Raw genomic sequence first — 135,586 nt, forward strand, 5'->3', positions numbered from 1 at the left:
CATGTCTGGAATTCAAATTAGTACATTTATTGCCTATATGTAGTACTTATTATGTTTCAAGGGGCGTTCGCTGCTATCAAAGATTTATGTATGTGGCATATTTTACAATCATATTAATTTATTAAATCATTCATTCAACATCGAAAGACATTTCAATTTATTTCTTTATTGCAATTTATGATTATCTGAGTAGTACTTCAATATATGACAATACTTATAATTTAGTCGGCTAAGCCCCTTTGATTTTACCTTAAGCTAGAAAAGTCTGTGTATGTATACTACTTACAATAGTATAGTTAGAGCGTTACAAAAAATACTTAAGTATTTCTCACTCAAGTATCTGGTGCGCGTGCACGATTATCTAATGAAAACCGTTAAATATCGAAAGTATTGGAAACGAAATTGAACTCGAAGTCGGAACGGGAACGTTTCCACCAAGTAGGCAGCGAAAGGGGAGCAGGGGTCGCGGGGAGCCGTGTAGCTGGCAGTTTGGTCAGATAGCGCGATTTATGAGTGGTTAAACTACAAACACACTAATATATTGCCCATACTATATACATATATGTGTTGAAGTGCGCGTGTGTATGTTTGGAGCAAGTGTATATAAAGCTTGCGACTCCTTGGCGCAGCGTCGGCAGTGTTGTTTCAACGATCAATACACGACGCTGACAGCGGCGTCAACAGCGTTTAACTCCAGCGACAGCAGCGCCAAGCAGTCGCAGTCGGCACCAGCAGCCGACAGAGCAGCTGGCAGAGCAGCAGCGCTTATCTGTTCGCATATAAACTAAAGTCTGTGGAAATAATTTCTCATTTGAAATTTAACAGTCGACGTGCGCGGAAGGCACAAAATACAGAACACAACAAAACGCGTAAAGATCGTGTAGTGTGAAAATTGCTAACAACGAACGATTAAACGAACAAAAAATCCGCAAACCCAATACCAAAAACAAATAAGAACAAAATAAAAAGCAAAGCCTAAAAAGCCCAGAAGTGCGTGTTCGACAGTTCGATTTCGAATCAATTCTATTGCATATTCCAGTCTCGTCCGCAGTACGATTTAAGCTGCCGTTGCGTGCGGTTCTTTCTCTCGCTATCCTTTCCATCTTTTCACCTACGTTTCTTTCTCTTTCACGCCTACGCTCTATTCATATTGCACATCGCTTTCTGTTGTGTGTTGCGCATGCGCCAAAGTGAAAAGTGTTGAAAAGCAAAAAGCGAAGGATTGATTGCAGCGTGTGCTTTTGCGCGTGTGTGTGAGGGCAAATTGTGCCGTAAATTTTTTATTTACGCAGCGTTCGCGTAAATTATAACCGTGGCGAAGGAATTGGCTAATTTGTTAACATTGCAACAAACGAGAGCCGAAATGACACAACAACCACAATGGGGCATAAGCTTATCAAAGTGTAAGTGCAAATTAAGTGTGTGTGTTTAAGTGTATATGTGTTTGTAAGTTTGACTGTGTGAGTAAGTTTTGTGTTATGCGTTGAATTGTGATTTCAAATTCGAATTCAAATTCAAATCGGATTTCGAATTCGTTGAACTCTGGCTCAACATTCTTGAAATGCTTTAATTATTGTTTAACCGACATTGACCGACAACAGCAACAACAACAACGAACATCACGAGCAGCACTTGAATGCAAAACTTAAGTATAAAGTGTCATATAGCAGTACACATGTGTGTGTGTTATAATAACAATGACAAAACGTTTTTATTTTTTTTTTTTATATATTTCTTTTGCATTTTGCACTTCCGATTCCATTTGCGTACATGTTTTGCTTACGGATATAATATATTGTTTGATCTTTTCTACGGTTTTTTTATATTCCGTTGATACCTTTTGTTTAGCGAGTTTTATGCTAGGCACGCGTCAACATAATCATCAATAATCTTGCGGTCGATTGCTCTTTAATTTGTCAATTTCTATGGACAAATGACACCGTCTCTGAGAATTGATTTGCATGAGAATAAAGAAAGGCGCACGACATGATGACGACAGATTGGCAATAGGTTCAAATAAAACATGAATATCGTAAAAAGTTTAACTCTCAGATGATTCTTCTTCCACAATTCTAGCGACTTACAAAATTTTCGTTTATAAAGGGTTAAACTTAGTCTCTCTAGAGTCTAGACAACTAATTATATAGTCGAATTTCTAAAAGAATCAAACAGCTTATGAGATTTATTAAATGTCACAAAAATAACGAAGCGTGTTGAGGCTTTTTATTGTTTTGAATTCCACTTTTTAATGTGACAATGAAATAAAACCAGCTAATCGTCTACTTATACATACGTAAATTAAGAATTTTATTTGAACTAGAAAACAGCATTTCGGAAACGTGCAAAATATAAAACAATGCCAAGATGTCCCCCGACGAAAGTGATATCATTTGAAATGGCTATCAACAACTAAAAAAAACTATATATAGTTTTGAGACCTCATTTTCAAAAATCATTTTGGAATCGTATTGAAATACTAAAACAGAAAGATATATGTACATATATATTTATATAGAGTTTATGTGTTACAGATAAAAGTTTTTGAAATAATCTGTAGCAAAAGCTTTTTAGGTTAGGAAGAAAGTTTCGTTTCTTGCTTGTTATCATGGAAATTTTGATTGTCATTATAAAGGCGGCAATAAAATAATGTGTTTTTTGTTTTTCTTTTTGAGGCTAGCGGTAGCTTGACCTCCTTATAGAGAGACTGTTTCCTTTGCATTGTTTTTTGGGCAAGGTCAATGTAATAACAGAATTCTTTTTTGGTTTCCAATGATTTCATAATAATTCTCCCCATTTCTTTCTCTCTTACTCGCTGGCAGAAGTATTTCGGAACATGCATATATAAATAAATATCAACAAAAACAAAAAATAACTGAAAAAGAGAAAAGGGAAAAATGTTGTAACGTCGCGAACTGGAATTCATTTTTATTTGTTTTCTACGCGTTTTTATTTGTCATATGCAAATGTTATTATTGACAAAAATATTATTCTTTTCAGTTTTAAGTTTTGTCAGTCGCTGTAAACGTGAGTTAGGTACTTAACTATGTGTATGGACTCAATAAGTTTCAGACTCTTGACACTTTGTGGCTGACAATTCATCATTTGTCAACAGCTTATCATTAGCTGGGGCCAGCGGAGGTCTTGTCTGCTCTTGTTTTTCCTGCGGATTCTGTAGAACCGATGACTATATATATATTTATAAATATGCATATATAATTTGTTGATACGAATGTTTGAACTCTCTCTTCGGTGCACTTGCCTTATCCGAATAACAAGCCGATGCACGCATATCTTTAGCCCCGCTCTCAATTCTTATTTTTGCAAAAGCCTTTATGCCATTATCTAAGTAATGAAGTTGTTTGCAACAGTGATGATTACAAGGCATATACTATAAGCTGTCTATATAAGTATGTACTTACATACTAAGAAGTCGGTAGCGTTGCAATAAAATGAAAATGAGACGAAAATATAACCCAACAAGTCAGCATTTATCTCGCCGAAACAATAATCATTAAAGTTATCGCATAAATCTCACAATAAACAGAGTTTATTCATTTAAAAAAAGGCCAAGATATATGTATATACATATGTATATACACCTGCCTTTTTTGCATTTTGCTGGAGTCACGTGGTTTGTTTTATTCCCGGAAATCTAATGCACATACATACATACTGAATTAAGGTAAACGTTCATTAATCGGTTAATAAGGCTATAATTGGCGTATCTTATCATAAATCCCAAAGTATTGTACAGGTACTATGGCACATGATTTATGTTCGTATATCTATCCGTAGTATATAATTCTATTATGTCCTCTAATCATGAACGAGCCGTCAGACTAGAGTGAATTACGACCACACTCATGCGATTTTACATAGGAGAGCGGAGTTAAACCTATACTATAGCATATATAATCTTTCCTTATCGATATCGGTTTTTTATTTGGTGTATTTGAGAATCGTGTCGCTTATAAATTGTAGCCGGGTGGCGGCTTGAAATATTTGTTAAATAATATGACAAATATTGAGAGATCATTAAATTGTCAGCTCCACTGCAACTACGTAAATATATTTATGAATGTTAATTTCTAGTTCAAATAAAGCTCTCCCCCACAATGACGTAGTTGGACTCCCCCTCGACTTGTAAATAATATCGTCAATTATAATTGAAATTCCAACATACACAAAAAAAAACGAACAGATCATTCAAATGATCAGAGAACTGGAACTGAAAACTGTTAAAGGGAGTGAAGCATATATAATTATAGCTGTGAGAATCGGATCATCAACATCAATCTTGTTATTTATAAAAATAGTACATTATCTCTTTTTTTGTGCTCTAATAAATCTGTCATGCATTGAGTTGATCACTTTATAAGTATGGTACATAATACACTCTATTGGCGATGTGTTAACAAATGTGTTGTTGTCGACGACTCTTTAATTAATTTGAAGAAGTTGGCTCAATGTTGATATTAAGCATTTATTGTTTACATTAATTCAACCTTCAGCCATTGGCATTCCACAAATGAGAACTTTATTGCTCCAATTTCTAAAACATAATCAATTTGTTGTTATTTTTTAGGGCCCTAATTTTCTAGGTGCCAAAAACAAAAATATAGGAAAGAGGTAGGGAAAAAGTAGAGGAACAATACAATGGCGCCGAATTATAAATACCAGGGAACTGGCGCTTTATGATCCGTCATCATACTTGAACGCAATGTCGGAACTTATCGCAGATCTATAACACTCGAAGTTATCAGCACATAATGCCATTTTACTTATTATTATTATATGTACTTTGCCATAAACGGCACCCTCCAGCTATAGTTGAACAAAAAACATTTTAAATGCCCCCATAAAAAATGGGCCATAATCACTGAATCGTACTTCTATTGAATGCTATCGAAGTGTATCATAAACATATATCGAAAGAATTAAGTAATGTGTGGAAGTTGGGTAATGCCAAGGGATTTAAAGTTCTGCATGTTTAAAGAATATAATATTAATAAATTTCAACAGAGAAGGTGAATTATAAACAAAATATGTTGAAGATCCAGATGAATTGAAATTACAAATTCAACGCTGTAATAACTATAATTATCTCTGATAAAGTATATACATAGGAATTATTGCTTGGAAGTTGACTAATCCCAGATAAATTATAGCTCATCGAATGAAATGTTTGTAATTCTCATAGTTGAATTACATTTTTTATTACTACAAATGTTATTCATGTCGGAAGTTAATAAACATATACACAAATTATAACATATTCCTTCTTAGAAGTTGAGAATACTAGAATTATTATACGAGCAGTCTCTTTGTTCATTATATAATATAATTCTCACATGTAAATTCAACGGTTCAATAATTACATTCATCTTCAAGGTACTTGAAGTGTCTGCGAATCAATATTTTCCGGTTTTAATGGAATGACATTTCCGATATAAAACAGTTAATGAATTTCTGCTGAATTATGAACAAGTTCGATTACAATTAAGTGTATTTAATACATTTCAATCCAATCATTTAGTATAGCTGAGTTTGCATTCCAAATCTGATGAGACTAACTTGAATAAAATTCGCGATCAGAGAGTTTTGGCACCTGAAGGCACACCTTTGTACTCATTTCATATGTAGATTACAATGGCATTGGCATATCAATCAGATCTGGAAAGTTTTCCCCAGTCAGCCGAGTAATTTGTGTAATTTGTGTTACAAATGTGGAATTTGTGATTTCCTCATAAAAGGGGATCTACCAAGCATTATAGCCGATATAGGGCGACTGTAAATAACGCTGGCGTGCTCCGAACTTATTACGGATCCGATTCAAATTAATTGACATGACAATTTTGAGATAAATAATAAAAATAAAATTTTGTATATATTGTAGAATTTATATGGTATTTAAACGTCTCAATCAAATTCAATTTGTACTTTATCAGCGCTTGATTTGAAGCACTAATTGAATAACTTTTAAGCGGGTTTTTTTTGTTGAGGGGCAAAAATTGTTTATTCGCATGCTAAATAAAGTCAATGAAATTATATGAAACACACTCTGCGAAATTGTCAAATATTTGTCTAAATGGTGCCACAATTGACGTCAGAATTTTAAGTATTTTATGATTATTTACGTAGTGTTTTTAGTAATTTATTGGAGTCGTGTGTTAATTAATTGATCGACTTTAACTTTCGCTTCTTTTATAGATTTTATATTACCGCAACGTGTGATATTGGCCATCATGGGCTTTCTGGCCATCCTGAATGCCTACACGATGCGTGTTTGCCTCTCGCAGGCGATCACTGTCCTGGTGAAGAAGAAGAACAGCACCGATGAGGATGGCAACGATCAAGCGATCTGTGAACCCGACGATCTCGATGGCGATAGTGGATCAGCCAGCAGCGGCGACTTTGAGTGGTCCGAGGAGGTGCAGGGTTTGATCCTGTCCGCCTTTTACATTGGATACATTGTCACTCATGTGCCTGGCGGTCTGCTCGCTGAGAAGTTTGGCGGCAAATGGACTCTGGGTCTTGGCATTCTCTCCACCGCTGTCTTCACCATGCTCACTCCTTTGGCTATCGATTATGGCGGTTCCGATTGGCTGATTGTCACGCGTGTCCTTATGGGTCTGGGCGAAGGAACAACTTTCCCTGCCTTGAGTGTGTTGCTCGCAGCTTGGGTGCCGGCCAATGAACGTGGAAAACTTGGAGCTTTGGTTCTGGGCGGCGGTCAAGTGGGCACCATCATGGGTAATCTGTTGTCTGGCGTCTTTTTGGAGTCTTACCACTGGTCGTTTGTCTTCTACTTCTTTGGCGGTCTTGGCGTTGTTTGGTTTGTCATCTTTGTAAGTATTGCCAAAGCACATGATTAAAAGCTCTTTATATGTATAAGAGCAATTTCACACTCAATACGTTAATGGCAATCAAATAGATTTTTTGCCACTTAACAATCGGAAATTTACCCTAAGCAAATTGTTCAAAAATTGCTTATTGATTGCCATAAAAGTATTGAAGCTTAAGAGGAGAATAAACTGGGTTTTTTGCTTGGCCAAAAATCAATCCATTTTAAAAATCAGCGCTGATAAAGCACATTCTAATAAAAGTCTAATCTTAACTTCTATATTTGCTTACAATTTAAAAAGTAAGAGTGTTAAAAAGATCGATTATTATTCTTGTATATATAGTATATATACTCCGATAAAGATTCAGCGGGAAAAGGTCTTAACTTAACCCCTTTGTCTCACTGTGTAGATAAACCCCAACAAAGTTTTTTTTCAATAATTTTCTCTATTTTCTTTCAGGTCTTCCTGTGCTTCAGCGACCCCTCTAGCCATCCCTTCATCAAGCCCTCGGAGCGTGAGTATCTGGTCAAGGAAATCGGTACAATTGGCCGCAACGAGAGCCTGCCGCCAACACCCTGGAAGGCCATCCTCACCAATCTGCCGATGTTCGCTTTGGTCTCCGCACAAATCGGTCACGATTGGGGCTTCTACATCATGGTCACCGATCTGCCCAAATACATGTCCGATGTGCTGCAATTCTCGATCAAGGCCAACGGTCTGTACTCCTCCCTGCCCTACATCATGATGTGGATCGTCTCGGTGGGCAGCGGTTTTGTGGCCGATTGGATGATCCGTCGTGGCATTATGAACACAACAAACACACGTAAAGTGATGACTGGATTGGCTGCCTTTGGACCAGCCATCTTCATGGTGGGTGCCTCGTATGCTGGCTGTGATCGTGTCCTTGTCGTGGTGCTCTTCACCATCTGCATGGGTCTGATGGGTGCTTACTATGCGGGCATGAAGCTCAGTCCCCTGGACATGAGTCCCAACTATGCGGGCACCTTGATGGCCATCACGAATGGTATTGGTGCCATCACCGGAGTCATTACGCCGTATCTCGTGGGCGTAATGACGCCAAATGCCTCGCTACTCGAATGGCGTACTGTGTTCTGGGTGGCATTCGGTGTGCTGTTCGTCACTGCCATCGTTTACAGCATCTGGGCTTCGGGAGAGGTGCAACCCTTCAATGGAGCTGTCATCGAACCGACAACTTTAGACTTTGAGGCTCACGAACGTAAACCGGAGCTCAAGCTCAAGTCGATGGAGCACAGCTCGTAAATGCGAGAGCGCGAAAGAGCAGCAAAACGATCCAAAGTGTTCAGATTGCCATAACTGTTCAAGATCTAGTTTATAGACATACAATTTATACCGCATCGTATACTATCGTAAACTATTGTATCCTATCGTACACACCTACGTAGTACTTTATATAACGTCGATATTCTGTGCACCTGTGGAATTTGTTGCTATGTGAGAAGCTCAAGAAGACATTTCTTAATGTACACTCTATGTAATTGTTAATGTAATGTAAACAAAAACATTGTATGTATGTCAAGCGTACATCATGGATGCTGCTGATCAACCACTTCAAATTGCTAGTTTTATAGTATGCCACGCCCCCAACCCCTTTCCCCCTATACATTTATAGTAATCTATAAGCTTCCAGCTGCAGATTCTCTATCCTTTAAATCGTTTTACTCACTCCACAGCAGCTAAGCGAATTTACTTATGTACATTGCCTTTGTCTTTCCCCCATTACAACTTTCCCTCCCTCCCACCAAACACTCCACTGTCTGCAGCAATGTACTCTCTTAATTATTATTTAGTATTTAATCGAAGATATAAAAAGGAAACGAAATTCAGTTTTAGGCTAGTGAAAATAATTAAATGCAACACGATGAAATGTTATGTACCTTAATTTGTATCTGCGCAATGTAAGAGAAAACAAAGAAGAAAACTTAAAACAGTTGAAATTGTCAATTATTAATTATTGTACGCGCATTTTTTAATTGTTGATCAATGTATAAATGCATGTGTTTTTTTTTAACACCTAATCTGTTAAAGCATTACTGTTTTTATAATGTTTAGTCCAAATAAAGTGCATAAACTAATTAACTGCAGCTGTGTTTATTTCGGTTTTCAATATACGACAAAAGGGGAAAACAATCTTAAAACATATTCACATATAGTAAATAACTAATTTCAAGTAAAGGGAAATGAAAATCTTTGAAAAAAAATTAGATACTAATCCTTTTGAATAGAATTTTTTTTTAATTTTCATTTTAATTCATCATTTTGTAATTCTCAATTTTGAATAAAATATAAATTCTCTTTTGCTTCTAAAGTAACTGCTCTAAAATAATTCTAAAATGTAATATTTGTACAATTTATGTTGAAAAATAGGTTTTATTACTATTTACAAAACTATTTTTCATTTTTTAAACTAGAGCTTAAGTTTAATAATTACTTCAGAGTTTATTTACTTGCGGTTACTTATGATTTTTAAAAAATCAGCAAATAACCCGTAATTTTAAATTTTTTCCATAATAATTATATCATACGTAGTTATTACTGTACAGTAGAGTTAATATAGATCTGTGTAGACTTTCGTAGACAAAACCCCCAGAACAATAAACTAGGCTAATTGGATAAGCTACTTCTGGGAAAATAATATTGCTTTAATAATACTATCATCAGTTCGTATCTTTTGAGTGTTTGACAACTATTATTTTATAAGGGATTCCCTATCACAAACAGTTTGCTTTTTAAATCAAATTGTGACAGTTGAGATTATTTCAAGTATTCAATACTGTAAATTCAATTCTTTTCATAAATAAAATGTTAGGTTTTCAGCAGAAACTGAGAAAATTCTTTGACTGTAAGTATCCAAATACAGAAGAAATATCAAATATTCCTAATTATATAGATGATAGCTAATAAGAGTAGATCTGCAGGTGAAACAGCGTTTGGTGCTCTGCTATTTTAGTTTGTTGGCCATCATAAATGCGTATACAATACGCTATTGCCTGGACTTTTCACTGAATCGCATAGTAAGGGAGTCGAAGACGAAGTCTATCAAAACTCCATTAATTGTGAAACCCACACCTAGAAGAGAGAACCGAAACATAGTGCCAACTACTGCAAGACAAAGACCTAAACCTCGACAAAGAGCTGGCAGAGATCAACTTAAATTAAATCCACAGCAGTTGAAGCAAACACAATTCCATGCACCCGTCATTACCACCTCCAACTGCTCCGATGTGTGGACGAAAGAAGTGCAGATTCTTGTCTCCGCCTCCTTCTATGCGGGCTACATGCTCACACACATTCCAGGCGGACGTCTGGCGGAGCGTTATGGTGGCAAGTGGATACTGGGTGCTTCGATATTACTTTCGGCAATTCTAACGCTGCTCACCCCAACCATAGTGCGTCATGGTGGTCCTGGTGCCTTGATGGCCCTCCGATTGTTAATAGGCTTCTGCGAGGGTCCCACATTTCCAGCGGTCAGCGCTTTGCTGGCCCAATGGGTTCCCGAAAGCGAACGAGGATTGCTCTGCAGCTGCGTGCTGAGTGGCGGCGAAATTGGCGTCATATTTGTTCACTTGGTTAACGGATTGGCTCTGGGTGAGGAGGATTGGGCGATGGCATTCTATGTGGTCGGTAGCGGTGCAATGCTTTGGTTTGTGGGTTTCGTAAGTAAACCAGACATTTTTCATGAAACATTACTTCAAATAAGTTTTTACACTAACTGCCATAAATGCATGGCCAATTTTTTGAAGTTGCGCTTTAATCTTTAAGCTTAACATATTAACATTATTATTACTACAAGAACAAATTTTATATTTTATAGTCAGACTGATTTTAAAGCTCATGCTCTTTTTTCTATAAAGAAAAGATCTAAAGTCCTTGGAATCGTTTTAAGCACAGGAAACTCTCATTTGATAGACACATTAATTTAAAAGATTGTGAACTATTCAATTTGGACAGCGTAACAACTCATACAAATTAATTTAATAATTGATTGATCTTTATAGAAGAATTTTCACATAATTATTAATTTTTGCTTTTCTTAGCTTAGTTTCAAAAGATCTTTCACTCAGTTATGCATTTGCTGCTTTAACATATATCGAAGGTTAATAACTTTAGGGGAAAAATATATTTTGAGTTAGCAAAAGCTATTTAAAGCGGGTAACAAAAATGTTTTTGAATAAAGACTTTACATACCTTAATATCTTGTGGATGTTCCAAAAGATTTCTATTAATATGTTCCAGAGCTTTGTAAGCACATTAAAGCTTTAATCTACTTTTTGGATTTCAGGTTCTCGTCTGCTACAGCAAACCGGATGCCTCGCCATTTATACAGAGCTCGGAGCGTGAGTACATCAAGAGCCAGGTGAGCGACACTTTGATCACAGAAGCAGAGACAGAAGAAACTGACACTAATGAAGCGCCTTGGAGCAACATGCTGCTGAATGCGCCCATATGGGCACTGATTGCAGCTAATATGCAGCACGACTGGAATCAGCAAGAGATGGCACAAGAGCTGCAACAGCTGCTGCACCAACTGCAGTCCAAGGGCAGCACGCTGTGGACAGAGCTAGAGTCCAGTTTACGGGTAACTGCACCGCATCTGTGGAGCTGGCTGGCCTCGCTCACCTCGGGCCAGCTCAGCGATTATCTGATTGCAAACGGGATCTTGAATCGCACACAGACACGTTCCCTCATGTCCTGGCTGGTCTTTGTGAGCAGCTCCATGTATTTAGTCTATGACAAGCAGCAAAGTGCGCGAATGTGGAGTGTTCTGGCTTTTGGCGCCTACTATGCGGGCATCAAGCTGCTGCCCCTGGACATGAGTCCCAATTTCGCCGGCACACTGATGGGCATCTCCAACGGTCTTGGCTCGCTGCCGGGTCTGTTGTTGCCACTGCTGCAGCAACTGGAGTCGGAGTACGAAATTGTGGGCAGCATTCGTGCTGCATTTTGGTTGATCTGCGCTGGATACATTTCGGGCGATGTGCAGTCGTATAATCAGCGACAGCGACGTAGCAACCAGCCAATTGTTCATTAATTACAAATGTGTGTTTTCGTATATTGTTTGGTTTGTTTTTCGTTTGTTTTTAAAGCTAGGCTAACATATTTTAACTAGTTGAATTAATATTATTAATGAATAGTTAGTAGTTATGTATACGCTTAACAGATCGATTGAATGCGTTCGATCGACTTTTCATTTTTTCATCGTCTAAAACTAGGAGCACAGGAAATAACTAAAACAAAGATTTGACATATCTTTTATATAACACTGTTTCGACGTGGGATTGGTTTTTTGTGTTGTGTTTTGTTTTTATGGTTATAAGTTTTGTTTTGTGTTGTTGGGAGAAGTTATTGGTTTGTTGCAACTTAATTAGCACACGTTAAATGCCCGCATCTGCATCTACCTTCACACAACATCTTTTTTGTTTACATGCCTGGCTGGGCAAGGAAACCGGACTGCGCCATGGCGGAAATGGTGTTCATATCGATGCCCATCTTGCGCGTCACATTGATTTGAGCCAGCGCCGCATTACGCAAGGAATAGACATGGACCAGCTCCGCCTGACTCTTGGCATAAAGCAGCGCCTTCTCAAACAGATCGACAGCACGCTGCAGTTGCGCTCGCTGCACCTCCACGGTGCCCAGTGTCTCGTATGCCAGCTCACACTTGGGATCCACTTCGATGGCACGATTGAGCAACGCGACAGCCGTGTCGATATCGCCACGCCATTGCAGCATCATGATGGCCTGATGCACCAGCAACGATGGATTTGTGGGCGCCAGTTTCATGGCCTTCTCGTAGAACTGTTGCGCCTGTGGGAATTGCTGCTGATCCGCCAGCACCTGGGCCATCAGACTGTAGCATTCAACGCAATCAGGGAACTTCTCGATGGCCAGCTCAAAGTCGCGTATCACGCGTCCCAAACGATTCTGATCGTTGGTCAACAACGCCAGACGATACTCCGCGTAGCATTTCTGTACATAGGCAATAGCGTGATTGGGTGCCAATCGCACAGCCGTATCGAACTCCACCAACGCCTCATCGATCTGTTCCAGCAGCAGCAAGATTTGGGCACGCTGGTGATAGACATCTGCATTGTCGGGGCGTAGCTTCTGAGCCTCGAGGAAGTCGGCCAAGCCCTTGTCTCGCTCATCCGTCTGTATGAAGAGTGCGGCACGCTTAATGTACGCATAAACACGCAGCGTAGGATCGGCATCAGCTGAAAAGGATTAGGAAAACAATTATTCATTTGCTTGGCATAAATATCAAGGAAGCGTCAGCTAGAAATGTGATAAAAAATAATGATTAACTTACCATTGGCCAGTATGGCATCAAAGTCATGTTTGCTGTCCGCAAAGCTGCCGCCCAGTAAATGGAATGTGCCGCGCATGAGGAGCGCCTCCACTTTGTACTGTGCATCCGACTCGGATGATTCAATTTCCTCGGTGCAAGCGGCAATAATGTCATCATACTGCTGCGCCTCGAACGCCTTGCGAGCGCGCACAAAGCCACGCAATGGGGCATCAGTTGTCGAAGCTGGCAACTCCATCAGCTGCAGCGGATCGGCAATGAACGAGCGCATATAAGTGTTGACAAAGGCAGCCGATGGAACCACAGGAACATGCTCACGCATGCCCTTCTCTGCATCGAGGCGACCCGTCTCCTTTAGCACACGATCCGCAAACACAATAGTATTGTTGTTCTGAAACATTTCCAGGATGCAGGTGGCCGTCACATCATCCAGACACTCGCTCATATCCTTGGTTGCCTCATGGGCACGTGCTCTTCTATAATACGCCTTGGCATAGCGTGGATTATATTCCAGCGAAAGCGAACAATCCTCCTTTACTTTATTCCACTTCTTGAGCATCTCATAAGAGGCAGCACGATTCTGATAGAAGATGGCCATGTCAGTGCGATGCTCTGTAGGGCACTTATCGATGGCCTTGTCGTAGAAACTGATGGCCTCATCGTATTTGCCATTGCGATAGCAATTGTTGCCCTCCGTCTTGTAGTTGTTGGCCTCCTTCAGCGGCGACAACTGTTCGCCCAGTTCGGCGGACTTCTTTTTGCGCTCCAGTTCCGTATCCGGAGCAGTGCCATCAATGGATAAAGTTTTATTCTCAATTTTACCCTTCTTTGACTTTGTCGCCGACGATGCCGGTTGTTTGCCGCCTTTTGTGGTCGCGTTTGTGTCGTCTTTGTTACCGCTCTTACGTAGAACATACATCCCCAGGCCAATGGCCAACGGAGTGCCCAGGAGCAGCGCCACTTGCCATTTATTAAGCTTTACCGAACTCAAATTAAGGAACGTTGCCATTTTTACTTAGTGGTAGGGAGAATTCCAATTGGAGTGTTTGTGGTGTGCAGCGTGTATGTAAAATCTGCAAAACAGAGAAAGAGTTTAAATTGTGTAATAGCTTTATGGTGTTATCAACAAGTATATTTCACACTAAAAAAACGATCATTGACCGTGTGCCGGTTGCGTTGCGATTTGTCACCTCCTCCTCCTCTTCTATCACTCTCACTTATTGTTGCCCCATTCCACATATTGATCGATTTTTATAGTGCATTTAATGTGTGGTTTGTGTGTCGTTTTACTCACGTTTTGTCTAGTAATTTAACACTGCAATGAATTTTGCAAATATGAACTGTGACTTAAATGTGCTTTTTAGTGAAAAGTAAATAAAAATTTATGATTTTTATATGGATTACAACCTAGCCTGCTTAGCAAATAGAACACATCGAAATATCCGAAACAGTTGCACAACTGTTGAGCCGCTGTGCCGCACATGTGACAGCTGACATGCAGTGGTCGTGCTAAAGCTCACTGCTATGGCGCCCACGCCTTAGGGTAAAATATACCGAACTGCTAAGAGCAAATAACTATTACAGTATTTTTGTATATTTTAAACTAACTTATGGTAACACTCTAATACGTGCGTTAAATATGCTTTTTATAATCGCTTTCAAAAACAAATGGAATATGATAACTAAGATATTTTTTAATACAAGTTAAATAAACAACATAAATGTTGACAACAAAAAATCATTCGCCTTTTCAAATTAAATAAACGTTGTTAAAATGTATATTTAAAAAAGGCACCCTGTATTTGTTTAGCGAATAATTTTTACACTGCGAACGGAAGATAAATATTTGTAAATAATTGAGCGAGTAGTTTGAATGAACTGTTTATGGAAGGTCAGGAGATTTCCGCGTCGATCGCACGGATCGTATGTTCGTATGTGTGTATTTACACAAACAAACTCACACACTGTATTTACATTGCAGTTTTGTAGATAACGCTAAACAAAGGGAGACGTGCTTAATGATCACCGCAAGGCACTGTGAGCTGAGTGCAAATGAGTTCAACTAAAAGGCTATAAATATGCACTCACTCGCACACGCACACACGTACGAAGTCTCTGTGGGGGAGGGAGTCGTAAGAGTGTAAACGTCGCACAAAGCTTTTGCATCAATGTACATATGCATGTAAAAACGTGTGTTGGTGATGGTGTGTGGGTTCTGTTCGGGTTCCAATTCCAATGCAAAAGGCGCTGCAAAATAATGTTCCCATCGTATTAAAATATTGAGATTAGTTTGTGTTTTTCTTTTTATTTTATAAGTTAGACCTAAAGCAAACTTCATACTTTGAATCGCACTAAGCTTAAAATTATAATTATAAGTCTGTATGGTAAGTGTATTAAGTTTAGGAAAAAATTTGTTTATAAACTAGAACTATGCAATAAGTAATTCCAGCGTGTTCTTTTCTTTTCCTTTTCTTTTTAGTTTTCCAGCGAGAGCAGACAGTGCCAGCTGCCGCCGCTGGCGCAGCAGTCTCTCCTCTGTTCACCTCTTCTTTCTTCTTCCTTTTGGGCTACCTTTCTTTGATTTGCTTTGATTTTTCAAACTTCAATATTCGCCTTTTAATGTATTTTTTTTTGTTTTGCACTCTTCTGCTCAAGTTTTTTTGTGTGTGTGTTGTTGTGTCGACCGCGCTTTGGCGTGACTTGTACATCAGTTTTTCACAGTCTTCTTGTTGTTGTTGGTGTTCATGAGCTTGGTCAATAGTTTTCTAGAGTGGCCAGAGGGGTCGAAGTGATTGGTGTGCTCGGTGGCCTCCTTCTTGGAGCGCTGCTTGCCGCTGTGGCTTGAAAAGATGTGCTTGCCATGGTCAAAGTTGTAGTGCTCGTACTCATCAAAGTGTGCCTCAGACATGTTTGCTTTCTTTTGAGATCTTTCTTATTGCAATTAAATGAGTATTTGGCTTTTTCCTTTTTTTGCGTTGTAGTTGTTGTTCTGGGTATGTGCTGCGTTTTCTTCGAAGTCCTCTCGCTGCAAAACACGAATGGAAATTGAACTTTATATGCGCAACTGACACCTGCTTTTATACACACCGCGAGCTTTTTGCTGACGTTTTGTTGTTGTTTGTAACAGCAAGAGCGGCGGCAGACCGGCACTCTCTCTCAGACTCGTTGCTCTCCCAAAACTGGAGACCCTGTGGACAATTTGCTGTAGCTATACAAAATGTTTTATAATTATATTACACAAATTTTTACCTTAATTAGAATTTTGTGCTTGCTGCTTTCAGATTATAAGCTTCTCCCACAAATTATTTTTGCTTCCCGTCGTATCCAATGACACTTTTGCAATGCTTGCTGAGAGCTCTAGAATTTTCCAATTGTCATTCACTACTGGGTTGTAAATTGTCATTGCCCCAAAACTCTCTCTCACTTGAAGTTCTTTAGAGAGAGCGAAACTTTCAGCAAAATTTTGCTGCGCAATTTATTTGTGTTGTGTTTACAAAATGCGCGGTAAACAAAAAAACAAAAACAAAAATACAAAAAAAAACGCAATGGCAACGTCAAACATATTTTTGCCTCGACAATTTAAATTTTGCTTTCATAATACACACGTTTTTAAAACACTGCAAGCATGCTCTTGTTCTTCTTACGTAAAAGGCCACGTTAGCAACCCTTGACTTGGGTCGCATTGCAGTTGTCCCTGGGACTGCATTTCGAATTGCATCACCAGCTAGACAAGTAGGCAGGCAAAACACACATGTTGCATTTCCATGTCACTGCCCGGCTCATTGCCACAAATTTTCCGTTAACGCTCAAATGGCAAACTACTAAACCAAAACAAAGCAGGCGACGTGATTAGGCGCACATAACTATTCATGTATGTATATATGTATGCATGTAAATATCACACATACATACATTTATGTTTATCTATATATATATACATTGTATGTATTATATATTCGCCTGTTCGTTCAATTTTCTATCCCTGCCCGTCGACCTAGTTTTCCCTTCGCGCTCTAACGGAAAAGCTCTTAATTTAATTGTTTGCCCATTTGTTTATATAAATGCATCTTTGTTTACTCGCCATGCCGGTGATAAGCTTTTTTTGTTCGCTCTTATCATTGTTTATGTATACGTCTCAACAAAATTGCTATTGTAGTTTGCTTTGGAAACCGCCTCACGTATTAGTCACTGACCAGTTTTTTGGTCTTTCTCAAAGGTTCGATGTGCTCCGCATGATTTCGCAGCCACAACGCAATAGATTGTTCAAGAAGCTTTGCAAGATAAGCAGGTAGAGTTGTGTTGGGAGTTGTTGTGAGCTGCGTACCAGCCTCTCTTACTTAACGGCTAATTAAAAAAAGCTGCAGACTGGTTGAAGTCTACGCTGGGGTGTTGTGAACGCTTTCGCAGCCATTAGCAGGTGGTTGCAGTCTGTGCTAAGCTGGAACACACGCCTCGTTATCTACTCCGCAGAGCTTTTAATTGTTCTGAACTTGTTGTTGCTGCATTTCTTGTTGTAGCAATTGCTTTTGCTTTTCTTGTTTTTGCTCTATATGCTGCTGTTCTTTTCGTTCTGTCAGTTTCTGTTGTTGCACTTTTTGTTGTTGCTGTTTTTGTTGATCTCTCAGTGCCAACACTTTTTCCCATTGCTCTCCCAGCATATCATGTACTTGATTGGTTAGGTTGGACAGCAAGCGGCTCTCATTGTGGCTAAAAAGGCAGCTTTGAGTACGTCCCGCCAGGATGCAATTGCGCACTTCCTGCGCCTCGTAGCAGAGTCCAATGCGATTGTGGTAAGTGGTTGGTTCTTTTGACTGCGGTAGGGTAAACGAATAGTCCACATTTTGCAACACCAAGAGATCGGGACACCAAAGATTGTTCAACTAGGAGTGGTAAAGTTTGCAAGAGTAAAACTACCTTTGTTGCTTCAAGACTTACCCTGGCATTGCCCCTCTCGCCAAATATTTGAACCTCGTTGCTCAACGTGTCCTGTGTGCTGAGTGTCAAACGCGCGGTTCGATTGTCGCTAAAGTACACATCAATGGTGTTGGCCACATCGACGCCCTGTCGATTGAGTTTGCCCCTCACCCGAATCGACTGCGGCACCGCTCGATAAACCCAAAGCGCAAACTGCAAAGCATATGGAGCCAAGTCCCTTGTGACGCCCGCATAGCCCGTATAGTCCACCAGATCCTTGGATATAGGCCAGCCCAAGCTGCAATCCACATGATAGACTCTACCCAGCTGATCACGCTTCAGGTGATCGCGCAGCATGCGATAGGCGGGCGTGCAACGCGACCAGATGCCCTCCATGAGGAAGAGACCACGTGCCTGCGCCTTGTCCATCAGCCCCATCACCTGCTGCTCAGTCATGGCCAAGGGTTGCTCGCAGAGCACGTGCTTGTCATGGTTGAGCATCAGGTGGCAGAGCTCGCAGTGCATGCCATTCGATGGCGATATGTAGACAGCATCTGCAAAGGAAAAGGGAGGATACAAATCATTTTAAAATGGAATCTAGAAAGCTGAGATTACATTTTAATTAAATCTGGCAAGAGCAACGGAAAAGGTACATAGATTTGGTAATGTTATTATTATTTGAAAATTGTCTATTAAAGTTAATTAAACAATTGTAAAATATATGTATTAGAATTGTTTGTTATAATATTTCCATTTAAAATCTACAATGTTGCTACTGGTCTACGGGGCAATGCGGCTACGGGTTGTTTTGACGGACAATCTGGTCTATTTTGCTTTTTATATAGTATTCATTGAATGTAGTATCATATTAATATACAAAATATACCATTTGTCATATTTTTAAAAGTATTTTTGTGGTATATTTTGAGAATAAAACCGCATTATTTTGCTTTTACTTAAAATGGATAGCGGGAATCTCCAGTCGAGCACACTCGACACTAGCTTTCTTACTTGTTTATTTGTGACTTCTTAAACACCTAAACGTTGCTTTGATTAGCAATCTGGTATATTTTCCACTCTATGGTATATTAAAGTGAATTACTTTATTGATATACCAACTACAACCTCTAGTATATTTTCAGTATTTTTGTGGTATACATTCTCGACTGTAGCTTTCTTACTTGTTTATTTATAATTATAAAATTATATCTCATTTGATTTTATAGTTTCTATCTTTAACTTTATTGCTGTGATCATTAGTTTTTAAAATTTTAAGGTAATGTTAAAATTTCTTAGTTAATACTCACCCACATCTGGACACTTGGCAAGTTGCTCGAAGCTGGTGAAGACATTCGGCACCCGATGGCGATCGCCAAATTCCAGGCTCTGCGATCGATATGCATCCACACAGGCCGTGATCCTGTGCTCACGTGCTGGCAGGACACTCAAGGCGTTCACAAAATCCTCGGCCATCAACGTGACTGGCGCAATGCCCCAGCGCAGAGTCTTTGGCTGGAGCGGTTCAAAGAGTTTGCCGACGCGCTGCTGGAGCAGCAGGTTGCCACGCCCTTTTGAAGCCCCTAAACCTGCAGCAGTGGAAGAGAGAGAGAGAGTTGAAGATGAGGAGGAGGAAGGCAGCCAGATTAGCGGGGCAGTGAAAACTGCGCGTAAAACGCATTTCATTCATTGAAATTGCCAACTGCAATTGTATTTTGTATTTTTATTTTCATTTGTATTTCCACATCTGTATTTGTATTTTATTTGTTTTGCTTTTTTTCCACGAATTGGCGAAATTGCGGGTGTTTGTTGGCTGCTTTTATGCCCAACTGGTTACAACTACCAAGTTGTTGCCTCTGTCTCGGTCTCTTCGGTCTCTGCCCATTTACGTCGAAACGAAGACGACGATCGCATTATGTGGCACTGTTTAGTGTCGACTCCCAGTCTCCAACCTCTTGAGTATCCAGTCGTAGTTGCACTCGTACTCACAGTCTCTGTCTCTGCCTCTGTCTCAGTTCCAGTTCCAGTCGCCGTCGCAGTCTCAGTTCCTCCATAATTAGTCATATTTGTTTAGCATCACAACTTGTGAATGACTGTGGCTCTGTCCATGTTTCAGTCTCTGTCTCTCACACTGCTTCAATTGCTGTTTCTATCTCTGTCTCAGTCTCTGTCTTTAGCTCTCAGTCTTTAGCTGCAGATCAGTGGCATTTAGCAGTGATTGTCAGAGATGAGCTCGTGTCCATCTCCAACCATATTGCAAAATGCCACAGACATAAGATAGTAACTAAACGACATTTAAATCTTGGAAATTGATTCAACATTTTAATACCCAAAAGAAAAATTTCCGAGAATTTCTATGTTCTACGTATGAAACTTATCAGCTAAATAGCTTCCATTGTAAATTCATTTTTACTAACTGAAGAATTTGTTTAATATGTTATTTAATATTCTAATTTTGATTTGATGTAAGTGTAGATATACAAAAAGTATTATTTTAACTGAAGAATTTGTTTAATATTTAATATTATAGTTTTGATGTAAGTGTAGATATATAAAAAGTAAAGATAAGTACATCATCTGAACTCGAACTCTCACATAATTTTCTATATTCATAGAAGTGAGTACTATAACATATAAACTAGAATTTATACAATAATAGCATAATTAAAAGCATAAGACTAAATGCTAATAAGATAAGTAATTGGTTGAGAATATGTTAATCAAATTAAACATTAAAGTTTAAAATCCTTTGCAAATAAACTAATACTATTAATTTCAATAGAGTATTTTGAATTAAAATTAAACATTAGTTACACTTAAAACTTGACAAAACATTTTTTTGCGTTAGTTGAATAAACAATGTGTTTAAAATTTGAATTTTTGAAAAATACGAAAAACGAAAATAAAGAGAGAGTAAAGAGACCCAAACAAATCATAATAATTACCCAATAGAGTTTTAAGAAATAAATAAAGGAACTCTTTCTGGGACCGTTATGAATATTTTCTAATATTTATTTGACTAATCAATCTCTAAAAGACTTTTGACTTTGCTTTCATAAATGTATTTGCTTTATGATTAATGGCTTTGAAGTGTCGAGAGTCGTGACACGCGTCCAGCTCTTTCTGGGATTGATCTGCGTCTGGTCCTGGCCAACTAAGGCGCTGTACGTTGTGGGCTGCATGTTGCAAGCAGCTAGCGGCAAGCGTTGCACGTTGACGGCCATTAGGCGGCGCACTTTACGCTTTACGCTTGACGTTCGCACTGTGCGTTCTGTGAGCGTGCGTTTGCCTTTTCACTTTCTTTTAGAAACTGTAAGCAATATTACTGTTGTTGTTGTTGTTGCTGTTGCTTTTTCACTTTTCAATAATTCGAATTTCGAATGCGTGCAACAATGTAGCGTTCGTTTCGTTGCGTCGCCAGCAAATTTGTTTATCTAATTAGCCATGCACCAGGGGCGACGACAACAGCGACAACAACGACAACGACAACATTTCACTCTGTTGTTCGCCATTTTCGCCTGCTTAAAGATGCAACACAGGTGGCCGAAACTGTCCCTAACCCAAATGCAAGTCAATTGGTTGCTTTGAAAGTGTTCTTTGGCTGCCCGGAAATATGCTACTAACAAAATATATATTTTGTAGGGTGAAATTGTTGCTAGAGACAAGTGAAAGGTTTTTGGCTGCCTAATAAGAAATTGAGTGCGAAGCGAGGAGTATGGAGGGGGAGGAGAGGAGTGCGGTGCGGTGCGTGTGGTGATGACTCTTTCCACATGATGGCGACATGTTCATTAAAGCAACAACAAATTTGCATGCTCGACGCATAAATCGCTTTGGCAAAATATTCAACAAGTCAGCGCAGCGGCAACAGTTGAAATCAATAAATTTATTGATACGATTTACATATATACGCGCGGCAGGATGAAGCATGGAGCATGGACCGTGCAACAGGCACCAAGCAACGGGCAACAGGCAACATGCAACACGCAAGCGCTAATTAGAGAGGGGCGCCAAAGTGCATGCAGAGTTGCAAGCAAAACTTAAGCCAAGTGACCAAGCTGCAAGTTGCCAGCAGCATAAATTTATTTGTCATACTACAACAAAGACAAAAGCCGACAAACGCAACAAACGCGATGATCGAGAGCGAGAGGAAAAGAGTTGCAATAAAAAAAGGAGAAAGATGTAGATGAAAAATATTCGAGCTAGTAATCCTTAAAGACCGCGAGAGAGAGAGAGAGAGAGAGAAAAATAAAGATGTTGATACAGAACATAGATATAGTATATAGAAAATAAGAGTTATAGACAGAGAAAGGGAAAAAGGGAACATTAAAGATTCATAGAGAGCGACGGAGGAGGGCGTTGCTGTGGGCGTGTCACTCACTCAGCCAGTCAATCACTCAGTCAGTTAGTCAGTCAATGTCATATTTAACGCGACAGCTTTGCATTCTTTTGTGAAAGTCATTGTGGCAAGTTCGTTGCCTAAGTCTTTTGTTTTTGGCAGCGACTTTTGCAGTCATTTTGTTGTTGTTGTTGTAGTTATTCGAAATTTTTTGCAGCATTCGCTTTAATTAACACATCAAGCTAATGAGCCGCGCACTCGCAACAACAACAGCAACAATAAACAATAACAACAGCAGCAATATCAAATGGGGAACTAACAACAATATTGTTTGATTGTTTTGTCCGCTGTTGTTGTTGCTGTTGCTGTTGGCACTGTAAGCGCTTTTAATGGCTTTACAAGTTTTATGCATGTCTCAGCGGCCACAAAACTCTTTTGCAAATACGCACACGCCCAACAGCAACAACACCAACACCAACAACAACAACGTCGACGACAACAAATCAACAATAGTCACAACCCTGGCATTGGCATCATGACTCGTCTGTCACACTGACTCTCAAGTGTTGCTGTTGTTGTTGTTGTTGTCACTTCACTGCTGCTACTTTTCTTGTTGTTGCTGCTGCTGCTGCTGACTGCCTTAAGCTTTTAACATATTTTTCAATTTTAAATCCAAAGAAATGTTTTCTCAGTCAAACTCCAAGAGATCCCCATTTTTTCTCGCTTTATGCAACACACAAAACATGCCAATTGCTGCTGTTGTTGTCATTGTTGTTGGCTGTGCAACAAAAGCGAAAGTTGATCAAGCGTTGACCGCCCAGATAGCAAATCATCAATGACACACGCAATAGCAACTGAAACTCGCATCACTCAATCAATGTAGAATACAATGTTGACAATGTTTTTTTGTTCAAGCTCATAAAATCATACTTTATTTTTTATGTCTTAATAACAATATTGATACATATTAGCATCAATAAAATAATAAATACTTTAGACTAAAAAAAGAGAAAAGAAAACATATAAGTTTTAATAAGAATGAATTCAAATGTCATGTCAAATTTTGTTTACTTCCGCTTACAATTTTATAAAAAAAAGTACAAAAAATCTTAAATTATATTAAACTTGTAATAAATATAAATTCCAATATCAATTCAAATTAATTATTGGTTTTAGTTTTTTATTATTTTGTTCTATTTCGCAATATCGAAAAATAATCTTAACATTTCTTATACATTTTAATAAATGAATTAAAACTTATTCTTTAAATACTTTAATAACTTTTACAACTCAATGCAAAAAGTTTTTAATTAAAGTCAGATTTACAATGATAGAATTGTTTGAATATTCATGTAGTAAACCATAATAATTATCTTAATTCCACGATTATGAAAAATGAAAAACCAGATTTGATAAAAATAACATTTATAGGAATTCCGACAAAATATTTTATTATATATCATAATTTTGTAATAATAGATATAGTAATAAGTAAGTTACTAAAATATATACCTAACTTTATTAACCAGGTTTGTACGATGCGATATACCATCTCCGGTTTGTTGTATTTGATAATCCGAGTTGGAGACAACTTCATGGTCAAGTTGGCCAGTCAATCAGTTAGGCAGTCAGTCAGTTAGTCAGTAACATGTTGCAGTTGCAGTTGCAGTGAAAAGTGAGTCTGTTTGCGGGCGGCACAAAGCAGAAGAGAAGAGAGCAGGAGTTGAGAAACAACTCGGCAAAAAAAAGGCAATGCCAAAGCCAGCAACAGAGCCAAAATCAAAGCCACAGCCGAAGTTGAAGCTGAAGACGAAGCTGAAGCTAAAGCTAAAGCCAAAGGTAGCAACAAAAGCGAAAAGACGACAACTTTGCCGGCTAACAGCGACGTCGACGTCGACAGCGATGGCAACAGAGACGCTGACGCATGTTTATTGATTCGCTGTGGTCAACAGCAAGTGGCAGCGCCAAGCGGCAGCGTTAGCAGCGCCGTTGACGACGACTGAGGCAGCGACAAGTGCAGCTGCCAATTGCGCAGTCTCGCCTGGAGATTTTTTTTGTTGTTTTTCGTGAAGCGGGGAGCCAAGAGAGGGCCGAGTATTTGGTGGTCTGGTGGCAGTCTGGCCACTTGTCTGGTTCGTTGTACTGGCAGCGACGTTTGCAGCGTCGTCGTCGTCGTCGACGACGCCGCTTCTTACAACTGTTTTCGAATTTGAGTTTTGGCCAACACAACGCGAAATCAGTTAACAAACGGACGCGTTTTGAAACGGATGCAACGCAGCAAAACCGCAACGACAGCAACGCTATCGACATCGACTTCGACATCGACATCGACAACAATCGAGTTTCCTGCTCCTCTCGAACACACACAAAACGGTGCGAATGACTGATTCGAGTCTTCTCGGTCCCGGGCCCAAAGTGTGACTCGTCGTCACCGCTTTAAAAGTGAAATTTACTATACTGAATGAAATGAAATGTTTGGCATTGCAATTCGAATCGAAATTGAATTTGCGTATGCGAATGGGCCAAATTAAAAGCCGCTGTCAAAGCCCCCCAAAAAACATAGTGCAATTACAATAACCAAGTTAATCAAGCAATGACAGCCAAATATTAATGTTAAACAATACAAAGTGTTCAGCAAACAAAACAAATAATAGGAGAATTCCAACGATTAACAACGTGTTAAGCAAACAAAAAACAAATTCAAGGATAATTCCAACGTTTAACAACAAACAGCTGCAAATTTGAGTTTATACTCAATTCCAAAGTGCCTGCGTTGAATGGTAGGTATTTTATGTATGCTAAAGATGATGCAAGATCAAGGAATAATTTCATACAATGGAAAATGCAAATTTGTATTGGGTGAAGTTGCTGTAAAGAAGAAAACGTATGTAGTAAGGATATTGTGAAATTTTAACTAAAATATACAATTTTAAATTCCCTAAGTGCAAGTAGTTATTCTACTTTAAAAATGCAAAATCATTAGACGCGCTGAAAATTCTATAAAGCTTATATGACATGATTTGTTTGTTCAGACCAAATCAAAATGAATGTATAATTTTTATATTAAAAAGTAATTTATTTCCAAATATTATTTCAAATAAAAGATTGAATCTAAATTTGAACATTCTATAAATTTAAGACTTTCAATTTAAATTTGTTAAATAAGTTGAATAAATCTCTAAAATACGCATTAATTAGTCTGCACGATTTCAGATTTGGCTCAAACAGAATAGTGAATTTAATTTTAAATAGAAATTTTAATTTCACATGGATCATTTTACAAAAAATATTTTACTGCAAAATATTCTACTGCTATTTTCCATTAATTTCTGCACACTCTCAAAAGCTGGCAGTTCAGGAAGGTTTCGTAGCTCTCAGAGCTGGTAATCAAAGAAGCTTATCGATAATTGATGCTGTCGATTGTAGACACACACACACACACACATACAAAAACAAATGCAGCTGGCGATTGTTGTGCGTGTTTTGTTGTTTACTGTTTTCGCTGCTGCGAATGTTGTTGCAATCTCAGCGAAATCGAATGTGCAGAAACGTTATTTGCGCAAAGAATTAAGACGCTCCTCGTAAGCTAACAACACAGCTGCAGCAGAAGCGGCAGCAACAACAACAACAAAATACAAACATCACTCATACGCAGCGCTGGCAGCAGAAAAGCGCCAACTGTTCGAGATGAAGTTGAAGTTGAAGGAAAAGGAGACAATGCCAAACATTCACAACTGTTGATTTACTTTGAGTGTGTGTGTTTGCGCTTGCCTTGCTGCTGTTGTTGTCATAGTGTGTGTGTGTGTGTGTATTTATCTTTCACTTAAAGTGAAGATGACATTCTTTAAATGAAATTAACTGCCGGGCAGCAAAAAACAACTAAAACTGCTGCAAGTTGCAGCAAATGTTGCTGCTGCTTTGGCTGCAATTAGTATTTGTCTTTGCTAATACGCTGCCATGTTGGCATCCCAGCTTGTTGTTGTCGTCGCTTTTTATTTCACGCATAAAAAGTGTCGCACACTTGAATGAATCTTTCGGTTTTAGCTTGTCACTTACTCTTGTTGTTGTTGATGGTATTGCTGTTGGTTGCGCTTGTTTGTATGTTTATTGGTCTGTTTGTTTTTTTTTTTTCTATTTCGATCTTGAATGCATTCACAGCCGCCTCATTGGCTTAAGCGTTCACTTAACAGCCGCTGCATTGGGTTGGGCCATTTATTTGCCTAGACGACGATGACGATGCCAATGTAATGCGATGCTTTTAAGCATCTCAAGATTAACTTGCCGATAGGCTTCAAGTAACGAAAGTATTTGAGCAACAAGTACATTGAATGCTCATGAAAATATTGCCCATATAAAACAGCAAAACGAACACTAATCATGTTTACATTTATGCTTATGTCGGAGCGCCAATACACTAGGCGTAAATGTGTCAATTAAATGTTAATTATTAAAAGCACATCTTGATACTTTGCATTCCAATTTACTTTCTTTGCTACAGGTTCATATAATTCAACTATTTATATTCAACGCGCATAATTCACGAATTGCTCATTGTAAGCTGGCTGCTATATAACTCAACTGTTCAAGTTAACAGTGGTGCAGAGCAAAGGCAATGTACAAAGAATATGTTAACGCCTCATGCATGTTAGTGCTCAATTTCTGCTGGTTATTTTAATGTTATGTGATGTTATTTAAATTACAGCGCAACATTCCCTTACATAATTCTACTGCCCTGTTATCGATCGCTTGTAGAGCGCAAAGTTACATGCATAGTTTACCTATAAACATACTTATTAGTTAGATCATCTAAAAAGTAAACAATAAGAGCAATTACTAATCATAAAACATTAGCGCACAACACTTCCTGCACTGTCGGCAGAAACTCGTTTAACGCGACCAGCTGAAAGCTCATTCATGAAAAAACATAATAAAATTCATAATTAAATAACGCAATTTATGCATAATTAAATGCATTATGTAAAACAAATGGTAACGAGATCATACAAATTGAATAACAAGTTAATAAAAAAGGCCTACTTTATAGAAGTAATTGTAAATAGGAGAGAGGCCGCTTCTTTCCTTTACGTTCGATAATTCTCTTTTGTGCCTATCGCTTTTTGTTATCGACACGCTTCTGCCGATATAACGAAGCTTCTACGGTGGCTTCGATTCGTTGGTTGTCGGTAAATTTTATTTGATTTTAATTGCCCGGCCGTGCAGAGAGATGTTTGCCATTTAATGGCTTTATTTATGCGTGTAGTAATCAAGTTAATTTTTACGATTGCCGCCAACTTGGCCGCCGTGCAGCAGCCCCAACAGCAGCAACAACAACAACAGTAACAACGACAACCTGCGGAGCCGCTGCAAAATAAATGCAAATTTTGTTACTCTGGCTTTTGTTGCTGTTGCTTTTTATGTTCCAAAAAAAAAAGTGAAGCAGAAACATTGTGCACAAGTTTCACTTTCATTCGACGATCGACGTTGACATCGCAACCGAGATCCGAGATCTTTCCATTTCATTCCGTTGATGGCCCAGACGTAACCCTAAGGACATGTGTCCCAGAAAAAAGCCCCTTTGAAATGCGACCACCCAAAAGCAAACTGAAGGCGGACCAAGATCAAGATCCAAGAGCAAGATTCGAAGTCATCTTGAGATGGCTTTTAATTAAGTTGTCAGTTAAAGGCCGGTCTTCTTTGTGCCTGTCCTGGTCTCTTTCATTACGTTTTTTCTGCCAGTTCTTTATTTATCTTTCGTCTCTCACTTTACAGCAACGTAAAGCTTTATACATAGCAATATAAATTCCAATATGTATATTAAGTTAAAACTATCACAATAATCGTTTATTTGGAATTATGATAGTAGCTTTTTTTTAACAGTCCTGTTTGGTTGGTTATAAATTTTTATTAATAATAAAACTATTAAATATGTAAATTCCTATAGAAAAGTAATTTAGTATTTATAAGGCCAATAAAAAGAACTTTCATAAGTAATTTAACAGTAGAGAGACTGAATATTGACTTTTTTACTTTAATCAAAATAAAATTAATTCAAAATGCTTGTTTGTGTAACACAAAAACTAAAAGCTACTTCTTGCTCTTGTAACTCTAGTTACATTTAAAAAAGATATAGATAATTAATTTCAAGGAATTTTAATCATTACCACAAATACTGAACGATCATTCAATAGCCTTGACAAACAATCGAGGAAACAACTTTGCAAATTCCCCCAAAATACAGCTTAACACAAGGATATGTGCAAAAGTCACGTTAATAACATGAAATTATTCACTTAGACATTGCGTTTAAAGACTTGTTTAAGAGAGTGCAAATCAAGCTTACGTTGCCTCAGTCTTTTGTTTGGCAATCGGGAAATCAGGAATCAGCTAAAGGCGTAATTTACATTTCAAATTTCCGAAATTTTCATTTACAGATAAGCCGCATTGTTGCTGCACAATGATTAGCGAACGGCACAAAACCAACAATTTGGCCACAATATTGTGTTGCATGCTGCTATGGCATGTGCACCATTGTTGCGCCTTGCCTGATGATGTGTTCGAGGTCTTGCCACAAACTATGACGGCGACGGCGACAGCAAGCGTGAAGACTGCCAATCGTCAGGATGAAGTGAATGTCTTGGCCATTGTGACGCCCAATGTAACAGCCACAGCAACAGCAGCAGGTGAGCAAAGACAATAAGCGAAAGAGCTGAGTGGTGAGAGAAGGAAGGGGGAAGGAAAGGGGCAGCGTGGCAATGAACTGCCTGCAATGCCGCAAATATGAAAGATTTGCACTTTGATTTTGTGGCCAGCACCAAATGCCGACATAATTGACACAAAGAGACCACAACAAGAGATCCAGTTGATCAGTTGCTTCACCTATAAGCGGTGGCTTAAGGAGAGTGGGGTGGGGAGAGAAGAGGGGCGCTATTTTAATGGCCAACATTAGGAGATGCAAACAATTTTAACGCAATCATGCGCGCTATTTTAATGTGGTGCGGCAAATGAAAGTGAAAACTATTACTGGGCAATTATGCAAGGACAATTGGAGAAACCACTGAATTGGGGAGATTGCACTGCGGAGAGTGGAGAGGGAAGGCGGAAGACTGGAAAGTAAAACAAATTAAATATGATAATTATTCTTCATGACGAAAAAGAAACCATTAAGAAATTCACAATTTTGACTTCACTGTTTTTATCATAACTTTTTTGCACTTATTTTAAGTAAAATGAATTTTTTAAATTGTAAAAGTGAACTTTTCAAAATTTCAAATTGGAATTATTAATTTCATAATTTCAACAATATTTAAAAAATAATATTTTGTATATTGCATTGAAATAGCAAAATTGTGAAATGATGATTAAAATTCACATATTGGGTATAAAAATCGTATCATAACACTCATTTTGATTTGCTATAAAGAAAAGTATGTAATTTATAAAGATTAAATCTTACACAATTTATATAAACACAATGTTTAAATAACAAAAAACTAATGTTAGGTTTAACTAATTAATTAAAAATGTGTTCACATTTTAATTTAGATCATAGCATAATAAGAGTTTGCAATAAGGAAAAATCAAAAATTGAAAGTAAAACTCAAGTTTGTTCCTGGAGACGCCCTCCATCCAAAAACAATGCATTTTTGCGGCAACTCCCTGACTGATAAGACCTGTGAAGTATTAGCAATGAGTTCCTGTTGCATATGCTCACGTTCAGCTGCTTTTCGAATGGAAAGCGTCTTGACTGCTTTCAGCTAATAACTTTTGGCCAGCTGCCAGTACCACGCCTCAGTCACCTTCCCCATACCCCATTGCCAATTCCCAAAAATCAGTCGCTGCTGATCAGTCAATCAACTCACGCTATTTGTTATTGGCCATTGGCAGCTGATCAACCAACTGTGATTTCCTACTCTATGCCAAGTGAGATTTTCTACTCCCCAACTCCATCATTGTGGCATGCAGGTGGGCGCCTACGGTCTTTCTTGTTTGAACTATGACTTTGGCTTTATTGAATCGCCAAGAGCGACTCCCACTCTGATCTGATCCGACATTAGTCTTGGCCCACACTTGGTCGGTTCGATTGCACTTGCCATTGGCAGTCAAATCAATTATATTCATGGACTACAAATTGCAGCGAGGTTAACTCGAAGCGATCATGGATATAGCTCATATTTAAGCCTGAAAACTGTGCAACTTAATACAGATCCATAAATTTATTAATGACACTATTATTTGAATTAATAATTACTGTTTCTTTGGCAGATCGAAATCAAACTTATCACAATGAATTTACATAAATATTAAAGTAAGGAAACCATTAGATTGATATTGGACCTAGGGAACTTATTTTGGTTTCTATAAATGAGAAGCAAAGATAATTTATAAATAAAATTTCACATCTTCAAAGACAAATCTATTTTGATTAAACTTTTATCATAAAAAACAGTTAACTTTCATAACATTAGCAAATTCTCTAGAAACTAAAAAGCAGAAAATTGTACTCTAATCAAATTTGCTCAATTTGCTCAAATTTTATAGCTGCCTCGCCAACTGATGGTCGAGGTGACGGTGTAAAAGCATTTGTTAACACCTTAACGAGTTATGATTTGTAACGCTCTTCACACTCTTAGCTCTCAGCTGCATATGCATCTCAGTCTTTGGCCGGGGGGCAGCACCTGATGCTGCAGAGTGGCAATTAAAACTGTTCATGTTTTATTGAGTCAGCTTGTCTTCACTCTTCTCATTCATTTCAGCTGCCAGTCGCTTGGATCCCAACAACAACAACGAGTGGCGTCCACTCGGACATGGCGATCCACTGCAAAAGGATCCCACCTATGACTACAGTCCGCCGGCGCTGGAACGCGTTCGTTATTGGGCCGAGAACAATGCGAGTAGTCAGGAGACGAGACAACAGCTGCCGGGAGATATGTTAAGAAACAAGACCAAAAGCGAAGTACTGCTGCTGGGTGTTGCCAATGAGCGGGATCGATTGAGAACCGGACAAGTGAAGCAGTCGGGAGCAGCTATTTATTCCTCAAAGGCTTCATCATCTCATCCCTCCCAGTCTTCGCATTTCTCATCTTATCCCTCGTCACAGTCTTCATACTACTCATCTTATCCCTCGCATCAGCCTTATTCCTCTTCCCATCCCTCGCCCCATCCTTCATCCCATCCCTCGCCTCATCCTTCATCCCATCCTTCGTCCCATTCCTATGCTCCTCAGCAGTCTAAGTACACGGGTATCCGACGCAGCTACTACGCTCCACAACCACTGCAGCAGCCACAGCACATGCCACACACGCATCTCATGCCGCCGCCCATGATGATGAAGGCTCAGGGACTCGGCATGGTCCAGGGCCCCGCTCAGGGATTAGGTATGGTTCAGGGTCAGGCTCAAGCACTTGGTATGGTCCAAAGTCAGACGCAGGGACATGGTATGGTCATGAACCAGGCTCATGGCCCAAACCACGTGGAGTATCGTCATAGCGTGATGAACTCGCCTAGCAGCAACTCCTACATGAGCGTCAACATGGGCAGCAGCTACAGCGCTCCGTTTTTGACTTCCTCCCCTTCCACGTCAGGCAAACCCCACTACAGCAGTCCCTCCTCCTCTTCCATGGCGACCTCCAGCTGGTACTCTTCCTCTCCCCAACACCCGAGCTACAACGATGCGCATCTTCAGGAGACCATGCAACACTACAGTTTCTCCCGACCACAAAGCGGCAGCAGCTCGCTCAATGCCATACATTCAGCACCACGCAAGCCCTGGTTGCACGAGCTGCTGCAAAAGGAGCTGGTGAAGCCCACGATAAAGCAGCGCATGAAGCCAACTATGCCCGCCACCAAGTACTTGATGGGCACTACAAAACCACAGCATATGCAGCTGCCTAGTTCAACCTACGCTCCATTGACCTATGCGCCAATCACCTTTGTGCCGGGTCCACCAACCATAGAAACACCCACGACGAGCAGTCCTCCAACAGAGCTATATATTACACCGCACACCACAATGCTACCAGCTGTCACCGCTGGTTTTAGACCCATAACGTTGAGCACAACATCAAGCACTACAATGCGACCGGTGACGACGTCGACAACACAATCGAGCTCCCGTTTGATGATACCGCAGACAAGCAATCTGGCAAAACGACCCACAGTGGCCCCGGCCCCGGAATTAACTACAGACGCGCTCTTTTCGCATTACAAACAGCCGCCAAAACCCCTACTGGGTCCCATGTATCTCATCATTGAGGGTCACTCTAAGGTGAAGACCTATGGCCAAAACGAACTGGATCCCCACAGTCCCAAGATAGTGCCGGTTATCTCAAAGCGAGAGCCGGTGGTGCGCATTGCGGATCCCAATGAACAGCGCGGCACTGTGGAGACCTATCAGGTCAAGCATTTGCATACTAAAACCCTGCCGTTCACTACGACAACGTCGACGACGAAGCCTAAGACAAATGCAAAGGCGACTGAAACAAATGAGAAGACGCCCAAGGTTGCGCCAACTCTAGAGAAGACCGCAACGCTACCGCTTCTGACCCCTAAGACCGCGGCAATCAAGACGAACCCAAAGTCAGTAGTAACGACAACGACAACAACGACAAAGCCAACTCAAGCTACCAGTTCCCGTCCCAGCATAAGTCTTCGTTCACAACCTACGCCCAGTCCTAGTTCGCTGACAAATCTTCTGGCCAGCCCAACTCCTCTACCTACTGCAATTCCCCCGTTAAATCCTTCTTTCAGTCCCCGTCCCACCCTAACTCCTTCTGCCAAGCCAACTCCTCGGCCAAATCTGCTTCAGCTTGATTCACCGACCACAAATACGCCGCCCAGTGGCGTGCATGATCTGCTCAGTCTGCTAGATAACATGTTTGCCGATGCCCACGAGATTGCAGCTAGCAGCGAGGCGCCAACAACGACGCGACTTAAACCGGTGGTGACAAAACCGATACCACATCAGCCGGAACCTCGCATTGGCAGTCATGCAGGCAGCATAGAGAGTGAGCTGCAAGAGGTGGAGAAAGAGGAGCCTGAGGTCAAGAATGGTTCAGAGATCGCGACGAGCACGGAGCCTGAACAACCGCCGCGTGCCACTCGCCAGGTCTTTGACTATGATCAATTGCCCGAGTCTCGCATTAAGCTACAGGCAGCAGGGGAAGACGAACTGGAATACGACGAAGACAATGATGATGAAGAAGATGAGGTTGAGGAGGCTGGCGCAGACGCTGACGCAGAGGGAGAGCTGCTAGCGGATGGCGAACTGGATGTGAGTGAAGATGAAACGTCAGATGGCGAACATAATTTACTCAAACGCATCGATAAATTTGTCGATGATGTCGATGATGGAGACGATGACTTGGAAGATTTGATTGAGGGCCTATCGCCCGACGATGATGACGACAACGAAGACGACGACGAAGAAGATCAACAGGCAGCGGAAAGACAACAGCAGCAACAGCAACATAAGCGTTAACATTAGTTTTACATTATTTTCTTAAAAACTGCGCTCTATACCAAATCTATCAGCAACTTCTTCAAACACATTCAATTGTAAATACATAAGCTTTAAGATCAGCATGGATCTAGCATCAGTTTTAGTTGTTTAGTCTTCGTTCGTATTGTATTTTTAATTTAACTTATTAACGATTTCTTTGTTTTTTAGTTATTTAAGTGTGCAATAATTGACCAATAAACAAAAACATTTATACAGACATTTTTCAGCCGTTACAATTTTAAATTTATATTCAATGGTTTCATCATACGCTAAAAGTACTAAAAACTCTAGTCTAGACACAAACCACATAACGATCGCAAGCGAGCTTCTCGCTCTCTTTGCTGCCGCTATCAAACTGGATATTTGTGTGTGAGCGCGCGCTCTCTTTCGCTCCCCCACTGATTGGATTATTAACGTGCTGCTACTGAGCAGCACTCTGCAATTTCTCGCGTTTTTGTTTATTTCTGTTTCGATTTTCCCAGCAGCAGCAACAGTTGAGAATTTGTCGTCGAAGCGAACGGTAAAACACAAAAAACAAAGCGAGCAGAAGAAGCTTCATGTGCGTCGTCGTGGGTGACAAAAAAATAAAACATTAAATTAAATCAAGTGTGTAAATTAACTAAAAGTCCAAATTCCAATAAAATTGTACTACAACTTAATTCAATAGATGAAGCAATTTAAGCAAATAATGTGAAATGTTCGATTTGTTGTTGTTTACCAACCGCTAAAAAAAATATTGGTGTTTGTTCGTATTTTGTTATCTACTTCATTCGGTTTCGCTTTTGTTTGCACATAAGAGAGACAAATGTGAGAGCGAGAGAAAGAGAGTGGTCATTCAAAGCGCATTCAAGTGTAAAATGTTGCAGTTTTCTATCTGCTTCTTTCTCATGTTTGCTTGCCATTAAAACATATTTGCGGCTGCAACAAAAACAACTCAAAAACACGTGTAGCTTTTGCCCGTTTTTTATGACTCAAACACTGTCTAATAGATAATAGTGATAAAAACAAATGAGTAGCATGCAACTCACCCGCACATTTTGGACTTTGATAGTGTGACTAAAATGTGGTGGAAATACTGACTGATCAGTCAGTGACTGATGCGTGTGTATATGCGTAACCTTGATTTGTCTGCTAAATAAAATATGTACATATTTGAAATACACAGCAGATTTTTTTTTCGGTAGTGGCGTCTCGTCAAGCAACAGCAACAACAACAAGAAACCAAACAAACTTCTAAAGCACAAAACAGGTTCAGCGATCCGCAAAAACACAAACAGAGAGCCAGCTAAAATAGTGGGAGAGAGAGAGAGCGAACGCGGGACAAATGTGTCTTTTTCATAGGCTTTGCCAATTGGTAAAATCGAAATTCCAATTAGAAAGCAGACGTAATGATGCATAGAGTTTATCGGGCAAATGTCAGACCGTACGCTGATAACACACATTTCGATGCTAGACAGCAACGCACAGTACTAATATGCTGATAAGCCGGCAAAAATGTATTTTTCGTTGTTTAGTGTGACCATTTGTATATAACATCCGCTTACATTGTAATCTCTCTGTCCAACACAGACATGTCTGGCTGGCTGATTGGAAGTGTACTACGTGCTTCTAGTTGGAAATGTACTAAATACATGTCTACGTCTACTTGGAAATTTGTACTGATAAAATTGCCGGCCAATCGTCGACGCATCATCTCTGACATTGCATTACTGACCTACTTTACCTACAACGCAGTTCTGGCTGCCGATATAAGATATTCGACCGGTTTGCCGGTGTAATTAGTTGACCATGTGCATGCAGCCATTAATTGCATAAAACTAAAAAGTGTATTCAACAAATTACGTAAGCGCAATGCGCGCACTTCCAGTGCCCCTTTTTATTAAAAGATCACCGATATCAAGATATCGATAGCAGAATGTCAATGCCCTTGCAAGTAACTGAAAAGTTCAATACAACAAAACCGCATGCTCGCTTTCTTCTTCCTGCTTCGTCGACATGCATGTGCATGTATATAGATACAGTTGCAGTCTGCGGTTCAGGGTTTAATAATTACACATCAAATTGTTAATCTGTTGCTCAGAACTCATCATAATGACGCGTCACGATGACTTGACTCATTACGCATACACTGTATACGCATGAAAGAAGCCATGAAGTCCTCATTCCAAAGTCACCATGTGCATACATATTTATTTGTGCTATGTGCAAGTCAGTTCAATGCACGACTTATTTTAAAGTACACTGTGAGTTTTTCGGCACATTTTTGGACTTTATCAGTACGAAATACAAAACTCGATAAGCTGTGATATTTATCACAGATCCTTATCAGCGTATTTACGCATCGTAAAAGTGAAATATCATTTATACATCAATTTTTTTTTGTTTAATGGTTCCTATAAATGACGTAGAACGCTGTTGCTTAAGCATTTTATTAATTGCGATAACCCCTAAAAGCCGCACTGTGATTCAATGTTGATCTCACACTATTTTTAATCCAGAAATAATTTCAGTAATTGTTTTAAATAAAACACAAGTCTAATCAAAGCTTGTTGAGTTAGTATTTGCCATAAACAATAAACAAGTTACGTAGCGTACAAACTAAAATATTTCAACGAAGTACATAAAGCATATAATATACAGATGTATGTATGTGTGTAGATGGAGGCGAGTGTCAAGTCGAGTCAATTAAGTGAGCATTTCGTTAAGTGGCACACATTGCATTTGATTAATCTTTAGAAACCACCTGGCATAGAGTCATTCACAACAAAGTTCTGTTCACAAATTCTGAGAATATTTAAAACCAACTAAAGAAGTTAAAAAAAATTTAATGAGCTTGAAATACGTTTAAAATCGTATTAAAGCTCGACCAAGAAACGCTTCATTGTTCCGACTCATTGTACTTCAATTATTTCTAAACAAATTATGCCTCAATTAGATCTAAAAAATATATAATATATGAGTATGAAGTGTTCCATTAAATTCTTATGACTAGAACACTGGAAATATAAATTAAATAAGCTTACACGTTTATTAAAATGTATTTAAAATTTGATTAACAATAATCTAATGTTTGAGCACTTTCTGTTTGTAAGCTAATGTCATTAGATCGCGATCGTTGCCTGTGTAAGAATAGCAAACTGATTGCTCTATTAGCCAATAAATATGGCTCATTTGTAATTCAAATAGTGATCACCTTGAGTTTGAGTGTCAAACTGCTAGCACAGAGTAACATATAATCGTTGCCTGATCGCCTGCGATCAACTTTTAGCAAACAGCTTATCACAGTTCAAGCTACCTGTGTACTACTGTAATTTTGTGATCGCAACGCGATCAGATGATCGTTTCTCTGTGTGCTGTGTGTGCTATTTAAATACAATATCGGGTTACCTCAAGCGACTCTCACGTACACAAATGAACTTTGACTTGCAAAGTTATTGTGTAACAGCTGTGGTTATTATAATGAAGTTCAAGTTAATTCTAGACAAGTTTTGCGATCGTTTTGCATTGATACGACGATCGCATCGATCTGGCGGATTAGTTAAGCGGCACCTCATTGATAATTTTTATTGAAGAATGTTCGCAAATGTTTCGCTTATCAAATAGAATGTACTGCATTTTTAGTGTCGAAAGAAGCAATTTAAAAAAATAAAATTGCGATAAGATTTCCGGCCTGTTGGTATTTAAAAATGTAGGCAACACTTCAGTTGGAATTGCAATCTAATCAATGTTTTTGCCTTAACAAGCAGCCGGGCCAGCAACTCAACTTGAACTGAACCATGACAACAACCAAAGACCCCAAGGAACAGCCACCAGCCAACAACAACAACAAACAGTCGCAATCTAAGAATGGCGTCGCCGGAGGATTAATGAAGCGACTTCGTCGCTCTGCCTCGGCAACCGAACACAATTTGACCAATCTAAGAAACCGAAAATCAACGCAGAACCTTTTCGATCAACACGGCAATCCCATTGACCTGCAGCAGTATCGCAAGGTGCTCAATAAGGATGAGAACGGAAATGGCACCAGTGAGAAGAAACTGCGCTATCGACGCACTCAGAGTGTCACACGTGCCGAGGAGATCTCCAACAAGGAGGCCAAACAGCGCAAGGCACAGCCCGACAGATCGTAAGCAAAGAATTTCTAACCTATTATATCTATTTTTAGTGAGTAATATAAATAAATCTTTTAATATATTATAAAGATTCAAGATTCCAGAACTTTTCATTGTTTATTCGTGATGCTATTTTAAAGAGGTTTTGTACTCAAAGTTTAGCCAGAAGTATAATTGGCGTAGGATATTGTATAAATGATTTTGTTTTCATTTGCTTACTATCGGAAAATTAACTTGGGAGTTAATCAATATACTATTTAAAGAGGTTGTATACCCAAAGATTAGTCACGAATATATATAATTTTGTGGAATTAATTATGAATACCGCAATCTTAATTCCTGCACATGTGCTTATAAATAATATAAATATATATTTATTCATGATCGAATCATAAACCTAATAGCGAATTTAAAAGGACAAACTATTTAAAAATGTGAAAAACAAAATTCGATTTTTTAGTATATTTTCAAAAAACGAATGCCAGCTTGAAAGTTGATTACTTTACTACTATTTTAATTTCTAGCATACATCGTCCCCGCGATTCATTATTCTCCTGGAGCTCGGGTTTTACGAACTTTACGGGTCTCGTCAACTGGGGCTTTTTGCTGCTTTGCATTGGTGGCCTGCGCTTGGGTCTAGAAAATTTCCTCAAGTAAGTGTATAATCTGCCTAAATTTAGAGAACTTTTCTTATAGTGTAATCAATTTTAAGATATGGCATACGCGTCAATCCCATTGACTGGTATTTCTTTTTGAGCGGACGTAACGAGGGTGAAGGACACAATGCTTTGCTGCTCATCATTTGTAAGTTAAGCTTAAGACTTAATTTAATTTTAAAATTAAAAATATTTGTCCATTTCAGACTCTATGGTGCACATATCGTTGTGCCTGGCTGTCGAGAAAGGACTTGCCTTGGTAAGTACTCTTTTTAAAATAAATAGCGCTACAATCAAAAGAGACCTTAAACTTACTCTGCGAATTGCGACCGCCTAGTTGATGTACTCGCCGTCCAACTGCCTGAATTAGTTTGCGCATCATATTATACAGTAATAGTTTTTGATTCAGAGACTCCGCTGCCAACAAAATGTAGTTTTCCAAATTTAGAATTTAGATTTTTTTTTTAAAGAAAAACCGTTTTGTAGACAGCTGACTCATGGCAATCCTTAAATCCGAATTCAACTTGCAGCAGTGGATATGGATATGGAGTGGATCTCCGTAACATAACATGTATATATATTATATTGATTACAATCGTGACATAGTTTTAAACAAATTAATTAATGTGTGTGTTTATGAGTGTGCGAGGTGTATGACATCCGAACGCGTATTAAATCACTTAAGCAATGCGCACGCCAGCTTGATCGCAATATTTTTGTAAAACTTGCTTGCTCTCCGCGGTGAGCGGCGCCAGCAAATTGGCCAAAGGCGACCGCTGCGATAGATTGCCCAAAGAGCTGGCCAAATATTGCCGTGCATCATTCACTTCGGCCAGATGATCCACCTGTTTGGGTTGTGCAAAATTGAGCTGTGAGAAAGCTGCCTGATAACCGGGTTCGGCATCCACACCAGCACCCGCAACTGCGTCGCCTCCTGGGCCTGCAGCATCGCCATCCAAATAGGGTAACTTCTCGGGCGGGCGTTCAAACATCTCGATTAAGGCCTGCAGCAAACGTGGCCAATAGGCGGCATATTGACCCGTCAATAATTCGGGACATTCGGTGAGCAGTTTGCTGACACCCACAGCGACCATTTTTCGTTCCAAGTCTTTGCTAACTTTAGCCATGTCCGTGATAAATACACGCTCCAACAGCATGCCAAACATGCCCGGCTGTATCTCATCGATTAGCTGCAGCAACGGGCTTCCGCCAATCTTGACCACATAGAAGCAGAAGAATACAATGATGCCGTTCAAATATTTTGCAGTCTTTGAAAGCGACAATCGCTGGAAGAGCAGTCCAAAGATTTGACGCATGCTCGACTGTAGCTCGGCGGCATTGTAATAGAACAGCAGATTCTGCAGCAAATAGAAGCCCTCATGATCGTTGGCTTTCGATGCAATCATCTTCTGGAAGATTCCCAAAATGCCATTCTAAAAACGAAGAAAAGTTTAGTAAATGAAATTCTATGGTTAGCATCTCATAACTCACTAGTTTGCCCAGCGCTTGTATTTGTGCGGAGCCCTGTTTGATGAATATCGACAGCAGACGAATCAAGGGCGTCACATTGCCCCTGCGATCCCAAAGTGGCGGCGCCAGTAGACAGGGAAATAGCGCCCAATAAGGCTCTGGTATGGCACCGCTGGCTTCGCGTACTTCGAGGAGCACTGACAACATTTGGAATACATAGGGCATAAATTCGGTAATGTCCTGTTGCAAAATGCCCTGGAAAACGGGGAAAAGTGCCTCCTCAAACGAGCTGACCGCTGAAGCATCTGCTTGGCAGACAATTCTTGAAAATCAAGAAGAGAAGATTAAGTACATTTGAAATTGTGTGTAATTTGGGACTACTTACTTGATAGACAACGCCAGCGTCTCGAAGAGGTAGTGATTAAAAAGCGGTCGCGACGGATTCTTGGACACAAACGTTAAAATCTCGGTGAGCCGTGGCAATGCCACTCCCATGAAAGGCATGGCAGCCGCCTGCAGCACATGGAAGCTACGCATAATGGCTGCAAGTTACAATATTAAGTTAGTTCAAGTTTCTTAGAAGTCCTAACTTGTACTTACCCTTCATCACATATTCGTTCTCAGCAGATCCACTCAAAGAGAGCGTGGCAAACAATCCGCTGACCAATTGATTCGAATGTGGTGCTAGAACTTGTGGTCCAAACAAAAGCGCGTTGCTCGCATCACGCATGGTTAGGATCTTCTCCAGCGAGCAGGCCGCATAGCTGTGCACGACAATGCTCTCGGCGGGCAGATGGCGTATCAACTGTGGCAAGCAGCCAGCCAAAGTTTGTGGCCCAAGCAGACTGCGGAAGACCATCACGTATTTGATAGCTGCTGCCTTCAGCACGGGAAGCTCGTTAACTGTCCATAAAGTTAAATTAGTATGGGAAAACAAACGAATGACCATATATACTCACTGTTAGGTCTCTCCAACTCGGGCACAATGTGCTCGGCACAGAATTGCGGCAGCGGCACCAGCTCTGAGCTTTGGGTGATACCATGCTTTTGTGTGCCGCCACGTGAAGCCCACGATGTGACCAAATAAATAGCTGTATCCTTGGACCGCCAATTGGCCACGGGATTTTCTTTGTATTTGCCCAGCAAAATTTCCATATATTGACCGAAAATGCCAAAGATTTTTTGCTCAAAGTTCACGGACAATGTTTTGACCAAATCACAGGCCGCACGACGACGTGTATCAATGTCAGACCCCTCGATATCACGGCGAATATACTCATCAGGACTATCCTCGAAGAGCTCTTCGTCGGAGGGTCTAATGTCCAGATTTGGTATGACAACCTTTTCACAAATTCGAGCCAAGATCTCGGGATTCTCAAAGATCCCATGATAATGCTGTCGCTCAGCAATAACCGTAAGGAATTGTAAAGCATTCGAGACGAGCTAAAGGGCATAGAAGATTGAGTAAGGTGCTTTAAGAACTTATTTTATATTGCACATACCGCATCATATTTTGTGTGCAGACTGGTCTTCACCAGTAGCTCCCACACTGCAGTGACAAACTGCTCCATGTACGGCTTAAACTCCTCGTCGTATTTACGGGCATAGAGACAAATGTTCTCACAGACCTGAGAGCGCAAATGCTCCAGCACACCGGCATCCTCGTCGTCATCGGTGCGCAAACTGGCCACATCCACAGCCAATTGCTGCAGGAAGGCGCCCATCCAGATGCTCATATTGTCCTCAAAGAATTCAGGCAAATCCTGCGAGTTGAGCGAGAAAAACACCTTGTTGACCAACACCAATGAGCTATAAATGACTTTTAGGGCCTCTGGATTGCCCTCGTGCATTGTACGTAGCTGCATGGTAGCCTGCAATAGATCCGTCAATGGCTTTGCCATGCGATCGAGTACAAATTTGATTTCCTCCCAGAGCGCTTGCGATTTAAATTCATAGCGGTAGCGTTTGAAGAGCGAATGCGCTGTTTGCAAAATTCCATTGATCACATTGAAATCACCCGATGCGAATTTTTCCACCATTTCATCGATCAATTGTGGCCATTTCTTAGGGAAATCATGGCGTCCAATTATGCTCACTGCATCGCTTAGCTGCTTCTGCAATGCGGTAGGCGAATGCAACATCAATGTGACAATTAGGGTTTTAATCGTGTTGCGATTGCTTTCGTGTATACGATCGGGTTCATCGCTGTCCTCGTGTGCGGCCCAATTGCGTTTCACATAGTTCTTGAATGCAATGGCGCCCGCCACGCGAATAGTCATGTCCATGTCGCCCTTATCAATGAGATTAAGCAAGAGCACTGGATAGTTCTGCTGGCGTTCCGTTGACTCCAGCAACTTTTCCGCTGTAAGTGAATAAAAATTTTGTTTACTTTTGCACATGGTTAATTGGAAGCCAATTGCAGGGAACAGCTCAAAAAGTTTGTTCGTTAATCACAAGGGAAATGCAAAAAACAAATGCGAGCCAGAGATGCGAAAGAATTCCCTACTTACCCTACATTGCTAAAAATGCCATTAATTACCCTTGTCACAAAATATAAGATTAAAAAGAAAATGTATAACCGTGCTGCGATTTTGCTGCAAAGCAGCTGTGTTGTCACATATCAATTACAATTGGGATTTCGTACAGCGGTAATGCAGCTTCCTGGCCATTTTCCCGCGCGCGTGCACACAAAACGAAACCTCACTCGATCCCTTTCGCTCTCTATATCGCATTCCAATACACACTCACACACAAATACGTATGCGCACACACGCACGCATGCTCTCTCTCATACTCACAGGGCCTGCGGACATTGGGATCCGCGCTGAGCGTCTGTTGCAAATAACCGGCAAGCAATTGCAAATTGGCGTCGGTGACTTCCATCTTTATTATTGTTGTTGCTGTTGTGATTTCTGTGTGTTCTATTAAATAATTATATCACTTTTGTTTTACTTGCGCCTCTAATTTGTTTCTTTTTTAACTACTATATTTTTTACAACATATAACGAAATAAATTCTGCACACAATGAAATTATCACCAACAAGCAAGCAGCGGCGTCATCCGTCGTGCGAAACAGTAAAATGACGAATGTGACCACAAGCTGTTAACACCGAGTTAATACCAAAATACATCACACTGCTAAATATCGTCTGGTCACATATCATATGGTATATTAGTATATTTCCAAAGAGCATGGTTTCAGTGTTTTTAAAATAAACCCAGACATCGATTCCGTTAAATTTTAAAGCGGGATTTTCTTGTAAAATGTTATTGATAAATGGACTTTATTGAAAGATAACTATTTCAATTATTATTTTGTTACAGGAAATAATTTCTGAAGGTCTTGGCATGGTTATACAAATCTCAAACGTTGTTGTGTCGGTTTGCTTGCCTGTGGTGATTATACATTTGAAGGGATCAGCATTTAGCATAAGTGAGTATGCTAAAAAAATTATTGATATCTAATTGGTTATTAATTATTTAATGCTTTGCAGTGGGAGCGACCACAGTGTGTTTTTTCTATTCCGTGTTGTTCCTAAAGTTGTGGAGTTATGTGCAGACCAATATGTGGTGTCGTCAGACCTATTATCAAAGGCAGCCACGTGAACGCCGACCAAGCATCACATTAGCTGAACTCAGTAAGTTCATAATTTAATCAATAAAATCCAATCTTAGTTAACAATAAAAATCATTTGTAGAAAAAAGAAAAATGAATGAAGGCGAGGAGGATGAAGACGTTACCAAATTGGTGCAATATCCCGAAAACTTGACTTATAAAGATATTATGTACTTCCTTTGTGCTCCCACTCTATGCTATGAACTCAATTTCCCACGAACATCTCGTGTTCGAAAGCATTTCCTCTTGAAACGTCTGCTGGAGGTGCTCATTGGCGTCAATGTGGTGATGGCAGTGTTCCAACAATGGATTATTCCCTCGGTGCGCAACTCTTTGGTTCCGTTCTCCAACATGGACATTGGCTTGGCCACCGAACGTCTACTTAAACTTGCTGTAAGCTGAATTGTTATTTATTTGTAATGTTATATTTATTAATTTTCACATTTTATCTCGTCTTTTTAGCTGCCCAATCACTTGACCTGGCTGTGCTTTTTCTATCTGCTCTTCCATTCGTTTTTAAATGCTCTGGGCGAAGTGCTGAACTTTGCCGATCGCAACTTCTACTGTGATTGGTGGAATGCCAACAATATTGACACTTTTTGGCGTACTTGGAATATGCCTGTGCATCGTTGGTGTGTGCGTCATCTTTACATTCCCGTTGTCCAAATGGGTTACTCCTCTCGCCAGGCATCCACAATCGTCTTTCTGTTCAGCGCATTTTTCCATGAATATTTGGTAGGTTGGCTTATCAACTGAACTAGAATTTTTATTCATGATTTATTGGTATATTTAGGTATCAGTTCCACTGCAAACGTACAAAATTTGGGCTTTCCTGGGCATGATGGGCCAGATACCACTATCGGCCATATCCAAATATGTGGAACGTCGATTGGGTCCACGTATGGGAAATATTATTGTTTGGGCATCGATTATTTTGGGCCAACCGTTGTGCATTATGGCATACTATCATGATTATGTGATTACACACTTCCAGACTGCGCTCAATGGCACTGATTATCAGCAATAGTTTATATATAGACTTTTGAGGGATATTCATCACACACACAATCTGGTCTGTACTTTTTTTAATTTATAAGCCAAATTTGCAAGTTGAGAAAACTTGAATGCCACACATACAAATCAATTTTTGTAGTCTTGAACATGCATATAGTACTGAGTAACAGCAATTTGATTGTTATTTAATGCATTTTGTTAATGATTTTAAGCTCATGTAAATAAAGAAAATGGATATTGAGTTGTTTCTATTACATATGGCGCGCGCTTTGATGTCTGAGATTTGAAAATTGATGGTCACACTACCGCCTTGATATATTTTAAAATAAAACGATAGTTGACTGTTAACAGCAGAAAAATGAAGAGTGAGCAAACATTGTAATCAATTAATGTTAGACTGTAAATGGTTTATTTTATTTAAAACAAAAAAAGTTTGCGCAGATTTTTAATTTATTTAAAAAACAATAATTATAATAAATTCGCATTACTTCAGCGCAAAGACATCGATGAATGCGTTATAAGAATCGATATTTATAATGGTTTAAAAGTATCGATACACCAGTAGAGCCATCGATGTTTCTTCACCCCTAGATTGTTGTAGCCAAAACATTTTCGGGTTTTTTCACAAACTTCCAGGGTTTTAAAAGTTATTGAAAATAGATACTGTGCTTTTCGTATGTGTACATTGTTTTAAAGTTATAGCAAAATTGGGTCAACGAAAACCGTCACATTATTGCGGTAAGAGTGTTTATCAATTGTAAATTATTGGTCAATAAGTCGTCGGCGTTTTCGCGACGCCCGGCACCACAAACACATTCACACGGTACACACAATCACACGTACACGGTTACGTTATCGTGTGCGTTCATATGTATGTATGTGTAGAAGCTCGTGCTATGTGAAAAAAGTTTATTCGGTCTCTGTAAGAGGCGCAGAAACTGTGTGTGATAGAAAATAAAACCAAAAAAAAAAATGTTATTAATTTCCAGAAGCATTTGGCGTAGCCAGCAGCAGCGACTACAGCAAATCGGCAAACAAGCGGTGGTTTTTAGTGGCACAAAATCAACGCAGCCGCAGCCTGTTCTTAGTACCAGCAGTCCCGGCAGCAATAGCAATAGAAGCGACCCGCTAACCACCAGCACCCCAACAGCAGCAGTAGCAGCCGCTTGTAGTCACGTAAGTGCGTGCTCTTTGATTTTGTCATACTGCAAATTTAAATTTTCACCTACAACAGATCATGAGTGGTCGGTATCGTGGTGGCGGCGGAGGTGGTGGTCGTTACGGTGGCGGAGGAGGAGGTGGAGGCTATGGCGGCGGCTACAACGATTTTGATAACTATAGGGGTGGCGGCGGCGGTGGAGGCTACAATGATAACTTCGGCCCTGGTCCAAATCCTTTCAACAGTAAGTGCATACAATCAATTACATCAGCTATTGGTGCGTGCGTTATCGATATCGAAATCAATTAAAACGACACTTAGCGCCCCAGTTGGCTAATTATGTAAACTGTTTGCAATGGATTTTGAATTTTTGTTTGTATTTTTAGTGGGTCCCAACATCTCTGGCAACGATCTAATGCATTTGATGAACGCCATGGCCAGTAATTTCAGCATGAACTCGCAGCCACCACAGCCGATGCGTCGCAGTTGCGGCGAACTGCGGAATCATCACTGTGGTATGTTCGTTGAGCTGTCGGGACGTTTGATCAAGAAGCGAGTCAATCGCTTTGCCGAGCTGCGCGATCGCAATGGGGGCGCTTGTCAACTGGTAGTGCTGGAGGACAAGCATCCAAGAGTGGCACGGCGCATGAACAATATGCCAGAAAACACAACGTTGACTATAGTGGGTCAGGTGATGCAACGGCCACAGAATTCTTGCAATCAAACCATGCCCACTGGTGAAATTGAAGTGGAAGTCCAGGATATACTCAGCATACATTTCCCGGCAAGTGGCACAAAGCGAGCCGGCGACAAGCGCACCTACAGCACAATGGTGCAGCAACAGAGCAGCCTCGGTATCACCAGCACCGAATACAAGATTGCCAGTAAGTTCAGTGCCATTTTCAGTTTTGTAGTAACTGATTTAATAAATTGTTCATGATTTTTTTGCAGAGAACGAGAACATCTTGAAGTACTTTGAGAATCGCGACATTACATGCAACGATCTGCGGCGTGAGGATGTAGGCAAAACAGTCACCTTGGTGGGTTGGATACCCACCACCAAGAATAACAAGTTCTTGCAGCTAAAGGATGGCTATGGTCAGACACAGCTCATGATCGAGGATCAATCCGTAAGTGCACTTTACCAAATTAATTGCGTATAACCATGTTGAACCATTGTAATTAGACGAGAGTTAGTTGTTTAAAAAATCGTCACGGTATTTATTTGTTTATTGTTTATTATTTGAATGCGATTGTTAGTTGTTTAAAAAATCGTCACGGTATTTATTTGTTTATTGTTTATTATTTGAATGACGTGAATCGCATTAAAACAATGTCTGCCCACTTGAAATTACATAAAAATTAAATAGAAACAAACAACAATTTTGTTTAAACGGATTCGTGACCAATTTCTTGGCATTTTGAATTTGTATGAATTATTAAAACCTATAAATTTTGTTTAAACGTTTTGCCACAACTTACAACTTTACTTACAATTAAAATAAACTTTATTTTTGTATAGCTAACGGACACATTCCTCTCCACGCCAGAACAAACTGTGCTACAAATTGTGGGCAAAGTGCTGGGCAGGCCCAAGGCAAACATTAATTTAGTAAGTAAATGAAAGCAAAAGCAGTTAATGTCATCGATGAGATCGAACTTCCCTTTATCTTCTTGTACAGAAATACGACACCGGCGAGGTGGAAGTGAGCGTAACAAGTGTCAAGATCTTGAATCCAGATGATGCTTACGAAGGACCCATTAAAGCGAAGGCGAAACTGCAAAAGATGTCGATCGATGATCTCGAGAGTGAGGAGGCAGCTGAAGTCGCAGCAGCTGCTGCTTCCGCTTCAACCAGTAGTAATAATGGCGACGGAAGCGCTATGGAAACCAGTGAAGTGGCCAGCACAAGTGCTGTGCCGTTAACGTCAGAGCAACGTCTCAAAATCGCAGATACCAATAAGTTTGCAGATCGCACACACAACTGCGGTGAACTGACGTCCAATGAGATTAATGAGAAGGTTGTCATATGCGGCTGGCTGGAATTTCAGCGCATGAACAAGTTCTTCATTTTGCGTGATGCTTACGGTCAGACACAAGTGCTGATAATGCCCAAGACAAAGGGTCTAGAGGAATATGCTGAGACAGCGGTACCCATTGAGTCGATTGTGCGTGTGGAGGGCACAGTAATACCACGTCCAGCGGCCACAATTAATCCAAAGATGACCACGGGACATGTGGAAATTGAAGCCGACAAAGTGGACATACTGAATGCAGCCAAAAAGAATCTGCCATTTGAGATACGGAAATTCAATAAGGCTGGGGAACGCTTGCGTCTGACACATCGCTATCTGGACTTGCGTTTCAATGATATGCAGCACAATTTGCGTTTGCGTTCCAGTGTCATAATGCGCATGCGCGAATATTTGATTAACTATTTGGGTTTCGTGGAAGTCGAGACGCCTACGCTGTTCCGTCGTACACCTGGCGGCGCACAGGAGTTTGTGGTGCCTACACGTAAGGCTGGACACTTTTATTCGCTGGTTCAAAGTCCGCAGCAATTCAAACAGATGCTGATGGCGGGTAGCATTGATCGTTACTTTCAGGTGGCGCGTTGCTATCGCGACGAGGCCACGCGACCGGATCGCCAGCCAGAGTTTACCCAGCTGGATGTGGAGTTGTCGTTTACCAGTCGTGATGATATTATGCAATTGATTGAAGAAACGTTGCGCTACTCGTGGCCAAAGCATTTGCCCAAGCTGCAGACGCCATTCCGTCGCATAACATACGAGGAAGCTATGGAAAAATATGGTTGCGATAAGCCAGATACGCGTTTTGGTTTCCTGCTGAACAACGTCTCGGACATCATTGAGAAGAGCGAGAATTTCAAGGGCAAATACGAGGATTTTGGTGCCTACGCTATTGTGGTGCGGGCCAGCGAGGCTTTCTGGAATGGCGCCGCTCGCAAGCACTACGAGAGTTTGAGCAAGGTGTTCTCGGGCACATTGTTTGTGCGTAAGTTCAATTTCGCCAAGGATGTGCAGGAGCGACTCACCAAGCTGCTGGGCAACGATGTGGCCACTGAAGTAATTGAGAAATTCGACCTAGAAGAGAACGATTTACTTTTCCTCTGCATTGGACCCAAAGTCGAGACGGTAAGTGAAGAATTTTAAATGAATTTTGTGTCATTTGAAGGTTAATTTTATTTATTTATCTGTAGCGCAATCTGTTAGGTCGTATACGCTTGGACTATCAAGAGTTTCTGGTGGAGAATGCGAAGGCCAAAAAGTCATATGACTTCCGCTTTTTGTGGGTCATTGATTTCCCGCTGTTTGAGCGCAACAATGTCACCAAGCAGCTGGAGAGCGTGCATCATCCATTTACGGCGCCGCTGGTAGATGACTTGGACAAATTTGCCACCAGTTGCGATAATCTCGAGACAATACGTTCGGAGGCCTACGATTTGGTACTCAATGGCCAGGAAGTGGGAGGCGGGTCGATGCGTATACATGACCGCGACATGCAACAGTTTATATTAGAGCAAGTGCTCAAGATACCGCATGATCATCTGTCGCACTTGCTGAGCGCTCTGGAGTCCGGTTGTCCGCCACATGGCGGCATCGCATTGGGTTTAGATCGCCTAATTGCCATCTTGTGCCGTGCACGCTCCATACGCGATGTGATTGCATTCCCCAAGTCGTTGAATGGTCGCGATCCGCTCTCAAATGCACCTGTGCCCATTTCAGACGAGGAAATGAAGCTTTATCATCTTGCCATACAGGATACGGAGGAGAATGAGGATAGCAGAAGCACAAATAACACAGCCGACGAGCAGGAGGACGATGATCCGGACGCAGTGCGTGCGCCACCATCGCCCATGTCGGCTACCAGTGAGACAGAGAACCGCGAAATGGATGTGGAAGTCAAGGCGGAGACTGAGCCAGTGTCAACTGTGGTTTCGGACGTAGCGTCGACCATTAAGGAGGAACAAAAGGAAGAGGACGCCACAATGACGGCGGTAGAGGCCACAGAAACAGAAGTCGTCGTTAAGGAAGCAACACCACCGCCTGCAACAGAAGCAGCACCAGATGCAGCGCCCGCTGCACCAGCGACACGAGCCAAACGTGTCATCAAAAAGAAGGTGTAGAGCGGTCCAGTCTGAAGCGTTGCAGCAAATGAGTTTAAAACCCCATCGTCAGCGGCAAATGAAGATACGACTTAGAATTTTAAACATAAGTGAAGCTCAAACCCAAGCAATGCAATCAGATCACGTAGCGAAGTCTCCAGCAAATGGAGAATTTCGGTTTCCCATCGAATTGTATTTGCGAATATTATGTCGTGTTTTGTGCACTCCAAATTAGTTATTTTCCCAATTTTTGTCACACGTCCCTCACATGCAACAGAGACTCACTTCTCCGATAAGAAGAAGATGCGTTCTCGAAAACTTTCATAAGTCCACTTTTAATCATATGGCAATTTATTACAATTTACAATTAAACATAATACAAAATATAAGTATACAAGCATATGTATTTATCTATATATACGAACTGCTATTGTATTTGCGAATTTTGTTTTAATGAAAAATACAATAAGTTTATGCATATTAAAAAGAATTTAAGTAATTAATTGTGTAGCAGAATTTTGAAGAAGAAAGCTCGGCGATATTTATGTTGCTGGAAAAACTTGATTTACAGCTCTCTCTCTAGTGATGTCAGCAAAGCGCTTAATCATTTTATGTAATGATATTTTATTTATGACATCTCGTTTTTTGACAAATTTTTATGGCTTGTGGAGCAACCAGTATTGTTTCTAAAGAACTTTCCATTTATTTATGTGATCACTGGGTTTACAAAGATGTGCAGTGCTTATTCCTATTGCTAAATATTTCCAATTGACGTTAGTGAGCAAACTGGAATTATGCATATGTATGTACATGGGGGAAGGGCAAGGAGGATTAGCGTCTGTAGTGGAATGGGATTAATGCACCTTCGGCATGCCAAAAATATGATTATCTATATAGCCGTGTGTAAGATTGCGGCGATAATTCCACCAATTGACTGGCGACTGCAAATTACGATTATCGAGGTCCTCGAACTCTGACGATGAATCCTGCTCCTCAACCGAGTTGAAGTTCTCCTTCTCCTTCTGAATGGGCGGACTATAGCTGGTCCAGTGTTCGTAAAGATTCTGCGGATGGCTGGGATCGTCGGGCAGATTGTTAAAGTTGCCAGAGAGTTTCCCAAACTGATCGATGTGCTGCAGCAGTGGATCAACGTTCTGCTGTGGCAGCCGCAACGAATGCGGTGGCATGTGAGGACGCTTCACGCCCAACGTGGGCAAATCTGTCCACTTGCCCAAGGCATAGGGTGAGGTGTCGTTGGTGTCGATGAGGAACATGCCCCGTGTGCTGGGACGCGTGTTGTCGCCCGCCTCCAACAGATAATTTGTGGCCGGACACATGCCGAGCAGATATGAGATATAGCCACTGCATGACCAGCCCCAGAAGCCCTTGGGTGAGCGTATCGACTCCAGATAATAAGCCGTGGCGCGCTGATGGCTGCAAGCAAATGAATCTACAAGAGGAATTAGCATTAGAATGAGAATATAGAAAAATAAGTCAATTACTCACTCATCCAGCCGGTGCAGCCTGGCTGTGAGATGCCTCCATTCATATAGAAATCCGCATGTCCACATCGCTCCAGTTTGCCCTGCACCATCGCATTAGTGTGAATCACGTCCACAAAGTCCGCATCACTCGGATCCAGTTTGTCATTGGCTCCGGCTGTAATGAAGAGCGGCATCGCCGGGTCCAAGCCTGTAATGCGTGGCAGCTTAAAGGATTTCAGCGTGCGTGCAAGAAAGTTGGGCACTTGTGCACCCAGCGAGAAGCCAATGATATGTATATCCGTGTTTCCCGTCTCCACCAGTCGCTCCACAAGCTGGGCCGCACATGTTCCTGCCTGGCGTGTGTTGTGCACGGCACTAATGTAGCAAGGTCCTGGCGAGAGCACGCTCCAGTCCACGTAGAAGATGTTGTAGTCACCTTTGGCCAAATATTCTGGTAAGAAAATTTAAAGGTACGTTAGAATATTATTATTATTGGATTCGAAAGGGGTTCCATTAAAAATGTCTTAAGAAATTTATAAAATTTATAAGGAAATCTTTAAAATGAGTTATTGTGATAATTATTAATTTGTTCATTCCACTTCACAAAATAGGGGATCAAAAAAGTTGAAAAGTATATATATATTATATGCATATTTATTTAAATTGCAAAAGATATGTTCTTTAAAGTAATTCCAGATTTAAAACGAAGTATTTTGATTAACAACTAAATACTTTGATTTGAGCAGCAAAATTCTAAAAAAATATCATTTTGTTTTGATTTTATTATCTTCTGAACTTTTCTCTGGGAACTGTTCAACAATTAAAATTATTGTAAGTTTATAGTCATAAATGCAGGTTTATATACAAAATATTTGCTTCGTTGAAGAGAGATATTCGAATAGCATATAAGGAATTGTTAAAGAATTTAATATCAATTAAAATTGTTAAAGACTTTAAATTATTTTAAATATGAAATTAAGCCCTTTAGCAAAGAAATTATTTTCTTACATTATCTTACCTTGTAAGGTAAAAAATTATTTAAAGAAAACAATTTCTTTGCCATAGGGTTTTTAAAATAATAGAGCATCAAAAGAAAATTGTATAGTTATAATGAACTTATTGATTGAACTCTTGATCGTTCCTTCGACAACTGCTTATAGACATTGTAGTCTTCATATTATCTTGACATTTGAGATCAATTTTGAGTACAGTGAATTTTCTATTTCTATTTCAAAGATCTTTTTTGAAAATCAAGCTCACCATCTCGCATGCGTTGCAGTGGATTGAGAAACATATCCGAGTTGTAGCCATGAATCAATATTTTGGTGGGATGTCGTGGATTGAAAAACGAGCTGGTAAGATTGGATTTTTCCATAGTTTCATCGATCTGCAGACTCTGACGATCCATCAGATTGTGTCGCGTATAGATATAGTATTTAATATCCGGATCGGGGCAACTGCGTCCAATGGCCCACTTGCAGGGTCCAATTGTGATATCGCGATTGGCAGCAGGTTGTGGTTCAGCAATCGGAGATGGTGAAAGAGTTGTGGCTTCCGAATTGAAAGTGCGCTGATATTCATCGTCTTCGTACTGGCAACAGCAGCTGCTAACTGCAAGGAAATATCAGGAAGTAGTTCAGTGTCAAATGGATATTTAATTGAAATTTAGTTACACACCCAAAAGCAGGCAGCTTAATAATCTCAGCAATCTGTTGTTCATGGTGAAGTGCAACATGTGTTTTTGGAATTTCTTAAGCTCGAGTTATAGCTGTGTGTGCATTGTCAGCAAATGTTGGAGAAACTGAATGCCGGCACTCGAGCCACTTAACCAATTTGGCCAAAAATATAATGAGTACTCGTGCAGCGAGTCACAGTGAGTGTGAGTGCGAGTGCGAGTGTGAGTGTGTTTATAAAGTGAGAGTTGAGACCGAAAAGTGAAAACGCTGAGAATATCAACAGTATCGACCGAGGATTAGCTAACTCCCGTCCAGAGTCAAAGAGTTTACCTTCGAGTTCGATTCACGCACTCATTTGCACACTCACTCATATATTCGTACGTGTTTGTTGTTTCAATTTTGGCCTCTCGACGACCGGGCACGTCTTTCAAAACCACGAATGCTCTTCGAGTGCGCTGCTCTTGCGTCTTTTTATAGCGCGAAAACCCTTCAATTATGGATCTGCGGCTTACCTGATAACACTAATTACTTTGCATTCCCGACCCATGCCAATAACAGAGTTTAATTCTCCGGATTTGGGTTTGTTTTTATTTACCCTCGCTCATGCCAACGTCATTATCATCATCTTGAGCATTCGTTTGTACGTTTGCTAATTGGAGCACTCATAATTGAGTGTTCTAAAAGTTGATATTCATGTCAGCTTATTTCATATACTTATTTCATTCATATTTTGCATATATTATACATATATTGCTTTTGATTTTGTGGTATTGTAGAGGGTATAATCAATGTTTGTTTTAATTAATACTAAGTGTTACCAATTTTATCAAATAATTTTAATTTACTCATTTATAATTTAACCGTTGATTGAACTAAAATGAATATTTTGAAAAATAATTATTCATATGCATATAATTTACTTATCATTTATACATATAACTTACAGGTAACTTACAATTTAAATTGGGTTTTGTTAGCTTATATTATACTAGGAAGGCATAACTATGTATATCTGATAAGCTTCGTTATTTTTAACTACTAAGGGATTCGACTCGTTAGTATTCTTTAATCATCACCAAGCTTTAAATCATCACCACTAATGAATACAAAATATACATATACATACATATATTATGAGATATTGTGAATTAATCATAACCAATTATGTAGGGATCAATTGTATGACTAAACTAGTTTTAAAAATGATAATTTTCTACGTTAATTACAAAGAATATTTATAATTAATATCTATATTTAATTATATAATCAAGACCACATTATTTTATATAAGAAATATTAAGTATACGTTGATTAGTGTTCTGCTCTATTTAAAATATTAAGTATACAACCCAAGACATCAATTTGCTGCCTTGAAATCAAATTCTTTTACTGCTCATCTACTTGGTCATACCCAATTAAATCAAATTACAGGGTATGGTCAACATACCGCCAACAGGTGCTCAACTAATTGCAACATTTTTTTCTGGACAGGCTACAATCATCGAGTGTCAGAAACGAACTCAACAAGTACGCTATAGCTAAATGTGATTTATTGATTAGCTTTGGGTAAATATCCAATACCTAATTTAATTCCAATGGATGCTTGGTTCAGCTAATTTCTATAGTTTTACAATTTATTATCAACATGCTGCGTGTGGCTTCAACGCCCACGATATTTGTTTATATATAGTTATATAGATGTATCTAGATATAGACATAGTTATATATTGAATATACGTATATAGCTACTGTCTATATTTTCAGGGGCACTAATAATCTCAAGCAGCACTGTCATGGAATGTCAAACAAAATGTGAATTAATGGACAGACATTGGCCCCAAAACAAAATCGAGAGATATCTCTACAGTTCTCTCTGTCTCTCTTTCACTCTTTCACTCTCTCCCTTTTTCTCTTAGTTATGCAGTAAGGGGCGGCGCTGACAATTCCACAAAATCCATTAATTTATTTATAACACAGCTGAACAACGTTGTCAAATTCATAAACTGCTTTCAAATTGACACGCGCTGAAAGTTTATCAAAAAGGTACTTAAAATGTTAACTGCATAAACAAATGGATTTTTGTTCATATTTACAATGTTTCCATATTTCATCTTTGTGTAATTTCTGTTTTTAGTGCATTGAAATGCAATAAAAGAAAATGAATTCAATTTATGTGTTTTATTATTAAATAGTGAAATAAACATCTTCATCATTGATTTTCAATTCACAAAGTTAAGTTTGGCTAAGCTTTATCTTGTTTTCATTTTATTTTGTGCAACCGATTGTTTAATATGTTTGTTAAACAGAAGTTTGAATTTTTCTCTATAGTTTTCAATTGCCAATTTTTCTAGTTTCATGGCACAATTATTTCTACTGTCAGTAAATCAGATGATGAAATAAGTAGCTAGATTAGAGTGCTGACTCAACATGTTAAAGATTACCCAAATCTTAATTAAATCACTTGAACTAAATATTTGTTCTACGTTATGTTTCATTTTATTTGTGATTTGTGAATTGACGTATTTGCGGAAAATTATGTCTTATTAACGACAAGGACAATTTTTTGTGAAATATTCTTAAATATGCAGCTTTTAGTAATTTTATTGATTTAGCAGTATATAGCTAAGTTTCAGTCAAGTTTGCAAGAATTTGCTTAACAGACATTTTTATCTCTTGCTCGATGAGATCAATTAATTTACAAATATTTAATTATTTATTTTTGCCGCTTTGCTGCATTTCTGATATACAAAAATGTAGACAACGATTGCATGAATAACATTTCCAATAAAATATTTATAAGTTTATGTATATTTTTTATTTAACTAAATTAGTTGGTTCCTAGAGTTCTCCCCTTTCTTTGATTAATGGATTGAATTGATAAAATTTTATTACTACTGTTAGTGCTGACGTTAAATACATTTAACATAATAAGCTGCTGAAGTATTTGCACCACCGTGCGTATACGCAATATTTTGTTTACCGCATTTCCGTCTAATTCGCTACAAGCTCAAATCAATTTGCAAACATATTTAAGGTCAAGGCGGCCAGAGTCGTGCATCAGTTATCAATAGAAGCGCCATAATCTCTACCAGCAAAGCTGGGCTTATCAGCAAACCAAAGGCGAAGCTGCCTCCAAGTTAGACCTAGAAAATGATGTGTGTGTGGGAATTGAGCGCAGTTGACGCGGAACAAAACAAACGAGCGGATGAGCAAAATGCGCTGGCAATGGCAGCTGCCAATGCTCTGCTTATTAATCATCAAACCGCGTAGTTTGAGCAGTGAGGAAACCGCGGAATCGGGTCGCTTCTTCACCGAGATCTACAAACGCAATCTCAAGCAAATTGTGGAGCTGCGCAATGCAACAATCGAGCCCTGTGACGATTTCTATGCTCATGCCTGCGGCAACTTTGGCCACTTGGCAGCAGCTGAGGAGCCTGAGGATGCGCTGCCTCCGCTGCTGTACAACAAACAGGATCGCATGGAGTTCTTTATGGCGCAGCATGTGAACTTCAAAACGTTGCCTGGGAAGGCGCTCTCCCAGCTCTACACGCAGTGCAAGCAGCGAAGAGAGCAGCACGTCTTTCGTCCTGCGTCACGCATCTCTCATTGGCAGCGTATTGTGCACCAGCTGCCGATGATGGCGCCGTATAAGCAAGCGCTCTCCTTTTGGCCTTTTTTGCCCTATCAATGGCAGCAGCTGCGGCTGGACGAGCAGCTCAATTGGGTGCAACTTTCTGCACAGCTGGCGGCACATGGTGTGCCCACCTTGTTGCATATTTACTTTGCCCAGGAGACTATCTATGTGGCATCCATAAACAATCTGCCGTGCCCTAGTTTACAGGGCTTTCGTCGGAGTCTGGCCAGCGTGTTGCACGGAAGTCATCCGCAAGTGTCGCGCATTTTGGCACATGAGATGCGCGTCCTGTGCCGCGGCATGCGTGGCGAGCTGCCCACAACAACCACGACGGAGAGCGCTACCGAATCTGAGGGAGGAGGACAAGAGCAGTTGACGTTGGATGGGAATACCATGGATTATTTTCAGCACTTTTTTACGCAGCTCAACTTCACAGAGGAGATGCTAAGCGAGGCGCGCAAGTTGCCGCTGGATGTGGCACGCATTCGGCAGGCGTGGCAAGTTCTGCGCTACACAGATCCTCGCATTATTGTCAACTATGTGCTGTGGCAGGTGCAGCAAGAACTTCGCTACGAGGATTGCTACGTGTTGACACAAGAGTTCGAGCGTCTGTTGCACGTTGAGTACTGGCAGTGGCACGTGTTTCGCTCGCAGCTCAATCGAAATGTGGCATTCGCCATGTATCAACTGCACACCACACGCTTCCAGCAGCTGCGTCGCTCCAAGCTGAGTCGTCGCGATTGGTATGGTTACATGCTGCCGCAGGAGGTGGAACGGAAGGAGTTGCAGGTGGCAAGATTGCTGCAGACGCATGCGCAGCATTATCTCAATCTCATCGAACACGAGTTGCACTATGGTGCATTGGAGTTACAGCCACGCTCCTTCTACAGCAATCTGCTGCAGCTGCGGCGAGCGCAATTGCGTCACAGCTTTGTGTCGCCCTTTGTGGATCCCGAGGATGTGCAGCAGCCGGCCTATTTCTTGCGGCACTTTCTGCACTTTGTGCAGCTTGTGTTGCAGCGTCCCATGTATCACTATTATGCCACACAGGGATTGCAACTGTGGCGTCAATCGCGTCTGCTGGAGGACACCGATGGCTACTACACTGCCCTGGACTGTTTGCAACGGCAAACGGAGCAGCACTATGATCTCGAGCTGCAAGACATTTATCGTCCTCTGGCCTCGCATGAGGTGGATGATGTCTTCAAGTTCTATCGCTCGTTTCAGGCGGCGTTGCGGGATTATCACTTTTGGCTGGAGGGCGAGAGTTTCCTCTTTGCCGAGCAGTTTGTCCTGCAGTTCTTTGGCCTCGACGAGCATCGTGTTCTCTTCTATGCGGTGGCACAGCAAATGTGCAATCGCCAGGATGAGATCTTTGCCGCCCAGCTGAATCGCGGCTATATGAATCTGCCAGAGTTCCAGGCTGCCTTCAACTGCTCAGCGGATGCGGCTATGAATCCAGCTGCCAAGTGTATGATTAACCAGTGTGAAAAATGAGATGATATATTCATATTTATTTTGTAAATATATTTATACATTTATATAGGTAAATTTTAATTCAGTTTATTTCTCAGAGAATAAATAATTTATTGAATAAGGTTATTTAATAAAGTCGAATGAAAAGCAATATTTTAAATTATTTTATATTTTTTATAATTTGACTATCAATTTAAAAAATTTTTCTGCTCTTAATTTGTTTGAAAATTTTGTGAATATAGAATGCATTTAATTATTCTAATTGATTTAATAAAATCTAATATTTTTAGCCTAATTTTTTGATAATATATTTTTCAGAACTTAAAAGTTTTAGTCAAATATTAATACAGTTTATTTCTCTGAGTTATTCAGAATATTTTATTATTATAGAATTCTGTTAATTAATAAATTCAGTACAGAGAGATAGCGAGTTTTATATTTATTTTGTGTTTTTTTACAAAATTATTAATAAATAATTAATAAGGATTATTTTTCTTATTATTTGTATCAACTGCAAATGTATTAGACAAATTTATAACAATTTATTAATTTTGGATTATAAATTACGCAAATACGTCAAGTAAATATAAAAAGCATATAAAATATTTCACATTTCTGTATTATGTTAAATGTATTTTAAGATTTTCGTTCTTCCTTTGACAATCACATTTAATTGAAGTCGTCACATTTCTGTTAAATATTTCTAAACACTAAATAGAATTTTGTTTCAAGGGTATTTCCTCAATCACTGAAACACCAACAACTCTGGATTTTCTCGGCAACCAATTTGTGAAATTTGAATCTGCTTTTCATGCAACGCTTTTTTGGACGCCAAGGTGAAAATGTTCAATATGTTTTCGACACAATTTCGTCAGCAAGTGCAAATGAATTTGAGCAATTTGCAATAATTGTTTAAGTCATTATGTTTGGAATTTCTCGAGATACTCGCACGTATATATGTAGATATCGGAGAGTATATAGTATGCTTGAAAAGTCACGTCTGTTTTCGATTGTTTTCGTATTTTTCAGCTAGAGAGTTCACGTCGACCATTTGCGCAGTGCATTTTCAAATTGAGTTAATGACAACTGTCAGCCAGGCGATTTTTTGGAAGAGCTCTGAACCTAAGCAAAAACGCCCCAAGTTTGTTGTTTACGAAAGTGTGGGCGCTATATATACATATATCAGTTCGCACTCTCTCCGATATATAGTATAGATATACTCTGATTTGCGTATTTGTCATTATAGTTTCACTAGAATTTCGGCGACATAGCAAAAGTTCACAATTTATGCGGTAAATTATAAGCTTAACCGCATGAATTTTTATGACACTTTGAAACGTCATCTTTGTGATCCTCAAAATAATTCTAATAATTCCAAAAGAATCCTAAATGCGACGTCATCTCAAGGAATAAATATGAATAATATATTGCAGCAAGCAAAAATGTCCAAACATAATTTTGACAACGTTGTGAATAGTATTTCGGATCTTTCTTAGCGAAAATGGAACACATATGGAGAATATGAATATGTTTCGATGTGACTTATTATATCATCTAGTATATGAATTATTTTTAATGAAAGCATTGTTCTTGTTGTCTTGGGGGAAAAAACGGCTGCTCGCAAACTGTCAAACCGGCAGCGTAAATTTATTTTATTTATTTTCGATGATATTTCTTCAAGATTTAAACATGTTCCAAGCGATTCTTCAGCCTAGTGGCATCCCATTTTAACTCATATGCTTTTTGGAGACCGTATACCGTATAGTCTTTAGTCTTTAATAAATGTATATACAAGCACACATACACCTCTAGATTTTCCTCCACTTGTCAAGTTGTTCTCTTGAGTGCCGTCTTGTCGGTGAGTGTCGTCATCTATGAATGTGTGTGTCTGTGTATCTTATAGATACCATCACATCGTCTCAAAGTATTTCTAATTTTTTGCTATATTTTGCGCAACCCATTGGCCAAGTGCGTGAATTGGTTTTAGTTGGGCCAAAGGCTTGCAGCAGTTAATAGCACAAATTTTCGTCCGCAAAATCTAAAAGAAATAAAAAAAAAGTAAGCAAAAATCGAAAATCAGGTTAAAGGCAAAAAGACATTTGACCAAGAAGACAGAAAATGTGAGATTAATCTTCAACTAGCGAATGTGATTTTTCGTGTGCATAATCTCAATCGAATTTTTAAAGTGCCGTGCCCAATAAATTTCATCGCAAAATATTTGGAACTGGTCCAATCCATAAAGCTGGAATTATTCATCCACTATTTCTATATGTTCCCCCTAGTTCTTCGTTCAGTGCCAACTTATAGACAGACATTTTGATTGCTCTGATCACTCTGATATGCAATAACAGAATCACCAACAACGACTAAAGCAACAACAACAAATCAGACTAAACATCAAACAATCTTAGCCAGTTCAAGGTTCTTCATATACAATAACATATTCGTGTGGTTTTTCATAATTTTCGTTTGCCGTGCTTGAATTTTGAAAAAAACATGTTGTATAATTTGAAAACAAAATGATATGTGCTTTGAAAATTTATGATCGCTTTTTTATTGTTTATATCAAATGAAATTTCTCACGCGCCAGCTGAAAAAATTTTATTTGATTTTTTCACTTTGTTTTTGTTTTTGGATATTTTGTATTTTTTTTTTTTGGTTTTTGTTTTTATTGTCTGACCTTTGCGTAGATTCTGATCTATAAAAAAAAGACCATATCGAATAATAAAAACCTTTATAATTTATTAATTGCCTTTTTATGCATTCCTATCACTTTATTTTTAGCAATCCAAAATGAGTGAAGCCAAGAACTTGATGACCACCTTCGGCATTCTGGCCGTGCTTTTGTTCTTCCTTTGGATCATCTACGCCGTTTTGTAAATGAGTACCTCATAAATGGGGGCATAGAGTTATGGAAGAGGTGAGATATTAACAATAATTTAACAATAAATAATGCTTAATTAAGTGCATAATGTAAACAAAGCACACCTGTTCTGATCATAGGATAAATTGACTAAAAATAAGTTTATAACCTCAAGGAACTCAGAGATTATTAAGTATAGAATTATGAAACTTTTTATATAGCTTTCCTTTGTGACAATATAACATTTTTTTACTAGAATCCTAGCTAGAAAGCGATATTTCTAGGAAATCCAGGAATTTTGAAAGATACATAATTACAGTGAAATTACAAAAGTTGATATTAAGAAGAACATGTCTATTTTAGTTGGCATTTTTGCAATAGGAAAACTTGAAAGAAACTGGAAACTATTAATTTCACGAGGCGCCATTAAAGTAGAGCACATTTCGTGCTATGTGCAACGTTGCAATGTTTGAAATAATTTGGACATGTTTCAAAAGGCGAAACAAACAAATGGCATAGGCGATACGATTTGAAATAAACGTGTATTTAGCAAGCAGCCAACAAAAACAAATGGAAAATGCTATTAAGATCGCAGATGTCTGGAGAACATTACAGAATGGGTCGGGTGGTCCCGCCACCTTAACCCCAGTCGACCAAAAAAAGAAAAACAAATAAATAAACGAATTCTTAAAACATTTTTCAATAACCACACGAGGTCCAACTGCAATTTGCCAGTGCCAAGAATGAATAATGGCCAATGGATAAAAAGAATTCGTAACAGGTACGAGGAGAGAGATAGAGAGTAGGTTAATTTTTTGGATGGAGAAGTTTTCGCTGTCAAGAGTTTTTAATGTGGTTCGTGCGCCATGACGCTCTTCACGCTGCCCCGCCCACATGGAATCTAAACATACCTATAAGTAATAAATATATGTGTATTTAAATATATGGATATGGTAGTATATATAGTAGCGACGATGTGTGTGCCGCGTCGAAATATGCGCAACAACTGGACACCAATACACCAAACTACACTCAACGTATTGCAAAATATATATCGGGTAGTGTAGTGTGTATGGGTAGATATAGATATATATATATAAATTTCGTAGAGCCATAATTCCAAATGAGTTCGCTGCTGGCTGATTTTGATGCGTGATAAAAATCATATTTGTGGAGAAGATTCTTTGGATGCGTTTCTCAGTTATTCCGTGCCATTTGCTACGAACGGTTTGCCGATCAGCACCCAAAGCTCCACAGCTGCACCCAGAGTGTGTGTTCCACCATAGATAGTACTAATTAGTGTGTGATTAAGCGAGCTGTATATTGATTAATAATTGTCCATTTTCTATTCCCAAATAGAAAACAACAACATCATCAACAACAACAACAACAGCAACAACATGAATGAAGCTAGGAGTTTGTTCACCACCTTCCTCATCCTGGCATTCTTGCTCTTCCTGCTCTATGCCTTCTACGAAGCCGCTTTCTAAATATGTTCATGTTTTTGGGAATACTCTTAGTTTAAACGATATACTTACATGTTGAATTTCAATTTCAATTCCAACACAACAATTCATAAATCAACACTTATGCCTAGGATTTGTAGAGCGTTACGCGTTTAAGCCGCTAGCATTTAATGGATTTCTCTTAGTACCCTAAGTCAGGTGAGTGAGTTAACCAACAAAACCCTATCGCAATCTATCTATATAGTACACCCAATATGATAATTATAGAACTATGAAATTATTGCCCTCGAAAAGTCGGTTTTTTGTGAAATATTTTAATTGCATTTCCAAGCATAACGAGCGTCTTTGATGACGTTAATTAATTAAATTAGCTAACGTGAAATCTATGCGAAATAGGCAAAGATATAGTAGATATATGTGGACATCTTCCCTCTGCACTTCTAATCCCTCTGCTGTTTGGTTTTCTTGGCAGCGCTGCCGTAAGTTGCGACATTAGAGAAATCATTTTCCAAAAAGTTTCAACTTTTTAACGACGACATTTCGACATGGCCCACTAAAGACGCACCCCCATGCGATTTTTAGATATATATTCCTCTGTTGCGTACATATGGACGAGTGTGTGAACAATTTGAAATCGTTTTCGAAACATTTCTTTCGCACCGTGTTAAATTTGTCAAATGAATTTTCCGCGATTTCTATTTTTTTCTGTCACAGCATACCATTTTGTTTTATGGTTTTGTCTTTTTCAAAAATTATATTTTAGGTCCATTTGTTTATGAATACAATTAATTATCATTTATAATATACATATACGCCTTTTTCTTGTTCCTTTTTTTTTGTGTTATGTTATGAAAATAGAAACATGGCTAGAAATTGAATATTCTGGTTTTCACTTGTTTATTTTGTTAAGAAAAACCACATTCTAATCCCTGAATGAAAATGTTTTTTTTTTGTTCGCTAAAAATAATCCATCGTGCTGATCCCATATATTTTTGGCTATTGTTTGTGCGTTTCACCACTTGAAATGATAATGAAATAATGAATAAGAAACAAATGGAAACAAATAAACAATTGTGTGCAGCAATATCATTTGCCAATATTTCAAGTAGCAATTCCATTAGTTGGAACAAATGGATTATCTACGAATAAACATATAATATGTACATATATGTTAGACTTTTAGGTGGGCAATAATTTTATTTTTCAAATACTTAACTAGGCCAGCAGCTGGCCTATATGCGTTGGTCAGAGCAAAGTGCTCGTGCACCGCGATTCGTATTTAAATTTCAAATGAAATTTATTTATCGATTTGTGTTTCCTGCAGATGACGTCACAGCCGCAGGCGGAAAGCAGCTGCTCGGTTCGGAGGCTTGACATCAACCAACGGCCTGCAACGGAGCGAGTGTATGTGACGGTAAATACCATAAATTATTCATCCTCAATCCCATATAATTATATGTATGTAACTTGTACTATATATAAGCGTATATCTATTTTGCAGTGTGCTGTGCTTGATTAAGCGAATGTTTCGGTCCATTTGGGTTATCGATAAATGATGTGATCGAAATGGCACGCTGCGCCGCGCCGTTTCAACGTTGGCCTGGGAGCTTTGGCGTCATCTGTTCTAATCATAAATATTAATTTTGCAATTTTCGTTTCGCAATGGAATTAATCGAATTTTGAATTTACAATTTATAGACCATAATGTACAGTATGATAAGTGTGCAATAGCAAGACAACAACAACAGCACAATGCGCACATAGAGAAATTGTATATTTCATTGTTTAACACTTTGCACACATAATATCTAAGATCTTTATTTAATAATTGCATTTTTCGTAAATAACAACAACAATACCAGCAACAAATGCATAACAATAACAACCAAATGCAGGAATAAAAACAACAACAAAAACAACACGCCACAGCGAATTGGATTTATTTTGAGGGCAGCCAGTTAGAAAGTTGACAAGTTCAAATAACGATATTGATAGATAGAGCTATTTAATTGGAATGTTTCATTACTCTTTCCCTAGGGGGCGCCAGCATAAATGATGGTCAGTTAAAGTGGGTGGCTGCTTGTGTATACATACATATATATTATTCGCAAATATTGTGATCATTGAACTGCGCGGTGCATTGCGTTTCTTAAATGTGATAAAATGTTAATAGGCTCTTAATTAAATCCAAATTAATTTGTGCAAGTGTCAAAATTGGCAAAAGAGACGCCAACGTTTTTCGCTTCGTTAACTTGTCGCCGTCCGTCGGAGCCTTAAATGTGCTCTCTTCTTTGCTGCACTCTTTTGGAACCGCACTATTCGATGTTTTTTTTTGCTCGTGTAATGCATTTTTTTTATTGTGTGTGTGCGCGCTCAATGTGCTTAAAACGGTACTTCCGTTTGCCCTCCATAAAGTGTTGTTGCTTTTAAGTGCTCTTTTCTCTCGTCATTTGGATGTGGTGCTTATGCAGTTGAACTTTAAAGGTTAAATTGAATTTTAGTCACAACCTTCAAGGGCTATAAAGATCTTCAAAAAACAAAAGGTAAGTGCTAAGGTTATCATTAGCGTAGTTAATGTAATTTTCAAGTGAAGTTCATCAATAACCATGTACTAGAAAAACGGCTTGTGTTATAGGCGCGGACTGCGCTGAAAATTTGCATTGTAATCTCTTTGCTTGCATAATTTGTGGGCAGTACGTGCAGTGACCACAATGTGGAGACGGAGACCCGCAATTGAAGTTCATTTACATGCGCACAGGCTTGCATACAAGTCGATAAAAGAAAACAAGTAACAAAATTAGCCTCTTGAGTTGACTGTAAGAGACCTGTTCACTTTTGTTAACTCATTTGGAATATGACTTCTTAAAAGTAATTGATTTGGAATTGAAAAGACAACATATTAAAATTTAAATGTAAAGTCGTGGGAGGATATATTAAAGTTTTGATATACTTTCGAGGTCGATATAATATAAGTTCTAGCAGGATAGCAATCCACTGGAGCATATCTATCTTTATCTTTTACCAAATACCTATGTGTTGATGTTTCAAAGAGTTGACGATGACATCTTCTGTCTGTAAAGTCTCCCTTTAGATTTCGACAAAACCAATAGACTTACTTTTTTCGTATGTGAACGGGTCTAAGAAAACCGAAAATACTTGAAAACTGTAAGCTTGAAGAATGCCAACTCGATGCAATGAAGCGAAGCTTTGTTTGTATTTTTGTAGTTTTTTTGGTAGGGGCTGTCGGCTCTTCCGTCTGTCGTTCAACAGTTTGGCGCGTCAGGCAACCGGTTTCACGGCTACATTTATGCCATAACAATCTGCTTCCTTCTCTCTCTTACCAAATGCAACAGGCGAAAAAAATGTTATGCAATCATTTTTGCAAATTGATTTAGTCAGCCGGTTTGGCTTTTTGGTTGTACGAAAAACTGTTTTTTTCTTTGTTATTCTTTAAATTAAGCGCCAATATTTACAATACTCTTAGGATGTAAATGCACTACAATACTATGTTGCCAACTTATTTTGGCTAAGCGCCTCGATGCGCAGTCGCTTTGTCAGCTGGTGTCCAATAAGCACGCGCAGATGCTGCGGCGACATCTTCATGAAAAAGTACTGCAAGTAAAAAATGTGGCACAGCGTTACCAGACCGTTGAGAAAGTTGTTATAGGAAATGAGCTTTCAATCTCACCTGCAATCCATGGGTCCAGAAACCCGTTGTTGTGTTCGATTTGCCGAGTGTAAAGACAGCAAAACGGGCAAAACTGTATGCATTGGGTATAAAGAATCCACCTTTCATCACCGTGTCGGAATACGCGTTCATTTTGGTTGTCACAAACAAGGGCATCACCAGCTGCACGGTCACATTGAATTCGGCCAACTCTTGCTCCAAGGCCTGTGTAAAATATGTTACATATTTCTTGGTCGCAGCATAGACGGCCATATTTGGCAGTGGCTGCAACTCGGAACCGGAGCCAATGTTGACAATTGCACCCTTGCGTGCCGCCTTCATGTGTGGCACGATCTTGCGTGTCAACATGGTGACGGCGCCAATGTTGATGTTTATGATATCCCAGATGAGATCTTCCGACACCGCTTCCAATGTTTCCGGATAATCGTACATTCTGCCCACATTGTTCACTGCAAAGCGAGAGAGAAAGAGAGAGAGATGAAGATTATTCAAAGATGCTTATCAGTAGAGTAGCTTTTAAAATACGCCTTGAATAAGACAAGGTTAACTTCAGTACAGCACAATAAAAACAAAATGTAAATTGCTGAAGCGCGTCAAAGCGTTTATGAGTTTGGCAAATAAAAATCCCAAAAAATAAATTATTTATATGTACTTGAAACAAGTCGAAAATGCCCCAGAGTCCGTCAAAAAGCCCTACTGTATGTAGTCATTATAATTGCACGCTATTACGAGTGCCTCCGACTCTGCTTAGCTGTCTCAATGTCATTGACAAAATTTAACAACAAACATATGGTAACTTATGGTGGCTTAATTGTTGCTATTGCTGTTATTGTTGTTGTTGTTAGTGATACTGTTGCGGCTACTGTTTGTTTCGTTTTGTTTGTTGACAATGAGTTGGCTATTATCAAAGAGTGCGAGCGAAAACAGTTACTGTGGGAGACAACACGGACCACGCTAATTTTGCTGGCTTAGAGAGCGAAATTTGATGTTATAAACGAGATGAAAAGTGGTTAGACGAGTATAAAGGGAGTTTCATGTTAAGTACTTTATTAAAGTACTTGAAATTGCAATTGAAACAGTTAATATTCACTACAAGAAATCCAATTATAAAGAGTATCACATTTTTTATATCCAGTATAGTTTGGTATACTTTGTCCCATATGGTATATTTCGAGTGGATTTCCTCATCTATATACCATTTTGTATATTTTAGTATTTTTATGGTATATTATCAGGTATATTTTGAGAATAATATCGCACTGTTTTGTTTTATTCAAAATGGGTAGCAGTTATACTGTCACTGTATATTGTTTAAAATTTTTTGTTTTGATTATTTTTTATTTAAATTATTCTTATATAATGGCGTAATTAATATATTCGTTTGCTGAGTAGATTATCAGTTAATCAGTAGTTAATCTGCACTTAATTGCATTTCAAGCAAAACTCACACACGCAATGGCTAAACTTTTTCCAAATTAACAATTGCTTGCATTTAATGTGCTACTATTAGTTGTTAATAATAATAAATTGTCAATTGTCTTCAATAATATTTTGATGAGTAACAAAACAAACTTTTTCAGCTAATTCATCTCACTCTTATGAATGGATATGTCACTTTTTTATCTGAATACTCACCCAATATGCTGACCTCAATGCCTGCCAATTCCTTTTCGATCTGCTCGTAAACTTCACGTCCTTTGGCAAAGTCTACAGCAATCCATTTAGTCTTGATTTTGTGTTCACTCTCTACAAAAATGATATGAAAAGCTTACTTTATTTTGTTTACTGTTTGTTATGCAACCCTTTACTTACCAATCTCATTGGTGACGGCAATCAGCTTCTCCTTGGTGCGTGAGATGAGCACCAGATTGAGACCTTGACGTGCCAATTCCCTGGCATATTCCTTGCCAATGCCATCAGTGGCGCCAGTAACAACTGCAAAAGAGAATGGATAATAATTATCTTAAACGACTCTAAAGTGAATTATTAGGTAAAAATATAGACTGTTAAGTTTGAAGAGAGCTGGCAAGTTGAGTAGTAACTTAACTTCACACTCCCTTGCTAATTATTAGTTGCTGTTGGTTAGATACTTGGTTTTCTTCTCTTTTGGCCACTGCCGAACCCTAAACAAATATGAAAATGCCTATAAAAGTTGCACATGAAAGCAACACGATTTATTTTCTTACTCTTTTTGTTTATGTTTATGTTGCTGCTGTTGCAACGACTCAATGCAACGGAGACTGCGCAACTTGCGGCGCCAATAGTTGGCACCGTTAATACACAAGTGGTTGCAGCGCTTGTTGGCCACATTTGTTGCCAAATATTTGCGCAGCGGAAACATTGGCAGCAAAAACGGCAGCTGGCTCATGTCTTGGTACTGTTGTTTGCTAATTACATCAAATCTACAATTTTTTCTTTTGACAATATTTGTGCCGAATTCAATTGAATTCAATTTTCAACGAAATTAAATTGTCATTGTCGACAAGGTTAGAACATTTCAACAAGCTGTTACGTTTTGCAACATTTGCTATTATTATTATTTTAGCATTTATTTATGGCCATTCATAAACGTTTGAAGCTAAAAAGCCGGTTTAGTTTCGCTTTCATTCAGCCAAGTTGAATGACTTTATCTGCTCTAAAAATAAATTGTAAACAAATGCGAAAACTCACAGCACTGGAACAGCTGACCGATAAAGCTGACTAAAATTATTATCAATCTAGTAACATGAGATAACAGCATAGTTTTGATAAGAAAGTGTGCCATCGCAATGAAAGTGCGTTTTTATGGAATAAAAGTAGATTAAAAGTTCGATAGCTCAGTTAATCTAATAATATCAAGTATTTAAGTTGCTTCATGCTGACTTTGCCAAGTATTTAACTCAAGTAATTTTCTAGATATTTCTACAAATTGGGCCACTCAATAGATAATCTAACAGAATTTCCCACATGATTTATGGTACTATAAATATTGAATATAGATAAGTTCTTGTTGCCTCATGCTGAGTTCGCTTTCAACATGTTTTATGGGTGGATAATTGACGCATAGCACAAATATTTCAATCAGCAACTGATTCATTAACCAACTAATAAATCTGAGCATAAATATATATTATGTATGTATTATTTTCAAAATTATCTAATTTTCAAATTATTCCCGTTGAAGAAAAATATGAAAAGCAATTAATATAATAATAACTTGTCTCATCACGATGTTCCTTAATAATATGTATTAATATTTTGGCTTTACAATAAGCGTACAATTTACACAATATTAACATAAGATTATTGCGCCGATTAAAGAGATTATAATGTACGTATTACATGAGAATAGAACGTGGCCAGCATGCAAAAATAAAAATTATTTAATGCAAATATAAGTTAATTAAACTTATTTGCAATAACGATATGTCTTATTGTTCAATTTTGTTTTCTTTTCTCATTATGAATTGTTTATATGTTTGACTATATACGAACCTATTTTGTATTTATATTCGATTTACTATATAATGAGTAATTACTTTTATAACGCTCTTGTCTCAAAACCCAATCTTGGGAAATTATTTGCGGAAATTCACTGATGTTTATATTTATATATATTTCAATCAGTCTTTAATTTTAATGTACGTTTTTATGTAATTATTTGTCTATTAATTTTCGATTTTTAGTTGTCATAATTTAAAATTCTTTTTTATAATATCGTGTTTAGTTATCTATCTAATTCTGTAATCATATTACATTTATATTTGTTTTGAGATCATTTCTCTCAATCAATAAGCATTTTTAACACAAACATAAATTTGGCCATTCTGCTCTAATGTTGTATATTAATATGATTAATTTTTAATGATTTGACTTACCTGCCCATTTGCCAAATTTCTCGATCAACGTTTGTGGCAATTGTGGCTGGAAATATGGCTCTAGCAAGGCTTTGATAATGTTTATCAAGGACTTGAAATTGTCGTAGAGAAAGGCGGCAATGGCCAAGGTGCCGACCAAGTAGATGAAGAAGGAAATTAATTGCCAAATGAACGCCATTCGTAACAGAGTATAAATGCTAACTTCCAGTACTGGCTGCATTATGAAGAGAAACTCTCTTTATATAGTTGTCGTGAATAAGAGAATTGTGATTGATAAGCTCGCCGCCTGCTTTTAGTATGTTTATGTATTATCAGTTTATAGTACACTCGACTGTAGTAGTATGTTTATGTATTATCAGTTTATAGTACACTCGACTGTATATCAATGAATTCAATTTCAGTTGGAGCAAAGTTTACGCTTCACTTCTTTGTCGCGACTGCGTCTGCGTTTGCGGCACGAAGTAGGCACAAGCGTCGGCGCTGAGCTTCAATCACGGACTCAAAGCCGAAACCGAAGCTGAAACTGAAACTCAAATTGAAGTTGAGTTACACAGTGCCCAAAAGCAGCAACAACAGACTGATGGCTTCCGACAACAACAAGCAGCTTTTACAAGCTGCAACTGTGTCTCCTCAGTCAGCCTGTGCACTATGGAATCTATCGTAGAAAAATGGGCTTACTGCTAAATAATGCTAACATCATTTTTAAAATCCTTTCCAAAGTTGAAAATTATTCCTCAAAATTGACCTTAAGAAGCATTTATAAAATGACAAAATGCGAAAATAAATACCCCCAATTTGAACAAGAAATTATATTTAATAGACAGTGAAAATCTGCGAAATTATTAAAGAATTTTTTTTTTATTAATGGCTTTTAATGTTAATAAATGAACCACAATGTTCAGTGAAAAAATTATGCAAACTTAGCGCATGTGCTTTCGGATGCAACAGTTGACCCTACAGCTGTTATACTCAAAAGAACTGTTTTAATATTTTGGCTATGAGCCATAACAGTTTGATGTTTTGTTAATGCATTGGCCATAAAAATGTTCTAATTGGTACACTTTTAAAAATCGCATAAATGCCAGAAAAAAGGGGTCGAATGCCCCATAGTGCAGTGCATAGATACAGTGCACAGTTACAGATACATTTGTAGCTACAGCTACGAATACATCTACAGCTTAAAGTACTTCACTTGTGAGACTACAAATATGCGTACATCTTTTTGAGGTTTAATTTTTTGTTGTACTTATTGTTGTTTATTACTTTTACACACATCAACTTTTTGTTGTTCCGCTTGAATTGTTATAAATGTTTTTTTTTGGTGCGAAGATTACAAAATCCGCCGCCGCCAAATTATTAGACATTCAATCATGGGCGGGCCAATGTGAGAGTGAAATGCGTGCGACTGTCAAGAGTGTTGACAATTTTCCATTTGTGCGATAATTACAGTAGGGTATATAATTAACCTACACTTACTACAAAAAAGAGGATGATATAGAGAAAGAGAGAGAGACACTTTTAGCTAATTGAATATATAAATAGTATCTTGACCCGTAACAAAGTTGAGAATGTAATTACAATTTGACAATTTATTCAAAGTGCTCTGAAATGTTCGACAACTGGAAGTGTAAATTACAATAAATAAACTCTATAGGATGTTACAACAGTAAATAATAATGGCAGTAATATACAAAAGAACAACTTTACGATTTCAAGGTTGAGTTGGGAGTAGTAAAAATAAAAGTTACAGTACAAAAGTTCTGAAAAAGCTAGGAAATTCAAATTGTTGATCATTATTGGTTTATTTTTTTCAAATGGAGATAGAGAAAATTAAAGGTAAATGCAAGTTAATTGCGCACTCTTCTATTTGTAGTATTGCTCATTTCTCAACACTTTCCCATTGGGAATCAATAAACAAAACACACATTTGACAGCCACAAGCTAAATAAACAAATGTTTTCAAAGCATTTTGATTGCACTCAGTCTATTAGAATGCAATGTAAATATGCTTTGTATTATCAACATTTGTGCTAGTCATTGAAATCGTTTGTCTATCAGAATTAAGTAAGGAAATCGTTCTCAGTCTGTAGAATGTTTTGGTCAAAGAACTCTAAATATAGCCGAGCTTTTAATGAGGTGGTCGAATAGACAAACCGCCAAGTTGAATCAATGTTCAAGAAACAATTATTCCCTATAGAAATATATAGCAATAATATGATAACAAAAAAAAGGAGACATACCTGTGCCAATCGTGTCTGTCAACGCTTACAGACTTACAAGAACTAGCATAGATAGCCAAGCATGCACACTCGTTGGCACACTCGTAAAAGAGTATTGATTTTGTCAGGAACACTTTTGGAAGAGACTTTCAATTGTTGCAAGCTTAAAGCTCTTTCGTCAAGTCATTTCCTTTCGTAGTCACTATAGCCAAGACAACAACCAATCGAAGAATCTACATTTTAATAAGGGCCGAAAAGTATGCTGTGCATTTATTCTAATTGCTTATCAGTAATCCGTTTCAGTATTAGTTGACTCACAACAACGCGCAATCTCCAAGGCAAGAGCATAAAAGCTGCGTACTGAACATGATGCCAGAGATATCCCGGCGTCTCATCAACACCAGCCCGCAGCTGAGCAACAGCACTGCGAGCATAAACTTCCGCTGAGAGTGCGAACAGATTTCCTTTCATAATGCGCGTTGAATAGTTGTTGATTTTGGTCACCACAAAGCCGGGCGAGAGAAGTTGCACATGAATGCCGAATGGAGCTGCCTCGCATCTCAAGGCGATGGTTAAGCTGCGAATGTAAGCTTTGGAGGCAGCATACATAGCTCCAAATGGCGCTGGTTGATTTTCCGTGACTGAACCGACATTAACGATTGCGCCCTTCATTTGAGAATCTCGCAGCCGCTTGAAAAAGTAGCGCGAAAGTTGCGAGACAGCCACAATGTTAGTGTCAATCAATTGCTGAACATGTTCTTTGGTGAGTGAGCAAAGGGCACCGGGAAAGCCTATGCCCACATTGTTAACTAGAAGAAAGATAGGAAAGGTAAATAGGGATCAACGGTGAAAAGATCTATAATCTCTTACCAAATATGGCTATTGGTATGTCAGCCAATTCACGTTCTATATGTTCGTAAACTTCGGCTCCCTGTGTGAAATCAGCCAAGATAATCTTCGATTCTACTTTAGACTCCTCAGCTATAATGATTAAATGAGAATTTACACAAATAATCAACAGATTAATGATTAAGACACATACTGATCTCATTGGCAACGGCCTTGAGTTTCTCTTCGTTCCTGGCAATCAGAACTACATTGATTCCATGTCGCGCCAATTCCTTGGCATATTCCTTGCCAATGCCATCGCTGCTGCCAGTAACTGCAGCCCAATCCCCAAAACGTTCTTTTAGACTCAAACACTCACATCGATCGTCAAACAGTCGTACTTTTAGTAGTCGTAAAGGTGTTCGCAATTGTTCATATAGAAAGCAAATGAATGCGTAGAGACCGATAAGCGTAACAAATGTTGAGAAAGCACTCAGCATGTTTTTTTTACCACATATGTGAAATTTAGTTGATAACAATGTTCTAGGTAGCTCGACGCTCAACAAAGTACTATGTCTACAAATATCAACACAAGACGATTGCAAAGTATCAAACTCATTATCTCTCAGATTCCAAATTTGCAGAGCAAAGTCAAAAATAATTGAGCTTGCAAAAAAACATACTATGCTATACTACACAATGTATTTGCATATTTAAGTGACAGGCGTTGATATTGCTAAAATTGCATTCAAATTGGTTTTTGCTACTATAGACAAACTATACTTATTTCGTAAAAAAAAACTATATTTTTTTTTTTTAAATATTCTATTATACAAGGATATGAGGATTAAGTGTATTCCCTCTTTGCTTTCTTATTTATGTTGTGAAGTTCCCGCTTAGTTTTTCTATCGTTAACTCTTTCGCTGTACATGAAGAACGTACTGCAGGAAAATGAAAACAAGTAAGAAAGCTACAGTCGAGTGTGCTCGACTGTGAGATACCCGCTACCCATTTTGAATAAAAGCAAAATATTGCTGTAATAATCTCAAAATATTAAAAAGAAATATGCATGTATTCTCGATCGGGATTTGAACTCGAGCACCACCGACCGAGCACCACAACATGCTGTGCTTGCACTCTACCACCAGAGCTATCGCATTGCTTATGAACCCTCTATGCATACAGGCGTTTTAGCCCATACAAAACTATTTCTTTAATAACTTAAATAATTTTTATCTGATCGCAACTAAATTTTCAGGAATCGCAAATACCATTGTTATTATTGTATTACTCTTGTTAATATTGATTTGCGGGAGCGGAAGTAGGCGTGGCAAAAATTTGAAACAAACTTGATCTGCGTGCAAACATAACAAATACTGTCGAAAAAAAATTATAGCTCTATCTCTTACAGTCTCTGAGATCCAGTGTTTCATACTGACGGACGGACAGACGGACATGGCTAGATCGTCTCGGCTGTAGACGCTGATCAAGAATATATATACTTTATAGGGTCGGAGATGCCTCGTTCTATCTGTTACATACATTTCCTGCTGGCAGTTATAATACCCTTCTACCCTAAGGGTAGCGGGTATAATTATAGTACTTGAATTAGTTTTCAATTCGTAACCTTTGTTCTATGGGTCAATTTGTTGCAGGGCTAGAGTGACCACGGCACTTTCTCAGCTTGTTGTAAGGTCTACGAAACTTAATTTCGAAGTCTATACAATTGAAACTTTTATAATAGATTTTGACCGCAGCTATACAGTTTTACCAACCGACAATACGCCTAATCACTGTAATATTTATAACAAAACATAGGGCATAGGACATCCTATACTCGTCCGATTTTATTATTACATGCAATGTAAATTGTCAATCTACATTTAAAATATATGAACATAAATAAATTCTTTAATATTTGCCGTCATAGAATAGGTTTTGAGTTCGTTAAAAATAAAACTTATATAACCTTAGCAACATTAACGCTGTGACTTAATAGAATAAATTAAGTTTCTTCAAGAAAACTTTTAAAAACGTCTTCAACATGTTGCCGACACCTTAGGCATTAGCGGTTGAGACTGCGTTTAGCCAAGACAACAACCATTTAAACAATCTATATTTTACTACCCCCAAAAGTATGCTGTGCTTCTATTCCAATTGTTTGTCAGAAACATTTTTACATACTAATCGGATGCTAAGCAGACGTAATCTCCATGGCAAGAGCATTAAGCCTGCATACAGAACCTGATGCCAGACGTATCCCGAAGTTTCAACAACACAAGCCTTTAACTGAGCAACAGCACTGCGGGCATACATATCCGCAGTTGGGACGAACAGACTTCCTCTCATAAAGCGAGTGGAAAAGTTGTTCATGTTGGTCACCACAAAGCCGGGCGAGAGAAGCTGCACATGAATCCCGTATCTAGCTGCCTCGTCGCCTAATGCCAGGGTAAAGCTGCGAATGTAAGCTTTGGATGCAGCATACATAGCTCCAAATGGTGCTGGTTGATGTTCCATCACAGAACCCAGATTAACAATGGCTCCCTTAATGTGAGAATCTTGTAACCGCTTGAAAAAGTAGCGTGAAAGTTGTGAGACAGCCACAATGTTAGTGTCAATCAATTTCTGGACATCTTCTTTGGTGTGTGCATAAATCGCACCTTGCAAACTCATGCCCACGTTGTTAACTGGGAGAGAGAAGCACAGAAAGTGAATAAGCTACAATTGAAAAGGAATTTCTCAATCTCTTACCAAAAATGGCTATTGGTGTGTCGGCCAATTCACGTTCAATGTGTTCGTACACTTCTTGACCCTGTGTAAAGTCGGCCACGACAATCTTCGTCTCGACTTTGGACTCCTGACCTGCACGATGATAAAATATTATTGCACTGAAGTCAAATAAAAGGTCAAGATACATACTGATCTCATTGGCAACGGCCTTGAGTTTCTCTTCGTTCCTCGCAATTAGAACTACATTGATTCCATGTCGCGCCAATTCCTTGGCATATTCCTTGCCAATGCCATCGCTACTGCCGGTAACTGCCGCCCATGAACCAAAACGCTCCTTTAGACTGTATTTTGAATTCCTATTTTTACACAGTTGTACTTTCAATATTTTTAAAGGTATTCGCAGTTGTCTAAATAAAAAGCCAACGATCAAACATAAACCAATATAGAATATGCAAAGTGCACTCAGCATTTTGTATGCGTTGTATTAAATCTAAGCGATGCTCCGGCTACAGCGACTCCCAAAAATGTACTGCGCCAGTTAATCGCAAGTTAAAACGGCTTCAAAGTAACAAACTCATCAGCGACAGTAAACAAATGATGATGGCATGTGAAATTAATACGTTTATTTAAGCGACAGCCGCTAAGTATGCTACACGTTTGTTCAAATTGGATTATTGGATATTTTCCTGAAGAATAGTTGTGTAACAATCCGACGCACCCTCCAAGGGAAAATCAGTGTAACAGCATTTTGAACGTGATGCCAAATGTAGCCAGGAGTTTCATCCACGCCATCTCTCAACTGGGCAACTGCACTGCGGGCATAAGTCTCTGCCGAGGGTATGAAAAGTCCGCCTTGCATAATGCGCTTCGAATAGTTGTTGATCTTGGTCACCACAAAGTTGGGTGACAACAGCTGGACATGAATACCAAATGGAGCTGCCTCGCATCTCAACGCGATGGTAAAACTGCGATTGTAGGCTTTGGAGGCGGCATAGAGAGCACCGTACGGCAAGGGTTGAAGCTCTGTTCCAGAGCTAACATTGACAATGGCACCTTTGATCTTGTCGGCACGCATGCGATAAAAAAAGTACCGAGAGAGTTCTGACACAGCCACCACATTTGTATCAATGATTTGTTGCGTCTGCTCCTTGGTGCACTTAAGTAATCCTCCGAGAAAACCCATGCCTACGTTATTAACTGATGGAAAAGAAAAAACAAATGAATTGCAGCTAAAAAGTGAACTTTATGTCAAAGTACTTACCAAGTATGGATACGGGAACATCAGTCAGCTCGCGTTCGATGTGTTCGTATACCGATGCACCCTTTGTAAAGTCCGCCTCAATAATTTTTGTCTCCACCTTCGATTCTACGGCTGCAAAAGTATTTAGTTGTTAGTGAAACTGATAAATTCACTTATGTAACTTACAAATCTCCTTAGCAACAGTCTTGAGTTTATCTTCGTTCCTGGCGATCAGAACTACATTGATTCCATGTCGCGCCAATTCCTTGGCATATTCCTTGCCAATGCCATCGCTGCTGCCAGTAACTGCAGCCCAATCGCCAAAGCGGTCCTTTAGACTCAAACTGTTACATGGATCATCAAACAGTCGTACTTTCAGCAGTCGTAAAGGTGTTCGCAATTGTTCATATAGAAAGCAAATGAGCGCGTAGAGACCGATAAGCGTAACAAATGTTGAGAAAGCACTCAGCATGTTTTATACTACATAAGTGAAATTTAATTGATAACAATGTTCTAGGGAGTTTGACGCTCAACGAAGTACTATGTCTACAATAATCAAGACAAGACGATTGCAAGACGATTATTATCTCTCAGATTTCAAATTTGCTGAGCTTGCAAAAAGTACATACTATGCGATACTACACAATGTATTTGCATATTTAAGCGACAGTCGTTGAGATTGCTGACATCAAATCGGCTTTTGCTACTATGGACAAACTATACTTATTTCGTAAAAAAAAAAGCTATCTTTTTTAAAATATTCTATTATCCAAGGATATGAGGGTTAAGTGTATTCCTTCTTTGCTTTCTTATTTATGTTGTGAAGTTCCCGCTTAGTTTTTCTATCGTTAACTCTTTCGCTGTACATTAAAAACGTACTGCAGCAAAATTTCTATTCCTAATAAAAACAAGTAAGAAAGCTACAGTCGAGTGTGCTCGACTGTGGGATACCCGTTACCCATTTTGAGAAAAAGCAAAACATTGCTGTAATAATCTCAAAATATTAAAAAGAAATACGCATGTATTCTCGATCGGGATTTGAACTCGAGCACCACCGACCGAGCACCACAACATGCTGTGCTTGCACTCTACCACCAGAGCTATCGCATTGCTTATGAACCCTCTATGCATACAGATACTAATATAGGCGAGCATGTGTATACGTATACGCATACATACAATACATACATAGCAGGTGTTTTTGCCCATACAAAAGTATTTCTTTAATAAGATCCACAATTTTTATTTCTAACAAGTAAGAAAGTTACAGTCGAGTGTGCTCGACTGTGAGATACCCGCTACCCATTTTGAATAAAAGCAAAATATTGCAGTATTTTTTCAAAATATACCAAAATACAAATATACTAAAAATATACCAAACGGTATATTTGTTATATCTATATAGTACCACATTCAAAATATACCATAGACGGCACAATATACCAGATTGTCGGCCAAAGCACCTAAGACCCCTAATAAGTAAGTGTTTTTGCCCATACAAAAGTATTTATTTAATAACTTCCACAATTTTTATCTGATCGCAATCAAATTTTCAGGAATTGCAAAGACCATTGTTATTATTGCATATACTAAAATTCGTCTACTTTTAATATTACTCTTGTTATAATTGATTTGCGGAAGTGGGCGTGGCAAAATGTTGAAAAAAAACTTGATCTGCAAATAACAACAAAAACAAATGCTGTCGAAAAAAAAATATAGCTCTATCTCTTATAGTCTCTGAGATCTAGGTGTTCATACGGACAGACAGACAGACAGACAGACATGGCTAGATCGTCTCGGCTATTGATTGATCGGAGATGCCTCCTTCTACCTGTTACATACATTTCCTGGTGGCAGTTATAATACCCTTTTACCCTAAGGGTAGGGGTATAATTATAGTACTTGAATTAGTTTTCAATTCGTAACCTTTGTTCTATGGGTGAATTTGTTACAGGGCTAGAGTGACCACGCCACTTTCTCAGCTTGTTGTAAGGTCTTCGAAACTTAATTTTGAAGTCTATATAACTGGAACTTTTGATCGCAGCTATACAGTTTTACCAACCGTCAATACGCCTAATCACTGTAACATAACAAAACATAGGGCAACTGTCATAAACTCGTCCGATTTTATTATTTCATGCAATGCAAATTGTCAATCTAAATTTAAAATATATGAACATAAATAAATTCTCTAATATTTTCCGTCATACAATATATTTTGAGTTCGTTTAAAATAAAACTTATATAACCTTAGCAACATTAACGCTGTGACTTAATATAATAAATTAAGTTTCTTAAAGAAAACTTTTAAAAACGTCTTCAACATGTTGCCGACACCTTAGGCATTAGCGGTTGAGATTGCGTTTAGCCAAGACAACAATCATTTAAACAATATATTTTACTACCCCCAAAAGTATGCTGTGCTTCTATTCCAATTGTTTTCTAGAAACATTTTTACATACTAGTCGGATGTTAAGCAGACGTAATCTGCATGGCAAGTGCATTAAGCCTGTATACAGAACCTGATGCCAGTCGTATCCCGAAGTTTCAACAACACAAGCCTTTAACTGAGCAACAGCACTGCGGGCATACATATCCGCAGTTGGGACGAACAGACTTCCTCTCATAAGGCGAGTGGAAAATTTTTTCATGTTGGTCACCACAAAGCCGGGCGAGAGAAGCTGCACATGAATCCCGTATCGAGCTGCCTCGTGGCCTAATGCCAGGGTAAAGCTGCGAATGTAAGCTTTGGAGGCAGCATACATAGTTCCAAATGGTTGATGCTCCATCACAGGGCCCAGATTAACAATGGCTCCCTTAATGTGAGAATCTTGCAACCGCTTGAAAAAGTAGCGCGAAAGTTGTGAGACAGCCACAATGTTAGTGTCAATCAATTTCTGGACATCTTCTTTGGTGTGTGCATAAATCGCACCTTGCAAACTCATGCCCACGTTGTTAACTGGGAGAGAGAAGCACAGAAAGTGAATAAGCTGCAATTGAAAAGGAATTTCTCAATCTCTTACCAAAAATGGCTATTGGTGTGTCGGCCAATTCACGTTCAATGTGTTCGTACACTTCTTGACCCTGTGTAAAGTCGGCCACGACAATCTTCGTCTCGACTTTGGACTCCTGACCTGCATGATGACAAAAGATGATTGCACTGAAGTCAAATAAAAGGTCAAAATACATACTGATCTCATTGGCAACGGCCTTGAGTTTCTCTTCGTTCCTCGCAATTAGAACTACATTGATTCCATGTCGCGCCAATTCCTTGGCATATTCCTTGCCAATGCCATCGCTGCTGCCGGTAACTGCCGCCCATGAACCAAAACGCTCCTTTAGACTGTATTTTGGATTCCTATTATAACACAGTTGTATTTTCAGTATTCTCAAAGGTGTTCGCAGTTGTCTAAATAAAAAGCCAACGATCAAGCATAAACCACCAATAGAGAATATGAAAAGAGAGAGAATAGAGAATATGCAAAGTACACTCAGCATTTTGTATGCGTTATATAAAATCTAAGCGATGATCCACCTAGCGCGACACCCAAAAATGTACTGCGCCAGTTAATCGCAAGTTAAAACGGCTTCAAAGTAACAAACTCATCAGCGACAGTAAACGAATAATGATGGCATATGACATTAATACGTTTATTTAAGCGGCAGCCGCTAAGTATGCTACACTTTTGTTCAAAGCTTATTGGATATTTTCCTGAAGATTAGTTGTGCAGCAAACAGTCGCATCCTCCAAGGGAACATCAGTGTAAGCGCATTTTGTACGTGATGCCAAATGTAGCCAGGAGTTTCATCCACGCCATCTCTCAGCTGGGCAACTGCACTGCGGGCATAAGTCTCTGCCGAGGGTATGAAAAGTCCGCCTTGCATAATTCGCTTCGAATAGTTGTTGATCTTGGTCACCACAAAGTTGGGTGACAACAGCTGGACATGAATACCAAATGGAGCTGCCTCGCATCGCAAGGCGATGGTAAAACTGCGATTGTAGGCTTTGGAGGCGGCATAGAGAGCACCGTACGGCAAAGGGTTGAAGCTCTGTTCCAGAGCTAACATTGACAATGGCACCTTTGATCTTGTCGGCACGCATGCGATAAAAAAAAAGTACCGAGAGAGTTCTGACACAGCGACCACATTTGTATCAATGATTTGTTGCGTCTGCTCCTTGGTGCACTTAAGTAATCCTCCGGGCAAACCCATGCCGACGTTGTTAACTGATGGTAAAGGAAAAACAAATGAGTTACAGCTTCAAAAGTGGACTTTATGGCAAAGTACTTACCAAGTATGGATACGGGAACATCAGTCAGCTCGCGTTCGATGTGTTCGTATACCGATGCACCCTTTGTAAAGTCCGCTACAATAATTTTTGTCTCCACTTTCGATTCTAAGGCTGTTAAAGTATTTAGTTGTTAGTGAAGCAAAGATAAATTCACTTATGTAACTTACAAATCTCCTTAGCAACTGCCTTGAGCTTCTCTTCGTTCCTGGCAATCAGAACTATATTGATTCCATTTCGCGCCAATTCCTTGGCGTATTCCTTGCCAATGCCATCGCTGCTGCCGGTAACTGCAGCCCATGAACCGAAACGTTCTTTTAAACTTAATCTTTTCTTTTGATTATCGATGACTCGCACTTTCAGTAGTTTGAAAGGTGTACGCAATTGCTCGTACAAAAAACTAATGATCGCATATAAACCGATAATGCTAACGAATGTTGATAAAGCGCACGACATTTTGTAGACAAGTGATAAGAAAACGTTCTGTCTCAAGCGACGGTCGACATTGGACTGCGCTGGCCTCTGGGAACTTGGTGAAATTGAAGTGCGATATTTCGAGCTGCACTCAATTGAATACGTATCGTTCTTGCTTGGAATATTAACGATTTCATTAAGCACTCGTAAGCCAAATCGGAGGTGTTCGAACTGCTCAATTCGATAATGGAAAATGTGGATAACCTTTGCAATGTTTCCCATTTTCTACATACCGGCATGAAATGGCAGTATATTTTTTTTTGTGAGTTATTTGATTTGTTTATTGTCTGGCAGAGTAGTTGAGTCGGCATGCAAATTATTGAATTATAAATTATATATTTAAATGGATCTTCGGTGTTTGGCTTATGCCTTTGACAAGGCCGTTTGTAGTTTGTTTTTCTTTGAATTTCCTTTCAGTTCCATTAATAACTTTGGGTACGTACGTGCAACTCAGATATGTAACTTAAATCATTTTGCAAATTGTGCAAATCTGTAAATTGCGAGGTGACACATATTTCATCATTGCTTAACACCTAACTGAAAGCGCACTCAACTGCCGGTCAAGTAAAGTTCTCATTTAATAGCGGTCCAAGTATATACACATATAATTTGGCACGCAACGTCGAAAGTGTTTTAATATGATTTTTTTTTTGCCAGTATAGTTTTCGGTAACCGCACGGCAAACCTAGGGCAACTGCCTTAAAGTAGGCCGATTTTTGTTATTTGTACGTATGTAACGTTTCAAATAATATAATATATACCGTAATACAATATTTTTGTTCGAGTTCATTTAAAAATAAAAACTTTTTAGTGATATATGAAAAAAATACGCACGGGCACAGGGAAATATGTCTTATTTAGGTAAATTGAACTACAAGGTTTTACCTTTTTAATAAACCTTGTCTTACATGAATATTGCGGCTTTCACGTTAGGCTGTCGTGTCGTTAATTGAAAATAAAAAACATGCAATTAACCTTTGACGCTTTGCAAATATGTGCAACGACGCATTGATAACGAATGAATTTAATAAACAACTAATGTTTGCGGTAAAACCTATAACCCGCCAGGCTATTGCAATATAAACAAGGAAATAAAGCTTGCACACAGACAGACAGACGGACAGATAGACTCGGTTGTTGACGCTGATCAAGAATATATATAGTTTATGGGGTCGGAGATTTCTCCTTCTGCTTGTTACATATATTTCCTACCGGCTTAATATTATAATACCATTCTATCCTATGGGTAGCGGATATAAAAATAAATATTCCCATCATAAGTCTCAACATCATGGTCTTAAATTCCAGCTAAATTGTAAACGTAATTTTTGCCCAAATGACATCATGGCTCTGTCCTTGTTCCGTGGATCGTTGTTAGTTGTTAGTTGTCTTTGCCAGCCAAATGCACTTACACATATCACAATTACTGGCATGAGTGCATACTTAGCGCTCGCATTCATAAATTAGACAGCCAAAATGGTATTTTATAAAAAGGCTAAGCACACACACTCCCCCGCCTAAGAAAATCAGGAAACGGAAATGGGCGACGCGGCGCTGTGAGCTTCGAACATGCTGAAAACATGCAACGTCGACGTCGTCGACGACAAGACATGGGTTATATATCAATAAGAGCAAACGGCTAACCTCAGTGTATGTATGTGTGTGTGTGTGTGTGTGTGTGTGTCGACACCCTGTCGATGGTTTTGGAATTGAAATCAGGCTGCTGCCGCCATGCGAAAAATACGAAAAATATGGGCTGACATTTTTCGTTGTCGCCGCAAAAACCGCATTTATTCAAGTGTCAAATAAATTCATAGTTTTTGGCACCCCGCCTCCGCATTGTGGGCGGTTGACGGGAAAGGCAGGCAAGGGTTCTTGTGGGAGGTGAGAGGGGAGGCGTCGCGAACGCTGGCCAACTAATTAAGTCAAATGGTTTAGTTGAAGCTGCAGCCAAAAATGCTATTCGATGGCGCTGCCTGAAAGTATGCAATGGGTTTTGCGAAGCAGCGCCTAAAAGCATGCAGCATGTTTGGCAACTTATGCTAATCACATTTAATTGCTTTTTAAGCGCACTTTCTGGCAGTTTCAGCTAATTAATGTGACTCATACGCAAGCCGCGTTAATAAACTAGCTTTAAAGTGAAACCAACATTTCAATTGCAACTGCCACTCTGCAGCTTATACTCCATGCGAGTAGCCACAAAAATACTGCAAAGTAGAAAGGCGCCAGCCTTTAGTCTTCCATACACTCCAACCACACAGCTCGGATGGCAAGATAAAAGCACTGAAAGTGGCACTGGCGCAGTCATTGTCAAAAAAGTCGAAACAATTTGAATTATGTTTTGCAATTTGTACATCCGTTACTGCCTTGAAATCTCCCACACACACACATACTTGACTCTACCAGCGTTGGCGCCCCTCTTCAGTTGGCTTAGACGACGCGCTCTTATTTTTATATATGGAGGAAATTATTGTTTGCTTTGTTGCGGACGCCGCTGGCTGCCTTTATTATACGATATATGCATGAGTATTTCCATGCAGTGCTCATTTTTATAATATTTTGTTGTGGTTATTATTGCATTTGCTGACAAAAAGCGCAAAATGAGTTCATTTCGTGGGATTGCAAAACATATTCGCCAACATTTCGCTATTTGGTGTGCAACTAAAATGTTAGATTGAGGAATGAAATCGAAATGAGATTTAAGAACAATTTAATTTAATATATTTATTTTATCTTCGATATGTATTTTAAAACAAAATTGCAGCCAAGAATCTTTCTTCAGCCTTTGCCAACTCCAAAATGTTGTAAATTAATTGCTTTTTAGCTTTCTTTGTAAGCGCTCTAATCTCTGACATATCGTTAAAGCGCATTTGGCATTGTTGACTGGCTTGCTTAAGGATGTTTATGTCAGTCACTGAATTTTAAGTAGTCCAACGTGCCGCATTGTCAAACGGAGTAACAAAAAAACTAAGACGAGCACTGAAAAAAATCAAATAAAATAAAAGAGTTGTCAAGTGAATTCGTGATGCGACAGACAAAAAAACAGAGGGAAAACAACGGTTGCAGGCTTGGGTGGGCTCGACTTATAGATACTTTAAAGGAAAACGAAGAATATATTCATCTCTTAAATTATTCCTCTTTAGTAATTGATAAATGCAGATATATACAAAAGAAGTTGACTTAAAGTTTTATTCGAAATAGGCCTAGAAGTAGGCTACAAAATAAAATCAGATTGGCTCTTCTTTCTTCTATTTTTCTTTGTTTAATACAACTAGATTAAGCTGTCATACAAATAGCAGTAAACTTGTTTAATAATATGATAAAATATTGTAAAGTAAAGAATACCCTTTTGTCACTTAACTACAGGGTAGCACGAACTTGTAAAAACTGTCAAGTGGGCGGCGGCTTATCCTGGCGAGATGTCACCCCTTAAATGGCGCATGAAAATTAGCAAGTTGTCTGTCTGCGGCTGCCATTATGCGACACACTTTGAATGGCAGCTGGCTGTGTGGGTTGATCCCATAAGTATTTTTTTGTTGTCAACTCTTTGATTGTTAGCTAGTTAGCGCAGAAGCTTAAACGTTAAATGGCAAAGTTAATTAGCAGTTTTGTCTGTTATCGTGTTGTCTATAAATGCGCTAAAGTTTGACCATAAAAGTGCAATCAGCGCATAAGTTATGTGGCCAAAATCAGAAAAAAATGAAACCATGTATGGACAGAAGGACAACACCTGTTAGACCTGCAGGCAGGCGGCAGCAAATAATGCGATACTGGGCACCAGCAAAAGCCATAAAAAATGACTAACTACGCGGCAGGATACAACCGAGCAGAACGATTAGAATATCCGCAGAATGGGAAAACTCTGGAGCAGGAGCAACTGGATGTGACATCTGCAGCGGCAATGCGAGTGTCGTTTTGAAAAATTCAAATCTCGTTGCCAATAAAAGCCAATAAAACTCGTAAAATAACTCAAACAAAAAAGTGGTTGACGTTGCTTTTGGCTCTTTTCTGACTTTTTGCTGTGTTGTGTTGTTCTGTTTGCTGTTCGTTCAAGTGTTTTGTGTCGCAATGTTGCGGCTTGGGCAACATTGGCTAATGGAGCCATTGAAGAACATTGACTCTTTCGCTTGTGTCTATATAATATGAGTGTGTGTATGTGTGTGAGCGTTTGTTGTGACTGTAAGTTTGTCATCTATTTAACTGCTGCTAGCAGCACTTGCTCCAATCTCTTCTCCCAGCTATGTAGTTGTATTTATAGCCAAGCGTGCTCTGCTTCCCCAAGCTAATGCATTTGTTAGACTCGCATGTGGCGTCTACACCTGTTGCAAATATGTCGTCAGCAAATGTGGCGCTGCTTGCAGATTTGGTGTCACTTATAAAATAATTTGCAGAGTAGCAACTCTATATATAACTTTAAATGGCAACTACACATCAAAATAATGTACACTTATTATGATACTTTATGATTGCAATCAATATAATATTTTGTGACATTTTATTATTGTGTAGAAATAAACTACACTGGTCTCGTATAGAAATTAGAAAATCGTGAAGAATTATAAATAAAGATTTTTAATTTGTTAAAAAAAAGTCTTTGGTGGTTTGTATTTCTTTACGATTCCTGAAAATTTGAAAGTTTAAAAAAAAAAAATACTTATGTATGGGCAAAAAAACCTACCTACTAGGAGTTTAAGTTGCTTTGGCTGACAATCTAGTATATTTTGTCCTCTATGGTATATTTTAAATGTAGTATTATATCAATATACCTAAAATAGTCTTTGGTATATTTTTAGTACTTTTGAGATATATATTAATTTGTTATATTTTAAAGTGAATATCAAACTATTTTACTTTTAATCCAAATGGGTTGCGGATATCTCACACCTGAGCACAATCAACTGTGGCTCTCTTAGTTGTTAGACTTGAAATGTAGATGCAGTTCCCTTCACAAATAACACAAAATTTCTCAAATTTTTATTATGAATAACAAAATTATCTGTGAAAAAGCTTTGATGAGAAATTAATTGCTTTGAAGATTTCTAATGAAAATTGTAGAGTAATCTAAATATGACAGCAAGTTTTATCCTTGATTGCTAAAAAAAAAACTTCGTGTACGCATTTAGCTGAAAATATAAGGTATGACACAAAATAACGCAATAAAATGATGATAACTAAGCTGAGTAGTATTAATGACCTCCCAGCTCATTTCATTTTGACATTGCATAGATAATTTAGACAATCAATAAATCAGTCAAAACAAAGATTTCCATTCATGTAAATAACTTTATTGCATTTAATATTCCTTCATGCGAACAGGATTTACATAAATCACTTTGATTATGTGAAACTATTTAGTTTTTTTTTTTTTTAGTTGCTTGGACTACAAATCAAAGGCACTGATTGGCTGCACTCTGTCGAATCAATCAACAGTTAAACTTTCACAATTTGCATATGCCACAAAAGTACAAATAGTTTGCCCTGATTTCGCAGTTAGCTGATCAAATCCACAACGATTTAGTAGACGAAACACATGTGAGAGGGCATTTGCAATGCATACCGAATGCAGTGGAAAAATAAAAATGAAGCGAAAGAAAAACACAGTTGGTTGTTTAGTTTTAGTTTTTCGCTGTAAGCAAACGCATTCTGCATGCAAAGACTTTTGTCTGTGACCGAAACAAACTGTGCCCAAGTCTATCGACAGTCGCCAGTCGAGAGTCCAAATTAAATTAATATGCGAATGGCGTGCATTTATGTATGTATTGCTGTTGATGTTGTTGTTGTTGCTATCTGAAGGCGGCATTCCTTGACGCATTGGCCGATATTTGAGTTGCAGACGTTACCTCCTAAGGTTTTTCATACTGTGGCGCTATCGCGATGCCAACAGTGCGGCCAAGCAAAAAAGTAAAGAGAAGAAAAAACAAATTCCATCGAACAAGAAAAAGAAAAACAACAGATAGAAAAAATTAAACGTTTGCCCTTTTGACAGGACGCTCTTTGCCCGCGGCAAGACGATGAAGGGAAATGCGCGTATTCAAACAGTATTTCCAAACAGTATCCTTCTTCGCAGGATGCCAAAACGCGACAAAAACAATTTCATGCATTCAAATGCCAGGGCACACAGCATGACAGCATTTATACAAGTAACAAGCTGAATGCGACGAAGGGAAAGAATAGCAAATACCCTGCAGAAGACAATGATAAGATTCCGAAATGATTTTTCTTTTGAGATCACTAAATATAATCAAGAATTACATAAATGTTTAAATGAATATTACTCGTGAAATTTAAACAAAAAGTTAAAAATTATTATTTAACACTAGTAAAGTACAAAATTGATTATATGCCCAATCATGACAACGTCAGCACTTTATTTATCTCTCCGCAGTTCGATATAAAATGAAATAGTTTAAATACAATTATGTGCTATTGAACCTTTTTTCTAATACCAATATAGCTTCTTAATATAGCTTTGTAGTGGGGCAAAATTACATAATATATTAAGTCATATATTAAATAAATAAAACTGCATAATATTATATTATATAATTTACGTTAAGGAAGAATTGTGTCATCATTTATAAAATACTTTACAGCTTTTCACTCTTCAAAATATATTTATAGCATACTTTTGGGAGCAGGATAATATAATCATATGTAAATCATATAATCAAAAACAAATTCAGTTCAGAAAAAATTTGCAGATTATTAAGAACATTCTTAACGTTTATCGGCAGTCTAGATAACCCTTTATAAATCTCCTTTCTAAACAGGGTATCGTAAGTGGAGTAAGAGTATTTCTTTATGGCTGGCTGGCAGACACACATCCTCACTGCCCGCTTGTCAGCTTCCCGCCCTCCTTCGGTTCACTCCTCAGCAAGTTGAAGGCACAAAAATGTTGCACAAAATAAAATGTCTCTTTGTTTTGCACTCTGGCCAAGCGAATCCAGCAAAACACATAAATCTTAGCATATGTGCATTAAATTGCTATGCCCCAAAATATCCCCAATCCGAACTTGAGTACTTGAACATCTTTTCTATAATATGAGTCGAGTATCTATGAACGAGATACTTTAATTGCCACAAAGTGCAAATGACACTTGAATTTTCAATTGTTTTTCTATTGGCATTTTCCTGCGTTTAACACCAATTTACACCTTTTCCTTTTCTAAAAGTTTCGATGCTTCTTTTGTGCTCGCACACTTTCTGCCAAAAACTGTCGACAAACTTAATGACCTGAAAACTTTTCGATAATATATATTATGTGTGAATGTGTGTGTGTGTGTGTGTGTGTGTGTGCACGCCTGTGGAAATTATCAACTCTCGCTCTTGCACTTGACAAAAAACCCAAAATGAATGGCAAGCTAATTTCCAGGAAGACGATTAGAAAGCGACCAATTTAGCAAGGCCAACAAAAAACAAAAGGTTTAAGCTGCACAAAACGACGAGCAAAAAAGCTGACTAGCGATAAGAATACAACAATGTATTAGGCCAAAGACTGTGAAATAAGTTGAGTTAAAGCACAAAAGTTAAACGTGTTTAAAATGCTAATTTTCACACATAACAAATAGTTGGGAAACTTTTTTTCAACTTTTATACACATGTAAATATATTGGAAATTCTTGAGAAAATCTTGAAGTCTCAAATCATTTATTAGTGAAATAAGATTTTATAAAAAGTGTTATATAAATTATAATTCAAACTTAATTTGAAATCTTACTTTTTGTAGGTAGACAACTTTTTAACTTACATTTTTATAAAATTATGTAACTTTGAATAGTAATATAAAAACAAAAGTAATAAATTTGAGCACTTTTTAAATTTATTTTTAATTTGTACAACTATTTATTGAGTTACTTTAGCACATTCCTGCATCCAAACTTTAATTACAAATGCTCCAAAAAGTAATAAATTTTGGCAACTTATTAAAATAAAATTTGATATTTAATCTTTCATAATATTTTTTAAAGTTGAAAAAAAAAACTCTTTAGCAGAATGTGAAACATTATTGCGTTTTTTTCTGATTTCTTCCATCAAAACATAAATCGAAAATGTTGAAAAAAACTGTATAAATAAGTATACAAAGTTATTAAATCATTTTTTATTCTTATTGAAATATATATATTTATTAGTGTTGGTCAATTAAATTGCTCTGAATGAATTATACAAAATTTCAAATTCACTTACAAATTTATGGCAAATATAGATTTGTCAGCAGTGTGTTTACTCGATACAAATGCAGCACCCACAACTGTTTAGTGGCTTTGCTCAGTCATCTCTCCTTCCTCTGCTCTGTTGTCCAGCAATTTGGTAAACCAAGTGAAAGCCACGTGACTAACATAAGTAAATACAGTTGTAGCCAAGGCAAGGCGAAAAAAAAGTACTCGAGTAATGTTTTGTTTGGCAGAAATCAAGATGTGTGCAGCCTTAGCAACAATGTTAGCAGGAAAAACCAATCCTACCCCATTCCCCTGCTCCCTCTCTCTGATGGACGCCAGTTGCTGCCCAGTTAAGACAGAGGAGAAAGAAGAGAGAAGCAGAGGAGTGCAGAGTTTGGCAACAGTCGTTGTAGCTCTCACTCAAGCTCCAGTTTCGAATCGTATGTTTATCTTTTGCCTGGCCTTTGTCTAGCTCAAGTGGTTCGATGGTCGAAGAAGAGGTAGAGAAGGGAAAGCATTGTGAATATTTGGTCCTTTGGCGCTGTTTGAGCTATAAATAAACGTTTAGCTGCTGCGGAAGCACGGCGACAGCAACAGCAGTCTGTAATACAAACAAAAAAAAAGAGGCGTCGTTGTTAAAGGGGGATTTAAGTTAAGGGAAGTGTGAGGGGCAGTGGCAACCTTGCTTGTTTGTCTGCTGACAGCACGTGCTGCTGCGGGCTGCGGTCAACGTGTGTATGAGTGTGTGTGTGCGTGTTTGTGTTGTCACAGTTTTTGGTGCTGTTAACTAACTGGCCCTAAATGCCACCCATTAATGGCCACATAATCGAGGCTCAATTAACACAGTCAGTTGACCTTTTCCTCCCACTCTCCCTCTCTCTTTGGTGTCGCCCTACAACATTGTGGCTTTTATTTAACATGCTTTTATTAGAAATTTATTAGGGCATTGCATATTTTTACAGCAATTGCATAAAATTTTTACACTGGCGCCACGCATTTTCATAACTCACACAAAGTATCCACAAGAGACAAAGTGGTGAGCGGGAAGCGGGGAGAGGAAAGTCAAGTTTCAGGCTCTGCTCTACACTTACACTGATTGGCATCGACATTACAGCAGGCGAACCTGTTGACCATTTGCATTTCATTAAGCTGAGCTGAGCTCCTTGTCTTGCCACATTCTTTTTACTGCCTCATTTAAATTCTAATTTTATGACTGTGTTTATGCTTTTGTCGAAAGGCATATAACCATACACCAAACACACAAAAACACACACACACTCACATCCATATGCTATATAAACTTAAGCTATCTATTTATATATATCTATGCGGATTTTCCGCCATGCATATTCGAGTGCATTCATAATTGTCAACGGCGACGACGACTTTGAGTTGTCGTTGACTGAGTCAAGCGATTCGACATTCGATTGCTGCTTGCCAAATACATTTTCATATCTTAAGTGTCTCATCTGTGAAAGGTAACTAAATTAGTGCTATACTTTTCTTAATCAGATTGCATTAAAGTTAAGAGAGGTGCATTCAAGGCTGCCTTAAATTCTTTAAATATACTGTATTATGTTTATATCTATGTATATATTTGGAGAAGTCACGAAAGGCACTCAAAGCAGTACGGAATAATCACTTAAATATACTGAATTAGTATACCAATATTAAAATATACCACAATGTATATTTCGTATATTGATATAAGAAGAGTTCCACCAAAAATGATATGTATGATCTATTTCTTATAGTCTCCAAGAGATGCTTGCTTCAGTGCAAAGTTATAATACCCTCCTAGCCTATAGGTAGCTGCTATAAATATCGCCAAGATTAAAAATTTATTAATATTTAAACCGAAAAGGAGTCAACATATAAGTATCTTTCGTGATACATATGTCAGAGACATTTCCATCTCTATCTTAGTTATTAAAAAATTTTGAATACAAGACTAAAAGTATTTATGAGTTTTAAGTTATCTAATGTTTTCTAATACTTCAATCAGAAATATCAAGAACTACATTTTATTTCTTAATGAATGTAAAGCATCCTATACTTTAATAGGTATACGCATTTGTATCATTCAAAAACATGCACTTTTGCATCTTTATTATTGAAATGTTTTAATTGAAGACCGAAAGTATTTATGCATTTCAACCCAACGAATGTTTGCTGATAGTTTTATATCTTGTGCACGATTCTGAATCTTACAGATATTTTTGTATAAAACAGAATGAACAGCATTACATATGAATATATATTTTTAAATATCAAAGCTTTGAGCTCCCCAGAAATATTTCCAAACGATTCAGAATAATATTTATGTTAATACTAGATAAGATCGTATCGCAACGCGACTGCTGTTGATCTATTGCAATGTTTTTCAAATAACCGAAAAATCCGAATGTTTTCTCCTCCCCCTCCTTCGTTCGCTTCACCCCGCTGCAGGAACCACAGCATATGTGCCCATTAATTTCATATGGCAGGCTAAACATTTTGCGCGGGTAAAAAGTAAACGGCACATGGGTGAAAAAAAGAAAGAATATCGAGAACAGAAAAGAGTAAAATATGAAAAACAGAGAGCGGAGAGAGCCGAACGCAGCATGAGCAAAGCTAACCGAGCATGCAAAGCAGCGCACGACGATGGCGAAGTGAACGAAGCCAGACGACGACGACGACAACGATGATGACACGATTGTTGGTGCAGTGCGAGGGGGAAGGGGGATCAGCTTGGAGCGCAGCCAGTTGGAATTGCACGCGACAAAGGCGATGCATGACCAAAACGCGAAAACGAAAAAGAGAACGAGAAAGAGAAGAGGCGGCAACGATGACGACACAAAAAGCAGCAGCGTCGTTTCTGCTGCTGCTGCTGTCTCTGCTGCTGTTGTCTCTGCTGTCTCGTTGTGCCGGCTGAGGGCTGCTGCTGTTTGCTGGCTGGCTGACTGCTGAGCAGTCGTCAGTCAGTTGGCCAAGAAACTGGTAGCGTCGGTGTTGTGAGCCAACAAAAGGCTGGCAACTGGCAATTGGCAACTGGCAGCTGGGCAGTTGGCTGCTGCTGGCTGCTTGCTTGCTTGGCACCGGCAACCAAAAGAAAGCACCGTGCGAATACACAAAATCAAAATGTGTGTGTTGGCCACAGGGCACGGCATTGGCTTTGGCTATGGCTTTGGCTCTGTTTGACTGTTTTGAGCGACGCGTAGCCAGCCAAGAAAAGTGGCCAGCAGCAGAAGCAGCAGCCGAGTCCGTCAGGAAGCCAGCCAAAAGCCATTGCCAGCGAGCCAGCCAGCCAACAACCAAGTAGCAGCAACAGCAATTACTGCTGGCCAACAAGGTGGTGATGGTGAAGGTCCAAGATGATGATGATGATGACGACGCAGCGACAGCAACTGCTGCCAAGCAGCAGCGCAGGATGTGATGACAGACGACGAGAAGAAGGAGGCACATTTTCTTTTTGGCCGCTAAACGCAGTTTGATTAGCCAAGTCAAACACAACAAATGCGCTGACCCAAGATCAGCCCAGAATGGATGCCAATTGACAGCTATAACACACACACTCGCTCACACACACACGGGCAGTTGTGGACATGCAGTGGCGCAGCGGAGCAGCAGCAGCAAACAAGAACCGCAGTCGGAGCTGCGCCGCAGGATGCGTTCGTCTCGATTATACAGCATAAAAAACAATTAAACAAACAAAAACAAAATACGTGTCGCGCTGCAACAACAACAACCAACATCGCGCTGTGTGCGCCACAAGTGCAAGTGTGTGTGTGTGTGTGTGTTTGTGTGTAAAGTGTGTGATTGTGCGACAACCTTTTGAACTGACCAACGTGCGCCGCCAACTCGGGCAGCCAATAAAACCAAAAAAAAAACACGCAAAGCTGCGCCAATGGAGCAACTGGCGAAGCGCCCAAAACAGCAACAACAACAACAACAATAGTCGTAGTAATAGCCAAGTCCATAACCATTGTTTCAAACAGGCCAACTAATGATTTGTCAGCCATGTCAGAGCCATGGCGCAAATTGGCCCCGCAAGCAAAAGGCAAAGGCAAACGCGTGCGAAACCTCAAAGGATGCGCATCAAGCGAACATTGCGCATACGCCGCGTGCAACACCCATTCAAAAATAACCAACTTCTACTTAATACAACGTAGTGTATAATAACAATACCACTTGATTACAATACTTCAAACTTAATACAACTAGTGTTTAGTGCTTACAACAAAAAAAAAAAAAAAACAATGAGAAAAATACAACAAAAAAATATGTAGCAAACGTAGCGTTTACTTCAAAGCAACTTATATAACCACAAAACTATGATATAATATCCCCCCAACTTATAAGCATTAGTGCAATATATAAATATATTGGTAATTGTACTTGATCGTGATTAACGTTTAGTTCAACTACTTGGTAAATGAAAGCACTCGTAGACAATTCTTAATAACGAAACAAAACAAAAGAAAACAACCAAACCGAAAATGATCGTCAGATAGAGTTTTACGCGTCGCTGGCAAAAACGTTGCGGACCTTTCAATGAATGGTGATGACAGCTCGTGGAAATGGAAATCGTGCGAGGAAAAGCAAATGTAGATAGGAAGACAACTGAGCGGTTAATAGAGTGGACAATGGGTAAGTACGCAAAAATGGGAAGTAGTTTAAGAAAGTGAAGGAAATAGTTGCAATTCACTAAAAATGCAATAAAATGTTATATGAATCGTAGGAAATTTGAAATTAAATATTAGAGAATATTGCTTTATTCAATATTTCTCAGTATTTTATCATTCAATGACAGCTTTGTTAATGCAAATTATTTTCACAAGCAAAAAAATGTTTTTTTTTTATTTATTTTACATTTGAATTAAAATAAATTACAATTCAGTGTAATATTCTTTATATCCTGATGATATGAATTTGATGGTTCATTAGAATATGTCCCCTTAACATGTATTGATATGATACTATAATGATACTTAAAAAAAAGTATATTAACATTGTCTATTAACAAGTTAAAAAAGCTTCAATCGAGTGGACTTTACTGTGAGATGAGAAATATGAGCTACCCACTTTCAATAAAGGCGAAACTATTCTTACAATATACCATAGTAATGAACTGAACAAAAAAAATATACCAAAGGATATATTTGGTATATCGATATTCTACTACATTTTCAAGCACATTCGCATACACTTATTTCTTAAATAACTTTTATAATTTGTTTGGTAAAATTTTCTTTAAACGAATATGCAAAACATAGTCATTGCCCAATTAATTTTTATTATATCTAATTATATTTTCGTAAATAATAAAATGTAATGCAATAAATTACCAACTACTTTATTTGATCTCATTGATCTTCATTGTGTTTCTATCTTATTGTTTCTATATTTTTTATCTAACAATTTCCATCTACATTTTCTCAAGTTTTTGAAAGTTTATTGCACTCTATTACAATAAATCTCTATGCATATTAATAGCTTTTCAAGCTAACTAACAACAATTTATTAATTGAAGTCAATAAAATGACCTCTTGTTTTAAGCCTCTTTATCATCTTTGCAATAGCCCTAAAAGTAGCTTCTGCTTTACCTTTGGCTGGCAGCTGTCACCACAAGATAATCGACCACTAAATGGGCACATCTCATACCAGAAAAGCACTTGCTTTAGACCAAAAGGCACAAGCACGCAGTCAACAGCCTGGCGCCACATAAATAATCTGAATGCAGCCCAAAATGACAAGATGGTTAAGTGCGTTGTCATGCGTAGGCGGGGCGCAGTTACAGTTACACTTGGACTTATAGTCGAAGTACGTTCCAAACTGAATTTATAGGCACACCAAAAAATGCTAAAGCCAACAGATTCACCCCATTCCTCCAAAGGCAGCCTCAAGGCCACAGTCTCTGAGTATTTTATGAGGGCTGCAGAGCTCATTCTGTGTTTCACTTATCCGATCCGGTTTGTGGTTCAATGCACAGACGTCGCAGTTTGCCAGACATCATATCGTATATGAATATGGTAGATATATGAAATAAGTGAAAATCTAACCTGCAGGCGAAACACTACTAAAAATAATAGACACTAAATGCGAAATGGGAATGGAATCGTTTTATGGTTAATGCTCAACAAAGGAAACATCTAAACGAGTAAATCAAGCGCTGACCAATTAATTTGGAAATATTATTTCAACATGCGCTTGTTTTTTAGCTTTTAATGCTTTAATTTATGAGCGCAACTGCGAATCAAGTTCAATTACAATCATACCGAACAAGTTCAATGTGTGTTAGAAATACCCTGTTCGAAGATGGGACATAAGAAAGGGTATATCTGTTAATAACTGTGCATTTTGTTGACTATTACTAAAGAGTTGAACTAATTTTAGCTGAATAGTTGATACGTCATTTCATTAATAATTCATTATATAAAATATTCCTTGAATTTTAAGTTTACATTTTATGAATAAATATTATTCCTCTCTTTAAATGCATTTACTGATACAATGCTGATAAACCTATGTAATATAATATATATTTATTTATTTTAAAATAGTGTTTTTAAGCACAACTAAAGCTTTAGTAAATCAACCCCATCACCGCAAACTTTATACACATTAAAGCTCAAAGTTTGTGACACATGTTTTACAGGGTATCTCTTAATCGACTAGTTAAAACCTTTTAAGTAGTACTATAAAATTTCCAAGCCATTAAAGCAATTAACAACGAACGGACTACGGAATGCGCACTCAGTTAATTGGCTCAAAGGAGCTGCCAGGACAAAAGCAGGCGCAAAAGTTCCTTAAAACTAACACGAAATTTAATTGTATGCAAAATGCACAAGGAAAACATTGAAGGGACGAAGCTTGTCCTTCTTCGCGTCGTCCGTAATGTTTGAGCATTAATTTTGGGTTTTTTTTTCTGTTTTGCCGGCGATAGTTGAACATTTTTTGCAGTTGGCATTTGCTGAAAAGGAATTTGTTGACACCAACAATGTTTCGGACATCCTGGCAAATAATTCTTGGCATTGTCGCCTCGCCTTCGCCTCGTTCCCCTCTCGGAAATTGGCAGCCAGCGCATTGTGTCCTTTCCTCTTGACTGCCTGCATATGTTCATTGCACTCCTTGTCGCCTCCTTTCGACAAACAAACAAAGGTTCGCTTTGGTCAGCTTTTGGGCAAAAGTTCGCACTTCCTTTTCCTTTGGCAATCGTTATCAAGAGATTCGCAAGAGAGCGCAAAACGATTGCCCCGTTTGCATTTGGGCACGTTTCAATGAACGGCCCAAAGATTTATGGCCCGCATTGATTTTATTGATGGCCAACCCTGCCTGGTGTGGAACATTCTTCTTTTTCCCATTTTTTTTTTTTAAATAAATCGAATCGAGTCGAAGGCAACGCGAGAAGAGCAATTAAAACTAATTGAATCGCCCAAAGAATGCAGTGTGACAAATAGTTGCAAATAAACGATAGATCGCTCGATAGAATGACAATCTAAGAACAACAAAAAAGCAGAAACAAAACAAATACTTGCATCGCATTAAGTTGTCAAGGATGTCGATTTGCATTGCATATATTCAACTATTTAAAACAAAGTGTAAGTTCAACAGCTATTTTTAATTCATCTGCAATGTCGTTCTAAGCTAATGTGAGCTGTTAATGGTTAATCATTAAATTAACGTTATCATTAAAATGTCTTAAATTGACGAAGGAAGGATCGTTAAGAGTATGAATCATCTAACATTCATATCAATTTACTTTCAACTAAGTATTCCAAAGTGAGAACAAGAATAATTGATTATGACTAAATAATTGAATGAACGCTACTCTAAAATGAGATAATTTCTCAGTGTATAGACTTTTAATTAATTATTCAAAGATGAGAACAAAAATAATTGTTTGTGACTAAACAAAATGAGATAATTTCAAGTGTATGAATGCAGAAGAAAAAAAGCAAGAAAGCTGCAGTCAAGTTTGCTCATCTGTGAGATACTCGCTACTCATTTTGAAAAAAAGAAAACAGTGCGATATAATTAATAAAATATACCAAATAAATATACATCAAAGTATTGAAATATACCGAAGGCTATGTTTATTTACTATATACCATATAGTATGTAGTCACTGTTGCACGAGGCGTTATTAACCATAAAAAAAGTATTTCTTAAATAACTTCGACCACTTTTATCCTATTGTATCCGAATTTTCAGGAATCATAATAATAAAGTCATTACATTATCTTTTATAAAGTCTGAGATCTAGGTATTCATACGGAAAGCCGGACAAATAGACAGAAAAGATATTTAAATGGATTACCTTATTAATAACTAAAAACTTGAAGAAAGGTTATTTTTCTTTTGCTTCCTTTTATTAAACATTTGCTTCACAACATTTGGCACTGTATTAAACAATTTTATTTCTATCATATTTATAATAATAATCATTCTCTATTATATACTATTAGATTATATTCCTATTGAAACTTTCAATATTTTCTATACATATATTAATTCTTTTTTTCTTTCGTTCAATTACAATTTGCATTAAGTTTGATAATCCTATTCAAGTTCTTTTGATGCAGCCTTCGCCTTCATCTCCCCTGCCACATCCAAAGCTATTCGCATTGTCAACTTAAATTATATTTTGGGTGCAAAAGTCAGTCGCCATAATTTTCATGGCGTAGACATGGCGAATAAAACAAACAAACAAATAAATCGCCTAAATTATTATTTGTGCCTCGCCTTTTGGTGCAACCGAAGCTGCTGCCGCCAATTTTTATGCGACCCTTCAAAGCGATAAACACAAAAAAAAAAAAAAAAATGAAATGAAAACTTTGTCTGTGCCGAGGCCTTTGGCTGGCGTTTGTTTGTTGTCCAGCGACAGCGACAGCGACGACGACTCATAATGATTTACTCGATTTGCATATTTTTGCACTTATAAAAATGCACAAACGATTTTTCATTTTCTTGAAAAACTTATTAGTGCGACGCGGCGGCGATCCTTTGATGATGCTGACCAAAGCGTTCTGTAATGATGGGCCTGGTTATTTATTTGTTATGCATGAGCTATGTGGCGTATACTTAATTTGTGTAGCTGGACTACACTGTGCTGGCGTTGCGTATACGCCCTGGTGTCGCATTTGTCTGCCGCATGTCTGCAATTTGTAGCGCCTACAAGTCTACTGCAGCAAAAATACATATTCTTGGTACAGCTCCAAGACAATTTCCTGCTCACAACATTTGGCACACATTGCCAGCGCACAAAGCTGGAAGACAGCAGCAACAACAACAGCAAGAGGAAGATAAAGAAGAAGAAGCTGAGGCTGAACTAAACATAAACATAGACGCTGCTGCGTCTGCGATGACTGCGACTCGCTGCCAACTTGGCAACGCATCCTGTATTGAGAGTGTTGTGCGTGTGTGTGCGTGTGTGTGTGTGTGCGTGTGTGTGTGGAATGCGCGAGGCTCGTGGCAAGTTGGCTGCTGGCCACACACTCGCTTCGGCATTAGGCGCCACTTGGCACTCTCATTATGATTTTAATTGCTGACGCACACACACACTTTGGCATTTGCCCAGTTCATATATGTGTGTGTGTGAGTCAGTTGTTGTTTATTATTATTAGTTTGCCAAACAGGTCTCCAATTATCGCAATTATTACGTATTTGATTACACAGATATATAAATATATATACCATATTTATATATTAATGTAATGACGTTTCCGATTGGCAAGCGGCCTTGACCAACAAATTTTTGTTGGCCATCGCCAACGAATTGTAAAATTTATTGGCCAATATTCTATGTAGATTCTATTTTTTTTTTTTTATACGTGTGTGTGTGTGTGTGTGTGTGTGTGTGTGTGTGTGTTGTGGCTTTTGCCAATGTTGCCAGCCATTTTGGCAGCAGTTAATATTCAAGTTTTGTTTGCCAATTTCCGCAAATCTGTTTGTGTTATTCGCATTTGTTTATTTGTTTTGGTTTTTTGATTGACATTCGTTTGCTCAGTTTTCGACACGTCGTCGTCGGTGAAAGTTGCCACTCGAAGCGTGAACTGGAGTCGCCCCCAAAGGCTTTCGATTGATCGCGTTGCAGTGATAAAGCGTGGCGAAATAAATGAATCGAAATTAAACAAAGCAATAAATGTGACAAATATAAATCACGAAATTTAAAGGAAGCACTTTTAAAATATAATATAAAGTTGTAAAAGTAATATAACAAATTATTAGGCATTCTCAAAAAGATTTGAATCTTCTCCTATGCAAATGTGAAAATTTAATTTTTAATTTCGTTTTTGATTTTCGGTTTTATGCTAAAGACATCAAAAAGATACAAAAAAAAAATGGACCAAGAAATGAATTTAAGTAAACAAGCATTAATTAAATTTATCTTAATGAATTCCTTGACTAATTTACATGCATTTTAAGCGAAATTCACACATTGTCTTTGCCATGATTAAGATGGCATCAATTGTCGCAACACGTCAATCGAATTTAATGAGCAAAACTCTCGTTCGCTGTATCGCATCTTCAAGGTGTATTCGCTTGTTGTATGTACGTGCTGCAAAATGAGATAAATTCTAATTAAAGCTAAAGAAACTAGCACTAATTACAATTTGTGCCGTCGCCCTATACAAATGCAGACAGACAGTAGTCGCAAAGAGTTCCTAAAAACCAAATACAATTTCGATGAAACGAAGGCGAAATAACACAAAAACAAGAAAGCGAACAAAATGATGAAGCACTGAAATAGATTAGGCGAAATATACAAAGTCAGAGCGAGAGAGAGCGACTCTGTCTGTAGCCTAACTATGCAATCCATTCTAGATGCTATTTGCTTGTTGGATCTCAAGATGTATCTGCATCTTTTGCCGCCTCTATGTAGCTGTATTTTAAAAATAGATTTCGTTGTCGCGACGTCGCGCGTTTTCAACGCGTCTTTGGTCGCGTCAATTGCGCGTCATCGCCTCGACGAGTATATAAGATCAGGAGCAGAACAAATACTATTTATATATAATATTAGATATAATGAATACACAGTATATACAGTATACCATATATCAAAGTATATAAGGGCCTTCTGGCGACAGTTCTGCGCAATTTTCGGTCTATGCCTTTCGCTTGTCGATCTTCGGTCGCGTCAAGTGTGTCCGAAAATAGCAAGGTAAATGAGAAAAAGTCTACGAAAAATCGAGAAATCGAGAAAAATCAACCGACTGAAACTGAAAATTGGGAAAACACAAAACCCGTCCACAGTCCACCAGCAACAAGGCGTCGCTTTTAGCTGTCCGAACTGAATAAATAAAAGCCATTTCACCCACCTCAACCCTCCCTTGTCTTCCCCAAGAGGGAAAGCTATAAAAAAAATCAAGACAAAAAAGAAAAAAAAAATATATACAAAAACCGAAAATTGTTTGAAACGTCAAAGAGTTTAGTACTTTTTGCGTTGTCCGTGAAATGTTCTATATAGTATCAAAGACGTTCTGCTATAAAGATATTTGGTATATATTCGTATGTACATATAGAAGATATATTCGCTAAATGTGCAACATTATTCATTAATTAAAATTGCCGCTTTTTTGGCTTTTCATTATAATAAATGTTGAATCAAGTCATATATTTTGTTTTCTAAATGCCTGAATCATTTATGATGGCATTTTTTTGCGACTAATTTTATTGCGCTCACAAACAAATTTATGAACAAAATATCAAAAGCAAAGCAAAGGTTTTACAATTTTTAAGAAAATACTAAATATTTGTAAAATGTTAGACTGTTAAAAATTTAATAGCAAGTAAAAAAGGTGCAGTCGAGTGTGCACGACAGTAAGATACCCTCTACCCATTTTGAATACAAGCAAGCAGTGCGGTATTATTATGGTATATACCATAAAAATACTGAAAATATATACGAATATACAATAGAGGTCATAATATACCAGATTATCACTCAAAGAAAGTGTGACCCTATTGTAGTAGGCATAATTTGCTATTTTTATCCGCCTGTCTGTCTGTCCGTCTGTCCGTATGATCACGTAAATCTCAGAGACTATAAGAGATAGAGCTTTAATTTTTTTTCGACAGCACTTGTAACATCAGCGGCTGACGTTGATCAAGAATATGTATAATGTATGGGTTGGCATATTGAAAACATTTCCAGCCGGCACAAAATTATAATACCCTTCTACCCTTTGCGTAGCGGGTGTAAAAACAACAAGAGAAAATATAATATAATATTTTGCAGTTTATGTAACAGAAAACAAAATAAATTTTGCATTAAATTATATAAGTTTTACTCTTAGCTCTCACTTTCTAAATATAATATAAATTCAATTAGATGCGAAAAATAATTAAAAGTCTTCCCTTTTTCTAAAGTATTCTTTCGACTGCAAACAACATTATTAGTTAAATAAAAGTCAAATAAAAGCGCAGCAATTAAATCGTAATAGCCACGTTTTATTGACAACTGCGCGCCAAGTTAATGTTCACACATTTATTTTGGGACCTATTTTAGTCCGTGTCGCGTTGCCTCTGGTTGCATAAGGTCTGCCACAGAGCCCGCTGAGAAGTTCGCCTGTCACTTTTGACATGTTGTTATTATTTTTAGATGCGAGCTGCCTTTTGCCGCTTTGCGCACATAGCATACACATAAACTCGACAAAGACATCCTGACTGAGGTCGTAAAAAAGACACAATCAGCTGCTGTGGATGGCAATTGTTGAGCGGTAATAAATCACAATTATCGTACTTCAATGTGACTGCATATCTTGGCTGTGATTGTGGCCACAATTGGCAGCTGTTCAATAGCCCAGTTTCCCTGTGACGTCAATAGCCCTGACCTCAGTTAACCAAGTCAGTGGCCAGTGGCAAGATGAAGTCATTAAGGCACACAATCATCAGATCATCAGAAACCAAGCCAAATGAAATCAGACCAGACCCAAGCAGCAGACGGTTTGTCTGCTCGTCCAGAGAAACTTATTGGCAAAACTCCATGATCATAAATTATGTTATGCAGTCGAACAATTTTGTTTTTTTCTTTCTTTTTTTTTGTTTACGTGCCAACGCGGCAGGTGGCGCTTTAATTACAGTGTATGTGTGTGTGTGTGTGTGTGTGTGTGTGTATGTGTTAGTGTGCGTATGTCGAAGAGGGAATTCCCAGGACGGCTGCCAAGATTCCTCAGCGTGCGCTGTTAAATTACGCAACAAAACAGAAGCACAGAACTTGAGAGCAGCAACAAAATAAGACGCCAACACATACACTCTCACACACACACACACACACAGTAAAAGTTCATTGCCATTGAGCATCGTTTTTGGCGCTTTTGGAAGCGAACGTGAGAAAATCTTGCAATGATTTTGGCAAGCTACCATCTTGGCAAGCGTTCGCTTCCCCCATCATTGCGTGGTGGCCAGAGATGAATCTTTCGCCCCGGCTGCGTCTATCCTGTGCCTATTTGCTTTGTGGGGAGTCCAAGCAACATGACGTATGAGTATTTGCTGAAGCAGCATTTCCTAGCAATGAGTCTTCAAATGCTGAAAGTGTCGCCAAAATTGCAGAAATTTCTTTCGTCATCCTTGTGCAAATTCTAAAAAAAATGTATAGATCTCAATTTGACAACAGTAATTTAATAAATCTTATTAAATATGGTATACAATGTTTAAAATGAAAAGAAACGAAATGTTAATTGGTGGTAGTCTCTAATAATATACAGCTTGCAGATCCTCACGCGATCAGTTTAAATGAACCAAAAGGCTACGATATTGCGTTCTAGATCTGTTCATTTGAACTAATTGCTCATCGTTGTCTAGGGTTTGATAGATATACAGGGTTTGATAATGCCTCTGCACCTCATTTACAAAACCAATTCCACATTTCTAAATATAATTGGAAATAAGCGAATTGATAAATGTTTAATTGATTAGAATTATATATTATAAGTTAGTATTTCTTTATTTTCGATTAAGAATAAACCAATTATGTAGTGCAATAAATCATAATCAACGTTTTTTTCAAATACTTTTAATGAACTTAAGCGCATAACTTAACCACTCTTATAATAACTCTTTTAATTGCTTTATGTAAAATTAAAAATACCAATAAAAATTAATCCAAATTTAAATTGGATTTGTCTTATGAAAAACGAGAAAATATTTGGACAGTTTTTTTGGGCTAGCTTCTTTACATTTTCCTAGTAGCAAAGTGGCAAGAATAACGTCAAAAACTGTCATATAACATATTATTGCAGTGGAAAACACGAGAAAAATGACACAACATTTATGCGTCACTCTTTTAAAATGGATCTTCCCAAACAATAATTTAATACTATTTACGAGAAAACTGAAATAACATTTCTACGTACTATTTTGAAATGGATTTTCCCAAGTAAAAATTACAAACATCCCTTGCTCCAATCTCTCGTTTTCTCTCTCACTCACTCTGTATGTCCTTTACTCAGCACTCACCCTCTTATTCGTATTTCTGTTTCTTTACAGCGATGCGCTAAAGGAGCCTCGTTTTGGCCAATTGGCGGCGACGGCCGCTGCAACGAAGTCTAAGGCCTGACCAACCAAAGACAACACGGCGCAGCGGATGAAAGTCTCGAGTTGGCTGAGAGCAGTGCAGTGCACTTGGCAAACTTACAAGAGTTGCACAACAAAGTCGCACACACACATACACACATGCACAATCTCACAGTCGCATACACACAGGCGCACACAAACGCGCGGACTTGGGGAGATTGCTGTGCTCACACGCGCATGAGAAGTAAAACGTTGATGATAAATCACGCATACGCCTGTTGGCCCGGCAGACAACACTACAAGTTCGTGTTCGTGTGCCACGTGTATGTGTGTGCATCTGTGTCGGTGTGAGTGACACGACTTGCAGTGTTCCTCGGCTTGTTTGCCAACTGCAGTGCAGTCTGCTCGCTTATAGCCACAACTCGGACGAGTCGGCCGGCAGGCAATTGGCACGAACGATGCCTCCTTTGGCTACTACACAAGGCAACGCGACATTGGATAACAGCACGACGACCAATCAGAAGCGGCGACCAACCAGACCAACCACAGCCGAAGCTGAAACCCGTGAGCCGAAGTTAACGTGGCCAACGATGCCAACTAACCCAAGCTGGCGACATTTTGTACATAGTACTATATATGCAAGCAAAATTATTAAATTTAGTTCAGTTTGTAAGAGTCTCAACTAATTGTAAGTCACATGCCGGAAGCGTTAGCCCACAGAATAACAACTTATGTGGGCAGTAATATGAATGAATACGAATACTTAATATTCTTAAGAACATGAAACGAAGATTGCAAAATGCGAAAACATAAATAAAGGAAACAAAAACCGTAAAGCTCACGAGCCGCACACCCAAAAATAAACTGTTTTATTTATCTCAGAAGTCAGCAAGAGTGGAGAGCAATAAAAAAGGGAAAGCCAAGGCAATAATTATAATAATATACGAATAAATATATTTAGGGGCATTCGTCTTTTATTTTAAAATTTTATTTTAACATTCGATTTAGCATTTACCAGTCATCATCTGACCGGGTACGAGGATAATAAGGATGTCTGAACTCGGCGTTCTTCTTTTCGTTTTCACGGCGCCAACGCAGAGCCTTGACAACCAACCAGCCTTGAGTTGCAAAAACAACCAAATTGACTGCAAGCAAACTGTAGTTCTTGGGTATTATGACAAAGGAATAACGCGACCAAATTAAGCCCGTTGTTGCCAGAATACCCGATTGATTCACAGATACAACCTGCGGTGGCCGATTCAACAGATCACTCAACCCGGCCAAAACAAGTGTCTTAAACAAAAAGAAGAAATTTATATGATTTATTTGATTGAACTCATGCTGCCATTTAGCATTATGCTACTTACCCACTTGCCGAGTGGCGCCCAAAAGAATACAGTTTTCGGACCTAAAATATGAATATTACAACTGAACTATTGATTCAATGTTTAAACAATGTGCATCATCACCTGCCGGAGCCTCCCAAAAGGGTCGTGCTACTTGAGGCACCACCTTGTCAACCGAATTGATGACCGTGTTATACAATGCAGACAAAGGTCCTCGCCCCTTCGACATTGTTAAGATGGATTAAAAAATAAAATAAAATAAAATAAAAACAATAATTTCAAAAACAATATTTTGCCGAAATTGTATACCAAACACTACACCGAAATGTATTTAATTTAGATGTCAAAGCAGTGTTGAGTTAGATAAAGAATGCAAGGCTTTCTTTAGTTTGACGAAATTGACAAAAATTATAAATTAATTGATAAGTTTTCCACATAAGTGAGCTTACTCCGGAACAAGCATTTTTGTAATAACGATGTTGAAAGTGAAAATTATGTTCCAATCAACATTTATTTATGTAGAAATACAACATCCTATAATTATGATGTAATAAATTTAAATTGTATTAGACATGTGTACGGAAAATAGGGTATATTTTTCATTTGGCTAACGGAACTGAAAAATTACAAATATTAGATAGAAAAATATTAGATAGAAAATGATGAATGATGATGATGATAAATGATAAATAGACAGGATATGTCTGAGATATTAGCATTTTTAATTTTTATATGCAATATTACTTGCATTAGTTTTCATAAGTATGCTTTAAAATAGTTGTGCCCAACAATGAACGGCTGAAAATCCATGACAAGATCGAAGATCCCATGTAAAATGCCAGTGGGTCAAATGAAATACCAGGCGAACATACATATATCAGCAGCAAGGAGAAATACAAACATTAAAGAGTGGCGCAGTAAAAGTATGCAGCAATATATTAGTAATTTACCCGGACTTAATAGTACACCCTAAAAGTATGCCAAGATAAATTTAGCAACTTTTAATTTCGAGTGATAGGGTGCAGTCATGAATTGACATCCTAAAAGTATGCTTTCAAATAGTTTTAACTGAAATAATTCATCGGATGTAAAAGTATGCAAAAATATTTTAGATATATTATATAGGATTTGGCATCGCAGGCTTTCTTGTCTATAGCACAAATTTTTAATGCTATATTAAGAATACAAATGTTTTCAAACCAGTGGAAGATAACAACGTTTCTGATGAACGACAAACCAGGAAAATAAACCTTCTATAGTTATCAAACTTATGGGTGCGACTTATTGCCATTAGACTCCATGATGTAATAAGAGTTCGGCACATCTTACTGGAGCATCAGTTTGAATTTTCGAGCAATACATGGTATCTGGATAGAATTCAAAGTTAGAGTATGTTTTTGGCATCATGTCAAATGAACGCTGGGGCCCCTCAGGGCAGTTTTCTTAGCCCACTGCTCTATTCCTTATAGACTTTTGATCTACACATCTTCTTTTAATATCTTACATTTTCCTTGTTTTTACTTACCTTCTGTCGATAACATTTTTTTATGTGATCTATTAAATTTTACATTAATGAAATGAGCTTGTAGTTTGAATTTCAAATACATCGCAAAACGGCTGTGGATATGGAGAAAAGTCGACTCGTGACCGATAACTTTTGCAGTATTGTGTGGTCAATATTTCTAGTATTTCTTTTTTAAAGACGATGACATTGTTTATCGGTATGACGTGGTCACACTGCTCTTGGCTAAAAACAAAACAAACAGCAATTTCACTAAATTTGTCTCGTCTACGAAATGTTACGAAATTGTACTTTGTTTTATCCGAACAGGTAAGTAAGTTATATTACTGCGGATTATTATTATTAATCAATTGTGTGATGTACGAAATAGGGCGAATAAGTCGCTGCTCAGAAGGCTGCCAAGGTGCTTCAGCTTGGATCAAACGTCTACGGCAACCGGCAGCTCGCACCAACAGGAACAACAAAATGCCGACACTGCGCGTGAGGTGAAACATCATGAGAACTTTGCCTCTGATTGGTGGAACAAAAAGGGTCCGATGGCGGCGCTGCACGCCTTAAACGAAATCAGGTAACCACAATTAATACCTTTGTAACAATATCTACAAAATATATCAATTTACAGAGTGCCTTTAATACGTGATGGAATTATTGCGCGCGGCATTGTTAATTCCGCTTACATAAACACGACAAATGTGCTTAACGGTCAACGTATATTGGAAGTTGGTTGCGGTGCTGGCTTATTAACAGAGCAACTAGCTCGGCTGGGCGCTCAAGTAACTGGCATTGATCTGGGCGAAGAACTGATAAACAAGGCACGTTCCCATTTGACTGAAAGTAGTCCAGAACTTTGCTCGAAGGTGGATTATAAAGTGCAGCCAATTGATCAGCATGCCAAGACAAATGACAATCACTACGATGCCGTCATTGTGTCTGAGGTATTGGAGCATGTGGAGGACAAGGTGGCGCTACTCGAGGCTTCCGTGCGCACTCTTAAACCAGGTGGATCCATTTTCATCACCACACTGAATAAAACGTTACCCATGTGGCTGGGTGGCATTGTCTTAGGGGAGTATGTGCTGAACTTGGCGCCCAAAGGAACACATCATTGGGACAAAATGATTGCGCCTCTGGATGTGCAGCGCATATTGGATACAAGTGAGCAAGAAAACTTACTATTCAAATTGCTTCTATTTACAATTCTCTTTTGCAGTGCATTGTCAAACTGTATTGATCAATGGCAGCACCTACGATTTCTGGCGCAACACTTGGCGTTGGATCAATTCGACACAATTTTGTTATGCTCTGCAGGCTGTGAAACAGGAGTAGCTTTACAAGTTTAGTGTTTATTATGTTTTCTAAATTAACCTTATTAATTACACTTATTCGTCATCTTGGCGCGGCTTTTTAAATTGTCCTTTTTTGTGCAATCGTTGTTGTTCATTTGACTTACGCTTATGAAACTCATTTTTCGTACTGAATTTCTTGCCCATTGTTTTGCTTGCAGCCGGCGCTTGATTCGCATAATAAGTTTCCACCATCTCCTGATCGGTCACCTCTTTGGGCTGTTCGGGTCGCGATTTGCCATCCTTTTCCACCTGCTCCAGTTCCATTAAACGCTCTATCTCTGGGTTCATCCCGCGAAAGCTAAGACGTCCATCAATCAAGCCTTCACAAATCGCATAACTTGGCTCAATTATGAAATTCGAATTGCTATTTAACATTTTAGTATTGAGCTCATTGGAATATAATGCGCGACTTTGTTCATCGTCATCCTCCTTGGCCACTTTCAGTTTGGTGCGCTGCATAAACTTCATGTCCAAGACGCCGCGGGACAGACGAGGCTTCATTTTAGACGGCATATTTGTAGGTTTTTATTACTTATATTCTTCAATGCACGTTGTTTTCAATTGTTATGGTAGCAAATAAACTGTGTGAATTACCGACCTATCGATGAATTGGCCTTGTAAATATATCGGTGTTTTGTTTCTGTTTTGGATAGATGCGGAACAAAACAAACTAGAGATGTTAAGCTATTGGTATGTATGTATCGATTTTTTTACTTATTAATATTCTCTTAACAATATGTGAAATAAGTAGAACATATAAACTCTTTCAGAATTGTTCTTTCGCTGAAACGTTTGCTTAAATATTTCCGTATGTGCTCATTCACATGCTGTAAAGTAACGAAAAAATACCTGTGTATGGTACACAATACTGCAAAACTATAGTGTTGCATAAATGCTAAAATAGCCAACGCGGGCATCCTTTGAAATATATGTAGAAGCAAATATTAAGTGTTACCTTGTGTATTAGTGCTTTCGTAAGTATGCTTAAAATTTTTACCTGCAATAATTAATTGGATAAGCATAAATACTTTGCTACAATTAGGTGCGACAAATTAAAAAAATTCTGTATTGCTTGATAATTATCTTGATTAAAATAAGTTCATACACACTTTGTGATTTGGATACAAATGTTAATGTACAGCGTGACACGCAATTAAAGCACCTGGTGAGCGCGCATTTCACATACACATGGCTCGCAATGACAGTGTGGTTAAGACAAAATAAAATACAATACAGACCATTCCACATAATAACTCAAGCTACTTTTTGGTTGCAATAATAAACCACATGTTATTTTTTTTTGCCAAAGCCAACATGAACAATTGAAAACAATGTTTTATTGTTCAATAAATTGTGGTGGCTTGTCGATAACATAAGTGAAGGTGTGTGATTCAGGTCACTGAACCATATTCCAAAGATAAACTGGAAAATTTGTACAAATTAGATTATTTACCAATATTTTTATTCATTTGTGGCACGTGACACAAGTAATGAAAACGTATTTGTTGTGTAAACATGTAATAAATTATTTGCGCCAACCTAAATTCTTCGATAACAAGGGGTGGTGGGTCGATAAATTTGCACTAAACAACCCTGATGCGCAGTGCTGGGAGAATGAAAAAAGTGACATAAATGGCGGAATTGTGCTCAAGCGCCAACATTTGTATTTAATTGAGATTTATCAACAAAATAAGCAAATATTTTCATTGTCCAAACTTAGAGTATACAAAGTGTGGCAACCAATTCGTCAGCAATCATCACACAAACGGTTTTATTTAAGCGCGCGCCATGTACAAGCGTAAATCTGCAGCTATGGTCGCCAAGCAGCAGCAGCAGCAGCGGATCATTGCCAGCAACAGCAGCAGCAGTAGCCCTGAAGCTGATGACTCTGCTGCTGCAGCTGATCTCGAGATGGAGATGGATGCAAAACCATATGACAGTTTCCACATAGAACTGTCGTCACCGGAAAAACAACAAAAACAAACGCAGCAGCAGCCACAACAGCAATCACAATCATCGCAATCCTCCCAATCGCAGCCCAGTCAACAGCGCTCAGTGGGTTCGTTAGTGTTATTGACCCAGAAATTCGTCGACCTGATGAAACAGAATGGCGGCTCAATAGATTTGAAAGAGGTAATTCGAAGCTGTATTATAGTTAATTACGGTGACTAATATTCCCTCTTATTTAGGCCACAAAAATCTTGGATGTGCAGAAGCGACGTATTTATGATATCACCAATGTCCTCGAGGGCATTGGCTTGATAGATAAAGGCAGACACTGTTCACTAGTGCGCTGGCGGTAAGCTAAACTTATATACATACATATGTATAAAATAAAATTTATACTTTACAAACTGTTGTACTGTACTTCGATAGCTTAGGTGTTGCTTCTCTTATACATAGCTGTATATTAATTGTCATACCTTTTAGTGGCGGCGGTTTCACGAATGCCAAGGATCGCAAAGATTATGATGTGGCTTGTGAGCGCACAGATCATCTGAAAACCATTGAAGATGACTTGGACAGACAACTGGAGTATGCGCAACGCAATTTACACTTCATCATGCAGGATCCTAGCAATCAGTCCTACGCATATGTAACGCGCGATGACTTGCTGCAGTTGTATGGGGATGATTCCGTCTTTACCATACCCAACTATGACGAAGAGGTGGAGATTCAGCGCAATGAAGTAAGCAAAAGGAACCCGTATAATAATAATTAGGGGGAAAAAGTGTAATATATTCCATTTGTACCCACAGAGTGAGCTGCGTGTTTCGTTGGATAATGGCAGTACAATCGATATACGTCTGGTAACCAACCAGGGCAAAGCAACAGCGAATCCCCAAGATGCCGACGGACCGTTTGATGAGAGACACTTGGATGCGTCGTCGCCATCGCCATCAGCACCATCGTCACCGTCACACTCGAGCGATGATGCAGGTGTCGTAATGGGCGGCACTGGTAACGTCATCAAAGATGAGCATACTTATTCTTGCAATCCTGAACTAAAGGATGAGATGAAGGCTTTAGAAAATGAACTGACAGCGAAAATCATATTTCAAAATTATATGGCCGGCCATTCACTCAGGCGATTTTATCCAGACGATCCAAATCTAGGTAACTTTAGCACAACCATAGTCCAAGCGCAGTTGTCACATAAGGAATTTTTGTGTATTTACAGAAAACCCGCCACTTGTGCAGCTGAATCCACCTCAAGAAGACTTCAATTTTGTACTGAAAAATGACGAAGGAATCTGCGAGCTTTTTGACGTACACTGCTAAGGCGTTTAGAGCTCGCAATTGTATGTGGCCGAGTGCGTTGTGCAAATAATTAAGTTTAGTAAAATTTTGACCATTAAATATTGTTTTATACTGTAGACATTTTAAATTAGATTAATTGTAAATGTACTTTTTGGGCCAATAAAAATACGTCTATACGTATGCACGAAAAACGAACAAATGCATTTGCTCTGGGGTTGGAATGCTTTAATAACTATAAACGCTTTAATAATTAAAAGTGCGCGCCAACTGTCAATATCTACATGTACATCGGGCCACATACATATATTTATTTATAGCAGTATAGAGATAGCGTGACCACAAGCCGCAAAGTACTATATTACTATTTAAGAACAGACATCGTCAAATGCATATTGGGCACACTCGAGTCTCAATCGGATGATTAATCGATTATTTTTGGAACCAGATCGATAACGCTGTTCCCCGTAACATAACGGCACATGTCAAAAAGTGCAACTTCGTACGATGCGTAAAACTTGTTGTAGTAGCATACGCTCCATTGTTGAAAATTAAACTATATTTATCAATAACGATGCGTAAACGTGACATTATTCGCCTTTGGAATCAGGTTGTGGACCAAACGGGCATCGACAAATACACGGACACACAGTGGCAGGAAATTTACGAAGAATTCCTGAATTCCATGTACGATTACAATGAACCCTATATAAGTGTTCAAAGTGTGAGTCTCTAAATTGCGAAAAGTATAAATAAACGATAAAAATTGAAAAATTTCTGCAGGTGGAAAAGTTAGTGGATGAGCTTGAGGAGAATATGGAAATTTCAAAAAGTTTGAATACAAGCTCCGATATAGATGATGAACCGCTGTCGGCATTAAAAAATCGTCTGGAAGATAAAATCAAAGTGGAGCCAATAACTACGCTAAGAAGATCCACGCGACGATGTGTGGTTGACAATAATAATTTTAATCAGCAGTTGGCGGATATTAAATTTAAATCGGAGCAGCTGCAGACGCATTTGAAAACAGAGATGGCAAAGCACAAGGATGTACGTAAATTATTGAATTATTAAGTAAAGAATATATAGAAGACCTACGAGTTTCTTAGATTATCCCTAAAACATAATGAATTGAAAATCGCAGAGATATTCAAATCGACTGTGCTTATGATTCTAAAGCCTTTACTAAAACTTATGTGCTATAGAAGTTGTACTGTAATGTAAAAGTATTCCAAATACTTTAAGTAGTTATGATCTTTTTAGCCTTTTCATACTAAAAACCCCCTCAATACAGTTCTAAAAAATAATCAACTGAATATCTGAGCGATCTTTAAATCTGTTAATAGGCCTTGTGATCTTCGGTCCTTTACTAACCAAAGCGTATCGGCTGTATACCTGTAACTGTCTCTAAAATACAAACTACTGATGACTTCAAAGCTCTTCAATTTTATTGTGATTTGTTTGTTCTTAACTAATGATTTTTCCCCGTTTCAGGACGATCTTTTAATGTTAGGCACAAGCCCCAAACAGGAAAAGGCTCAAACAAAAAAATCAACAAACAATAACGCAACTAAAAAGAAGCGAATAAACTCTGAAAACTTGACAGAACAAAACGAAGCAACTGCAAAACGAATGCGCACACAAACTAAGCTCACAATTGAAAAAGGGGACCATAAGATTGATAAAAATGAGAAACAACAAGTGCCTGGCAAATCTAATTTAGACAAATTAAAGTCTAAGCCGCCTCGAATTAGGCGAGCGAAATCAAAGGCAGTATTTGTTAGTGCTTCAGTTGAGTTCATAGCTAATCAGTTTTTTTTGTTACCACAGATAATGGCACCGACTGCTCACATGCCACCCTCAGCCATAAATTTGACGCGAGGGCCAACTATGAACAATACTTCAAGCGCAGAAGAAGCTGTAACTCTAGAAGTTGTTGAAGCGGAAAATCTCAGTAGTCTAATGATAGTGACAGAGAGAGACAGCGAAAAAAAAGAACCTGTTAATGTTGACAAAAATGCTGAACAAGAAAATGTTGATTTCAATCAATTGTTGGCCAATGATGAATCTCTTGATGTTGATATAATTAATGTTACTGAAGACGACGAACCTTTTCAAGGATTTGACGAAAAGACGAAAATCGAAATTTATCGCGATTTGGCCAATTCAACACAATATCTTGACAATTTGGCCATCGAATTGGCGGATGAAATTCACTCCGAATTGGATTCAATATTACACAATGATCGCAGCTTATGCGATCAGAATGCGGTGCTGCAAAATGATCCCAAATTAACAAAGGAATCCATAGATTTGCTTGAAGAAATAGCCGATCTTTCGCTTACAAATGATTTATTTATGTCTTCGGAGGCAGCTACAAACAGCTTAGCAACGAACTTTAATTTATTAGAACAGAATACAATGTTTGAGGATGAGCTTAACTTAACACAGGAATCCATAGAAATATTGCAGAATAATATCCACTCAATGGAAATAAGTCGAACGATGCTACAAAATGATCTATATTTGTCCACGGAGACAGGATCAGAAAATGCATCGATAGAACATGATCTCAACTTGACAAACTTAGCAACAGATGCTCAGAACAGTACATTCTTGTACCAGTATGCGTCAATATCACAGGGTAATCTTAACTCATTGGTTCCACGAGCAATACTTCAAAGTGATCGAAGCTCTGCCACGGGCTCTTCCACGGATACCGCATTAGAAAGTATCGCCGTGACCCATGAAGATGATCAAAACTTGACAAACCAAAATTCTTTAGTGTTGAAGAAGCAAATCTTAGTTCAAGAAAGTTCTTGCTGCCAAATGGATACAGAGCCTATTGAAAATGCAGTTGTAACACAGAATACAGACCTTAACTTAATAAGCCAAGGACCAGATAATATTGCTTTGGTCGAGCAAGACAATCTTAAAACGTCAATACAACAGAATAAGAATAATGACAAAACTCCCTTAGAGCAGGACGCGTTATTGCAAGATGAGCTTAATTTCGAAATCGACTCGGACGATGTCCTTTCATTGATCACTTCCTGGGATGGCGGCATGGACGACATTGATGAGCGAAATTCAATTGTGAATGAAATGGATTGGAATGAATCAGATATTGCTGCTTCAATTGTTGACTCTATGAGTCCATTGACAGCACTTACTACAACTGCTGTCAGTCCAGAAGCTACAGCTCATCCGGCAACTAATGCTGTAGAAACCAACATATCACTTAATGACTTGCGCAGCTTTCGTATTCCCAAGAAAACGAATAATCCGAAGTTGCAGCTTGAGACGCTGCAGGAACCACATAAACAGGCGTTGGTGAATGGAGAGCAGCAACAACGAGAGTCCGGGAAAGCGAGGCAACAGCCTGCTAACAACATCGAGCATAAGCAGCAACATCGAGTCGTTAATGGCAGACAGCAACAAAAAGAGTCTTTAGTAAATGACAATCGCCAGCTGCCCAGATGCAATGCTCAGAAAGAACCGTTCTTCAATGGCAATCCACAGCAGCCCACGATAGCCAATTTGCAGCGGCAAAAGTCTCTGAAGCAAGAAACACAGCTATGCAGGCCGATACGAGCAGCAGTTCCGGATGCAGTTCCCATCTTTGCACCACCTTATCAAAGGTCAGAGCAGCCAGCAGCGTCAAGCAGCGTGTCCAGCACTTTTAACATCTACAGAGGCATGGGACGCAACAGCGCGGCGTTTGACATCAAATGCTGGAAATATTTGGATGGTTACTGCGCCAATCCCAACTGCAATCATCAACTCAGCGAGATTGGTGATGTCAGGCGTCGTCTGAACTCCATGACCAATAAACAACTTATTGACTGCTATAACTTCATGTTGCGCCATAGGCTTCTATTTCAAAAGTATTTCGCTTTGTTTGCCACAATCTTTGGCAGTCGTCAGATGCGCAACTATATGCTCAGGATGATTAACGATTGTTGTTTGTATATGGAGTTGTGTGCACCATTTATAGTCGATATCTACGAAACACTGTTACGCTTTCATATGTCACCAGAGGTGACTGTCGCTCACCTAATGAAATATCTGTGGCAACCAAATGCATTGCTGCAATATCCGCTGTTAATCAACGAGTTGCTCAAAATATTGGCCATTGAATATTGGCACAATTATATGCCGCAATTGGAGGAACTCTTTGATACCCTTGAATTTCCTATTCCTCTGGAGTTCGGCAGGCGAATTGCTGAGTTTGCTGTGACCCAGAAAAATGAAATGCTCAAGATAAATGTATGTCAGCTGGTTCTTTATACTCCTATAGGCCGCTCGTACTCGACTGCGACAACGGTTGCTGAAATCTTACGCAACGATAGCGCAGGTCAGCCAAATCCGCAACTGCAAACGCTGCTGCTTGCAATCCGAAATCTGATTCAGCTATGTCATCAACAGCAGCATCAAATTCATTCGCAACATCATCAATATCCCCAGCAACAACAGCAACCTTATTCGCCGAATTCCATTGAGCATCAAAGTTTTCGTCATAATCAGCAGCAACAGCGACCGCAACATTCTCGTTATCAGCAGCAGCAACACTTTAAGCGTCACCAAGAGCTTCGGCCACGCACCAAGAGCTGGGTGGACAAACCCTAAAATAAGCCTCTATAATAAGTTCAAGCAGCAGCTACGATGTTTCGTTTTAAAGCTACCTGTTTTCATCAATTTAATCATCTTTTTATTTCATTACAGCTTACTTACAGCCATAAGATTTGAATTAGTTTAAGTGTGCTGTTGGACAGCACCAAAGTTTTGTTTTTAACCTTCTTAATCTTAGTCCACTACTGGAGTTTTACATAAATAAAACGATGTATTTCTTTCCAGAAAATTATTGTTGTACATTTATTTAAATTACTTATATGATTACTAATTAATTTCGCTTTTTGCCACGATTCCAATTCTTTTTGGCACCGCCAGCGCCCCCCTTGTTCTTATAGTTGTTACTCCCACCCTTGCCCATGGGTTTCATGCGCTTGCGCGCACCCGTAAACTGTTCCGAATCATCGTGATCCCCTCCAGCAGCCGAACGCTTAGTGCCACCGCCTTTGCCACCCTTGTAGCCCTTGCTATCCTCCAGATCCTTGAGCTCCAGTTTCGCTGTACGTTGTGCTTCCGCCACACGCTCCTGCAGAGCCATCACTTCATCCTCCTCGCATTTGTATAGAGGCAACTGTTTGCCCAGCAAATGTTCGATACGCTGATACAATTCAATGTCATACTGACTGACCATAGTGATGGCTTGCCCGGAACGTCCGGCACGCGCTGTGCGTCCCACACGATGTATGTAATCCTTACTGTGCGTGGGTATATCAAAGTTAACCACCACATCCACATGGGGAATGTCAAGACCACGTGAGGCAACATCGGTGGATATCAAAATCGAACGATTTTTCGCCTTAAATTTGTTGAGCGCTGCCAAGCGTTTGTTCTGCGACATCTGTCCGTGCAACGGAATCGCAGCTAAGCCCAGAGCTCGCAACATTAATGCAGTCTTCACAGTGTTGTTGCAAGTGCTGCAGAAGATCATGAAACTGTTTCCAGCCAGCTCGTTGAGGATGTGCACCAGATAGACGTCTTTGTATTTTACAGGTATAAATAGATAATATTGCTGTAGCTGATCGACAGTTTGATATTTGTTGGAGACTTCCACTTTGACAGGATCTTTGAGTGAGGCACGTTGTAGTTTCTTCACCTTTTTCGTCATCGTGGCACTGAACAGAAACGTTCGTCGCTCACGTGGCAATACTTTGAGAATCTTATCCAACTCCACCTCAAAGTCCATGTTGAGGATGCGATCAGCTTCGTCCATTACCAGATATTTAATGGCCTTCAGATTGAAGCCCTTAAGGTTCTCCAGATGATCCACAAGACGACCGGGTGTGGCAATGATTATATGTGGTTTCTTGGCCAGCTGCAGTCCTTGGGCTACCATGTCCATGCCGCCAACAATGACGCAACATTTAATGCCAATGCCGCTGCCTTAAAGTCAAAGAACAAAAACGTGCACTTTAACAACATGTCACAAATATTTACGCCTTACATTCGAAAGAAGGTAGTGAACTCAGAGGTAGTGACGAATAAAGAAATAATACATTTCATATTTACGTTTTACAAACATAAAATCAAAAAGGTTTTAACATCATTGTGTTGGATTATTCCTAGTACTAAATATAATATAATTGAAACTCACCCAACGCCTCAAATTGTTCACCAATTTGGAATGCGAGTTCACGTGTTGGCGTTAAGACCAGTGCGAAATAACGTTGCGGATTCTCTAGCAGCGCATGCAAAATAGGCAGCGCAAAGGCGCCGGTTTTACCCGATCCTGTTTCCGCTAAGCCAATCACATCCTTGCCTTGTATGGCAACAGGTATCGCTTCCTTTTGAATCTTTGAAGGCGCCTTCCACTTTAGCTCATCACAAGCCTTGCACAGTGTTTCATTGAGACCCTAAGCACATTAATACTTTGTGGTTAGCATTTGCAGTTTGCTTGGTATTAACTTAAGTAACTTACAAGATCTTTCCACGTTAGCGCTTTGTCGCCATTTTCAATTTTATCCTCATCGGCCGCGGACGCATCGTCATCAGACTCATTTTCAGTTTCTTTATCGTCGCCATCGTCTTCCTCATCCTCTTCCTCGGCATCTGTGTTTTCTTGCTCTTCGTCAGCACTGAGTTCTTCATCGCTTGTTTGCAATTGCGCTTGCTCGTCTTCTGAAGTTTCCGACATTTCGTTACATATTCTTAACACATTTACGTCAAGCGAATATTACCAACAGTTGCCACACGTGTTCGGAGAGAAAAGAACGTGCTTGGTGGTGTGTGACCATACTCCAAGTTGCTGAAAATACTTTTCACGCTAAAAATTTATTTCATTACGTATTTCACGATTTGGCAACTCTGGCTAAATAAATTAATAAGTTCGCCAATTATTCATCAAAGTAGCACTGTTAAATATAAATTATTTATTAAGTAAAAATTCATTATTTAATTTCGTTTAAATAGTATCCATATGTATTGTGGTTCTTTTCATGTAAATATTTTAATTCAATATTTTATGGTATAATATAGAACATTTGGTAGAAAGTTTTTTTTATATTTGGTATATATAGCAAAAAATCCAGTCATACAGTATTACTGGGAACTGTGATTTCTTTTTAATGAGAAATCTGCGAATATTTTAGAAAAATACAAGAAACATGGAATGTGGCTTGAGAGGTATAGAACAAGTGGAAATGTTTGTTGAGCGATATGTCAGAACTTAGTTCTGTGTATTGGTGAATCACAAATAATAAATAATATTAATTATAGTAAGCGAATGAATATTTCAATATAGAGAATCTTAAAATTAATTTATTAATTAATAATAAATAGTATTTCAAGAGACTGAAATTGTATATAATCAAATTCAATTTGGAGCTGAATGGTATTATGTATCGTTATCGGCGCGGTCACACTGACCTCAATTTGCAGCACGACAAAACGAAAAAAAATAACAAAACTTAGAAAATTTAGTGTTCAAATGAAAAGTAAGCACTCATCAATAGTATTGCACATTTATTGCATACACGTTACACAACTACAGCAGTTGGTAAAATACGTAATAAATCAATAATACACATACACATACACCAAAGAAAGTGCAATTTTTGTGGAGTAACTAAACGCCCACAAAATACGCAAAACGGCGATAAAACTGAAATAATTAAAATAATATATTTACAATGAGAACTGCTGTACTCAATAGTAATAAATGTTAAACTGACATATATAGTGGAGATGATATATTTGCTAACCAAAAAAAATATAAATTTGCAATTGCATTTTATAGGTAAACCATAAAAATCCATTGTGAAAAATTGTGGGGTGGTGGGAGTAAAACGGATACTCAATAGTAAAAGAGAGAGAGAGAGAGAGAGCGAGCGAGCGCCTCGTAAGCCAGTGTGTAGCGTGAGCGAGTGTGTGTGTGTGCAGTGAGTGAGTGAGTGAGTGGAGCAGCGTGACATGTATTTGATGTGTACTCAGCAGCGGCCGAAGAGAGCGCATTAAAGCAAGAACAAAACCACACACACACACGCAGGCACAGAAGCAAAGATTGTTGTGGGGGGAGTTAGAGAGAGAGAGAGAGTCGACGTCGTTTCGGTTACGAGAAATACACACACTCTTTCGCCAGTGTAGGCAAATGCGTATAGAATAGACACATACACATACAGAGACACAGACATACCAACAGACACGAGCGAGCGAAAAAGGAAAAAAGAAAGAAACCCAATCACTTCACTCGAAATAAAGCAGGCTAAGCAGAAAGCAACATGAATCCAGCGGTTGATGCGTGGGCGGTCACCCCGCGAGAGAAGTTAAAGTATCAGGAGCAGTTTAAGGCGCTGCAACCACAGGGCGGCTTTGTGACCGGTGCCCAAGCGAAAGGATTCTTCCTGCAGTCGCAGCTGCCGCCATTGATCTTGGGTCAAATCTGGTAAGTCTATAAATGAGTCACTTATTTCCCATGCATACATATTTGTTGTTGCTGATATTTGAGGCGTCAACCGATAAGACAAATATGTGTAGTATATATGAATGTGTTGTTGACATTGTTTTGTTTGGCTGCATTTGTGATTTCACTCAACCACCATCTCCTATCTTTCATAGGGCTTTGGCTGATACGGATTCCGATGGCAAAATGAACATTAATGAGTTCAGCATCGCCTGCAAACTCATTAATTTAAAACTGCGCGGCATGGACGTGCCCAAGTTGCTGCCGCCCTCGCTGCTGGCTTCGCTGGCGGATGCTGCACCTGCTGTTGTTGGCCAAACGCCCACAATGACTCCACGAGGCTCGACCAGTTCCATGAGTCCCATTGATCCGCTCAAGAGCATGTCTGCTGTGCCTGCTGCAACTGCTGTTGTGGCGCCTCCAGTTGTCGCGGCTCCGCCAGTTGTTGCGCCTGTAGATGCGGCTGCGGTGCCCGCTGCGATCATCTCGCCACCGCCCAGCAACCCACCCAGTCGCCACATGTCCATTTCTGAGCGTGCGCCCTCCATTGAGTCACCGTAAGTTATTGAATATGAACACATTACTCTAAGCTTAATCCATTTTCATTTATAGGCAAGCGGAGTGGGCTGTGCAGGCGGCACAGAAACGCAAATACACGCAGGTATTCAATGCCAATGATCGCACACGTTCCGGCTACTTGACAGGCGCCCAGGCACGCAGCGTGTTGGTGCAGAGCAAGCTGCCGCAAGTGACGCTTGCGCAGATTTGGACGCTGGCCGATGTCGATGGCGATGGGCGGCTCAGCTGTGACGAGTTCATTTTGGCCATGTTTTTGTGCGAGAAAGCCATGACTGGTGAGAAGATACCGGTTACGCTGCCCTTGGATTGGGTGCCGCCCAGTCTGCGTAAAATTAAGTCGCGTCCTGGTTCCGTGTCCGGTGTGAGCTCTCGGCCCGGTTCACAGCCAGCCTCGCGTCATACTTCGGTGTCTTCGCAGGGCGGCGCCATGGCGGATGCTGATCCAGCAGCAGGATTGCCGCAAAGTAGGTTAAACTTCAATTATTTAAGTTGACTGTCTCTTTAATGTATTGCTTTTATTAGCATCCTTTGAGGACAAGCGCAAGGAGAATTATGAAAAGGGCAAGGTGGAGCTGGATCGCAGGCGTAAATTGATGGAGGATCAGCAGCGCAAGGAGCGTGAAGAACGTGAGCGCAAGGAGCGCGAAGAAGCCGACAAACGTGAGAAGGCGCGTCTTGAAGCAGAGCGCAAGCAGCAAGAGGAATTGGAGCGTCAGTTGCAGCGACAGCGTGAAATCGAACAGGAGAAGGAAGAGCAACGTAAGCGCGAGTTGGAGGCCAAAGAGGCAGCTAGAAAGTGAGCAACGAACATTTTTTAAAAAGAGCTACAGAATTGATTATATGATTATCTCAATAGGGAGCTGGAGAAGCAGCGCCAGCAGGAATGGGAGCAGGCACGCATTGCCGAAATGAACGCACAGAAGCAGCGGGAACAGGAGCGTGTTCTCAAGCAGAAGGCACACAATACGCAGCTCAATGTGGAGCTTAGCACGCTCAACGAAAAGGTGAGCAGAGAATGCAGTCAAAGTCAAGATTGGTGATTAATTCTGTTTGCAGATTAAGGATCTGTCGCAGAAGATTTGCGATACACGCGCTGGCGTCACCAATGTCAAGTCCGTGATTGATGGCATGCGCACACAGCGCGACACTTCTATGAGCGAAATGGGACAGCTAAAAGCGCGCATCAAGGAGCAGAACGCCAAGTTGTTGCAGCTGACTCAGGAGCGCGCTAAATGGGATGCCAAGAGCAAAGCCAGCGGTGGCGCCGTGGCCGGAGATGCTGCACAGCAGGAGCAGCTCAATGCAGCGTTTGCACACAAACAAGTGAGACTCTAAAAAGACACTTTAATTAGTTGATAAACTTATTACTGAAATTGTCATATCACTCTGTTAGCTGCTTATTAAGCAAATCAAGGATAAGGTGGAGAACATCAAGCAGGAAATTGAGTCCAAGAAGGAGGATCTCAACTCGAACGATGTCACTATGCAGGAGTTAAAGGCCGAACTCTCGGCGCTAATCACCAAATGCGAACAGCTTTACAAGGAGTACGATGTGGAGCGGACTTCAGTGCTGGAATTGAAATATAATCGCAAGAATGAAACGTCTACAATTAGCTCAACATCCGCCTGGGATACGGGCAGCGCTTGGGGCACATCCAGCGAACCAGCTGCTGTTGATGCCTATGGCAGCTATGGACTTAGTAATGACACAGCTGCTGCAACTGCTGCGGCTGCTGTGACGGCACCTGCTGTTGATCTCAGTGGACCGGCACCTGAAGGCTTTGTCAAATACCGTGCCGTCTACGAGTTCAATGCACGCAACACAGAGGAGATTACATTTGTGCCGGGCGATATAATTCTGGTGCCATTGGAGCAAAACGCTGAACCTGGTTGGTTGGCGGGCGAGATTAACGGCCACACAGGTTGGTTCCCCGAGTCTTACGTCGAGAAGATTGAGGATGATCCAACAACTTCGACACCGGCTGCTGTTGAGCCAGCTGCCGTTGCCACGACAGCTGCAGATAACTACAATGACACTAACGCCTTGTCGGCGACAGCGTTGGATTTGGAGGCAACTGCAGCGGCAGCGTTAACAACGGCGGCAGCGACAGGCGATGTCGAATATTATATAGCCGCATATCCTTATGAATCAGCTGAAGACGGTGACTTAAGCTTTAGTGCTGGAGAAATGGTGATGGTCATCAAAAAAGAGGGCGAGTGGTGGACGGGCACCATTGGCAATCGCACCGGCATGTTTCCCTCGAACTATGTGCAAAAGGCCGATGTGGGCACGGCCACAACAACAGCAACTGCTGCTCTTGCAAACGATGAGGAGGTCACCGAACAGGTAAGCATTTAGCATTTCATTAGATGTAGCTGTTAGATTAGCCATGTGATGTGGTTAACGATCATATGCATCATCTACTAATCCAAAATGCTTTTCATGTGCTAAAAAACTAAAAAACCAAATCAATCCTACATCCATAACTACACACACACACATCATGCTGCTGACCAGGAGGCTACACACAATGGCAGCTCGGCGTTTGCCGCTGAACCTGAGGCACAACCGCAGACGCCACAAACGCATCAGGCACAGACGCCAACGCAACAGCCACAGGCCGCGGAGGCGTTGGAGGAGTCGCACACTAACGAAGATCTTGACACTGAGGTCTCGCAGATAAACACGCAGTCCAAGTCACAGAACGAACCGGCCGAGAGCTACAGCCGACCCATGTCACGCACTTCTTCCATGACACCCGTAAATAGTTGTTTTATACCCTTATATAACAAACACTTTGCTGTTTAATCGATGTTAACTAATCAACATTATATATACTTATTTCACTCTCTTACGCACTTTTGCAGGGCATGCGCGCCAAACGTTCGGAGATTGCACAAGTTATTGCTCCATATGAGGCCACCAGCAGCGAGCAATTGTCGCTGACACGCGGCCAATTGATTATGATACGCAAAAAGACCGATTCCGGCTGGTGGGAAGGTGAACTTCAGGCCAAGGGCAGACGTCGTCAGATTGGTTGGTTCCCGGCCACCTATGTGAAGGTGTTGCAGGGTGGACGCAACAGCGGACGCAATACTCCCGTCTCCGGCAGTCGCATTGAAATGACCGAGCAGATTTTGGGTAAGTTATCAACAAGCTGTACACGGTATTTGTAATTTGTACTAAGTTATATGTTTTTTTTTTTAATTGCAGATAAAGTGATTGCTCTATATCCGTACAAAGCACAAAATGATGATGAGCTCTCGTTCGATAAGGACGATATTATTAGCGTCCTGGGCCGCGATGAGCCGGAATGGTGGCGCGGCGAACTGAATGGCCTCTCAGGGCTGTTTCCCAGCAACTATGTGGGTCCGTTTGTCACGTCCGGTAAGACAGCGAAACAGAACGGCACAAAAGCACAGTGAATCTCTCTCTGCCCACTTCCAACTCCCTTTATAAACACAACCATGACGATGCTTTAAAAGTAGTTTTTTACAACTCGCTCTCTCTCTCTCGCCCCACAAAGAACTACATACATTCCAATTAAGATTATTTGTATTTCGTTTTGTTTATTTTGTTTCGCCTTTCGAATAAGTAATGCCAATTTATTCTCGCCGTCATACAAATGTTTAGTTGTAAATTTGTTGCAATATCTACCCTCAAATTCTTGTGCATCTATTGTTAATTTGTTATTATTTAGTTGTTTAGCAATTTAATTAATGTGTAAGTTAAAAGGCCCTTCCAAGCACTGTGTATCCTTTGTTAGCCAATCTCTAGTTTTAATTTATAATTGATCAATTGATTTTGATTTTGCATTTGAATGCATATTTTGTAGTCCATTGATTTTGTATTTATTTTGTGTATTTTTTGTACTACTGCTGCTATTATTTATACAATATATTATACATGTTTATTCTGTACATAAACAAAACAAACAATAATGACTAATTCATTGATATTTTAATCCCCAACATTTGCTGCTCACAGGAAACGTATAACGAGCCAGTGGTTTTGGTCTCTAAACGATAACAACATCAACAATAATAACTACAACAAAAACCACAACCACAACAAAAGAAAAGCAACAAATAGACTTGATAAGAGTCGAATAAATTATTAAGTTCAACCGCATTACATGAAATTATCTAATTGTAGTCGAAATTTAGCGACAGATTCGTCTTATTTTTGAATTGAGCTAGCTTGAGCAGAGCGAGAAGATTAATTCTGAACTGACACCAAGCGCTTGATAATTATTATAATGCCCATTCAGCATTTATTTGACAACATTCCCATTCATTCATTTGACTTGATTTGATATTGCCGTAAATAATGAGAGCTCAGATATTTAACTTGTTCACTCATATAGAATCAAATGTGCGACTTTAAAATCTCATAAATGTAATCAATCAAATTACCATTTAAAATACAAAATGCAAATCGAAATCGAAAATCAAGTTACATATTTCAAAAAATAAAGGAAAGTATATACAATTAGATAATATGCATAATACATATACTAATTATATCAAAGGATAATTACATTTCTGTTCTACTATTAGATGTGTGTTTCAAGCCAATACCAAAAACCTAATTACATACATACTCATAAAACTTACATACATAATATATATATATTTAAAGTGTTTTTCCCCCCAAAATACCTAAACGAATAATACATATACTAAAGAAAAAAATATATATATAATGATGGTTTTCCGTGTTTTCCACAACAATATGCGTACGTATTTGTATATATACTATAAATATATATATTATATATCTATCGCGATATTAATTGTTAACTAAATACTAAGCATGATGACCATTCACTAATCTTTAACCTGTATCGCATATTGAATATCGGACAGAAGTTCGACATTACACATAGAACAACAGTATTGGTAATAATAAAGGGAAATAGCACAGATCTGTTCCGGATTCCGCTTTCGCATCAATTTCATCTACTCAAGCGAAGGACTAGCTCTTAGTCCTCTTGACTTTGGTACTTAGGTTCTCGACGGTCCTAAAGGTGTGCAGAGTTTCTGCTCTAATTGATTTGATCACTGAATCCGATCCAGGTCTGTAATATATGTTAGCACTTTATATTGTTTAACTACTGTTACTTTTTTTAGTTAATATTTATGTAATTTTTTTTTAATTGTGGTCTACTTTAAGCGCTTATATCAACTGCCATAATTGTATTAGTTTGTATTATTATTATAATCTGAATGTTGGAAATTGGTTGCAAAAGATGTACTATATAAAACAGGGAGATATTGTATAAAATCTGCGTAGATCGATTATCACTAATGCTATTCCAAAATGCAATCTAGCTACAAACACAAAGACATATTATCATAATTACATATGTACTCATGTTATGTTCTGTTATGCTGTGCGTCAGTTCAATGCTAGTTACAGTTATAGTCTATCTTAAATTGTACTCCTAATGATACATACATATATCTCTTACTATATATACTATATATATACATTTATATATATAAAACCCACTCTCAATTGCCTTTCGAAATGATAACCAGTACATAACACGATGGGACTTACTTGTAACTTGTTATTGCATACAACAACTATACATATACATATATATATCTGCATCTATAGCGCGAATCGGAACTGTTCTTCCTTCCATTTTCACACTAAAAGTATGCAACATTCGTTGCGAAAGTGAAAGTGAGAACAGTTTCGTGTATCCTTGGAAAAGTATAGCGAAAATCGAATTATCTGACTCGCTCGGTATGCACTTGAAACCATATATATATTTACGTAGCTAATGTTGGGTTGATTATGAATTTAAATAAATACAACAACAAATTAATAACATAAAAAAAGCTCTATATACAATGATATATTAAGTAAATACTGCAAAATTTCTTTAGCAAAATGTTAAATAGAGTAAAAAAAAAACGTAATTTCTGTTTATCATATGTATGGATGAGATGCACACTTCTTATAGAGCCTACTACTACACCCATATACATACACACCACACAAACACAAATAAACATAACGACGACTGTTTCGAATTTCATTTGCGTAACAATTTTTACAAAAACTGCATCGAATTGGAAATAATTTTTTTCTACTCAAAATTTAATGCTGAAAAGATCACTAAAATATGCAGTGAAATTGTAGCGTTAGTGAAATTGGGAACATCCATCATAATGCTCATAATAAGCGTATTTGTTTTTTAATCGTTAAAGAGTTCATGAATTTATCTAAGCAGTAAAGCGTATATTATTAATCTACAAATTTGAATAAAGCATAAATAAAATAGCTAAAATTTACGTAAGCATTAGCTAGCACCAACACTCACACTTCCACACATACACACACATCCACACACACGCATACAATATACAGATACACTTTAAATACGAAATGGTGACCATCGATATACATAACTACCTACATCAATACATACCAGATATACATACAACGTACATATACATATATATACAGTATTTAGAATGTGAAATGTGTGTATGTTTCATATTAACACATACGCATATAAATGCATACTTATATATATACATATATATAGACAGAGTTCTTCAAGAAATACTAAACAAAAAAATCCCAAAAAAAAAACAAAACGATTAAAACAATTATAATATATCAGTTTCAAAAAGAATAAGAAATTACAAAAAAAAAAAACAACACAAAAACAAATATTTGGTGAAATAAATGTATAAACGGAATTTCAAACAAAACGAAAATGCTTGAGAATTATGTCTATGATTATGCAGTGGCGGAAGAATGCCGAATCTTTCGCATTTATTTTGATTTTTGCTTTTCTCCAGCGAGTTCTATTAATTTTGTACTTACGCAGAGATCACATCCAGATCGTTACCCACCGTGTGTTCAGGTGCAACATCGTTGAATCCAAGCGGCAGAAGCTCCTTGCTGCGACTGTTCAGAGAAGAGGACCAGAGATTACATGGCACCATTCAAGCGGTGCATATCTCCAAGCGCAACAATGGTCAGCTCTTGGGCTGTGCCTATTTCCGGTTCGAGTGCACAGAGAACATGGCCAGAGCCATGTTGCAAGATAGCGATAATCCCGTCGTCGGTTGTGATGTCACTGTGAATTGGCAGTTGGCCAAAAGAAAGAAATGCAGCCCTTGGCTTCGATGGTGGTGTTGATGGCCCAGTGAAAAAATATTGAATTTGTTAATTATTTGATTTTCGTTTGCATTTATTTTTAGTAAAATTCACTTATACAATATTTAAAATCAGTTTAACAGTTTACAATTTTTATTTTTTCGGGTGTGTTTTTCTTTTTGCTAATTAATTTTGGTGAATTTTCGCAATTAGTTTTTATCGGTATCAATTGTTAAGGTTTTTAGTTAATCGTATTTATTTAAATATGCACAACTTAAGGCCTACAGTATGAAATTAGCAAACGTTCTGCTGTATTTTTTTCAATTTTAAGTTTTCTTTTATTTAGTTATGCTCTCAAGCAAATTTAATGAGCTGTCGTTTTTCATATAAAGTTCTTATGTCAACAATTTTCTTTTTAGTTTCTCCAATTTCACAGATAGTGCTAAATTTTATATAGAAAACGCGCTCAATTAATAACACAGCTCTGATTATTTTCATTTACTATTTTTATTTTTATTTTTTTTGCAAGTTTTTCGCAATTTATGTTTTTGTTATTGTTTTTGTTTTATTGGTTTAGTGTGAAATGACAATTAACAAGAAATTCCACGATGAAATTTCCTGAGGCTGCTTATTGTCTTTCTGTTAAATAAATTTAATAAGACTTGTTTATTAGTAAACTCGAAAATAAAACAGCTTTCTTGAATAGGTAGCGCTTTTTAGCTGCTTCACAACTGAATGATCGCATTTGGACAAAGTTAAGGTGCATACTATACTTGTAATTATATAGAAGGCAATTTCTTGGATAACCTACACACGAATCGAGATACCTAATTGTTACAAATAATTCAATAAATATTTGACATTTTGTATTTATTGGTACTAAGCACATTCAAAGGTAAAATCAAGTTAGGAGGGCGATTTTCTTCTTTCTTTCTTCTTTTGCTAGCAATAATTGGGTGGCAAATTTTGCAGCCCTGGTTTTGTTTGTTTGTGTGAGTGTGTGTGTATGTGTATGTGTGGTTTATTTGCTATATTTGACTACATATTGAACATGCTTATATATATCATTGGGATAGTCAAAATTCACGCTTACTCTGTATCTATACAATATTTGCGCTTGAGATTTGTCAAGGACTCTTCTATTCTTCGTCTGTCATTCTCAACTTGTGTGGTCTCATCGCACTTTACTATCGCTTTACTATCGTAAATGTTTACAAAAATAATTTATAAATTACATAACTCTTGCTAAATACGTTTTAGCTATGCACTGTAAGTACTATTAGTTGGCTTATTTTAAGGTATTAGTTAGTTATACTTCTCTCTGCGCGACTTTTGCGGCCTTTTAACTAGTTTCAGTTTACTTTTTACACTGTCCGAATGTAATTTATTAGTTGTGTTGGATTTATGTTTAATTGAAGTACGACTAAAATTGAACTAAACGCGCCTAAGTACCGTTAGCAACACAGTAATAAATATTATATTACATATATATACTTTTTATCGATTACATTAATAAATTTGTCTAAACTAAAAAAAACGAACCACACAGACAATCAACTTAATCTGAACTTTGGCTATCTTTTGTTAATTATTACACAGTTTCATGTGTTAGTTTTGTTTTTCTGGAACACATTAGCATTAACTATTAAAATGTACAATAAATATATTAGTTAACAATTGCCAGCAGCAAGTAGGAAACAAAAGCTGGAAGTTACTTTTCATCGAAAGTTGAAAGCGACAATGAAGTTAAAAGAGAAATCTTAATGTAGGAAAGCAGAAGAGGAAACGGAAACGGAAACGTTTTTAAAGATTATTAATCGTACTAGTACTTCTTGTTCTTAATATATACAATTTGTTATTGGTATTACTTGTAAAGCTTTTTGTTTTAAACCATTTTGAAAACATTTTCGTTTTTGTTTTCTGCAGCTTTTTTTTTCGCACTAGATCGAACTAGTTATATGTATAAGTATGTATGTCCTCCTAATCGTTGCCGATCTCAGTAAAACATTTCATATTGAAAGCCGTAACCATCCCTGGCACCTTCCTCGCTGTTCGACACTCAAATGATGCTCTCGTCATTGTTACGGGTCAGGCGAATACTTGTCGTCGTCGTGGTTCCTCCTCCTCCTCCTCCTCCTCCGCCAGCTGCTCCCCCGCGTCGGGTCAGATCTTGAGGCGTCGTAAACGTGGTGACCACAATGTTCTCATCATCGTACAAATCAAAGTCTTCGCCTTCATCGTCATCATCATCCTCGTCTTCCGACTCACTCTCCGTATCCTCGTAGTCCAGCAGCGCCGTTGTCACCTGATTCTTGCACCCGGGCACGCCCACCGTCGCACCGCCCACGGCGCCAGCGTTCATATGCCGGATCTGGGCACGCGGCGTCGACGTTAGACGTGGCAGCAAGGGCTCTCGTCCGCTGTGCATTTGCCTCTCGCTCTTTGACGCGGCAACGCCGCCGACTCCGACGCCGGCGGTGGTGGCCAACGGAACTCCTTCCCAATCATCGCCATCGGCTGGCTCGCATAGCGACTTAGAGTGTCCGTGCTGGTAGCTCGATTCCTCGGGTATTGTGTCACTGTGAGTGTTTTGTTGTGTGGTTGGTTGGTTGGTTGGTTGGTTGGATTGGTGGGGCAATGGAGTTGAAGAGAAGGCGTAGAAAGTTAATGTCAAATTGTGCGATCAATTTTGATAAATGCAGCGAACTATGAGATTATGAGTTGGACTACAGCTAGTTTACTGAGGCCTCTAACGAAGGAACTAACAGATCCTTACTTAATATCAAATTACATGTTACAAAAAAAAAAAAACGAAATATTGATTATATTTTGATATTCTTTTAAGTATTACCCACTACAGAATGGTAAAAACAACAAATATATAAAAAGTTCTTTAGAAGAGCGGAATAAAATTGAAAATAGCTTAAGATATTAATTTACTAGTCTAGTAAGTAGAAAATTAAAGAACACAATAATATTCAAAGTTAGTGCTGTATTAATTATTAGCTTAAGCAGAAAAAGTAAAAGTCGGCATATAACAGAAACGTAGCACGTATAACACTTATAATAGAAAGGAAAAAGTACGACAAAAGCGGTTTTATATGACAGCTAATTGAAGATATCATTTTGTTCGGTATCCCTGTAATATCAAAAGGATTTCACATATTAAAGGAAAGGTAAGAGTCTGCATATAGAATATAGGCGTTGTATAACAGAAGCGTAGCACATATGAATAACACTTAGAGTAGAAAGAGTACGATAAAAGCAGTTTTGTATGACAACTATTTATAGAGTTCATATTGTTCGATATCCCTGTAATATTCTAAAGTAAAATAAAATGCTGTTGCTATTTTTTGTTTATAGAAATATTAAGAATTGATTTCTTTCTCTGTGGTTATTAAGTTGAATTATACAATTTAAATGGAAAATTCCATATCATTTATCCATTCAATAAATTCGCTTGTTAATCAGGAAGGTTAAAGTTGTTATAGATAGTATTGTCAAGTAGGAAGCCACTAATTGATAAATTGCCAAGAATTGTTTTGAGTGTGTCAAGTCTAATTATGCACAACTTTATGATGATTTACAATTCTGCTCACATAAATAGGTAAAGCCTTGGAATATTATAGGTAAGTATTAGGAGGTTAGCACAGTTTGAAAACTGCCTAGTATTAAGAGAAAGCAAAATAAAATACTTACACATACTTGTACATTTATATATATATAAAGTAATATTCTAAAAGCCAACAATAAACAAATATGGAAATTGTCTAGGCAATTTGTACAGATCTATTATTGCATATGGCTTATGTGGTATAATAATTTGTGTATTATTAGTGAGAGGCTGTGGACGCTACGGAATCAAGTGAAACGTTGCTAAAAATATAATAATTCAAAATAAAATATTACCCATCAAAGCCTTGAAGCAAATAATAATATAGAAGTAATTTGCGTAAATAGTTTAGGATAAAAAAGACAAGGCAAATACGGGAATAAAACACATATTAAAAAAAAGTTAGTTTAGTTGGATTCAGAGATTCATTAAGGTGTGTTTAGTTCCTAGCCTAAGTACAGAATATATAATACGTAATATAGTATTGATATGAATGTGAGTTGAGATGAAGAAATTGCCAATTGCCAGAGAACTTCTCTAATAGTAGATACTCGTATTTTGCACGTTGAAGAGACACAAATGTATTGACCAATTCAACTGAGATGATGACTAGCTAATTAGATTATATATATTAGTATGCTAATTTTAAATCTACACTGAGTCTGATACGGAAACTGAGACAGAGACTACAAATGATATGCTTTGACTGGTCTTTTGGATTTCAAGATTTATATACAAATTGTACTGTTTGCATTGTAACGATATTTGAAATTTGTAATAATCTTTTGGGTTTTTCATCTTGGTTTTTTGTTTTTCATATTGGTTTTTTAGTTGAAATTCGACATTGGCCGGCTTTAGTTGCTTGTTTAGTTTTGAGCCCTTGTATAGCGAGTATTACTTGGACACTCGGATTACTTTGAATAGTATGTAGCTCCGCTACTCTCCGATGTTGGGGAGCTGTAGTTCGTTGTTGATGAGTTGCTCGGGGAATTGTTACTCGATGTCGTAATTTCTGCTATTGTTGTTGGAGTTGTTGTTGAATTGCTTGTCGAAGTTATTGTTGTTGGAGTTGTTGTTGTTGTTGTTGGAGTTATGCTTAATTTATTTGCAGTTGAATTGGTATTGTTGGTAGTGCTTGTTCTTGTTGTTGCTGATGTTGTTGTTGTTGTTATTCTGGCTGTTGTGGTTGCTGTTGTTGTTGGTGTGTTCTCTAGCAAATTATTAGCTCCTGGACTACAGAGCAAAATTCTACTGGGCCTGCGTCCAGTTACAATAAGTCTGCAAAGTTTAACCAGCACAGCAGTAAGACGAAGTCAAGAGATCGGGGCATTTTTGGGATCGAATTTGGATTGAGAAACACACAACAGATAATAAACGGTTAAAATACGTTTAAGAAAAGTTTCCCAAAAATATCCAACAAATACACAATATAAATGCGAAAAGGATCTATCATTTATCAGCTCAGGCGTGACGGTGTGAGGATATTTAAAGCAATAGATCAGCAAACGGTAATTGGCAAAAATAATTAGATATAATGAACCAATTTTAATAAAAAGAATATATATTATTATTTTAGTTTTATGTACAGATCTTTAGCGAATCATTTTCACTTTTCTTCATGCCATATGGTAGAAAAATTTGTTATTGTTCAAAGCAAATATTTTATTTAGAAATAAATGAATAAAATTTCGGATGATTATTTACCCATGCAGTTTGTTTAATACAAACACTTTATATTGGAAATTTTTATAAAAGTGTAAAGCCTATTGTAATTAAATAGTTTAGTCAAATTTATCGACTAAACTAAAGAATAGAAGTTCAATGTAGGTAATTAATAGACAATAATCGGAATTTGTAAAAATATTAATAAATTACAAAATATATATTTTCTGAAGACATTTCAAAGTACGGTCTTGTTTAATGAATTTCCTCACAGAAAAAGTATAATGAAATTATGCTACAATGCTTGTAAATGAAATAAATGGCCTGGCTTGGAAGGGTAAATATTTGAATATTATAGAGCCAGAAGAGGTATTAGACTTATTTAAACCGAATATTAAATTAGAAGTTATTAATATATTCCCATCTATTCAGCTGAAAATTGTTGACAGTTTCTATAAAACATTAGTTATGTATAAATGAAAATGCAAATTGTAAGAAGCTAACCTATTTAAACAAATAAAACTAGCTCTAAAAAAAGGAGGCATACTAAATCTACGAGTAACTGAAGAGTACAGACATGCAACATATAGCAATACACACTTTAGTTCACTTACACACAGTTGTGTATGAGTGTGGCAACAACAAACAGAGAGCAGTGTGTGGCAAGAGTGGCATGTGCCGCAGTGGTGTTCAACTTACCCGCTCAGCTCCAGCATGGAGCCGCGTCGCACATTGCGTCGATGGCTGGCGGTGACCGGAAACGGTCCAGTGTGGCCATCGGGACCAACTAGATGGCTGCCCAAGGTGCCCGATGAGATGGACTGCGATCGATTGTCGAGTCGCGGATTGTGCATCATGGACGTTGATGGCGCCGTGCTGCCGCCAGCATTGTTGATCATCGTCGCCGTCGTTGACGAGGGCTCCAAATTGGGATCCACGCTGCCCAGACTGCCAGCTTTGGAGCTGGAACTTTCACGTCGAAACAGACCTATGACGGACTTGGGCTGTTTAGGCTTGTTTATACCACCTGAGTTGAATTTGGTTGTTGTTGTTGTTGATGTTTTTGTTGGTTGCAAGCACAGGACAGCGCAATGTACATGGTGTGTGTTTGTGTATATTTAATTTGGTTGTGGTTGTATTTCGTTTTGGTTTTTTGTGGTTGTGGGGCAACAGTTACCAAAGTATAAACAATGCGGCAAAGAGAAGAAAAAAACAAAGTAGAGGAAAATTACGGAAAGAACAGAAACGTAAGAAAGAACACAGAAAATTACTACACAGGTGTCGTACAATTATTTTTCGAATATTTCATTAAATTTCAGTAAAAATTTTGCGCCATTTTTAATAATGGTTTTGTCTCAATTTTTTTTGGGTGCACTTAAATAACACAAGAGAAAATCAAGTGGATATATACTAATTTGTTTGCTTTAGATTATCTCAAATATTTCCTGATATTTACACAAATTCAGGTAATTTCAGTTATCGGCCAATTTACAAAAATCAAATAGCAGATAGTTTTTGGAAACCGAAACGGAAATGGAAACGGAACGGTAACTGTACATTCCAGTGTTGTAAACTGCCATTTTTTGGCAAACCAGTCGCCCACCCAAAGACCTATCAATTACAATTAACTTGAACTTTACCTAGAAATGTGGCGCTTGGCGAATTGTAGGCCAAATACTCCTTGTTCGAGGCCCAGGCGGGAAATTCATTCTGCTGCACGGCATCGGTGCATTCGTCACCCTGTCGCTTCCATGGTAGCTGTGATTCGGTGGCTGTGGGCGTGGCCACACGCCTCTCGCCATCCGAGTCACGCGACAGATTGCGATCCTCTTCGGGTATGGGATGCTCCGCCACTGAACGAGAGATTAGGTGAAGGGAATTGTAATAAAAAAGGTAATTTTTTTTTTAAATTATCATTTTGGCATGCAGCGAGAGGTTCGTCT

The 135,586-nt window shown here is 38.6% G+C and overlaps 24 protein-coding genes, 2 long non-coding RNA genes and 1 pseudogene across 67 annotated transcripts in view; 12 read left to right on the forward strand and 15 right to left on the reverse strand.

Moving 5' to 3' along the window:
• Positions 1–639: 639 nt before the first annotated feature.
• On the forward strand, positions 640–8,963 carry LOC132789127 (putative inorganic phosphate cotransporter). The gene is made up of 3 exons (XM_060796914.1): positions 640–1,403; positions 6,211–6,848; positions 7,305–8,963. The coding sequence occupies exons 1-3, from the start codon at positions 1,364–1,366 to the stop codon at positions 8,124–8,126; spliced, it is 1,500 nt and encodes a 499-aa protein (XP_060652897.1). The 5' UTR covers positions 640–1,363; the 3' UTR covers positions 8,127–8,963.
• Positions 8,964–9,617: 654 nt separating this feature from the next.
• On the forward strand, positions 9,618–12,374 carry LOC132798885 (sialin). Of its 2 annotated transcripts, XM_060810892.1 has the most exons (4): positions 9,618–9,726; positions 9,795–10,208; positions 10,275–10,540; positions 11,167–12,374. In XM_060810892.1, exons 1-4 carry the CDS (start codon positions 9,687–9,689, stop codon positions 11,914–11,916), a joined length of 1,470 nt encoding a protein of 489 aa, XP_060666875.1. In that variant the 5' UTR covers positions 9,618–9,686; the 3' UTR covers positions 11,917–12,374. The 2 variants fall into 2 exon arrangements, with proteins under 2 accessions (XP_060666875.1, XP_060666874.1); XM_060810891.1 differs by having other exon boundaries at positions 9,795–10,540.
• LOC132798883 (mitochondrial import receptor subunit TOM70) lies at positions 12,123–14,635 on the reverse strand. The gene is made up of 3 exons (XM_060810886.1): positions 14,486–14,635; positions 13,195–14,264; positions 12,123–13,099 (listed from the first exon to the last, which is right to left on the reverse strand). The coding sequence occupies exons 2-3, from the start codon at positions 14,198–14,200 to the stop codon at positions 12,306–12,308; spliced, it is 1,800 nt and encodes a 599-aa protein (XP_060666869.1). The 5' UTR covers positions 14,201–14,264; positions 14,486–14,635; the 3' UTR covers positions 12,123–12,305.
• An 841-nt stretch (positions 14,636–15,476) lies between these two features.
• On the reverse strand, positions 15,477–16,174 carry LOC132798888 (nuclear protein 1-like). Its single transcript, XM_060810895.1, has one exon. The coding sequence runs from the start codon at positions 16,097–16,099 to the stop codon at positions 15,899–15,901; it is 201 nt and encodes a 66-aa protein (XP_060666878.1). The 5' UTR covers positions 16,100–16,174; the 3' UTR covers positions 15,477–15,898.
• Positions 16,082–39,159, reverse strand: LOC132798887 (trans-1,2-dihydrobenzene-1,2-diol dehydrogenase). Of its 2 annotated transcripts, none has more exons than XM_060810893.1 (6): positions 39,019–39,159; positions 19,413–19,691; positions 18,127–18,659; positions 16,441–18,071; positions 16,279–16,379; positions 16,082–16,216 (listed from the first exon to the last, which is right to left on the reverse strand). In XM_060810893.1, exons 1-4 carry the CDS (start codon positions 39,083–39,085, stop codon positions 17,667–17,669), a joined length of 1,284 nt encoding a protein of 427 aa, XP_060666876.1. In that variant the 5' UTR covers positions 39,086–39,159; the 3' UTR covers positions 16,082–16,216; positions 16,279–16,379; positions 16,441–17,666. The 2 variants fall into 2 exon arrangements, with proteins under 2 accessions (XP_060666876.1, XP_060666877.1); XM_060810894.1 differs by having other exon boundaries at positions 16,279–16,399.
• Positions 24,685–33,983, forward strand: LOC132798932 (mucin-2). Its single transcript, XM_060810967.1, has 3 exons — positions 24,685–25,218; positions 28,870–29,118; positions 31,192–33,983. The coding sequence occupies exons 2-3, from the start codon at positions 28,893–28,895 to the stop codon at positions 33,912–33,914; spliced, it is 2,949 nt and encodes a 982-aa protein (XP_060666950.1). The 5' UTR covers positions 24,685–25,218; positions 28,870–28,892; the 3' UTR covers positions 33,915–33,983.
• On the forward strand, positions 34,395–45,060 carry LOC132798884 (diacylglycerol O-acyltransferase 1). 4 transcript variants are annotated; one of them, XM_060810888.1, is made up of 10 exons: positions 34,395–34,494; positions 37,682–38,061; positions 38,572–38,700; positions 38,760–38,851; positions 38,910–38,962; positions 43,499–43,607; positions 43,669–43,812; positions 43,873–44,183; positions 44,253–44,525; positions 44,584–45,060. In XM_060810888.1, exons 2-10 carry the CDS (start codon positions 37,712–37,714, stop codon positions 44,815–44,817), a joined length of 1,695 nt encoding a protein of 564 aa, XP_060666871.1. In that variant the 5' UTR covers positions 34,395–34,494; positions 37,682–37,711; the 3' UTR covers positions 44,818–45,060. The 4 variants fall into 4 exon arrangements, with proteins under 4 accessions (XP_060666871.1, XP_060666870.1, XP_060666872.1 ...); XM_060810887.1 differs by having other exon boundaries at positions 34,420–34,541; XM_060810889.1 differs by having other exon boundaries at positions 34,425–34,541; positions 37,679–38,061.
• On the reverse strand, positions 39,269–43,266 carry LOC132798882 (exportin-2). The gene is made up of 7 exons (XM_060810885.1): positions 42,972–43,266; positions 41,676–42,535; positions 41,133–41,616; positions 40,774–41,076; positions 40,559–40,715; positions 40,195–40,495; positions 39,269–40,136 (listed from the first exon to the last, which is right to left on the reverse strand). The coding sequence occupies exons 1-7, from the start codon at positions 43,054–43,056 to the stop codon at positions 39,384–39,386; spliced, it is 2,943 nt and encodes a 980-aa protein (XP_060666868.1). The 5' UTR covers positions 43,057–43,266; the 3' UTR covers positions 39,269–39,383.
• A 323-nt stretch (positions 45,061–45,383) lies between the features above and the next one.
• Positions 45,384–50,535, forward strand: LOC132789804 (aspartate--tRNA ligase, mitochondrial). 3 transcript variants are annotated; one of them, XM_060798087.1, is made up of 8 exons: positions 45,384–45,542; positions 45,794–45,980; positions 46,039–46,207; positions 46,350–46,847; positions 46,915–47,093; positions 47,486–47,575; positions 47,646–49,118; positions 49,184–50,535. In XM_060798087.1, the coding sequence occupies exons 3-8, from the start codon at positions 46,042–46,044 to the stop codon at positions 50,108–50,110; spliced, it is 3,333 nt and encodes a 1,110-aa protein (XP_060654070.1). In that variant the 5' UTR covers positions 45,384–45,542; positions 45,794–45,980; positions 46,039–46,041; the 3' UTR covers positions 50,111–50,535. The 3 variants fall into 3 exon arrangements, with proteins under 3 accessions (XP_060654070.1, XP_060654079.1, XP_060654062.1); XM_060798096.1 differs by having other exon boundaries at positions 45,392–45,542; positions 45,797–45,980; XM_060798079.1 differs by lacking the exon at positions 45,384–45,542 and having other exon boundaries at positions 45,762–45,980.
• LOC132789822 (phospholipase A1 member A) lies at positions 50,524–53,435 on the reverse strand. Its single transcript, XM_060798108.1, has 4 exons — positions 53,251–53,435; positions 52,834–53,184; positions 51,596–52,024; positions 50,524–51,539 (listed from the first exon to the last, which is right to left on the reverse strand). Exons 1-4 carry the CDS (start codon positions 53,306–53,308, stop codon positions 50,944–50,946), a joined length of 1,434 nt encoding a protein of 477 aa, XP_060654091.1. The 5' UTR covers positions 53,309–53,435; the 3' UTR covers positions 50,524–50,943.
• A 2,968-nt stretch (positions 53,436–56,403) lies between these two features.
• On the forward strand, positions 56,404–58,495 carry LOC132798675 (neprilysin-4). Its single transcript, XM_060810625.1, has one exon. It carries the CDS (start codon positions 56,455–56,457, stop codon positions 58,378–58,380), a length of 1,926 nt encoding a protein of 641 aa, XP_060666608.1. The 5' UTR covers positions 56,404–56,454; the 3' UTR covers positions 58,381–58,495.
• A 990-nt stretch (positions 58,496–59,485) lies between these two features.
• Positions 59,486–64,609, forward strand: LOC132798353 (uncharacterized). Of its 8 annotated transcripts, none has more exons than XR_009633935.1 (5): positions 59,486–59,500; positions 61,144–61,279; positions 62,582–62,886; positions 64,013–64,102; positions 64,190–64,609. It is a non-coding gene; the product is annotated as an uncharacterized LOC132798353 (long non-coding RNA). The 8 variants fall into 8 exon arrangements; XR_009633933.1 differs by lacking the exon at positions 59,486–59,500 and adding an exon at positions 59,634–59,651; XR_009633937.1 differs by lacking the exon at positions 59,486–59,500 and adding an exon at positions 60,203–60,217.
• A 1,472-nt stretch (positions 64,610–66,081) lies between these two features.
• On the reverse strand, positions 66,082–72,552 carry LOC132798140 (inactive hydroxysteroid dehydrogenase-like protein 1). Of its 2 annotated transcripts, XM_060809878.1 has the most exons (6): positions 72,474–72,552; positions 70,234–70,447; positions 68,189–68,311; positions 68,012–68,122; positions 66,377–66,825; positions 66,082–66,300 (listed from the first exon to the last, which is right to left on the reverse strand). In XM_060809878.1, the coding sequence occupies exons 2-6, from the start codon at positions 70,409–70,411 to the stop codon at positions 66,193–66,195; spliced, it is 969 nt and encodes a 322-aa protein (XP_060665861.1). In that variant the 5' UTR covers positions 70,412–70,447; positions 72,474–72,552; the 3' UTR covers positions 66,082–66,192. The 2 variants fall into 2 exon arrangements, with proteins under 2 accessions (XP_060665861.1, XP_060665860.1); XM_060809877.1 differs by lacking the exon at positions 72,474–72,552 and having other exon boundaries at positions 70,234–70,759.
• A 129-nt stretch (positions 72,553–72,681) lies between these two features.
• LOC132798141 (hydroxysteroid dehydrogenase-like protein 1) lies at positions 72,682–73,851 on the reverse strand. The gene is made up of 3 exons (XM_060809879.1): positions 73,495–73,851; positions 73,323–73,433; positions 72,682–73,261 (listed from the first exon to the last, which is right to left on the reverse strand). Exons 1-3 carry the CDS (start codon positions 73,778–73,780, stop codon positions 72,723–72,725), a joined length of 936 nt encoding a protein of 311 aa, XP_060665862.1. The 5' UTR covers positions 73,781–73,851; the 3' UTR covers positions 72,682–72,722.
• Positions 73,852–75,205: 1,354 nt separating this feature from the next.
• Positions 75,206–76,479, reverse strand: LOC132786110 (hydroxysteroid dehydrogenase-like protein 1). Its single transcript, XM_060792536.1, has 3 exons — positions 76,200–76,479; positions 76,032–76,142; positions 75,206–75,967 (listed from the first exon to the last, which is right to left on the reverse strand). The coding sequence occupies exons 1-3, from the start codon at positions 76,477–76,479 to the stop codon at positions 75,429–75,431; spliced, it is 930 nt and encodes a 309-aa protein (XP_060648519.1). The 3' UTR covers positions 75,206–75,428.
• A 173-nt stretch (positions 76,480–76,652) lies between these two features.
• Positions 76,653–77,742, reverse strand: LOC132798325 (hydroxysteroid dehydrogenase-like protein 1). The gene is made up of 3 exons (XM_060810139.1): positions 77,437–77,742; positions 77,272–77,382; positions 76,653–77,207 (listed from the first exon to the last, which is right to left on the reverse strand). Exons 1-3 carry the CDS (start codon positions 77,720–77,722, stop codon positions 76,672–76,674), a joined length of 933 nt encoding a protein of 310 aa, XP_060666122.1. The 5' UTR covers positions 77,723–77,742; the 3' UTR covers positions 76,653–76,671.
• Positions 77,743–79,454: 1,712 nt separating this feature from the next.
• Positions 79,455–80,836, reverse strand: LOC132798324 (hydroxysteroid dehydrogenase-like protein 1). The gene is made up of 3 exons (XM_060810138.1): positions 80,442–80,836; positions 80,274–80,384; positions 79,455–80,209 (listed from the first exon to the last, which is right to left on the reverse strand). The coding sequence occupies exons 1-3, from the start codon at positions 80,746–80,748 to the stop codon at positions 79,677–79,679; spliced, it is 951 nt and encodes a 316-aa protein (XP_060666121.1). The 5' UTR covers positions 80,749–80,836; the 3' UTR covers positions 79,455–79,676.
• Positions 80,837–80,868: 32 nt separating this feature from the next.
• Positions 80,869–82,073, reverse strand: LOC132798323 (hydroxysteroid dehydrogenase-like protein 1; annotated as a pseudogene).
• Positions 82,074–92,628: 10,555 nt separating this feature from the next.
• LOC132793753 (uncharacterized) lies at positions 92,629–105,524 on the forward strand. Its single transcript, XR_009633148.1, has 2 exons — positions 92,629–94,797; positions 104,638–105,524. It is a non-coding gene; the product is annotated as an uncharacterized LOC132793753 (long non-coding RNA).
• Positions 105,525–105,620: 96 nt separating this feature from the next.
• On the reverse strand, positions 105,621–106,345 carry LOC132793746 (mitochondrial pyruvate carrier 2). Its single transcript, XM_060803815.1, has 3 exons — positions 106,134–106,345; positions 106,032–106,072; positions 105,621–105,957 (listed from the first exon to the last, which is right to left on the reverse strand). Exons 1-3 carry the CDS (start codon positions 106,237–106,239, stop codon positions 105,676–105,678), a joined length of 429 nt encoding a protein of 142 aa, XP_060659798.1. The 5' UTR covers positions 106,240–106,345; the 3' UTR covers positions 105,621–105,675.
• Positions 106,346–107,695: 1,350 nt separating this feature from the next.
• On the forward strand, positions 107,696–108,946 carry LOC132793906 (ubiquinone biosynthesis O-methyltransferase). The gene is made up of 4 exons (XM_060804066.1): positions 107,696–107,841; positions 107,903–108,100; positions 108,155–108,687; positions 108,743–108,946. Exons 1-4 carry the CDS (start codon positions 107,807–107,809, stop codon positions 108,856–108,858), a joined length of 882 nt encoding a protein of 293 aa, XP_060660049.1. The 5' UTR covers positions 107,696–107,806; the 3' UTR covers positions 108,859–108,946.
• Positions 108,912–109,540, reverse strand: LOC132793916 (M-phase phosphoprotein 6). The gene has a single exon (XM_060804078.1). It carries the CDS (start codon positions 109,389–109,391, stop codon positions 108,912–108,914), a length of 480 nt encoding a protein of 159 aa, XP_060660061.1. The 5' UTR covers positions 109,392–109,540.
• A 231-nt stretch (positions 109,541–109,771) lies between these two features.
• Positions 109,772–112,333, forward strand: LOC132793893 (transcription factor E2F2). 2 transcript variants are annotated; one of them, XM_060804055.1, is made up of 6 exons: positions 109,772–109,852; positions 110,599–111,011; positions 111,068–111,177; positions 111,309–111,567; positions 111,638–111,995; positions 112,060–112,333. In XM_060804055.1, the coding sequence occupies exons 2-6, from the start codon at positions 110,667–110,669 to the stop codon at positions 112,158–112,160; spliced, it is 1,173 nt and encodes a 390-aa protein (XP_060660038.1). In that variant the 5' UTR covers positions 109,772–109,852; positions 110,599–110,666; the 3' UTR covers positions 112,161–112,333. The 2 variants fall into 2 exon arrangements, with proteins under 2 accessions (XP_060660038.1, XP_060660029.1); XM_060804046.1 differs by lacking the exon at positions 109,772–109,852 and having other exon boundaries at positions 110,440–111,011.
• Positions 112,334–112,592: 259 nt separating this feature from the next.
• LOC132791246 (uncharacterized) lies at positions 112,593–116,887 on the forward strand. 2 transcript variants are annotated; one of them, XM_060800101.1, is made up of 4 exons: positions 112,593–112,860; positions 112,920–113,186; positions 113,631–113,906; positions 113,967–116,887. In XM_060800101.1, the coding sequence occupies exons 1-4, from the start codon at positions 112,711–112,713 to the stop codon at positions 116,763–116,765; spliced, it is 3,492 nt and encodes a 1,163-aa protein (XP_060656084.1). In that variant the 5' UTR covers positions 112,593–112,710; the 3' UTR covers positions 116,766–116,887. The 2 variants fall into 2 exon arrangements, with proteins under 2 accessions (XP_060656084.1, XP_060656077.1); XM_060800094.1 differs by having other exon boundaries at positions 113,631–116,887.
• Positions 116,888–116,986: 99 nt separating this feature from the next.
• Positions 116,987–118,991, reverse strand: LOC132791261 (ATP-dependent RNA helicase DDX47). Its single transcript, XM_060800114.1, has 3 exons — positions 118,684–118,991; positions 118,360–118,618; positions 116,987–118,148 (listed from the first exon to the last, which is right to left on the reverse strand). Exons 1-3 carry the CDS (start codon positions 118,897–118,899, stop codon positions 117,040–117,042), a joined length of 1,584 nt encoding a protein of 527 aa, XP_060656097.1. The 5' UTR covers positions 118,900–118,991; the 3' UTR covers positions 116,987–117,039.
• Positions 118,992–119,600: 609 nt separating this feature from the next.
• Positions 119,601–128,425, forward strand: LOC132798980 (intersectin-2). Of its 4 annotated transcripts, none has more exons than XM_060811057.1 (12): positions 119,602–119,698; positions 120,001–120,645; positions 120,819–121,220; positions 121,276–121,706; positions 121,765–122,038; positions 122,099–122,246; positions 122,299–122,565; positions 122,636–123,589; positions 123,761–124,003; positions 124,111–124,384; positions 124,457–124,630; positions 128,097–128,425. In XM_060811057.1, exons 2-12 carry the CDS (start codon positions 120,482–120,484, stop codon positions 128,408–128,410), a joined length of 3,645 nt encoding a protein of 1,214 aa, XP_060667040.1. In that variant the 5' UTR covers positions 119,602–119,698; positions 120,001–120,481; the 3' UTR covers positions 128,411–128,425. The 4 variants fall into 4 exon arrangements, with proteins under 4 accessions (XP_060667041.1, XP_060667040.1, XP_060667043.1 ...); XM_060811060.1 differs by lacking the exon at positions 128,097–128,425 and adding an exon at positions 125,231–127,952 and having other exon boundaries at positions 119,603–119,698; XM_060811058.1 differs by lacking the exon at positions 123,761–124,003 and having other exon boundaries at positions 119,601–119,698.
• A 19-nt stretch (positions 128,426–128,444) lies between these two features.
• Positions 128,445–135,586, reverse strand: part of LOC132798977 (sodium/hydrogen exchanger 3) — a 33,953-nt gene continuing 26,811 nt past the window's right edge. For 12 of the 22 annotated variants that reach the window (XM_060811036.1, XM_060811033.1, XM_060811041.1 and 9 more), the window contains 4 exons: positions 135,284–135,496; positions 134,343–134,670; positions 132,897–133,259; positions 128,445–130,947 (listed from right to left, as the gene is read on the reverse strand). In XM_060811036.1, coding sequence (XP_060667019.1) covers positions 130,428–130,947; positions 132,897–133,259; positions 134,343–134,670; positions 135,284–135,496 — 1,424 coding nt within the window. In that variant the 3' untranslated portion in view covers positions 128,445–130,427. Of the gene's footprint in view, positions 130,948–132,101; positions 132,245–132,896; positions 133,260–134,342; positions 134,671–135,283; positions 135,497–135,586 lie in introns of those variants that run through there. The other 10 variants (XM_060811049.1, XM_060811047.1, XM_060811048.1 and 7 more) reach the window with 4 other exon arrangements.

The sequence above is a fragment of the Drosophila nasuta genome, chromosome 2L (genome assembly GCF_023558535.2).
Source record: "Drosophila nasuta strain 15112-1781.00 chromosome 2L, ASM2355853v1, whole genome shotgun sequence".
Taxonomy (NCBI): Eukaryota; Metazoa; Arthropoda; class Insecta; order Diptera; family Drosophilidae; genus Drosophila; species Drosophila nasuta.

Bases quoted from the DNA above. Each gene is read 5' to 3' on its own strand.
- LOC132789127 (XM_060796914.1), top strand. From the start codon at position 1,364: ATGACACAACAACCACAATGGGGCATAAGCTTATCAAAGT. The intron at 1,404-6,210 runs GTAAGTGCAAAT...CTTCTTTTATAG, and splicing joins GGGCATAAGCTTATCAAAGT to ATTTTATATTACCGCAACGT. The intron at 6,849-7,304 runs GTAAGTATTGCC...ATTTTCTTTCAG, and splicing joins TTGTTTGGTTTGTCATCTTT to GTCTTCCTGTGCTTCAGCGA.
- LOC132798885 (XM_060810891.1), top strand. From the start codon at position 9,687: ATGTTAGGTTTTCAGCAGAAACTGAGAAAATTCTTTGACT. The intron at 9,727-9,794 runs GTAAGTATCCAA...TAATAAGAGTAG, and splicing joins ACTGAGAAAATTCTTTGACT to ATCTGCAGGTGAAACAGCGT. The intron at 10,541-11,166 runs GTAAGTAAACCA...TTTGGATTTCAG, and splicing joins TGCTTTGGTTTGTGGGTTTC to GTTCTCGTCTGCTACAGCAA.
- LOC132798883 (XM_060810886.1), bottom strand. From the start codon at position 14,200: ATGGCAACGTTCCTTAATTTGAGTTCGGTAAAGCTTAATAAATGGCAA. The intron at 13,100-13,194 runs GTAAGTTAATCA...AATCCTTTTCAG, and splicing joins TGATGCCATACTGGCCAATG to CTGATGCCGATCCTACGCTG.
- LOC132798888 (XM_060810895.1), bottom strand. From the start codon at position 16,099: ATGTCTGAGGCACACTTTGATGAGTACGAGCACTACAACTTTGACCAT.
- LOC132798932 (XM_060810967.1), top strand. From the start codon at position 28,893: ATGATTAGCGAACGGCACAAAACCAACAATTTGGCCACAATATTGTGT. The intron at 29,119-31,191 runs GTGAGCAAAGAC...CATTCATTTCAG, and splicing joins AGCCACAGCAACAGCAGCAG to CTGCCAGTCGCTTGGATCCC.
- LOC132798884 (XM_060810888.1), top strand. From the start codon at position 37,712: ATGACAACAACCAAAGACCCCAAGGAACAGCCACCAGCCAACAACAAC. The intron at 43,608-43,668 runs GTGAGTATGCTA...AATGCTTTGCAG, and splicing joins GGGATCAGCATTTAGCATAA to TGGGAGCGACCACAGTGTGT. The intron at 44,184-44,252 runs GTAAGCTGAATT...TCGTCTTTTTAG, and splicing joins AACGTCTACTTAAACTTGCT to CTGCCCAATCACTTGACCTG.
- LOC132798887 (XM_060810893.1), bottom strand. From the start codon at position 39,085: ATGATGCGCAAACTAATTCAGGCAGTTGGACGGCGAGTACATCAACTA. The intron at 18,660-19,412 runs GTGAGTATTAAC...TTTCCTTTGCAG, and splicing joins TGCCAAGTGTCCAGATGTGG to ATGCTGTCTACATATCGCCA. The intron at 18,072-18,126 runs GTAAGTCTTGAA...TACCACTCCTAG, and splicing joins GCGAGAGGGGCAATGCCAGG to TTGAACAATCTTTGGTGTCC.
- LOC132798882 (XM_060810885.1), bottom strand. From the start codon at position 43,056: ATGGAAGTCACCGACGCCAATTTGCAATTGCTTGCCGGTTATTTGCAA. The intron at 41,077-41,132 runs GTGAGTATATAT...CTTTATGGACAG, and splicing joins CGAGTTGGAGAGACCTAACA to TTAACGAGCTTCCCGTGCTG. The intron at 40,496-40,558 runs GTAAGTAGTCCC...TTGATTTTCAAG, and splicing joins ACGCTGGCGTTGTCTATCAA to AATTGTCTGCCAAGCAGATG.
- LOC132789804 (XM_060798079.1), top strand. From the start codon at position 45,777: ATGTTATTAATTTCCAGAAGCATTTGGCGTAGCCAGCAGCAGCGACTA. The intron at 46,848-46,914 runs GTAAGTTCAGTG...ATTTTTTTGCAG, and splicing joins CACCGAATACAAGATTGCCA to AGAACGAGAACATCTTGAAG. The intron at 47,094-47,485 runs GTAAGTGCACTT...ATTTTTGTATAG, and splicing joins TCATGATCGAGGATCAATCC to CTAACGGACACATTCCTCTC.
- LOC132789822 (XM_060798108.1), bottom strand. From the start codon at position 53,308: ATGTTGCACTTCACCATGAACAACAGATTGCTGAGATTATTAAGCTGC. The intron at 52,025-52,833 runs GTGAGCTTGATT...TTTTCTTACCAG, and splicing joins ACTGCAACGCATGCGAGATG to AATATTTGGCCAAAGGTGAC. The intron at 51,540-51,595 runs GTGAGTAATTGA...TTCCTCTTGTAG, and splicing joins AGGCTGCACCGGCTGGATGA to ATTCATTTGCTTGCAGCCAT.
- LOC132798675 (XM_060810625.1), top strand. From the start codon at position 56,455: ATGAGCAAAATGCGCTGGCAATGGCAGCTGCCAATGCTCTGCTTATTA.
- LOC132798140 (XM_060809877.1), bottom strand. From the start codon at position 70,453: ATGCAGCCAGTACTGGAAGTTAGCATTTATACTCTGTTACGAATGGCG. The intron at 68,123-68,188 runs GTAAGTAAAGGG...TCATTTTTGTAG, and splicing joins TGCCGTCACCAATGAGATTG to AGAGTGAACACAAAATCAAG. The intron at 66,301-66,376 runs GTGAGATTGAAA...TTTTACTTGCAG, and splicing joins TCTGGACCCATGGATTGCAG to TACTTTTTCATGAAGATGTC.
- LOC132798141 (XM_060809879.1), bottom strand. From the start codon at position 73,780: ATGCTGAGTGCTTTCTCAACATTTGTTACGCTTATCGGTCTCTACGCA. The intron at 73,434-73,494 runs GTATGTGTCTTA...TAATCATTATAG, and splicing joins GGCCGTTGCCAATGAGATCA to CTGAGGAGTCTAAAGTAGAA. The intron at 73,262-73,322 runs GTAAGAGATTAT...TCTTTCTTCTAG, and splicing joins CATACCAATAGCCATATTTG to TTAACAATGTGGGCATAGGC.
- LOC132786110 (XM_060792536.1), bottom strand. From the start codon at position 76,479: ATGCTGAGTGCACTTTGCATATTCTATATTGGTTTATGTTTGATCGTT. The intron at 76,143-76,199 runs GTATGTATCTTG...ATCATCGTGCAG, and splicing joins GGCCGTTGCCAATGAGATCA to GTCAGGAGTCCAAAGTCGAG. The intron at 75,968-76,031 runs GTAAGAGATTGA...TCTCTCTCCCAG, and splicing joins CACACCAATAGCCATTTTTG to TTAACAACGTGGGCATGAGT.
- LOC132798325 (XM_060810139.1), bottom strand. From the start codon at position 77,722: ATGCTGAGTGCTTTCTCAACATTTGTTACGCTTATCGGTCTCTACGCG. The intron at 77,383-77,436 runs GTAAGTTACATA...ATACTTTTGCAG, and splicing joins GACTGTTGCTAAGGAGATTT to CCGTAGAATCGAAGGTGGAG. The intron at 77,208-77,271 runs GTAAGTACTTTG...CTTTTCCATCAG, and splicing joins TGTTCCCGTATCCATACTTG to TTAATAACGTAGGCATGGGT.
- LOC132798324 (XM_060810138.1), bottom strand. From the start codon at position 80,748: ATGCTGAGTGTACTTTGCATATTCTCTATTCTCTCTCTTTTCATATTC. The intron at 80,385-80,441 runs GTATGTATTTTG...GTCATCATGCAG, and splicing joins GGCCGTTGCCAATGAGATCA to GTCAGGAGTCCAAAGTCGAG. The intron at 80,210-80,273 runs GTAAGAGATTGA...TCTCTCTCCCAG, and splicing joins CACACCAATAGCCATTTTTG to TTAACAACGTGGGCATGAGT.
- LOC132793746 (XM_060803815.1), bottom strand. From the start codon at position 106,239: ATGTCGAAGGGGCGAGGACCTTTGTCTGCATTGTATAACACGGTCATC. The intron at 106,073-106,133 runs GTGATGATGCAC...TTCATATTTTAG, and splicing joins CTTTTGGGAGGCTCCGGCAG to GTCCGAAAACTGTATTCTTT. The intron at 105,958-106,031 runs GTAAGTAGCATA...TTTTTGTTTAAG, and splicing joins GGGCGCCACTCGGCAAGTGG to ACACTTGTTTTGGCCGGGTT.
- LOC132793906 (XM_060804066.1), top strand. From the start codon at position 107,807: ATGTTACGAAATTGTACTTTGTTTTATCCGAACAG. The intron at 107,842-107,902 runs GTAAGTAAGTTA...TGTACGAAATAG, and splicing joins ACTTTGTTTTATCCGAACAG to GGCGAATAAGTCGCTGCTCA. The intron at 108,688-108,742 runs GTGAGCAAGAAA...TCTCTTTTGCAG, and splicing joins GCAGCGCATATTGGATACAA to TGCATTGTCAAACTGTATTG.
- LOC132793916 (XM_060804078.1), bottom strand. From the start codon at position 109,391: ATGCCGTCTAAAATGAAGCCTCGTCTGTCCCGCGGCGTCTTGGACATG.
- LOC132793893 (XM_060804055.1), top strand. From the start codon at position 110,667: ATGTACAAGCGTAAATCTGCAGCTATGGTCGCCAAGCAGCAGCAGCAG. The intron at 111,178-111,308 runs GTAAGCTAAACT...CATACCTTTTAG, and splicing joins TGTTCACTAGTGCGCTGGCG to TGGCGGCGGTTTCACGAATG. The intron at 111,568-111,637 runs GTAAGCAAAAGG...TTGTACCCACAG, and splicing joins TGGAGATTCAGCGCAATGAA to AGTGAGCTGCGTGTTTCGTT.
- LOC132791246 (XM_060800094.1), top strand. From the start codon at position 112,711: ATGCGTAAACGTGACATTATTCGCCTTTGGAATCAGGTTGTGGACCAA. The intron at 112,861-112,919 runs GTGAGTCTCTAA...AAATTTCTGCAG, and splicing joins CCTATATAAGTGTTCAAAGT to GTGGAAAAGTTAGTGGATGA. The intron at 113,187-113,630 runs GTACGTAAATTA...TCCCCGTTTCAG, and splicing joins AGATGGCAAAGCACAAGGAT to GACGATCTTTTAATGTTAGG.
- LOC132791261 (XM_060800114.1), bottom strand. From the start codon at position 118,899: ATGTCGGAAACTTCAGAAGACGAGCAAGCGCAATTGCAAACAAGCGAT. The intron at 118,619-118,683 runs GTAAGTTACTTA...TAATGTGCTTAG, and splicing joins CGCTAACGTGGAAAGATCTT to GGTCTCAATGAAACACTGTG. The intron at 118,149-118,359 runs GTGAGTTTCAAT...TTTGACTTTAAG, and splicing joins TGAACAATTTGAGGCGTTGG to GCAGCGGCATTGGCATTAAA.
- LOC132798980 (XM_060811057.1), top strand. From the start codon at position 120,482: ATGAATCCAGCGGTTGATGCGTGGGCGGTCACCCCGCGAGAGAAGTTA. The intron at 121,221-121,275 runs GTAAGTTATTGA...TTTCATTTATAG, and splicing joins GCGCCCTCCATTGAGTCACC to GCAAGCGGAGTGGGCTGTGC. The intron at 122,566-122,635 runs GTGAGACTCTAA...TCACTCTGTTAG, and splicing joins CAGCGTTTGCACACAAACAA to CTGCTTATTAAGCAAATCAA.